Here is a 141,369-nt window from a genome sequence, read left to right as displayed (position 1 = left end):
ACAAGGTTTATAAAATGTAAAGTGATTAAAAAAGAGATTTGTCCTTAAAGTGATGCTGCTGTCATCACTGTAAAAGGGATCTCTTGAGGAAAGATCAAATAAAATTCTTGTTATATAAATTTCTTTAGTAAAACAATAAAATAATACATTTTTAAGGCATTTGATAATAAAATATGCGAGTATATTTGCCTATATTACAGTTATATGTTAAATATATTCAAACACCTTTTTTTTATTTTTTTAAGATTCTGATTTCTTATTTTATTAAAAGATTTTTGTAAGATATTTTTTTTAAGATTCTGCAAGAAGGAGCATTGAGTCTTTTTCTTAATTTGCATTCACAGCCAGTTTTTAACAGTTAAAAAGCAGCTAAAAATAAAAGCAGAACTGATGATTTTACAGAAATTGCTGTAATAACCACAGATGTTTGTATTTTAGTTACTGTCGGAACTATGTTCGCTATTTTGATAATTAAACATAAGTGAACTTGTTTTTTTTTTAGACTGTAAGATGTACATTGGAAGAGACTCATTTGATGAGTCCTGACCCAATTAAACTGGATTTCACTGAAGAACAAACTGTGGAGATTTACAGCGCATGCCAACAAAACAGCTCAGATGGGCTTAAATGCCTCTGCCACCAAAGGTTTATACGGCATCCGTTGTATAAATGATGATTGTTTAATGGAGTTTTGAATGGATTACTCTAATACATCGCTTGATATGTAATATATCATGAATGATCGGTTCATATTGTTTATGCTTCCTGCAGGACGAACATCTCTATGCATGCATTACAGCACACAGAGAGATTTGAAAATGAAACATACTCTGTAATCTGTGGCAATCATAGCGTTACAGTTGTTTGGTTGCCGCAAAGTAAGTAAAACGTAAAATGGAGGAAATATATTTATATAGCGATACTATGCTTAGGTTGCTACATTTACTTGAAGATATATCTTTGTTGGCTCTGTAGGAAGGCCATCGGTTCCCGTGCTCAAAGCTATCGCAAGTGAAAGGTATACAAATGTAGCTCAATTAGTGTGTACTTCTGAGGGGAACCCAAAGCCAGTCATCATGTGGTATGGTAACAGGTAATATGACATTATGGCCTGCTACCACTCTAGATACTGCTTCTGAAGAGCTTCTTATTGGGATCATTTATTAGATAAAATACTACTTTAACTGCACGTCTGTGATTCAATTGATTGTTTTCCTTTTAGTAAAAATCCAGAGGAGGGCAAGAAAAATGTACGGTATAAGACAGAGAGCATTATGAAGAGTGACAGTGATCATCATCAAAGTCTAAATGTCGTGTGCTGTGCCAGTAATTCAGTGGGAAGGGAATGTACTCAGCTTCATCATTTCGGTACGTAACGTATTGACATGATTTTTAATACACCGGTACACCGCCGTTCCAGTGTTTGGGGTCCGTACAGTTTTCGGATGTGTTTGAAAGTTTCTTATGCTCGCCACAGCTGCATTTATTTGATCAAAAATGAAATTTTCAGCTGTGATTACTGTCGTTCTAAATTGCTAATTTGAATTAAATTCAACTTTGAATTTTGGTGAGATTTCCATGGAAAAATTTGTATTGCGGGGGCTAAATATCATGTCATTTGGGTAGCTTCAAGCCACAGACATGAAAAACAACCTGCGACAAAAGTGTTAAAGTAGCCCAGTTCTGCAGCAAAACCTGATAAAAAAAGCTGATAAAAACCCAAATACTCGCTGTGCACTAAAATCCTTATATATAACATTATGTCATTATACAGTATATATTTTATACATGTTATACATCAACAAATGACTTCTACTTTAAACCCAGAAACGTCAGATACTAAGTATTAAGATATAACATTATAATATCTGGCACAGTGTTAAGAAGTTTAGCAAGTTACTAGGAAAAAGTTCAGCACTGTTTGACATTATTTAGATGTTATAGGATGTGGTTTTAGTTTAGCATGAAAACCTTCTGTGTATTGTATTGGTCGTCGTTTAGATCTCGAGAGGAAAGGGGACGGGCAAAAGGCTCAGACGATTTTCCTAAAATCTGGTCAGTCTCTGCTACTGCGATGCACCATACAGTCTAGGGATGCTCCAGAACTGAGCTGGCACTTCAATAACAAAGCAGTAAGACATGGATGATAACCAGAAAGAAATATCACATCAATGTTGCACCGCTCTGACCATTTGCAAATCTTTTTCCTGCTCTTAATTCAGATCAAGGGAATCCCATCAATATATTTTAGACACTGGACAGAATACTTATTTATCGAATCCGTGAACGTGACACATAGTGGGGAGTATATCTGCGTATCTAAAAACAACCAAACTAGGAACACCTATGTCAGGGTCCTTGGTGAGTAAAACTATTGCCCTTTGTATTAAAATGAATTTCTTTTAAAAATATATATTTTAATAGATTAGCGGATTAAGTGCAGCTTCTAAAGTTCCCGAGTTCTGATGTGTACAGCCTCAAAACTGAGATAACCGTTTATTATGCAAATGCTATTTTTTTTCCTCTGTGATTCTTCCTTGACAGATAATTACAAAATTGACATATTCCAGTTGAATGAGAACAACAGCATAGCAGCACAAGATAAGGCAGGCTTCTGCTTCCAGGCTCTGGTATTCTCCTACCCAAAAGCCCAGTGTCACTGGATTACACCAAATCAAACCAAAATACAGTGCAGAGAGACTCATTACCATAATTTTAATAGGTATTTACCTTACACAGTTCATTTCAGTTCCAATGATAGAGTGTGTTGTTGTGTTTGCTTATTTAGCAAATTTTCTCATTAGTACATTTAGGCTGTGTAACCCTGAACCGGGCCAATATCAGATTAAACTAAAGAATCAGCACTATAGTGTCATAAGGAGTATGTCTCTCTGCATTTCAGGTGAGTGGTCATAAACATTTGACTGAAAATGAAATTTTAAACGTGAAATAAGGTTATTTGCGATGCATTTTGCAGAAAATCCCCAAATTACAATAACATTACACAATGATTCAAACGTCGTCTCTTGTGACACTGAAAGCTCGCTACCCTTTAATGTATCCTGGAACATCTGTCCATCGCATAACAAGTAAGAAGAAGCGATAAACGTTAAACATGAATCGTATGTTTGCTTTTTGATCATTTATTAAACCATTTATCTGTATATTTTTGCAGTTGTCATAAAAGAGACTGGAAAGAGACACCTGTTGCCCAGCTCAGGATCATGGATTCAGATCAGTTCTGTCAGAAGAAAATTTACTTCGCCAGACCCAGATTGAACAGCGAGGACTATTCTATCAAATGCTGCATCTCTAATAAAGCAGGGAATGATTGTAGTGACCCATTACAACCTCAAACAAGTAAGTATAAACCCTAAATTGAACACCGCGCTCAGCAGAGAGTTAACCTATACATAGTCTAACATAATCTTACCTTAGTTCTAATAAGAATTCGAAGGGTTGGGTTTCAGTAGGTTTTTACAAAAATGTTTATTCGTGAAGGACTCATTAAATTGATTGGAAGTGACAGTAAAGTATTTTACGTTGTTACAAAAGATTTCCATCTTAAATAAAATTATTTTTGAACTTTCTATCCATCAGACAATCCTGAAAAAAAAGGCAACTGAAAAATATTTGATACCTGTTTTCGTTTTCTTTTTCATTGACAATTATAAGCAATAACTGAAAACCGAAACAATGATGCTGAAAATTATAGTAAACTACAGTTTCAAATATTTGAAAATAAAACACTTTTTAATTTGTAATAAAATATTACATTTCATGTTTTTTTGAGAAAATAAATGCTGCCTTGGAATCTTAGCAGCTCCAAACATTTGAACTGCAGTATGTGAACTATGCACTATATATTTACATATTTCTATATGTAAATATGTGGGAAATATTTGTGCGCCACACAGAGAAGAAAATAATTAAATATAGCATGTTCCAAAAAGCCCCTGTCCTTATTCATAGCATTTTTGCAGCTTTGAAAAGGTTTTATTGGGCACTTTTATTTTTCAGGGATTGAAATGTACAAAAACACATTTACATTTGTTCTTTCTGATATGATTTAATTATCACAAATTTTCTGCCAGTGTTAGTTCAGTAATCAACGCTAATTTTCATTCCAAATATATGTTTAACGCTGTTTTTTAACCTGCTTTTTTCCCAGCTTTCCCCAGCATTGATTACGTGATTTGTATCCTGGTTTTTGTTATTCTCCTCATGATCATCTTTGCCTTAATCATCTTCATCAGAGTTAAGGTAAACCTATTAATAACAAACAAACACCTAGATTCGTGGATCTTACCTCTTGAAATACATGTTCTCACGTCTGTATTACAGAAGCCTGGGTACCAGTGTCAGATCCAGATGATTCAGATGACCGGACCCAACGACAATGACTACATATATATTGATTTCAGGGAGTTTAAATACGACGTGAAATGGGAATTTCCACGAGAAAATCTTGAGCTCGGTAAAGATCACCAGAAACTTTATTTAGACGTGCTATATATAACTTATTAGGTGTTGCAAATTTGTTTTATGGGCTTTCCAAAGGAAATGAGTTGGGATCTGGAGCTTTTGGGATGGTTGTCCAGGCTACAGCATATGGGATCAGCAAACCAGGAGTGTCCATTCAGGTAGCGGTAAAAATGTTAAAGGGTAAGTTATGATGTAATGAAGCTAAATAAATCAATTGCATGCATGGCTGGCATATTATGGTAAAGTGTGCTTTGTGTTGTTCATTTATGGATTAAACAGACAAGCACCAGGCAGTGGAAAAGGAAGCTCTGATGTCTGAATTGAAAATGCTGACTCATATTGGACACCATGAAAACATTGTCAACTTGCTCGGTGCTTGTACAGGCACAGGTATGATTTGGAGAAGTTGTGGGTTTCTGAATTATATAATCTACTGGAGAAACCTATAGCGCAGCATATAGTGCAAACTTGAATCTGAGGCACAATATTTGAACATTTGTTGTTGACCTAATAGATTTAATGAGAGGAACAACTACAATCCCAAGACGCATTACGAATGAAAAACAATAGCGAAATATAAAACCTTTCATTTTAATTTGTTGATTATATTTATAGAAACAATACATGAAAATATTACAGCATCATGGGTAATGTAGTTTTTCACCAAAAAAAAGGCACAGTTAAATTTGATTATTTTAAAAATAAGTGTGAAAAATGTGAACAGATAGCTTGAACAAAATACTCGACTCTGCAATCCCAGAGCTGTCTTTTAAGATATTTAATTTGCCCGTTAAAATAATGAATGAATAGGGTTTTGTAATTGTGGGACCTGCTTGATAATGATGGATTGGTTGTATGTTTGAGCATCAAATAAGCAGGATTATATACAATCAGCAAGTCCTAGCTTTGTTTGTTTGAAATCCACAGGTCCTATTTACCTGATATTCCAGTACTGCTGTAACGGAGACCTCTTGAACTATCTGAAGAGCAACAGGGAAAGTTTTCACAAATATCTGACGGACGCTTTCAACAGGGACAGGTTCAGGGGCCTCTACCACAACTTCCAGCAGAAGAGAAACTCCAGGTTTGCATAAATGTCCACCAGGCAGTGAATTACAGCAATGGCCTTTTTGGCCAAGTGCGGAAGAGAGAAAAATGAATATATTGTGCTAAGGGGAACCACAAATATAAAAGTGTACATAAATGACTAAACTGTCGTACAGTTACTGTAAATGACTGTATGCATCTCTCTTCTTGTTGCACCTTCACAGCGAGTATATCGAGCCTGACAACAACCAGTACGTGCACATGACTCCCTCCACCAAAGGTCAAGAGAGCGAGTTCCTCCTCCATCCCAGCATCAGCTCAGTGTCTACTATTGAGGGTACGTGATAAATTAACTTTACATTTTTTCTATTTCTATTTTGAATATTCATATTTATTTGATACCACATATTTTGAATTCAGAGTAAGCAAACATGTGAATGTACATATGCTCATTAAATAATTATTTATGTTAATTTCATAAAGAAATGCTTGAATGCGAAGACAAACGTCAAGAAGAGGAACTTCAGAGTCTCACCTATGATGAACTTCTGAGTTTCTCTTTTCAAGTTGCAAAGGGCATGGAGTTCCTGTCGTCTAAAAATGTGATCTTAACTTTCTTATAATGTCACTTCTTCTTCCTTTCATTTAACCGACAGTTTTATTAACTTATTTTTACACCTTTTTTCTAATGCTATCTCTGAATACCAAATGAGCATGTTACAACAGCTGCAGTACATTGCACTTGTAGGCATGTTTTAATTATTTGAGTGCTTTATTTCTTGATTTGTTTTCTCATATTGCCATATAGTCATTGTAAAAAAAAGGCTTTAGTGAATCATTTTCTGTCTGCAGTGTATCCACAGGGACTTGGCAGCCAGAAATGTTTTGGTGACACATGGCAGACAGGTGAAGATCGGTGACTTCGGCCTCGCAAGAGACATTGAACACGATACCAACTACGTTGTGAGAGGAAATGTAGGTATTGTGTCTGCATATGATAGTCTTGATGTGACTGGTCTTTATTTAACTGACTTTTAATTTTCCACGTGATATTTTTGCAGGTACGTTTGCCCGTGAAGTGGATGGCTCCTGAGAGTATTTTCAAAGGGGTTTACACAATGCAGAGTGACGTCTGGGCCTATGGCATTCTGCTATGGGAAATCTTTTCTTTAGGTGTTTCTCTCTCTCTCTCTCTCTCTCTGCTGTGTACAGCTTTTAGCTTTTATTGAGCCAAGGATATTCCTATAAATGATCTCTGATTAAACATATGAACATATTTCGTACTCACTACTAGGGGTCACCCCATATCCAGGCATTTCTGTGAATGACACATTCTACAGGATGATTGAAAGTGGATATCACATGGAGCAACCATATTATGCTGAAGAATCTGTGTAAGTGCCACTATTTTATAAATGTGTGTATATATATATATATATATATATATATATATATATATATATATATATATATATATATATATATATATATATATATATATATATATATATATGTGTGTGTGTGTGTGTGTGTGTGTGTGTGTGTGTGTGTGTGTGTGTGTGAAATACAGAAGAATGATATTTAAAACGTGTTTGTGTTCATTTAGTTACAAGGTAATGTGTCGCTGCTGGATGCTCGATCCGGTCAACCGGCCTTGTTTCTCCAAGCTTGTAGCTTTCATGGAAAAAGAGCTGGCTGATTTGGAAGAAAGGGTGACTTTTGTGTGAAAATGTTTTTTAAAAAATTTAGTCTAAATTGTCGGTGGATGCAAACTCACTGTGATATGTGGTTCCAGCTCTATTATAATATTGGAGGATACTGTCACAATGACATAACATACCAGAATGCTCCAGTGACCCCTGATGCTACACTGATGGAGAAAAAAACGGATGTTTGCCAGCCTGACACTGAAGTTCAGATGAAAGAAAAGCTGTGGACATTAATGGATCAGTAAGAGCAGAACATCTTATCTGAACGGGAGTTAAAGCCTTGCATTAGGAAAACATAATGCATAACTTGTGCTTTCATATTGGCCACTTACACAACGCATTTTTAATTTCTAAGAGAAAATGTTGAAGAAATTGGAAGGAATGTTTTCATGAGCATATTGTACCACCAATAATGTGTTTCATGATTTTTGATGAAGGGTTTTTAACTTTTTTTTTTTTATTTTGTCCATGAGTGTTTACACTGTAATTAATAACATACAGCATTAAGAAGAAAGATTCTTTAGGAACTTAGGAACTAAAGAACAAACTTATATATATATTGTACCTTACCACTGTAACTGATGAATAACCTGCTTCTGTACTCCATAATGAAGGCTTACAAGAGATGCTGTGGTGGAGAAGTACAAAAGTTTTAGTTTTTGCTGCATTTTGCGGATAAATTGCTCTATTTTTTTATAACAAAATAACTTTATATTAATTTTTCAGTATATTTATTCACTTATCTTAATCATTATTCTTGAAGTATTATTTAACATGCAATAAGAAGAGTCTACGGTGAGTTAGTTATGCTTATTCTTAACAAAACATTACTTTGCGCTTTTGTGCAGATTTCCTATAAACAACATAACCCACTTTAAAGTGAGTCTTGTTTAACAGTTTTACATTAAACACCCTTACTGTTGAGGTTAAGCATCCCTAACTTTTTAAGTCCACTGAGACGGTAAGCAAGTGGGCATAAAAACTAAAAATGTTAAATGTTAAAAAAAAACTGTACAATGCTTATAAAAACATCGAAATAAACCTATATTTGTATGCAGGGTTTAAAATGCAATGCAAAAGCATATAAAACACAGTAAAAATTGTGCATTTTTGTGTTGTGTCTCATGGCTTTGTATAAGTTAAGGTTTTTTATTGAAGGTGTTTATATCACAGAGCTACAGAGGGTGGCGCCACGGTGCATGAACTAGTGACAGCATTTTAGATGACAGGAGAACAGAACATGAGACCAGGAAAACACTCCTAAACGCTGCTGTACAACCCTTTTTAACTGTTATCAGACCTTTTATAACATGGCATCAATATTTGTATTGTCACGACATAGCGCACATATTTACAGAACATTAATTTTCAAAGCGAAATCTAAACCCAGCTAATCTACTGCAACTGTAAAATATTAACCGAACCATTAAATGCACAACAAATAATAGGAACAATAACTACTGTTTAGCCTTTAATCCTTATTTAATGTTTGTGTTTCATCTATATTTAAGTTGTTTTATTTGTGTTTGTGTGGTATGTGAAGCGGTTTTATTGTATTTCTCTGATCAGTCACATTTCGATCAGGTGATTTTTGCTGTTACACAAAACATGAACAGAGATACCAAGAAAACCATGCATTTCCAAGAAAACCAGGATCGTTGCATTTGATTAATACCAGAAAACATTGGTGTATATTTTGTATGTTACATTTAGACTATAATCCCAATAGTCGTGGCATTAGGCCCATGCTAGCAGACTCTGATGTTTAAATGGGAACAGTTTTACAGTAGTTGCCCCAACGGACGTTAACCTCGTCCAGTATTGGCTTTTGCCATTTCTCTTCAGTTTGCAGAGGACACGCGCCGGGGCCATGGACATGCACGTTGTAAATGCTCTAACATACGAGGATTTTGTGAACCTATTCGGTAATGTGGTTGAAAAATGTCCCCTCATTTCGGCTGCGCTATGGTCGCACCGGCCATTCAGAGATCTAGCGGACATCGAGGCTCGCATAACGGCGTTCATTCAGAGTCTGCCAGACTCAGGTGATTCCTTCCGCTTTGTCTTATTCACAGGTGTTTCCTAATGTTTCAGTCAGACACAATAATTTATTTACTGGGTTCAGGGAAAGAGGGCATTTTGCGGTGTCACCCTGACTTGGCGGGCCGGGACCTCCAGAGAGGGACGCTAACGCGCGAGTCTCAGGAAGAGCAGAGTCGAGCCGGCATGACCACGCTGGACTCCGCAGAGCTCCTGCACATGCACCGTCTAAACTCGGTGTACAAGGAGCGCTTTGGCTTCCCTTTTGTCATCTGTGCCCGTCTCAGCGACAAAGCCGATGTTGTGCGCCAGCTCTCTGAACGCTTGAAGAACGACCATGCTGCGGAACTAGAGCGCGCGATCGAAGAGGTTAAAAAATTTGTAGCCTTAGACTACGCAACATTGTCATATCTGAGACTCAAACCAAATTGTAACAAGTTACCGTTACATAAATGTGTACTATAATATATATATATATATATATATATATATATATATATATATATATATATATATATATATGCGCCTATATGCCTAATTGATCCATATGAAGTAACAAATATTTGTTCTAAAAACTGTAACGTTCTATTTTAACGTTCGTTTTGTAAACGTAGCTAATGTGAACATTTTGGAACGTTCTCTGAACCTCTGAACTGTAACCGAGTAGACCTAACATACAACTAAAACGTTTCAGAAGAGCGTTCCACGAATGATGTAATATTTTGTGCTAACGTTTTGAGGACGTGAGCCTCTTCAAGACCGGATAACTTTGAATTACTATACTTTCTATTAACGTTACAGGCAGAATATATGTGTACATCTTCCAATAAATTATTGCATTTCAAATTATGCTTTTGTGTCGCGTCGTTTAATAAACTTCGGGTTATGAAAGCTGTGTCGTGAAAAAAAAAAAGTTTTACTTTTTTGCACTGAATTAAAACAAATGACATGACCCCACACTGCACACACGCTTTTAATTCGTTCAGCTGTAGCTATATAAATAGTATGTTATGTTGTTGAAAGAAATTCATGATAAGAGATAGTCGCTTGCATTTGACTTTTCGTTGTCTATCTATAAATACGAAAAATGCAATTATAATAGTGTCCAACAATGCCTTGCTGATGAAGATTTGTTGACGTCGTGGATTTCTATTACGCAAGAACACGTACTCCAGGGAGCTTCGCCTCTCACGCAATGAGAGCGCCCCCTACTGTCAATCTTTCAGGGGCCTGTACAGATATACAGGTTTTGACTAGCTCTTGTCATTGTCGCCGGCACGCTTGTACTTCCGCTCGTCGATGGCAGGCTGACAGGTCGTGCCGTTGACGCGTGTCTCTGTCGGTCAGTGTTTGTTTGAGGACTTTTGTGGGACTGGAGGTAGGTGAGAGTGCAGGGGCGAGGGGGGTCCCGTTCCCGGAGCGACGCACGACTCCTCCTTCAGGTCTCCGGACGTGATGGAGGAATCCTGTTCGGGATCCACTCCTCTGGCTCTCCTCTTGTCCTCCTCCTTTTTCCACTTCATGCGACGGTTCTGGAACCAGATCTTGATGTGTCTCTCGGTGAGGCTGAGGGTGAGCGCGAGCTCCACGCGGCGCGGGCGCGAGATGTATTTGTTGAAGAGGAACTCTTTCTCGAGCTCGAGCAGCTGCGCTCGGGTGTACGCCGTCCGCGTGCGCTTGTTCTCCTCCGCCTCCACCATGTAAGGGCCTGAAACAGAATAACAGGAGGGACATTTCAGTAAGGTCGTGTTTTCGACACAGACACACCATTTATCTGAACGTTTCATCGGGGCGTTGTATAAAATAAATCTTACGGGCGTTAACTCAAAGGTCAAAACCTTCCAAATGAATTCAGTAGCCTATAATTCGCGTAAAAATGAGGACTACCTTAAACCAGATATAATAATAATATGCATTTTTGATGTTTCAGGCTGAAAGTAATATGCATTTAACTCGAGTTGTGCTTTTATTTCAACAGGCCACGTTTGCTATAGGCCTATTAGATTCAGTGACAAAGAAAATTGCGTAGCCTATATACGCATGACCTCGAAAAGTCGTGTTACAGACTATTTTTCCATTAATATGATTCAATCAGTCCGCATCTGGTGAAATTTGACGTGCATCCACCGCTAGAGATTTTATTCTGCGTCTGATGGTTTTTCAAGAATTGTTCGCTTTTGAATAAAAAAATCAAAAAGGTTTCTAATTGGGGAACTCATCTTTTCAAAAAATCACCTCTTCAAAGTAAAAGAAACAAATTAATTTTCACTGTAATGTTGTTGCATAAAAATGATGCCTCGCAATGGTCAAGTAATATTTACCTTCATCAGGTGATTCATTTAATCCCAATATAATTATATAAATAATATTTATTAATTACAGCTATATGACAAATTCTACGAACGCTAGATATTATATAGGGAATTATTTCTATAATGCTACGTTCTTAGCTTTGATTATACGATTTTTATATAGGCTACTATTATAAAATTTACAGTCGTAACATTTTTACAGTAAATTTTAACATTGTTCTCGAAATTGTAAATATTTAGAATACAAATCAGGCAATTTAAAGCCATCCAATGTGCAGTTAAGAATTTCTAGACTATTAGACAAAAGTAAAAAGACAACAAACTTTTTTAGGCTACTTTCTTATTGTTTTCTTTACGTGCAATTTTAAAAGGAGGAATAAAATAAACACACACACACACACACACACACACACACAAAAATAATAATCTGCATGTGATCTAAACTGAGTGACCACTCAGGAAAAATGGGACGTGTACATAAGCCTACCGATTACGACAGTAACACTTTTTAGGAGCGAGTTTCAGCATTAAAATGTGAAAACTTATGATAACCCAGCCCGCTGTCAGAACCCTGGTCCCGTTGATATAACCACGGGCTCGTTTGGAATCAACGAAAATAAAGGTTTTTGTTGTTTTACTAAATTGGGTAATTAGAAATGCAATTACCTAGCCTAGTTTTAAATGGATATTCTGTAACACGGTGAAGCACTTTGGAGATGACTGACTTTAGGGCCCGCTTTCATTTTTGTCAAAAGTGAATCGGTGAACCTAAAGACGAATCGCCGAAGTACGTTACCTGTCCACTGTCCTTTCCAGGCGTGCGTGTGAGATTTGGTTGACTTCATCCACGGGAAGGGCAGATGGTACCTGCTCCGATCCCCGCACAGGTCAAGAGAGTCTCCGTAGCCGCCGAGCGTCTGTAGAGATGTCTGCGGAGTCTGGGGAAGGTGAAGGTGAGCCCCCGCCAGATCATCCCGGGTCGACATGTTATAAGAAGTAATGTCGGTGAGATTTGGCTGGTCCTGGCCGCCCAAGGACGGCGCGGCGTAGACGGACTGAGCCTGTCTGCTCATGTACAGACACGGCGGAGGGTTTTGGCTGTAGTCTTCGTTGGGGTGTCTCTGGAAGGCGCAGGAGTCCTTGTACAGGTGGTTAGGAGGGTAATAGTGCTCTTCCCGATTCATGATTGCCACAGACCGGGGAGACCGTGCCGTACACTAGCACCTGAGCCAGCGCCCTGCCCCTGATCAGGACCTCTGCTCTACCTGCAGTCTGAGCGTCTGGCGCCGATCGAGGGCCTCATAGGTGTGCCACCGCGACCATGTGACCCTGCTGCACCACTGGTTTCACTGTTTACACAAAGCTGTCAACTGGCTGCAGATTCTGTACGTGTTTCCTTTCGACTGCCCCGCGGTTTGACAATAATTGAACAGAACTGACCATGCTCAAATCAATGCCCTTGGCAAACACTTTCTGTTTGCCCGAGACTATATGTGCTACACCTGCAGTTGTTAGATCGTACTGCGAAGACAGGTGTATGTGAGAATCAGTATCTCTGCAGAAAATGCAGCCGCTGTTTAATTAACAGCAAAAATTGTTAATATGACATTCAAATCAACTTTTAAAAGGGACATAATCGATGATCAGTTATCAAAGGCAAAGCAATCCAGACCAACTTGAGCTTTAATCGTCTTTGAGCAAATTTTGACAGTACAGTACGTCGTCCGTGGAAACGTGCTACAGCGCAAAATGTAATTTAGCTTTCACCCAGCCTACGCGTTTAGATCAAATTCAGCCTACCTATTACATTTTTTTTTCTCGTAAAAAGAGCGCACGGGCTTCTAAACGAACACATTAAGAGGCTCCATTAAGTCCTTGTTACGTAAAAACTATGGACACCGGCGACAAGGGCAAGCATTACGCACACCTCTCAACGCGTCTGTCTTTTGCTTTAACCAAGCTTACCTGCCATTAAGCACACCCGTCCACGGTTCATTTAACTAAAGTCCTCGTGGATAAATAAAAACGAGCTGTTCGGTGTAAACGAATTAACATGGAGAGTGAAACACAACTCAATTAGTTCGAAATGTGTGCGCAACGTGAGCGCAGCCGCCGGTCAGATGTTCGGAGAGGTCAAAACAAGGGAGGGACGTGCAGCAAAGGTGATTTTCAATTAGGGGAATTTCCTAAGTCTCGTACGTTGAAGCAACAACAACAAAAAAAAAACATTACAGTAATAACAATAATGTATAGAGCTATATATAGAATTTAAAAAGACCGAAATCAAATTTGCCAATATTTTTCCGGTTTTGGAGTTCTTATTTAACTTAACACGTTCGTAAAAAGTGTTGGAATTTGACATTTTATTCTTTAACCAATTCTTTTTCCAGAACTCAGCATCGTTTCGATTCGTTTGCGTGTATGCAAGAATAAATGGACAGCGTAAATAAAGAGCCCAGACGATTGACCCTTAAATCGTTTTTCTTTACTATAAGCTTGCCTTTGTCAAGACTTCAAAAAGTGACGAGTACACGCGTGACGTTACGTATTGATATGCAAAAATGGACCTTGGAGTGTATATGATACGCATGTTTTTGGCAGTTTTCGCGTGCACGTGCCGTGCATCTACCTCACAATCCTAATCCTGTCCGTCGCGTAGCATATAAACCCAAAGTGCATTTTTGCGTATCAATACCAGGGGTATTGATTTTCATTAGACGTGCTGTTTATACGCACGTTCGTGAGATCGGGTAGGAATATACGATACGGCGCCGTGTTTGCACGGACCTCTTCAAATGACAATAATGGCACTTTCTCTCCTATCTTAATGGGGCTCTCATGCGCCGTCATAAAGTTCGGGCGAATCCATTCCTCGCAAATCAAGCCTCGTAACGACGCTTAATGGTGTTTATATATGAGCTCGTTTGAAAAGGGAAGGAAACCGTTATCCGCGACTATTTTCACAATGTTGAAAGAGTACAAAAGGTTTTATGAAGCGTGAGTGAGACGGCGCTGTTTGGAATCATATCCGTGGAAGGTTATGAGAGGGATAATGGCGTAAAGTGATATGTAATGTAGTTTTGCCATGCCAAAGAGGAAATACACAACTTAAGGCACTGGTACATAAAATCGGCTAGCAATTAAAATGCGTTTTGAGACTTCAGATAAAACGCAATAAACCAGTTAGGAGACACGCAAAAGCGTTCTGAAACCACTTGTATGTTTGAGTAGGAGTAATGCGTAGCTATAAACGTCCAAGTGCGACTCGATAATGGGAGTCCAGATAAATCATAATGGTACAATTGCGTTATGTAAAGCGACACGTAATCAGACGTTGATAAACCCAGCGGCCCGCACACGAGACGCTTCGTCTATAAAACTGAAAGGAAATGCACTTTTGGCCATCCGTGTAAATACTGCAGCTTTTGATTGATCTAATATAAGTGAATTTTTATTTAAAATGAAATATTACGCGGTGAGGTGCGAGCAACCACGTGGAAACCGAGCCTTTACTTTTCAAATTAATAATAATCCGCGGCAGAGAATGAATGGCGATAATATAGGCTTGCTTAGTGGCGACAGTAAAGCTTGGGCAAACATGTCTGACCGCAAAGGAATGATAATGGCGTTTAAAATGAAGTTTAAGTCGCCCATTGAGGAAAATCTCACCGCGCACTGAACGAATGAACGACAGAAACGTCGCAGGCAAGCATGCGCGTTTATTGCACACGCGTTCATTTCTAAACATTTTTTAAACAAAACATCAAGAAAATCTACATTTTTGCTAATGCATTCTGGAGTAATTACAACTGCAGCTACGAAAATCATGTTTATTGCTGGTTTTATTGCTGGTCAGTTTTAATTTGCAGAAAGGATAAACACATCTACTGTTTGTACACACACACAAATTATGTTTATAAAATAAATAAATAAATCTATATATATTATATATATATATATATATATATATATATATATATATATATATATATAAATATATACACAATGACCTACTAAGCTCTGAAAACCACCCTTAGAAGTCAAAAATGATATTCACAGCCTCTCTCAATACAATATTTAAAATCCGTCTTTTAGTTCTTTTAAATACAATTTTAATATTATTGTTCAGCAACTTAATGGAAATATTGCATTGATAGGACATGTAGAGAGCAAACAAAGATGCTATAAAGAGAGCGTTACGTCATTTCCCCCCTTTGTCAGTGTATTTTTTGACATCTGGGGAACTGTCCCGCACTGGTGAACGAGATCGAGTCCTTTTTGACTTCCGGGAGAGGTGAGGGGAGTGTCTTCTTCGGGATGGTGAATGATTGTGTGAGGAAGAGCGGCGTTTGGAAGCGTGTGAATGAGAATCGGAGTGGTGTCTTCTGTGCGAATAGTCTTTTTTGTGATTGCACTTTTCACAGTCCGTGTTGCGATGTTTTTCACAAGCTCTTTTGTACCTATGTTCATCTCTATCCCTCTCCGAAGCGCGCTGATGCGCAGGCTGACCCCTCACAGCAGAGGTCCGAAGAGTGTTCAAAAGAAAGCGCTTGTTTGTGCTTCCAAGTGGACATTTCATCCTAGAAAACAGCAATTCAAAGAGCTTTTAGATGCAAGGTATGTAAGGGAATTTCCAAAATAATGTAATTATAAGATATTAGGCCAATGCACGACAAATGCAATGTTCTGCACCTTTTAAACATGATTATATACACTTACCATCCAGTAGCACCCATCGTCTCAGCACGGACTTTTGCTCTGCTGGTTTCTTTAAGGAGCTCCTCCACTGCTTTCCTGATGGAGGAAAGAATATTTACATGAGTGAGAGAAACGGGTAAATGTACTACTGTTACATACCGGACAGAAGCAATTGCTGTTTTATTTTCATTCCAGACTGCAGGGACAGTGTTCAGTATTTCTGTAACGTTAAACTTTTGCAACAGAACGGGTAATGCCACAAAACACATGGTTGATTTTTATATAAATAAATAATTCCTTCCTTGTAAGATATCAGAGATGATTGTTACATGTAGTATGATAGCTGACCACATATTAACTATACATCTTCACTGACCGTTGAACAGTTGCACTCAGCCGGGTCACACATTTCACATAACATCACAAACTAGCCCACTAAAACGGTTGTAAACAAAAACAATAACAAAAACAAAAAGTATCATAAGTAATGTCATACCTCTCTAGTTCAGTTTCATCCATGATTTATTTAAACGTAAACGCATTCAGTGTTAAATTTTAATTCGTTTCAGCTCCGTTTGCTAACTGATGTTATTTACAATACTTGAGGACCCAAATAAGGACCCCGTTTGACTAGTCCTTGATAATAGTCCTAATCTAAATAACAGATGTAAAATATATCCCACTTCGGCTGCGGAAATAAACTTGACAGTAAAATTCCCAGTAAAGTTTTTGTATATATAATTAAGAACTACAACGTCTAAAATACATACACAGTCTATGCTATGTTCCACGGTCGCATTTCAATCAGGCACCTTATGGGTCACACTTGATATTCGATTGACAGCCTGAGTGCCCGCCTCCATGCTGAGAGAAGTTCCTCGAATCGGTTCTTTTGAACAGTTCGTCTGAATGAAGCGGTTCATGAATGAGTCGGTGGTTCTTTACGTCATTACATGGTCCCTTTGCGTAGTACATGCTCTAAAACGTTCACGTGGATGCTCTAAAAAGCTATTTATTATTTCAATTTATCTTAAGATTTAATAAATAAGGTCTTTATTTTAATATCACACGTCCTTGTTCAATTTGTTTTAGCCACTACATCCAGAAAATCCACTAATTGTATCATAAGTATAATTTGGATAACAATAGCAACAATGAAATACATTAATTTATTATATTCTTGATTTCAAATTAATTAATTATGTTTGAAATTAAACCAACTTTCCTTTTGCTTTACATTTACATTTTGTTGATAAATCATACATTCAAGTCATGCATATATTTCCAGAACATTTGTAATTTGTAAACATATTTGTAAAATTTTTGCTATTCTTTATCATTCAAATCCTTAGTTACATTAAATCATTTTGCAGATGTCTTATCAAAAGTATCTTACAAATAAGGCTAACAGAAGCAATCAAACCAATAAAAGTGCAACAATACGTAGCCTACTCTAAGTGCTGTGACCCCTGCTATGTCCAGCTTAATCTTATACATAGTTTATTTATATTCAAGGTGTATTATTTTAATTAACAAAAAGAACTTAAACAAAAATAATAAACACTAGAGAGCTAGTGTTAAGTTATTTCATTATATACTACTTAATTAAAATAAGTTGTATACATTTATATTCATATTCTATCGTTCATATTAATTTTATACATTATAAATAGCTCACTCCAAAGGCATTTATCATCGTCTGGGCATTTTTGAAAGAGACGGATCTCGGTTCAACGAGTCGGCCAGTTTTTGACTCGAGAGCCTCTGCGCCGATTCAGTCCAATACATGCACTAATTGTTTAGACAAGTCAGCTGAACCGGTTTGAACGATTCGTTCAAAAGAGTCGACTCAAAAGAGCCATTCGTTCACGAATCGGACATCGCTACAAGACAGATACGGGGGTGTTTTGACGTGCGGATGCGGCTCGGGCAAGCTGCGGTGGATGTGATAGAGCTCCACGATTCTCCCCTCTCGGGGCCAGAGTTCACATCCGAAGGGAACGCGAATAGGTAATGTTATTCAAATACTCATATTATCACCCGCTGATCCTTTATTACCACACGCATTTTGTTAGATGTCATTGTCGCCTATTGTACGGGCGATAGCACAGACAGAGAGAGAGAGAGAGAGAGAGAGAGAGACAGCAAACGAAAAATATTACAGCGAGCCGCTCTTTACCAATAATAATGAGATATCGATATATGCATGTGTCATAGATCCGGATTGAATACGCCTTATTAACGAGACAATTCATGCAGGTGGCATCCACAGACATTTTAATTCAACAGAGAAAGCGCCCTCTCTCCATTAATTTATTTTTGTTGCCTACCTGTTTGTGAATGTGCAACCTTCCTGTAAAATAAGGTCAATGTATTGATTTGGAAAGAGCAATGCAAGATGGGTGTCAAAAATGGTGGTTTGTGAATAGATGTGGACTGCAGAATGGAAACATGTCATTGCTCCTGAAAGCCGTTTGCTCAATAAATAAAGTCTTTAGAGATCACCCTACATGGAGCATGTCGGACACTGCTCGCTTCCTCCGTAGACGTTTAAGGGACAGCCATTCATTGTTGTTTTGTTATGTCAGCTCAGCTGAACAAACATTTAATTCTTCGTCCGCCAGGCAGCCAGATAAGCGCGAATGTGCCATTTTGCAAGTGAGAACACAGACAACTGTGACAAGCAGCTAAAGATACGAGGATACAACAAGTGAGTGGCCTTGAACAGCCCTTGCGGTCAATATCTAAACACTCCCTTGTGATTAAAAGTCATCAGAGGATCCAGCATAGAATAGAAATACTAATGGCAGCTGCCCAAAGGCCATTAGGCATCCCAGCCTTATGTAATGAAGTCCCACATCATGCTATCAAGGGATGAGGTTTAAGCGCGAGCTTCTTCATTTAGACCCGACCGTTCACATTAAGACATTTACAGTGCGCCGGGACAAGGGTGCATGGCTATGTGTGTCTGATGAGACGTTGACAGGGCTTTGTAGTGAGAACAGAGAAGCCTTGTGTCCTCATGTTTTATTCATGTCCAGCTGCGAGATAAAAACAGAGGCAGGTAGTCACAGAGATGCCATCGACAGACCAAGCGCGGGGCTGCTCACGGATGCACAGCTGTCAGACACCGCGAATACAGGCAAAGGCTGTAGTTATCGTCGGGCCAATAGAATGCCCCCTGCTGTTCGGTGGCCTCAAAAAGCCAATTATTTGAAGCCTAGTTAAGGGGTTTTCAATAATTTAGACGCTACGGCCCCCAAGTTTGATCATCCTCGTACGAGGGAATATTCTCAAGGCCCAGTTTAAAAATGCATATGGACAATATGTAGTTTCCGTTACATACAATCAGGTTAAATGGCATGTGATCAGTGAGGGATATACTTAGTCTTCACAATGGCACACACACTATACGATCATAACTTATGACTTTCCATTTCCGCCTGAACGCTCTGTACTTCTGTCCCTCACAGCCTCATTTTCATTTATGTCAAGAATTAAATATAGTGCTACCCCGACTAAGGTCTATTACATATTAGTAATGTACTGTTAAATATATTGTTTATTTATTTTTATCATATTATGTTTACTTATTTTCTCTATAGACGTTTTAGACCCCTGGTGTAGCTCACAGACAGATGAAAATTCTGTCATATTTACTGACCCTCATGTTTTTACACTCCTTTACGACTATTTCTTTCAGTTATCGCGGATGTCAACGTTTTCTGTGAAAAAATGGCTAGCAAACAGCTGTATGATGTGAAATACAGCACACAGATGACTTTTATGTTCCCTTTATAGTGCTTTTTGGAGGCCCAGTCATTCACCCTAATAATTCAGAAAAAAAAATACTATCAGAAATGTAAAAAATGCTCTTTCACTAAAGCAAGAAAGGTTTGAGCTCGCATAATGGTGAGCAAATAGAATGTCAGCCGTTCTTTTAAATCTGCATTGTATCAAAATTAGAAACAGGGCCTTCAGAGGAATGCTTTTAATTATAATCTAGAAGGTTTTGATTAATATTTGTATTTAATGATTCGGGTGAGTTTGCAATTTAAATCTCATACGGTGTCTATTTTTGTGCTCCTCTCTTGCCCCCCATTCTCACTTTCACATCAAAAACCTCTTGACTCTGCGCTCCCTGCCTCAATCCATGATAATTCTCCCTCTGCGGGATTGAAAGATTGCTCCAGGCGAGAGAGCAAGAGATTACACAGTGAGATTAATGTGCAGGAGTAAACCCACACTGCTCGGCAACATAATCTCATCCTCACAACACATGGCACACACACAAACACGTTCTCTCATTCAGAACAGTTACCTCACTTCTCCTCCTTCAGGGTGATGTCACACCGTCTACCAGGGGGTGGCCGTCCCCTGCCGGAGTCGCGCAGCCTCTGACGCCCATGGGGCGGACGCCCCCGTTAACCGAGCCGCTGAGTGCGTTTGTGTAGCCGAAGCCGAGCACAATGGGCAGTCTGGGAGAGGGAGTGGACCCGGGCATGGTGAGCGAAGCTCTTCTGGAGGCCCTCTGCTCTGAATGCGGACAGATTCACCGCTCCTGGGAGAACCACCTTTATAACTATCGCCTGGAAGTGGATGATGATTTGGTGTGCCACATCTGCCTTCAGCCGTTGGTTCAGCCCCTGGATACACCATGTGGCCACACCTTCTGTGCCCGCTGCCTGCGCAGCTTTCTGCAGGAACGGGACTTTTGCCCGCTGGACCGTGCGCATCTGCAGCTCCAGGTCTGCCGGCGCTCCAGCATTCTGGTGCACAAGCTGCTGGATAAATTGTCGGTCACCTGTCCGCTGACGCCTTCTTGTTCACTCAGCATGCCTCGCTGCGACCTGGAGGCACATCTCAAACACAGGTAAAACTCTCATGAATATTTACACTATTTAATATCAAACGCAGTATCTGTTGAAATAGTCATATTATGGTCGTGTGCAGTGAAAATGGTTTCTACTCTGAAGTAGAAAAACTGGAATACTGTTTTCTAAATGTACTTAAAGAGATAGTTCACCCAAAAATGAAAATTATGTTATTAATTACTCGCCCTCGTGTTGTTCCGAACTTGTAAGAACTTGTTCATCTTTGGAACACAAAGTAAGACATTTTGTATGAAATCCGAAAGCTTTCTGTCCCTGCATAGACAGCAAGGGAACGTTCAATTTCTAAGTTCCCTTGCTACGTTCAATTTCCCAAAAGGTAGTAAGGACATTGTTAAAATATTCTATGTGACATTATTGGTTCAACTTTTTTTTTTTTTTTTTTAAGCTATGTGTATATACATGTTTTTTTGTAATCAAATATTTATTAAAAGAAAACAATCGAAGGGAAATATGTATATACACAAATATCAAATCAATATTCACACTATACATGAATACAAAATAAATAAGTAAATAAAAGAAAAAAAAGAGGCGTACCCACATGCATACCCATAGGGGCATTACTCATGTTCAGGAACTCCAATTAAACCAAATTAGAATACAGGTAAAGATAAGAGATCTTCTCACCAAACCTGCTACTTGTATATTTTTTGTGTGCAAAGAAAACAAAAATAATGACTTTATTCAACAGTTCTTTTCTTCTGTCCGCTGCCATTCATGATGCCAACGAATGTGCATTCCTCTGCTTGTAAACAAGGCGCAGCGCACGCGTGTTTCATCAGCAGCATCACACGCTTGCATCATACTCTTGTGAACGGCTGCTATTTATAGATATAGATTTAAAACAATATATTTCATATATCTCTTATATCTGGAAAGAAATATATATATATATATTTATGTACTGTAATTTACTTTTCTATAAAAGCATACCAAATTTGGAAACGTGCATAACAATGGTTACATATATAACACAAAACTATGGACTGTAAAAATCTTGTTGCCTTTGCAGCCAGTAAAAGTAATCTAGTTGACTTATTTAAAAAAAAAACAACATAATTTGTTTCTTGACAGGAAAAGTGTTCTTCAGAAGCGCTCATTTTACCAGCCTGCAAACACAAATTTGTTTTCAGGCAGACCGATGAAGTCAGAGTGAGGATTATTTTGACACCTTTTTAAAAAACATCATTAAAATAAATAATATATAATATTTATAATACAGTGCACTCCACTCCTCCAATGTTGCAAACCTGCAGTTTTCAAGTTAGTGTTCTTTTAATTCAGCCGAAAGATCACAATACGATCTATCATTCTTCTAACGGTCACATGACTTCACGTGATGCAAATTAGCAGGTCAAGAAGTTTACCAAACCTGAACTTGTAGTGCAGTGAACGTCCAGTGAGCTTGTGTTTACAGTCTCCCGCATTTGCGTGCCTATGAATGCCCCTTAAGACCTCAATTATTAGTAGCAGACAGTACTACCAGAAAGTGTTACATAGTAAGTGTTTTTTTAGGTTCTTAATTGGAATGTACTGTTCATTTATCAGAATATTACCTAAACTCCTAATAAACCTCATCATCATGCACAATACAACGGTTTAACTTTAGCATTACCACATGTCTGAGGGGATTTTTAGTCAGAACAGGCAGAAGGAACAAGTATCATACTCTGGTATCTGTTAGAGTAAGACAATAAAGCTTAGCAAAGGCTCCAGTGACTTTAGGAGTCACTTTCTTGTGAGTGGAGCCTGCTGGGCTTGATCTGACTTCCCATCTGGGGATTATTTGCCCCTTTGTCATGTGATGGGAGATTAGTCGGTCCTGTGTAATGCACTGGACAGCAGCAGTTTCATATTCTCTTCAGCCATGCTGGGAAACTTCAACTCTAGAAACCTTTTCAACCACTTCTTCTGTGAGACTGCCAAGGGCAACCCAGAGCTATGGTGAGTTAGAAAGGTCCGTATGGTATTTAGTACTAAGAGATAATAGAGAGTGGTTACAAATGTTAAGAGTAGTTCTGGTGCACAAGATAGGATTGCCTTTAGAACAGCTAAAGGTCTTGGCCTACTGAGAGTTTGGCGTAGTGTCTAAAGCCAAATGTGAGTTTAATAGTTCAAAGCTGAGTTAGCGCACAAATCAAAGGACAAATTAGCTAAAGTCTTAACTGTTTTTGTAAAAACAAGTTTGAAAAATAAAAGTTGTTAAAGTTCTGTCATCATCTCAAATCCCTAATTTACTCTTATTTGCAACAATGTTTTATTTACATCTTAACTGAAGAAGACCCAAGGAGATTAACCTTAACAAGGCGCTAACACCTTCCTAAGAGAAGGCAGAGTTACTGCCGGAATTAGCTGTCTTCTCTTAGCTGTGTTGACAATCCCATGCTTTCTTGTTATACTATGAGACCTCAGCGTGTAATGCTATCCTACAGGTCTTTGTCCCCACTGATGCGTAGAGTAATTAATTAGCGCTGTTAATTATATGACAGTCACGCTAGAAATGCTAAAATCCTCCAAGCTCAAAGGCAAAGAAAGATCCCATCGATTCGCTGGACCAATGTTGTTATTGTTAACTAAAACTAAAATAATTAAAAAAATTTGATTTTGGTAATTGAAATAAAATAAAATAAAATAAAAAACAAACCAAACTAATGAAAATGGCAAAAAAGTGACTAAATTAAAAATGATTAAAAACAAAATTGCAATTATTAATTGCATATAATCACATCAAAAATAAACATATGTGTGTGTACTATGTACATTTATTATGTATACATAAATACAAGCGTACATAAATACACATGTAAAAAAGGCTATGTTTATATATATATATATATATATATATATATATATATATATATATAATAATTTATATATAATAGTATATAAATATTACTAAAAATAACGCTGCGGTAGACTGGGTTTGGGAATACAATATCAGCACCTTCCTGGAATAACATCTGCCCTGAGGATGTAGCACAAGGTTTCTCATGAAATTTGTTTCCTTTTTCATGCCTTTGTTCTCAATTTCATGTCAAATGGGCCTCTGTGTATTTAGCCTCCAAAATATTTCTGTTAATGTGTTTGTATGTGTGTGGGTCTAGGTGTCCTGGAACACAGAGTCAGCGAACAAAGCTGGAGCGGACACGGATGGAGGGAAGTGAGGACAGGGTCACAGCGACCAACCCTCCCAGATCCCCTCAGACCGAGATGAAGGAGAGTACGCCATCACCACCTGCTGGATCCACCGCATGCAACAATGCTCCTACATGGACAGAGGAGCCTGGCGTAGACAACCCTGCCTTTGAGGAAAGCACTGAAGAAGACAGTGAGTACCTTAGTGAGTACCAGACATGTACACTATCGGGTGGGTTTAGTTTTGGATTTGGTGTAAGGCATATTTCCAACATAATAAAGCATTAACTTTTAGCAACAGCTCAAAGATATTTCAATTCTGAATCGCTGCAATACATACCTATATCAATAATTGTAATAAAAGTGTGCCTGTCACTCAGTAAACGTTTCTCTTTGAAACTGCAGCGAATCGTTCAGTAAGGCACGTAAAAACAGTGTTGCACAAAAATGCACAGAGGTACATATTTTTATGGGACCAAGTCGAGTATTCTTGATTTGGTTCTGCTGCATTAGATGATACACTGCGCTATGTGTTGCTAGTATGAGAAAAAGTTTCAAATGTATATTTGTTAGGGTTGTCTGTCTAACAGTGCTCATCAATGTCAAAATGTTTCAGCTGGCCAATCAAATCATCCATCCATCCACCAGCTCAGTTTTAAGGGTCAAAGAGTGTAAGACGTAGAAGCTCAATATTTAACATTTGACATCTCTTTGATAATAGAAATGTTACACCGAAAAAGTAATAATCGCTTAAGTAATGTATTAATTTTTAGATTTTAATATTTTTGCCAAATTTAGTTATTTTTTAACTGAAAAGCTTAATTTGGTATCGAGTATGATTAAAAACCAAAAACATTAAAGCCATTTTTGAGATACAGTTAAAATTGTGTACATATATAAAAAATATGAATTTATATGCCCCACAATTTTAGTTTTTTTGGATCCTCCAATGTCTGGACCATAACTATATATTTCATTATATAAAACCCCCCTATATTAACAACATAAACAAAAAATACATAACATACACAAATATTATGCGAAATAGTCGCATAATAATTTCATTCAGTTTTCATCAATACATTTTTATAGTTTATTCCGTTAGAGATCTGATTAGCACATGTTGCTAAGCTAACATAATACTCTGTGGTGACTTACATGTTTTATGGAGCGAAATGTATATTTCCGGCTGTGTTTTTGCCCCTCATAGGTGTCCATGGTTTAGAGTGCGCTCCTCCTCGTGTAAAGCGTCCTCTCAGCAACCCGTGCATTCATCTTCTCCGCACCGGCAGTTCTGCCTCTTCAGGATGGGACTTTGTTGAAACTCTGCCTCTTTCTGCTGAAGAAGGTATGATTATTTCACACAGCCCTAGACTAAACCTTGTTTCTTAAAGAAATAGTTCACCCAAAAATTAAAATAGTCATAACTCACTCGCTTTCTCATGCCTGACTAAAAGCGTTTCTTTATTACGTTAAAAACACAAAAAAGATATTTTGAAGAGCCAACAGTCTTTCCCATTTCCCCATTGACTTCCATAGTATTTGTTTCCCTACAACAAATAACGTTTGCATGAACTATCCCTTAAAACACCTTTGATATCTTTGTTTGGGTTCCATACGTCTTGTTCTTCAGGTTGCGTGAAGCTTCCATCTTTACCTGAGGGAGAAATCACTACTATCGAGGTTCATCGTGCAAACCCCTACACAGAGCTGGGCATAAGCATTGTGGGTGGAAACGAGACGCCCCTGATAAACGTGGTAATACAGGAGGTGTACCGGGACGGTGTTATAGCTCGAGATGGACGGCTGCTGGCCGGAGACCAAATACTTCAGGTATTGTCGTTGTTCCAAAATAACCGTTTGATTCAAAAAGTGCTATTTGCAGATCAGCTCTGATACTTTAATCAATCTCTGAAGATCTCTAATGAATAGTGGCTGCAGAATCGCTATCAGCGTTAATAGATGCAGGACAGCATTCTTCAAACTGACATTCACCAAAACCTGCTTCATCCTTTTGACCCAGAAATACATCTTAAGCTTCGTGCATTGACTGAAAAGGAAAGTCTTTCTTTTTTATGATATAATTGTTTCAGTTTGAGATATAATTTGTGAAGAATTTGATATTAGACAATTAGGAGATTTTTCAAACATTTTGTTGTCGTTTTTATAGACTTTATAGAGGCATTCAACTGATTAAGTGATGATACTAAATGCATTGATAATGTTATATGTATGTGTATCCCTTTAAACTAACTTAATAAAAAGATATGTTCTCATGATTTCTTATTTTAAATTTTTTATTATACATATTAGTGCTGTCAAATGATTAATAGCCATTAATCACATCACATAACACGTGTACTTTTTGTATATTAGTTATATAAAAATACACACACATGCATGTGTATATTTAAAAAAAAATTATGTTAATATATTGAATATTGATTTTATATATATATATATATATATATATATATATATATATATATTTACATGTGAATATTTCTAAACGTATATTAACAAATTAAGTTCTGTTTTATCAAAAATGTAAAAAACAAGAAAAAAATCTCTTCGACACCAACAGCTACCGACACAAAAGCTTGGTCTGTATGTCAAACATATTCCGTTTTCCTCTACATTTCCCATTGCAGGTGAACAACGTAGACATCAGTAACGTGCCCCATAACTTTGCCCGCTCTACCCTGGCCCGTCCTTGCACCACCCTGCAGCTGACGGTTCTGAGAGAGCGCCGCTGCTCTGCCAGGCCACCTGCAGCGACTGCTTCACCCAAGGGCAGCCCTGCCAGCATACGCATCACCCTGCACAAGCGCGAGTCATCCGAGCAGCTGGGGATCAAGCTGGTGCGGCGTACAGATGAAGCGGGTGTGTTTATCTTGGACTTGCTGGAGGGAGGGTTAGCCGCTAAAGACGGACGACTTTGCAGCAACGACAGAGTGCTGGCCGTCAACGAGCATGACCTGAGACACGGCACGCCTGAGCAGGCAGCTCAGATTATACAGGTAGAGAGAAAGCATGTGTGGGGCATTTCAGGTTAAGATAAGGACACTAGTAGACCTTTGCCAACTGATAAATGGCTAAAAGATAGATAGACATCTATACTGTTTTCTACATGAATAAAAAATCTAATAATACTAAAAACTAAAAGTGAATTTAAGCACCCCAGAATTATATCTTAAAGGGTGAAATCTGGATATTTATTCTGAGATTTGATAAAGCTTACATTTCACAGTGTTTCAATTCAATTCAATTATCAGTGTTGTTAAACATTAACTTTAAGTAAGCAATAGATGACAGCAAAGGTAATTGAATTACCTTTATTTCATTTAAGTCTTATTTTAATATTAACTTAATGTAATTAATTTATAATATTTTCAATTATAATTTAATTTTGTGAGTGTAGTAATTTAGTTATTTTCTCGTCATTTAAAACAACAATTACTTTAAGCTGTATTTTATTTTATTTTCAATTTTAGTATTTTTGTTTACTTTAAAAAAAACAAAAAAAATTTTTTATTTAGCTGCCATGCAACATTTCTCATTTCAACTTAGGTTTTTGGTAAGTATGTTCTTGTAATTTTTATATTTTATTTCAGCATGTTGTTAACCATAACAGCAACACATGACGGCAAAAGTCATTAATTATCTTTGTTATTATATTTTAGTAGTATCTAAATATCTGGTAACACTTTACAATACAGTGTCGTTTGTTAACATTAGTTAATGTATTATCTAACATGAACAAACAATGAACAATACATTCATAACACTATTTTTTGATTTTTGTTAATGTTAGTTAATGAAATACAATCATTCATTGTTAGTTCATGTTAGCTCACAGTGCATTCACTAATATTAACATCACAACTTTGTACTAAAATGAACTGAAAATGAACTTTGCTAAAATGAACATTAACTAAGATTAATAAATGCTGTAGAATTATTGTTTATTCTTAGTTTGTGTTTCCCAATGTTGTTAACTAATGAACCGTATAGTAAAGTGTTACCAATTATCTTTACTTTCATTAGCATTTATGTACAGCAATATAATTTATTAATATTTTGAATTAACTTAATTTTTATATTCTCAACTTCACTGTAAATTTAGTTCTATTGTCATTTTAATTAGTTGTTGTTTTTATATTTATATACAAATTATTTTATTTTATTTTAGTTGTATTCATTTTAGTTTTACATTTCTAATTTTCAGTTATGTTTTTATAAGTTTAGGTTTTAGTTCTTATTTTAGCTTCATTTAAATTAACACATGGTCAGCACATGTTTTAGATAATTAGGTAAAGCCATACGAACAAGTCTAATATAGGCCACTAATCAATATAATTACCAATCCATTCTGTATTCTTAAATATTGAATGAAAACAATCCATGGACTTACACTGAAAGAGGGCCATGTCTAGAGCCCGGAAACCTGTGAGTAACATCCTAGCAACCACATAGTTCCTCCTGACAACCATCACACTGCGGTGGTGACCGCTCACATTTTCTTCAAGAAAATAAACATCTTCTTTCCTCGAATAAATATTCTCATAATAATAGCGCTATTGTCATCTTTGCAAATCTCAGTGCCTTTTTGGGACATTAGGACACCCTCTCTGCTGCCTCGCTCAGAGGGTAATGTGATTGATAGTATCTTTATGTCTACGTGAGCTGCTTTCTCCCATCTGGCTGCCCCGATCACACAGAGAAAGGGCAGCTAAAGCATTATTAAGAATAGCACTGGCAGGACTTTGTCAGATATAAAGCCACCTCGGCACTCAATATAAGAGTATTAGGTATTTATACGGACCGCCTACTGTCGTCTTCTAGGCTAGTGGAGAAAGAGTCAATCTGCTGATTAGCCGGTCCAGCAAGCAGACTATGGCCGTTCACATAGGCTCCACCTTGACCAGGGATGTTTGGAGCCATGAACACATTCCGCCTCTTCCCTGCACTGCGACCCCAAGCCCCGTCCCAAGTCTGCACCTTGCCAGGTCTTCCACCCAGAGAGTGAGTACAAACGACTGCGGCCAAGAGCGAGAGCAAGTCTGTGTGTGTGTTGCAGAATCTATTTTAGCATCGTGGAGACGTAATTAGGGAGCCCTATTTCCGAAGCATCTGGGTAGCTTCCAGTTTTTCCATGAGTTCAGACCACAACCTTAATTACTCCTTGTTGAATCTATTATGAGATCAATTACGAAGTTGGAGTGGAGCTGCTCCCTTTGGGAAGATGAACAGCACTCAACTGAGAGCCGATCAGAGTGTCAATTTAGAAATGGGCTTCCCTTTTTCCTTCTCCGCATTTGAGACAAATTTAGATTTGATGCTATAATGCTTGTGTTTTGTAGGATCTCTCCCAGTGTGTGACCTGTAAGGAGAAACACATCACTGTGAAGAAGGAACCGCATGAGTCTCTGGGTATGACTGTGGCAGGGGGACGGGGCAGCAAGAGCGGAGAGCTGCCGATCTTCGTCACGAGCGTCCAGCCCCACGGCTGCCTGTCACGTGATGGACGAATCAAACGTGGTAGGTTACATAAACCCTTTTTTTTTCTTAAATTAGTATCTAAATAATCTTGACCCAAGCATGGACCAAACAGGACTTCATACATACTGTGGCGAATAACATGATTTGTGTTATTCTGAGGAAAAACAATGATTGTTTTTGTTAGCATTTCATCTCTAAATAATGATCTATGTGTTTGATTCACTAAAATGAACTGACTCAGACTACATTGGTTGCGCTGTATGCTGGCATTTCTAAATCACACAAAATGTCAGGGATTCCGCTTTTGCTTTCTACAGTCGCCATTCATTGTTTGCATTTTGTATTTAAGCCTTGCACGGGTCTGTTTTCTTAATCCCACTCCCAATTTCTGCCCATTACCTGCTCCCACAAACACTCTAATATCGAATATATATACTTTTGCCACAAAACTGGGCTGATTTCAAACTGTTGAGTCTGCATCGTTTTTTTCCTGTGGGCTGAAGATTTGAAATATTGTATAAATTACATTCAATTGAAATGCTGGTATCGAAACATTTTGCTTTCTACCTATGATAAACCTGTGGTAGATGTTAAGTTTTGTGAAGGACGGTCACTTGTAGGAAGCCTTTTAGCTGTTGAATACCTTTTGAGTTTTCATATGGAATATGGAAATTGGTCTTCTTATGGGGGTACTTTAACCTGCCTCAAAAACAACCCCCAACCCCATCTACATCCTGCCACCACTGTTCTCTTTTTTGAAAACTAAAATATGGTCACACTCAACTGCTAACTGACTCCAATTATTTTAGAATTATTCATCAGGAATCAGACTACACTGGTTGTGCTGTATGTGTCTGATTCACTAAAATAAATTGACTCATTCATTTAGGAATCAGACTAAAGTGAATACACAGTATGTGTTTGCTGTACTATATAGAACCAACTTATCAGGATCTGAATACACTGGTTTTGCTTAATTTACGAAATAGAAATGACTCATTATTTGGAAAAAACAGACTACACTGGTTGTGCAGCATTGTGCTTGATTTACTGAAAAGGACCGGTAATTAGAGTTATTAATTTGAAAATCAGACTACACTGATTGTGTTTAAATCACAAAGAAGGACAGAGTCATTTCATTGTACTGCATGTGTTTCATACACTAAAACAAAAAAAACTCTTCATTTCAGAAATCATACTAAACTGGTTGTGCAGCATGTGCTTGGTTTTGCTATAAAGAGCCGAGTAATTAAGAACAGTCATTCATTAGGGAATCAGACTACACTGATTGTGCTGCGTGTGTCTGATTCACACATATACGCAAAACTCATGAGGTTGTTTTTGAGGTTTTTGTTGTCTCTGATGATAAAGTGCACTGAAGCGAAACCTGTCTCTGTGGGGCTTCAGCCGTGTTTCAGTCCTCTCTGTGTGGCTGTTAGGAGTGTCTCTAAGTGTCTTTGTTGTCTCTCAATGCTCAGGGGATGTACTGCTGAGTATTAATGGTCAAGATTTGACCTATCTGAGCCACAGCGAGGCAGTGGGCACTCTGAAGTCCAGCGCCGCGTCCTCCTCTGTCCAGCTGAGGGCACTAGAGGTGAACACAGTTGAAGAACCGGGCCCGGACGAAGAACTTCTCCCTCCGCACGAAAACGACTATGACGCAAGCTGGTCGCCTTCATGGGTCATGTGGCTTGGACTTCCCAGGTAAGAGCGCAGTCAATCAGATTTTGTAGAACTTCACTTGGGGAGATCTTTGATGAATGAAACAAGCTGCTCTATTAAAGTGGATGTACTTTTGGAGGAGTCCAAATGGCTCTCTTTGAACTCCACTGGGAGGCTTAAAATAGCATTCTCACCTTGCTGAGCACTGATCCAAATAACCCTAAAATAGTCAAAGCAATCTGGCCAAGACTATCATCATGCCAGGTTCACCTACTTTTTTTTCCTCGTCCAAATCTGGGTGGAAACGGCTTTGAAGGTAGAGAATGCAGCTATTTTGATGACTTGGAAAATATCTGTAGTGTTGATGTGTTTTGGATCAGCAGCTTTATGCAGTGCTAACCCACGAGGGGATTATGGCTGTGTCGTGATGTAAACATCAACAGCTGCAGATTATCAGATGAAGCATGCATGTGGAGATAACTTGCTCCTAGCCCATTTCAGCCCAGTCTCAGGTCGTTCAGTCCAGTCTCACTCCCTCCTTTTTTTACTCTGCCCTCCCTTCTGTCCTTCATCATCTGTCCCCTTTGCTTTGGCACCCTTCTGTTTCCTTCTCACTTCCTGTCATTGTGCCAAATCCTCCATTTCTATATATCTCCTACCAACATGCATTTGCTTTTCTGTGTTTCTCTTTTTTTGCGCTCATGATTTCTTTGGTCCCCTAGTTTCTAAGCAATCCAAAATAACATGTTTGATTTCTGCGTAATAAAAAAAGAAAGGAAAAAGGAAAAAAGATATTTGCTGTTTATTTCACTTGTTTTTCCACATCATCTCTCTGGTTCTCTGTCACAGCTACCTGCATAGCAGTCATGAGATTGTCCTGCGCAGAAGTCACCCTGGCAGCTGGGGCTTCAGCATTGTTGGAGGTTATGAGGAGAACCACAGCAACCAGGCGTTCTTTATCAAGACTATCGTCCTTGGAACACCCGCTTACTACGATGGCCGTTTAAAGTGAGCAAGCACAACAAAACAAACAATAAACAATGACCTAATGCTTCACGGCTAGATGATACAGCACTTTCAGCATTACCTTAATTAAAATGTTAAAAAACAAGCTTACATCTCTGGCCATCAGTGTTGCATAAAATATATATTTTTTCCTATATACTAAAAAAAACAATACTATTTTTTCTACGTTTTATTACAAGTATTTAAATAATAGGTTTATTAATTAAATATATGATTAATAAATTAATATAATTTCTTGTATCATATTATTCTTAAAATATTTATAACAACATATGTACTTTTTATTAATAAATTACTATTTATTACAAATTAACTTTATGAAGTGGAAATTTCCTATATGCCTATTTTTTATATTTACAATATAATATTTATGAATAATTCCTTTAATTGTGAACAACTTATCAATGCAGATAATTTAATCAAAGTGTAAATTTGAATTTCTGGCTTCTCCAGTCAGTCCGGTTAGTCCCTCACCCCTTTATTACAATCAACTGCAACCTTGGAGCCTGCCCTCCATCCAATCAACCACCATTTGGTAACAAGAAACAAGTCTCTGTCCCCCAGTTTCACAGACAAAGCTAGTCCCAGACTAATATGCATGTTCGAGCTGTCTCAACTAAAAATATCTTGCTCCGACATATCTTAAAATATGTAAGTGACATAGTTCTGTGTCAGCATGCAACCTGTAATGTTTTTTCCTAAGGCATTTTTAAGGCAAGTTTTAACCCTCATTACGATCTGAAAAGCCCATCGATGTTAAAATTTAAGTCTCACAGACACATGAATGACACTCGTGGTGTTCAGTAACCAACCAATTCAGTGAGCTGGTGAGTCACTTAACAGCTAGCTCAGAGTAAATGTAACCGATTGATGAAAAACCGTTCTGACCGAATTCACTGAAACGGTGCTTCTTTAGCACTGCATTCACACGATCACACGGTTTCATTTCCCGTTCAGGTGCGGTGACATGATAGTGGCTGTGAACAGTCTGTCCACGGCTGGCATGAGTCATTCTGCCCTGGTGCCAATGCTGAAGGAGCAGCGGAGCAGGGTAGCTCTCACCGTCGTGTCCTGGCCAGGAAGCCTGATCTAACTCCGCCAGGACGCCATGCCTCACCTCAGACAGTGCTCATATCTGTGTGTTCTAATGGTCCTATGTGTTCTACTCTCTGCCACGGAGGCACCATAAGGTCAAAGCCAGAGTCTCGGAAAAATCGAATGCTTTTACTTGATGCTGAATAAACCAGGCCTTAGAAAACCTGCCACGCCCATGAGGCCACCCCCCTCTGGAGAGCAGCCTTAAGGTCTCCCCTCACCATGCCGATCAGCAGTCCACTCTACCGGAGGTTTTATATACATGTTATCTCTAAATGTGATCTACGTTTGTGAATGTTTGTGTAAAAGAGAGACCGAACAAAAGTGTATGCGTGCAAGTATGAATGTATGAATGTGCACAGCTGTTTAATAAATCTTTCCCAGTGAGGATACAAGAGTTAAGCCTCAGTTGATGTGTAAAAATGATTTCTAAATCCACTTATAATCAGATTTGATCCAGTCTTTTTGCTACAATAATCTTGGAGAGGTCTAATGTTCGTAAGTTGCAAGCTCTCTAGAGATAAAAAAACACGGGATAAATATTTACCATCCTAAAATGCTTTTAAAAAAATCTTTGAAAACATTAGCAGCAATATCTCACGGAGGATTTTAGCATTTGCTGCCGTCTTTGGGCAAAAGTTCAAGGTTTGGCTGGTTAAGCATGTCCCCATTTGCTCACGCTGGTAAATGCCATTGCTACACCATCTGGCAGGGGGAAGAAGAGAGATGAAAAAAAACAAAACTTTAAAATCTTTATGAAACAGCATTTAATTTGTTTCGAAAGGCTGTATCATTTTAGTATTTCTCAAGAGAGCTTAAAAGCATGAAATCAAGCGCCGCAAAGATGCATTTGAGTTTGTTTTAGCACTTCCTCTTACATTATACTGAAACCAGTGGATTTTTTTTGTCAAATGCCTAAAATAAGGTCTGTGGTTCACACAAGCGTATGATAATTCACATTTTACTGTAGAGCAAGAAAATTTTTTTAAAGCTTTTGCTCGTCTTAAATACACAGAAAGGCTAATCACAACAGACTATTGAGTAGTAAAGTTTTTCCCTGCTGTGCAAAATGTCCCTAACATTCAGCATCATGAGCAAATGCCTTTTCATTGTCAGAAAACAGCCAAACTCACTAGTCCACGTTCATAGGCCTTTTGTCATTTATAACGTACACACTTGCAGTAAGCCACTCAGTCAGGGAACTACTTTTGTAACTGAAGACTAAGCAGTTCTGACAACTGCCTTTGTCAAAGTTCAGGTGTTGACTAGAAGTATGCACTCTGCGTGAAACTAAAGAGGACAGAGTTAACCAACAAGCATTTCCTTTCCACCATCATGAACTTTATTCACCACAAAACAAGAGTTGCAGAAGTGACCGTTTATTTAGTAAAGTGATCTAAACTGAAAACGTTGGGTCAATAAACTGAACAAAACTTGGAAACTATGGGGGGAAAAAAAAAAAAGTGTCAAGGCAATGGCTTCTTTGATGTGGTCTTAGTCAAGGACACGTTTTGCAGACGCTGAGATAGTTTAGCAGCATCTGACAACTTTGTTTTGGATGGAGTCTTCTTGCGCTTCTTGACTTTTGGCTTCTGTAAGAGATGATTTAGTTGAGCATCTCCAAAACATTACGTACTGAAACGCACACTGAGCGCAAGTTTACCTCCAATTTTGTCTTCTGAGGGTTATGGACCACAAAGTGCCTTTTCAGACTTTCCTGCAAGAAAATAACTCAACTTATCTTTTTGTTTTATATTACATTACATTCTGCGTGTGCATGCCCAATAAGTTAGAACGCTGACCTCCATAGCAAAGGCTTTACCACAGCCTGCAAAAGGGCAGGTGAAGTCATGCTTCCCTTCATGGAAGACCAGAATGTGGTTCTGGAGGTTGAAGTTTGTGGTGTAGCTCTTCTCACAGCCTTCACGAATGCATTTAAATATGCGCCGCTCCCCAGAGTGAACATATTGTTTGTGCTTCTGCAAAAACCAGGCGTTGTGGAACGTCTTCTTGCATTGATCACATGGCAGGGTTACTGGCAACAAAATGTGACCAAGCATGGGAACATCGTTCAAGTGAACCAATTCAAAATGAATTATCAAAGGGATTGAGAACATACCTCTGTGCGCGGTCTTTCTGTGCTTCTGATAATCTGACCAACTTTTTCCTTTGAAGGTACAGTACTCCTTGTCACATGGATAACCTAAAAAATTAGAAGGAAGGTTATGCATTTATTATTATTATTTTATTTTATAAAAAGTTAGGTTTTTGCCTTGTGTACACATTACCTTCATGCATCTTCCCATGCCGGTTTAGGGCTTTAGGGGAAGCAAATTTGCCATCGCACCCCTCAAAGTCACATCTGTCAGAAATTAAGTAACCAGTTAGAACACACACACACACACAAAAAACCCACACAACCCCAAAACTAATTTTAAAGTAACACTTACACAAAAGGACACTCATTTGTGTGCTCACAGATGTGAATTTTCAGTTGCTTTTTCTTACGGAACTCCTTTCCACAGCCTTGATGGTTGCACTACAAAAAAACAAACACAAAACATTGTCAAGACATTTAAACAAATAAATGAATAACAAAACCACAATTATTCAAGTGACTCACCGCAAAACAGCTCTCTTTTTGGTGGTGAACATGAGCAACATGATTCTTCAAGCTGCCAGGCGTGGAAAACGCATCTGAACACCCGCTGACTGAGCACCTTTACCGATTTGAACCAGTCGAGGAGCAGAAATGTGCACAAAAGCGGAATAAGGATAACGTCTGACTACTTAGCGAACTGCTCAACTAGACCTTTTTAGGCATCAGAAAAACAACAATAACCACCTGTCAGAGCAGCTTGCTAGCTCTGCAAGGAGGGAGCGTTTTACATTAGTCGGTGAATCGGTTGCGTAAACGATTCAATGACGAAGATTCAGATGAATCTTTTTAAATGAACAGGTACAAGCGTCACTACGAACATTTTATAAACCCCATACAAAACACTTGCAAAAAGCAGAATAAAGTAGCAAATAGACTATAGACGAATCAGTGGAAACAACCGAGTCATCTGCAAGTTGAAGTAAACAAATAATCCGTGCGGACTCACAGGTAGGGTTTCTCCCCGCTGTGACTCAGTTGATGTCGGGTGAGCTGACAACGGGTGCAAAAGCTCTTCTCGCAGTCTCCACAAGCAAAGGGCTTCTGGTGAATTATTCAGAGAGGCGCTTAGCGCTAATATGAACATTGGCAAAGTATCTAAAACGCAGAGAAGACTCCGGTTATCGATTGCAGTCACTCACCAGTCCCGTGTGTCTGCAGTAATGCGCTTCCAGCTTCCACAGCTTTGAAAACGTCGCTTTACAGTCAGCGAAAGAACAAATTAAATGTTTATTCGGATGTTTAAGTCTTTCACCCATGCTAGCCTATTATTAACCGCTACTATCAGATAGTGGCAGATCGGTGTTCGGCCCACAACACCGGGATTTGATTGAGCTTCGTTTTATTGTGAATGGAACATACCAACTGAGTACAATGAGCGTCGTAGCGACAAAAAACTACCAGGTGCTCTATCACCCTGCATGTTCTTTTATTCTGCATTAGCATTATTAATAATAAAAGATACACTACGAATCACTAAATGCCTTTGACTCACTAAATTGCAGTGTCGCGCTCTCACAAGTTGGCATGGCTTGTTCCTGATTTGAATAGGGCTGCCTGTGCGCGTCACAGACACGTGACGTCGTGTCAGGCCCTCAATTCATGTTTTTGTTATTGCTGTCATTAAAAACTGTAATCAGTCTGTAAAATCTGTTTGAGGTGAAATAAACAAGAATAAATTAAGATATTGGAGTAAAATATTGGAGCGCATACATCAAAAATAAATACATAAATACAAATATCTAATATGGCCTAATTACCTGTTTTTATTGTTGGTATTGCTTCCTTTTTTACTTTTAGATATGGTTTGATATACGTGTTTCGTTTTTGCAAATTTCCTATATGTATTGGATATGGATATATAGCCAATTGATATGTGTGAATTTGTCTGAATATATTTCTCCTATTTCCATCTAGTTATTTTTACTAAATGAACCAGCATCACTGTTTATTTTCCATGGTGATTCACACCTGGTGTAACACCTGATAAACGCTTACACTAACTGCTCACCTTCACAGGCTTGTGATCGGGACTGAAGGTCTTTGGAATTGTCTGACAGAGATTTATGTGGATATTAAACCGTCAAGTGGCTCCATTGAAGTCTGTGTATGAATATGTCTGTCTAGGGTGTTTAAAAGACTGCCTGGCTCCATCCATCACACACACACGTGGAAATTACTGCCCTAATTGTGGTTTATCAGCCTCCAAGAACAGCTCACTGATATGTATGATTTACTACAGTCAAGATTGCTCCTATGTGTCCCAAGGTGATCGTGTTTTACATCAAAACATACTGCAACCTATTTCTCATTTCCTGCTATCCTGAGGCAAAGGGGGTATTGTTTTTCTCTTCCAGCTTGGAATTATCTGATCCAGAACTTTCATGTAGTAATTATTCACAGGGACCGCACCTTTAAATTATTCAAGGATGAACAACCGTAAACGGCCAAAATCTAAACAGCCCACAGTCAACGGCTTAGAAATTCAAGTGGGAAATCAAAAGTCATCCGGACACTATCAAAGTTTCCATCTGACATCAAGTTCAGGGGAGATTCCTGCCACACAAACACCGCCGTGCATCTTCCTTCACATCATCCGGTCTCGCAATCCTTCTGTGTTTGGGACTGATCAATAAAGCCGCCTCAATATCTCACTGGCCATGATCTGTCCTGATAAGCCAGCGAACAAAACGGCAAACACCAGCTCACAGCCAAAACGGTGTGTTGATGGTGATTAGAGAGTCATGCCTTCGGTCCCCCGTTTGAGCCATGTCTTGCTGATTTCACAACCTTATGGGGATTTGAAAAAGAGTTAGAGACTGTGGCGGGTGAAGACAACACGATGTCTGGTTGTACTATCTCCATATGTCGTGTTTGCTTGTCTCCCTGGCTGAGAAAGAAAAGTTAATGTGTAACATGGGCAGTCGATATGGCTGCCGCGCTGCTTGATGGTCTAAATCTCTGAGTGTCAAACAGGTATGATTAAGGACCTCAGGACTTGCCTCTGCCCACTCCGCTCCATCCCTTTTCCTCTTTACCTCTCCTCTGTTTGCTTTGTTTAATTCAATCTGTGAGTCAGAGCTTTGCAACAATGTTGCGGAAGATACTTTGAAAATGCAGCTTGCGAAGCTTTGCTAGCAGTTATAAAAAGTAGACAAGTACATTGAAGGTATATATATATATATAAAATGATAAATTCTATAATTTATAGTTTGATTGGAGCAGCATTTTCTGGTACAAAAACAAAGAGAAAACAAATAATGAATAAACAGTATGAAACTATAAACAACACAACACCATCATTTACAAATTATTTTTTATACTAGACTCGGATCGATGAATCACTGTTTATTTATATGATCTATCTGAACCAACCTGCACTAAAGAGAACTGAACTCTTCCTCAGCGTATTTGAGATTGAGGACCATTCAAAAGAACCAGTTCAATCAGACTTTTCAACATTACATATGAGAGGGAGGACCGTTCAAAAAAAAAAAGGGTGGATGAGAATGAATCTGACTATATCCAAAAATACAAATGAAAGACAGAAACGTTCATAAAAACCATTTCAAAAACACAAATCAGGCCTTTCTAAATATGTGACAGGCAGGAATGTATATGATGAAACCATTTAGTACATATGATGATACTGATGTTGCAGAACCGATTAAATGATTAATAAGAACAAATCAGACTTCATACATAGCATAAAAATCCCCCTTTGGTGGATCTAGACAGCTGGAGCTGGGGAAGGTGGAGGGCACTGCAACTGTTACAGCAAGCACTATCTGAGCAGGTTGAGCAGCAATCTGATTGGCTGCTGATGTGAAAGGAAACCAATAAGCTGTGCCAAGTTAATAATTGTGTCATTATACCATATTGATTTACAACCTAGCGATCTACTCAATCCGGAGTTACATTACAGATTCTTTAGATTTAACTAAAAGATTGTGGTAATGTCCTGTCTTTGATATCTTGTATATTATTCTGTCAGATACTGTAAATGTTACAGTAGCGTTTTCCAATTAATTAATGGGATATAAATGAACCCCTCACCACAGAGCCCTTAAAATTAAACACAATAACAAGCTAGGTTTGATGTAAAGTTCCCGTCTTAGTGGCGTTAATTCATTACTAATGAAAATTCTTCAACCATTCTCACACTTTCGACATCTTTGTAGTGATCAATACCAGGGCAGCATGTCACTCGTTGATTGATGCTATTGATTATGACCTCTGCGAGCCCTCATCACCTTCATCCCAATCCTTACAAATATCTAACGGCGGCACGATAGCAGAGGGAACAGGGCCAGCGGATAGGCACGGCACACAATGAGGTTATCTAGTCATCCTCACACATTCTCACAGTCATACTATGACCTCTCAGCGTGCCATCCTAATACTGTGGCTAATTCCCAGACCCGTGTGTCCTCCGAGAACAGAATGAACAGATCATGCCTAAAAAGGAATAAGGTCAGATTCTTCCCCATACAGCTAAATCTAAATCAAGCTCTTCAAACTACATAACGCAGAAGCGCTGCGCACATATCGCCAAACGAAAACGCAGTGAAGGACACGAATGTGAGAACATCGTGGAATTGAGGCTGCTTCTCATACGCACCCACACATCTGCTGCGTATCTCAGGAACTGACCCTAATTGAAGCAAATATTGGGTGAAGTACTGAGGTGGGATGAGATAACATTTGTCAGATACGCAGTCAGGCATTCAAGTCTGATTACACAGCACAAGTCAAGACACACACCAAATCACACAAAAAACATCAGGCACACAAAGGGCCCAGAAAATACAAGTGTACATACTCCACAAAGCACACACGTATCGGCAAATAAAAGTATTTATGAGCTTTTTTTATTATTCGGTAATAATTTCACCAATCACTTCATAAAAAGTGAACATTACATTGATTTATAGCTTAATGTTTTCATATTAGTCAACCCGTTTTTTAGATTGTAATTTTTAAATAAAACTGCCCTTCATATGCTTTATTAAATCCAGTTTAATTCTTTCATTCTGGAGAGCTGATTTCAAACATTTCGCAAATTAGAAAACGAATGAGATGTTAAATTTATTTGAGCCCAGCATTATTACGGAGGCCTAGTATTTCTCATTTTTAACGCGATTTTCTTTTTCAGAAGATGCAGCGCTTTCTTTTGGGTAACGTTTGGTCACTTCGTTGTAATGTCACTGTAAACAATGAACATTTGTCATAACGTATAATTCATAGGTATACTTCCATAATCGTTATGTTTTCTTCAGCAAAATATATTCAGTGACTGATTTTTTTCTGAAATGTTCACTTTCGCAAACAGTAGGGTAACACAAAATCCCATATTGATGTCTGATCACTTTGATGCCAAACTCATTCATTTTTAATATACTGTCATGATCTTTGCTATAATGGTAACAACACAATCACTCGAGTCTAATAGATGTTAGATAAAAATATATTCAGTAGCGTGTTTTAGCACTTTAACTTAGTATTTTCCTTTTAACGGAAATAGGATTATTCTGTCAAGGTAGCGGCTAATGCTGCCTTCTAGTGACGGCTCAGGTTAACTACCATACAATTAAGCACTACAATCTGTATCTTATGCGATCTGGTAATGAAAATATTCTCGAGTTGCTTCATAACTTTTTATATTCTGCTGGTTTGCAAGTATTAAATCTTTTAAATAGATATTTTAATCCAACGGTGTTTAGTTGAATTCCATTTTAATGAGACTTTCTCTTCCTTTTTATAACTGCACCTACAGGTAAAAGCAGCTGTTGACCTGTGAACATCAACCTCTGAGGCTGGATATGAAAAGAAAAGAAAAGAACAAAACCGTCCTATGATCTGGATATGAAGATCAGACTGTTTTACTACATTAAGCAATTAATTTCACTTTACCATTATAAAGCAATTATAAAGAGTTATTTTACAAATATTTTCATTGCAGCCACAAATTTTTTCCTGTACCTATACTATGCTGTATGAAACCACCCCGAATAAAGCCAGTTCAACTAAATTGTCACTCGACAGTACAAAACCTTGGCAAAGATCATATTTTGCTTAAAATCAAGATGAATTGGAAAGCTTATTGCTACCCATAGCAAAGTAAAAAAGCCTTTACATTGGAATATACTTAAAACATTAGGAGCTGCATTTTTAAACAAATCTTGAGAGAGACAGGTCAGAATGTCTTAAAGCTGGGTTAAAAATGTGCCATCAAATATTCAACAGTGCTATAAAAACTTGACCAACACATTCTCTACTGAGCTGTGAGCTGAAAATTAAACCACGAAAAACATATGCACGTACAGTTCTAGAATAATTTGTCACAAATGGACTAAAGTAACAGAATTATGTATTGACATCTTGAGTAACGTCTCTGTCGATTTACATCAGCACTCAAAACACAGCTCATATATAAATCACAATATATGCATACTTGAATAACTGTCAAAAGAAAGAGTTCCAAACTTAATATATGGTACAAAGATCTTTATTTTGGTCAGCAGATTTATGCCATGAACTCGTAGGGGATTGGCTCCAGGAGCTGAGGCACGTTGTTCTTGGTGCTGACAAAGTGTGCTGCCCGTGGAGCAGCAGGCTGAAAATGAGAGGAGACATTAACACCGCAAAAAAAAAAAAAGAAAGAACATCTGCCAGATCAGTTACAAAAAGGTGTTATTTTAACCAAATCACACAAATTAAATAGCCTGTTTTAATGCTTCGAATAACATTTTGGCATATCTACAATGGAACACATGCCTGTCAACATGTACAATAAATACATTTAACATCAAGACAGTAACCAATAGAGACTGAACAATCCCATACCTGGCGTTTCAGCTCGACCCAGGTACCCTTCTGCTTGGCCTCCAATTTCTGCTTCTCGTTCTCCTGAACACGCTTCAGGAAGCTGTCTCTGCTCTTTGAGTGCTTAACGTGCTCGATACGCACATTAATTCTCTTAGCCAGGATCTTGCCCCTGAAAAGTAAAACAATTTGTCACTTTAAATGACTGAAGCATTGTACATTTACAAGATTTATCCATGAGTGGCATGTTTCCATATCGACAATCCGGAAAAGGCATTAAGGTTCCTGTCCGGGGTGTATAAGGATGACTGCTCTCGCCCACATTAATGACCACTTAGGACACTGGACGGTCCTTGTGGCAAAGTGAATTTGGGGCATTATACATTAAAACCCTTCAGCTATACTGATAAAGGTACGTCTCAAAAAACGAATGATTAAAACAATGCATCAAAAGCTTACATATTAATTCAGAGCTGTACTTGTTTGGTGTAACTTAATATCCAGCTATCACTAGTTAGTCCAACTTGCATGATGTAATTTTAGCCTTAATTTTTATCAAAGTATAGATAAATGTTTAGCGCTGTACTTACTTGACTTGCTTGTTGACAATGATGCCTACAGCGTGCTGCGTAACATTATAAATGCGTCCAGTTTTGCCATGGTAGCATTTATGAGGCATGCCCTTCTGAATGGTTCCTGTGCCCTGGGGGAAAAAAAACAAACAAAAAAAAAACTTAAATTACTCTTCACCAAAAAAAGTATACTGTAGCAAATCTTTCATTTAATAAATCGTACCTTGATGTCTACAATATCACCCTTCTTGTAGATGCGCATGTAGGTGGACAGAGGGATTGGGCCTGTTATGAAATTAAAAGCAGTGTCAGATCTAAAGGTTACTACAACAAACGTTTAAAGCACAAAATAAACACTGATGTTAATCAACTCACCATGCTTGCGGAAGGGCCTGGCAAACATATACCTGGTCCCCCTCCTCTTGCCTCTGGTGTTTGTCATGATGCCTGATTACTGGGTGCAAAAGACAAAATAAAATTAAGAAAAAAAAAAAGCACTTAATCTTAAGCACTTAATTTAACGATTTGATTACCAGCCAGGCTATATTAAATACTATACTTAGCTTAGAGGCTTCAGTCTTTACTCACCGTATAATTAAACAAAATAAGAACATGCAAAATGCACACCGCTTATATAGATGCAACAACGCAATTTCAACGAACAACATAATAGATACATGACAAAAACATTTTTTGACAAAACATCACTTAATGGCTAAGAAATACACTTGACACACTGAATAAGGGAACGAACAAGGTGACATCCTGTAACTGTGGGAACTATTTCTTTGCTTATAATTAATCGTACGAAAACAGAAAGACATCGGTAATATTTGCACACGTCTTTATTTTTATAATCATGCCTCTCGCATAGCCTGTACACACACGGCCCACATGGAACGGCCACGCTCCAGCTTGACGCTGCATTTTACTCTTTACGGCATTCAGCAACGCTCATGCGGGCTTAATTTCGATGTCATGCCAGGTAATATAAATTTTGGGCGCTTTGTGTAGCACTTCTGCTCAACAAGAGCTATGTAATTAACGATTTAATCCATAAAGTCTGGAGCACATCTTACCCCCGGTTGCTCGCAAGATGGCGGGTACGGCGGAAAGAGAATGAAGGGGTCCTGCGGCGCTTCCTTCAAAGCACGAATAGGAGGACTACTTATTTGCCTGAGTAAAAGTGTTAGAGCTGTTGCTTCCATGGGCAGTGATGTCATTGTCTTACAAAACCTGTGAACTTTAGTTTTATTTTATATATATACATATATACACACACACACACACACACACACACACACACACACACACACACACACACACACACATTTATTTATTAGTCGTTTAAACAAATCTAAAATAGCATTGCATACAACGTTAAATAAGAAGCATAACCTTTAACCTTGATTCCAATTTATTAAATTTAGATTTTTATCAACCTTTATTAGATGTATACATATTTTTATATCGTCATGTATATCATATTTATTTCGAAATATTAAATGTATAAAATGAAATAGTTTTGCTATAAATTAACATTATAATAGTCAACAAGCTCTTTAAATTACTGTTAAATGCTTTTTTAAAAAGAACAAAGTTATTAGTTTTTTAATTATAAAGTCTAAAAAATAATATGAATCCTCACATAAATAAACATTTTTTGAACATCACACCACCAGTCCACAACTCTCTTAAGTGTCGAATTTCATTAGAAAAAGCTTGAAGTGAAAGTGTTTCACGAAAACACTTAATTGTTATTTTTTTACCAATTAAAAAGTTATTACATAAAAAGTATTCCTGCATGCCCTCTGCTGAACCGAATATGCTTTCAAATTAAACAAGTTTACTAAGCACCGCAGAACAAGAACAGCCCCAATGTTTAACGGTGTCTTCTTTATATATATATATATATATATATATATATATATATATATATATATATATATATATATATATATATATATATATATATTTGCACGATTCATTTTAATTTTATGCAAATTACGTATATGTTTACTCATTGTGTTGTTTTGTTATGTCACTTTTCCCTTGTGGGTGCACTAACACCTTGGCTGTGTTAAAACGGCTGTCGGTGAGCGCTAGGACCCCGCGGATCTCGCTCTGGCAGGGACGCAGTCTGTCCTCACTGGGACTCCTCTTCGCCTCCGCGCGGTGATTGGGTGGAAGATGGCGCTGGGCGAATGGAAATCCTAATGACAGTTTCCAAATTTGCCTCTTTTTGTACCATGGTGAGTAAATATTTCTTCAATCGCGGATAATTGGACGTCGGTACTCGCGTGGTATCGTAAAGGGTCGCGTACTGCGTTAGTTCAGTCAATCGGACTCCTTGGGTTGCCAGTTTTCCTCTTGCTGCAGTTGCGAGCTGTCTTTATCCGTCTGTGTGCTTGCTATGAATTTTGCTCTGGGCCTAAATAATTACTGTAATTTGGTGGATATACGACACGGCCGTATTGTCGTCATAACCCTGACTTGGGCTTTTTTAAATTCGCCCGACCTTATAGGATTTGCTGAAGGCAGCAAAGCAGAGATCTGCTAACTGCTGAGCTGAAGTGTCATTCAGCTCGGGTTATGATCGCGAGATGTGGTTAATAAGCGCGAGACAGCGACATCTAAATAATCTCCGATTGTTTTGTTTTTTTACGTGTAATAAACGAGCGCAAGCTTTTAGACAAGCGTTGTGTTAGGTATGGCAAACGTGAGCGTCATGCTGATGTAAAATGCGTTCAGTGTACCTGTGCTTCAGTGCTAAGCTGTTGCCAGTGCGGTCACATCGTGATTTCACGGTCCCATCCCCTCTCTGCATCTCCGTAGCCAACGTGTTTCTCCACACATCGTCTGCTTTATTAGCAGTTTGATCGTTAATGGCGTTTCTCCGTTGCGTTTGGCGTTTTTTAAACGCGAAAGGCACGGCAGTGAAATGCTAATAGGTGCTAATGTAGTTTCACCTCATCAAATATGCTGTATGTTTCACAGGGTTGTTTTTAGGTTCACGTTTACGTGTGTTTTGCTTTTTATAAACGCTAATTTTCAAACAGTGGGTCAGAGATTGTTGTAATCTTATTAAATGCGCCTCGGATGTGTATCAGACGTCTCTACCGTTTAAGTTAATTAGGTTAGCCGTCAGAGTCGTAAGTTACATCAGTTATTGTTCATACTGCAAAACCACAACTGATAAAAATGGTCTTCTTCTGAAGAATTACTTATCGTCTTATTTATTGAAAATATTTATTGGTAGCTAATACCAACTTAAAATAATTTTACCTTAGATTTACCATAATGATTTGTCTGTAGCTGTAAATGCCTGAACAGCTGTTCACCTGTTCTGTTGCAGGGCGCCAATGCCTCCGCTTTGGAGAAAGAGATCGGCTCGGAGCAGTTCCCTGTCAACGAACATTACTTCGGATTGGTCAACGTAAGCGAAGACATTCCCTGTTGTCTCATATTGTCTCCTCCAACCGTATTGTTATCCTCTGGATTCACTGCGTCTGTTTCGTTCCACAGTTTGGAAACACCTGCTACTGTAACTCTGTGCTCCAGGCACTGTACTTCTGTCGGCCGTTCCGGGAGAAGATCCTCGCGTACAGGAGCCAGCCGCGACGCAAGGAGAACCTGCTAACCTGCCTGGCCGACCTGTTCCACAGTATAGCCAACCAGAAGAGGAAAGTTGGCGTGATACCCCCGAAGAAGTTCATTACGAGACTACGGAAAGAGAATGGTAAGGGACACGAGCAGGAAGCGATTGCATTCAAATTCAATTTAATTCTCAGTTCCACTGTGGATTTAGGTGCTAGTTCTAGGTCTGAAGAGTTGCAAGTAGTTGTTCTTACAGTGCAACAATTAAAATTTTTTTATTGTTGCACTGGTACAACATCTGCATCACATTTACTAAATCCATATACTTTATGCATAGTATCTAACAAAAATAATTAAATAATTAGCTTGAAGCAAAGCATCAATGACGTTAGCCACAAATTAATTAACTACAGGTTTCTTCATTTACAAAACTCCTGAAACTAACTACTTCTAAACATTATATTAATTATAGTTGAAGTTAATGTTAATTTCAGCATTTACTAATGTTAATAAAAATATTTGTGGAAAGGACTTGAGCTAAGTTGTTTTTATATAATAATGTTAACAAAGACTAATACATACAAATGTATTAATGCATAAACGTTTGTGAATTTTAACCAATAAAATAACCAGATACAGCTTTTGATTAAAATAACGTCTTAGTAAATGTTGAAATGAACATGAACATGAACTGAAATTAATAAATACTTTAAAAGTATGTTTTTCATTGTCAGTACATGATAAAAATGCAAGCTTTCTGTAAAGTGTGACTACAAAAACCTAGTCTTTTTCAAATGCAGCACTCTAATTAAAAACATCATCGCCAAAGCATCTACTACTTAGACACATTCAGCATTCATGTAACTCATCTAACTATAAACCTAAATGAAGCAAGTAAATTAGAAATGCTTTTATAGGCCAGAAAAACTTCTTGTAGAATTCTTGTGATAACTTGTGATCCTTTTCCCCTGTCCTCCCACAGAGCTGTTTGATAACTACATGCAACAAGATGCACATGAGTTCCTCAACTACCTGCTGAACACTATAGCAGATCTGCTACAAGAAGAGCGCAAGCAAGACAAGCAGAATGGCAAATTGGCCAATGGCACACTCGATTCCCAGAACAATAACAGCACCCCACCCTCCTCCACCTGGGTTCATGAGATCTTCCAGGGCACGTTGACCAATGAGACGCGATGCCTCACTTGCGAGACGGTAATAGCGCCTCACGTAAACCCTTTAGTCCAATAAGACGTATCCAGATAGTTCTGCCAACTGTGATTGGCTGTGCTTTTATCTGAGGTGTGTTTTTGGACTTTGTTCTCTCACAGATAAGCAGTAAAGATGAGGATTTCTTGGATTTGTCAGTGGACGTGGAGCAGAACACTTCAATCACACACTGTCTCAGGTCTGAAAGCACGCTCACACTTAAACCCAGCTCAAAATGAATATCTGTCCGTTTTAATAAACTATTGTTTCCCTTACTGGCCCCTTCTAGAGGTTTCAGTAATACAGAGACCTTGTGCAGTGAGTATAAATATTACTGTGAGGAATGCAGAAGTAAACAAGAGGCACACAAACGGTGAGAGTTCTTTTCTGCCAGCTGCTTCCTGCATGTCTGAATGTATATTTACTGCATATACTTGATTTATCAATGTGTTTAACTCCAGAATGCGGGTTAAGAAACTTCCCATGATCCTCGCCTTGCACTTGAAGAGATTTAAATACATGGAGCAGCTGCAGCGCTACACTAAGCTAAGCTACCGTGTGGTCTTCCCTCTGGAGCTCCGCCTCTTTAACACCTCTGGCGATGCCACCAATCCCGAAAGGCTTTATGACCTTGTCGCTGTGGTGGTGCATTGTGGCAGGTGAGTTGATGCAAGCTTTAATGGAATCCAGGAAGCCAGAATGGACTTTCAAGTTTTTATAAATGTGATTTCACAATGCTTGCTTGTGTGAAAAGAATCTCTCCATGCAAGCCTTTTGAAATCTGTCCTTACGAAAAAATGGAGAACTGTACTGATTTGCGCGGGTGTGTGTGTGTGTGTGTTTTTATAGCGGTCCAAACCGAGGACACTACATTGCAATTGTAAAGAGTCATGACTTCTGGCTACTATTTGATGACGACATTGTAGAGGTAAGCTGCCATCAGTCATATATTAGCATTAGTTATGTATATTATATGTGTGTGTTTTTGTATATTGTAACACAACCTTTATTTTTTTAAATGCTGTTCATTTCCAAAATAAATAATTTGGGTAATACTTTACAATAAGGTTTGATTTGTTGCAATGTATTAACTAACATGAACAAACAATGAAGACAACATTTGTTAGTGTTATGAAAAATACAGTTGTTCATTGTTTGCTCATGTTAGTTCACAGTGCATTAACTAATGTTAATCAGCATGTGTGATTTTTATTAATGCAATAGCAAATGTTGAAATTAACATTAAATGAATGCTGTAGAAGTATTGTCAATTTTTATTTCATGTTAAGTAATGTTGTTCACTAATGAACCGCATTAGAAAGTGTTACCATTAATTGCAAGATTTCGCATTCGTTTTTTTAATTGAATAAATAAAATCTTGAGCAGAAGAGACGGTCTTGTAAAACATTAAAAATCTCTCTCTCTCTCTAATATATTAATTAGACATGCTTTGATTAATTCGGAGCTAAGCATAACTCGTAAAAAATATTCACTTTATAAGAGTGCAATTTTTAGCAAATAAATTTTTTAATAATTTCTTTTTGTAAGTAAATCAAATCGGATAGTGTTTTTAGCATTTTATAATGAACTTAAGAACTTTTTCCCTGTAGAAAATTGATGCCCAGGCGATTGAAGAGTTCTACGGATTAACCTCGGAAATTTCCAAGAACTCTGAGTCCGGGTACATCCTGTTTTACCAGTCCAGAGACTGAGAGAGGCCAGAGCGGCGTCCCCGTACGGACACCTGAGCAGCAGGCGTGCCTGTGCGCTGAACCCTGCTGCATCCCACCTGCGCAGGTTCTTACTGCAGCGGCGCCTCACACACACCCCACCCCACCCGTCCAAGCCCACCCTCGCCGGTCTCCACGCAGCAGTAACGTCGGACGTGATGCAGTCGCAAGGCCTTCTGAACGTTGTTTGTCAGTTGTATTTACATTGTGGGAGCGTTTCATCACTCGTGTTCAGTCCTTTACCGTGGAGAGAATGTGTTTAATGTAACAGACTGTATGATACGACCGGGATTTGCATTCGACTTTCATGCTGCGACTTTTTGATTCCTGTGGCTGTGAGGAGGCTGAAGACTTGTGCATGGGGAAAGCGGGTGTGTTTATTATAATGGAGGGGAGGGTCTAAAACGCTCCGGGTGCGGGGCATTGCGGGTTATGTATTTCTACCTTGTACAGAGTGATATTTGTATAAATATTATGAGAATTATAATAATATTACTGATATAGCCAAAAAAGAGGATAGAACCAGAAAAGATGTATAACACTATGGTGCACTTTTGATACAGTTTTGTAGATGTTGGAAGGTTAATGTGAGGGTTTGCTTGAGACGGCCTGTTGTGAAATTATCATTTTCTGTTTTAAAGAAAAAGAAATAAAAGTGTATACACCAAGATAGGATGTATGCATGCAAGCATGTAAATACCAGCTATTACCAGCCTACTGCGATTTGATTGGACGCGTTTTTCATGCAACCAGTCTTTTTTTGTTTAGTTTTTTTTGTGCTGATGACTCATTCTTGGTCACTGTGGCCCCTCAGTGGCCGGTCAAGATTACTGCAAGATAGAGATTTGCATAGCATTATTCCTTTTTCACCGATTGCTTTTTCTCTCACTCCAGCTTTAAAGGTTCCGTGTTGTTTTGCAACGACTTTTCTAGCCAATTATTGCGTAAAATGAGGTTGGATCCCTTTAAAAATATGCGTGAAAGGTTACATGTATTCATTAGAGCTTAAATGCCAATTTCTAATCTGTCATCTGAGAGCCATATCGAGCCTAGTTTCAGACTGGAAAGGATTTTATCAGGCGTCATCACTGACTACGCAGTTTAGTCTGTGAGGAGGTGTGAGTCTGTCTGAGTTAGAGGCATGGGGATGAAGGCTGCGCGGGGTTAGAGGATGGAGGAGAGAGGGAAGATAGTGGGGGAAGTGGGTGACACAGATGAGCGTGCTGTTAATAGCACGCGCCGAGAATAGCTCTCACAGGGGAGCAACACAATGTGCATCTTTCCAGAAAGATGCAGTCTGAATGTCAGATGCTAGATAAATGGGTCTCTTCCTACACAGACGTGTTGCAATACCTTCTGGGTCATGTGAAATGGGTGCTTTTTCTGTTTTTGAAAAGGTGGTTTATAAAGCGAATTAAGAGTTTAAATGTTCTATTAGACAAAAAAGTTATTTTGATGTTAATATTTTACATTTTACTAAGTGAAGCTAAATTGAAACCTTGGCATACATGTTTTGGCATGTTTTAGTGCTTTCAAAACAGTAAACAGGTGTGCAGTTAATTTAGCCATTATCAGCTTTATTAATTAATAAACCAGGTTTATTAAGGTTTATAATGATTAATATTAATTAGTTATTTACAAAATTATGGTAACAGTCGAAGTTTCAAAATCACTTTACTACTTTAAAAAAAAGTGATTTTGAATTTGTTTTTTAAAATAATATAGTTTAAGTAAAATGTGTGTGTGTATTGAGTTTTTTTTATTCATTTTATATTTTTTTAAATTATTTTTAAACATGCTCTTTTTAAAGTTAGCCAAAGCAACCCAAATGCACATAAAACAGAGTTATCTGATTTTCATATATATGTGTGCGTGTGTGTGTGTGGAAAGCATTATTTTAATAATTGGGACACATAAATAAATTATATATATATATATATATATATATATATATATATATATATATATATATATATATATATATATATATATTTAAATATTTATATAAAATATAGCCCTGTAAAAAAAAAAGCAAAATGTAGTTATACTATTATTCTTAATGTTTTTTATGATTATTATTTTATTTAGTTGTTGGAATAAAAGCATGTAGTTCCACTGACTTAAGTATAAATAAACACATAAATGCATAAATTTCCAAATGAATGTAGAAATACATTAATAAATAAATGATAACATAAATGCTGAAATACATAAATGAATAAATAAATGATAAAATAAATGTAGAAATAAACGCAGATATGTATAAATTAATGAATAAATTATTTTTATTTTTGCCGTTTTAAATTGTACTATTTTTTTTTACCATTTGTGTTACAATACATTTTTGTACATGTATTATGCATTTCTAAATTTATTCAAGCATTTATTTCTGTGTCCGTATGTAAATAAGGTAGGCGGTCCTAGCTTCTCACTACAGGATTGGTCAATTAGGCAAAGTCGGAACAACGAGCAATTGGCCTAGTTAGCCTGCTAACTTTACAAACTGCGGTCAAGGCAGACTTGTCTTGAAAATACACGAGCCGTTTCGAGTTTAGTTTAGACTCGCGTCCGTGCTAACGCTGTCCTCAAAATGGAACCGGAAATATGAATAGCAACGTGATGGGAAGCTTATATATATATATATATATATATATATATATATATATATATATATATATATATATATATATATATATACTACTATTATGACAATATTTCTATGTATTTTTTTATCTTCAATCATTATGTCAGCATGGCCGAATCACAGCGAGTGATTCATTTCTTTATTTGTTCACGCATTTGTGAATTTATTTCTGCCTTTATGTATTTATTTATACTTGAGTCATTTTTTGTCACCCGTAGACTGTAACCGTCGTTGTGGCGTAAGCAGATCGTACGAAAACGTTACGAAGGAGAACTTACGAATTCAAATAAAATAGTAACTAAACGATTGCGTTGCGGCCTCCGGTGTCGAGGGGAAGGAAAAGGCGATAACGAATTTAGAAAAAAAAATTATAATTTTTTTTATAATTAAAAAATACGTTGCTGTATTTTTTGTTCACTAAAATGCCCGTTACAACGAGCAGCTTTCCGTGCAGCGGATAAATAGGTGACGGGACCTCTTCTGATCTGAAGGAAAGCTCACCCCTCCCCGCGCCTCGCACAGCCGCAGTCGGTGGCGATGCTCGAGCAGACGGCGAAGAGCCGCTACCGCTGCTGGCTGTGACGACCCTCCGATCCGGCTTCACGGCACCAGACTCCCGCATCCGTCCGCGCGGCGCCGCACCTGCGACAGCGCTGCCGTTCAATACCATGGCGAGGCGAGGAGGACGCGAAAACATCTAAACGGGCGCCTCTCCTCCAAAAGACAAGGTAGGGAAGCCTCCAGATGGGGAGTGAGTGGGGGACCGGGTCTATTTGAAATCGGTCTGCTTTGCATTTTGCAATACATAGCTGATTTTTACAGCGCGTGAGCTTCAGCATTATTATAAGCTAAAAGGACCGAGAGCTTGTATCCAGCTGCTTGAGGAGAAGATGCGCTTTAAGAGTGCATATCTAATAGATGAAAGGATGCTGATGCAGGGGCGCTTTTATAAGCACAGGAACCCGCCTTTATTTAATATCAGCACTCACCAGGGCCCTCCCTTCCTTTATGATTCTCCACCATTGTACTGTCGGCTATGATTCAAAATTATCTCAATAATAGCAGGTCCCTATATCCACTAAATATAAGTAAAGGTGTCTTTAATTGATCTTAATTTGATTCTTTGTTCTGCACAAAAGAACAATGTTAGTTTTAGGAGATGAGGAATGCAGAACAAGTGATAATTATTAAGGGCTAATTTTCTACTCATTTCTTTTACAATGGATGGTCTGATTTTTTTTTTTTTTTTTTTTTGTATGTTTAATTAACGTTGCATGCACTGTAAAAATGTTAAACTTTTTTAAATTATTGATTAACCCCATTGGTTATCGTAATATTTATGGCATGCAGTAAAATATTATATTTATAGATACAATTTTTTTGCAGTAAAACACTTTTTGTTTCTATTTTTGTTTTTAAAAATAATTGTATATAATATATAAAAATAGCATATTTAAAAAAATAAAAATAGTTGTAATTCACAGGAACAGAGGCGGCCCCTGAATTAACTGCACAAACCTGACCTGTTTATTTTTGTTATCAGTTATGTAGCCTACAGAATTGTTTTATGTTGAAATTATGTGTAAATATACTATCATTTATGTAAATAGTCACCAAAATGCCATTCCATAATGCTATCATGTTTTTTTTTTAAATTTACATTAAAATTCTTGCAACGCCAGTTATTCGTTTTATAAATGTAACATTTAAAAGGATAGCCCACCCCAAAAAAATTCAAACAAAGGCATTAGTATTTTTTGACTCTTTCTTTCTTTGACTCTTTCTTTTTTTTTTTTGCTTACCAACATTCTTCCAAATTTCTTCTTTTGTTTTCTACAGAAGTTAGTCAGTCATTCAGGTTTGGAATAACAAACAGTTGTTTTTTTATGGGGACTCTCCATAGTATTTTCTATGGTCCTACACAAAATCTCTCACAGGAAACTTTGCGTGTTTTGGGATTTTCAAAAGTATCATAAATCACCTTTCACATTGTAATACCTATGTCACATCCATGTCGCTGAACAAATCTGTGTCCTCATAAACCACATAAACATACACACATGCACAAAATATATAGTTTTATATATATATATATATATATATATATATATATATATATATATATATATATATATATATATATATAATTGCTTTTGTTAGGGGAACAAAAGTAGTGGATTATTTTGTTTTCATTTCCTTTACACCATCTACACACCTCATTATGCTTTTCTGTGTGTGCCATTTCAGACGGGAGGCAGAATGAGTGAAGAGGTGCCAGTTTCTCCCAGCTGGCTAGCTCAAGAACCCACCTGGGGCAGCAGCGGCGCAGGGAGCATAGAAAACATCACCGTCGGAACCTACCCACCCGCGGTTGTCTTGCCAGCGCGGCCGCCCGCTGAGCTATTGGTGAACCCGTGGGACATCGTGCTGTGTTCATCCGGCACCCTCATAGCCTGCGAGAATGCCCTGGTGGTTTTGGTCATCTGGCAGAACCCGGCACTGCGCGCCCCGATGTTTTTGCTGATTGGCAGCCTAGCTCTAGCCGACTTATTGGCAGGTCTAGGGTTAGTCCTGCACTTCACCTTCGCTTACCTGCTCAGATCTGACTCGGCGCAGCTGCTGACCGTAGGTCTGGTGGTGGCGTCCTTCTCGGCGTCCGTTTTTAGCCTGCTAGCTATCACCATCGACCGCTACCTGTCGCTATACTACGCCCTCACCTACAACTCGGAGCGAACAGCAGCGTTCACATACACCATGCTGGTGCTTCTATGGGGAGTTTCGTTGTGTTTGGGTTTGCTGCCGGTTACCGGCGTGAACTGCTTGGGCCAGGAGGCGAACTGCAGCGTGGTTTGGCCCCTAACAAAAAACAACGTAGCCGTTCTGTCCGTCTCCTTTCTTCTACTGTTCGGCCTCATGCTTCAGCTCTACGTGCAGATTTGTAAAATCGTCATGCGACATGCGCACCAAATCGCCCTACAACATCACTTTTTAGCAGCGAGTCCTCACTACGTCACGACGCGGAAAGGCGTATCCACCCTGGCGATCATTTTGGGCACATTTGCAGCTTGCTGGATGCCGTTTACAGTTTACTCGCTCATAGCCGATTATACCTACCCACCCCTTTACACGTATGCCACCCTGGTTCCCGCCACCTACAACTCCGTGATCAACCCTGTGATTTACGCCTTCCGCAATCAAGAGATCCAGAAAGCGTTGTGGCTGGTGTGCTGCGGATGCATCCCTGCCAGCGTGGCCCACCGGGCACGGACCCCCAGCGACGTCTGATGTGCCTCGGGAATTACACAGGCCGGAGATTCTCCCGATCCATGGGACAAGAAGGGGCGTGCGCGTCACCCGTTTATGTCTTCCCCTAATTGTTATGTGACAACCACTGCCACACAATCTTTGCCTGATCCCAGTCCGACCAGCTGCCACACCCTTTCCAAGAAAAAAAAAGGGGGCTGAAACGGATGCTGTGTGGCAGGCAGCTGTAAATATCTTGTATATATGCCTTTGCATTTTTGTGCTAGTTTTGGCTTGGCCACAGCGACAGCCCCCCTGTTGCACGGGCTGTGAGGGAGGAGGAGGATGAGGGGCAGCACGAGGCAGTCCTCTTGACTGGATCCTGAAGCTCATTCATCTCGTCCTGCTGTTGCTGCATTCAAGAACGTGCGCTGAACGTTAAGTAACCGCGGTGTGCTAAAAATAGACTAGGCGCTCGGTGATCCGCGCCTTGCGTCCTCCGAAGATACCGACCTGGAGAACGCGCGTGCGAGCGAGAGAGAGAGAGAGAGAGAGAGAGGCAGGCGCGCGCTCTCTCTTCTGTTTGATTTAAATCTCAACCCAAGCGTGGCCGAATGTAAAATGTCCTCCAAAGCAGAAAACCACGAAGAGCTAACTACAATCTCAGAACGAGAACCACTCTAAATAACCGAACCCATCGATGCCTTTATTTTGGTTTAGAACGCAAGTCAAACCATGTCTGCATTCTCTTCCATAAACGCGGGATGAAAGTGTATGTATGTTCATTTAAACAGCCCCATGTGAATAGAGGCTCACTTCAAAGAACTGTTGAGTACAAAACGTGCATTAAGTGGCTGAGAATGAGAGGTTTGTTTATATGCAGCGACATCGAGGATGGAACCGAATGTATTTTCTATTGATTTGCTTTTAATTTGCATTGTCATTGTCGCTCTGAATAGAGTGCTGCTCCGTTTATTATGTTCAACTGATAATTACCACTGGATATGGCATAGCTGTCACAATGGTAGTTCGTACCATTTTGCTTGAAATTGAAATGTATTGCATTTGCAAAGAATGATGATTTGGGCATGATATTTAGATATATTAATCAGAGGTATTTTGCTCGAAACAATGAGTGAAGCTTTTCATCCCAAAATCAAAAGAAAAAATGAATTTCACTTTGACATTATTTTAAATAATCACAATACGATTCAATGATTTATATAACCCCGAGTAAAAAACAAAACAATACAATAAATGGGACAGATATATAAATATATATTTTAAGAATTATATGTTATATAATGCATATATAATCAGATTAGATAATTGGTTATATAACCGTGTAATTATATAATATCATTTTTCTTATAATTAATAGATATGCTTTACTGAATTTATGCAAAGTACATTTTTTCTTCTGATATTAGGGTGGAATATGACCTGGACAAGATTTCATGGGATTCACCCTTGATAAATGATATTCTAAAATGACGAAACTGTTGCAAGATGTGCCAGCCAAGCTTCACTTCAACTCTCAGATGAGCCTTCCGTAGATTTAACCTGATTGTTAGTAAACTGGTGAGTCTCTTCTAATGGTCCACCCGACACAATTATAATGAGGAGAACAGCTGGCCTCTCAGACCTGGCAAATGTCAGATGAGGGAGAGTGTTATTATGAAATCTATCTTTTCGTACTTTCATCACAACTGAGGCTGGAGTCATGCTACTATTATGAGAAGTTCACCCCTGAAGCTTTTTACCTTACGCCCTCCAAATGCCAACCAGCCACTATCCATTTCAGTGCTGTGGCAGAATCCATCAGCGAGCAATAACTACGGACCAAGCGATTCATCAAATTATAGCAATACTCTGGCAGCAATAACAGCCGTGCCCAAGCAAAACCAACACCTCAGCTAGCCGAAAAAAAACGCATCCATGAAAAACCCACCACAAAAATACCCAGTGGATTCCAAGAACGACTGACAACTGTACTTATTTCAACATCATCCAAATGATATTAGTGAATTTGGGATTAGAAAAAAAAACAGAAACTGGACAGATGTCCCAATCCCTGTAAACATGTCCATAATCTCACAGCCTCGTGTTCTGTCGTCCAGAAAGTGACTGTGCCCTGCCTGTGGTCATTTACGATATCTAACTTTGAATGAAATCTCTCTGTACACTCAATTTGACCTACTCTGCCGTATGCATTTGCTTTTGTGAACTTTAGAGATGTTTATAATGTGTGAGGAACGTGATGTGTAAGGCGTGACTGTCGGTGCATGGCCACGTGTGTGCGTGTACGTGTGAACGCATGCATATATGTTCGTCTCTCCAGGGACAATGATGTAGTTGGGGGTAATAATGTATATTCCCCATAGACCTGCATGGGCTAGAGTGGCTACCAGTCTTCCCATTGCACCCTCTTTACATCGTGCCTGCGGGTCGGACACACCCTCGTGACCTTTTTTGCCTGAGTGACCTCTATACAATTCCATTGAAACAGCACATGAGCGGTAGGGAGCAGGTTCGTGAGTTTTAATAGGGCTTAGCATGGAGGCGATGATTGGTCTGTTGGGGGCCTCGTCTGATCTTTGAGGAATAACTTATTTTGCTATATTCATCGAAAGTCTCTATTTTTCCCCCTCAGTCTGGATTCTTTGGAATTCCTGAGATTTTATTTTGTATTCTGATGCGCTGTACGGTCTCTTTCTGAATGTATCGACAAAGACATTCTTATCGTTACTATGGCCGATCGTCTTGATCCTGTAAATAAGGCATGCGACTTTAAGGGGGCATGATGGCAACTCTCACCTGATGTCATAGAGCGATGTGGTGATGACGTATTTTTGTTAGCATCTTGTTAGCAAGTTAGCATCATCCTGGTTTCCACTGACAAATACCAATAGGATTTTTCCAGTTTCCATTTTTCCAGAAAATAAGCTCTGTGACCCACAAAAAAAAAAAATCATAATCATCACAATGAACTTCACAAATGAATTTAGGCGTAAATACGAACATAATCAGGTTAGCCAGTTCATATTTTTTTGGTTCCCAGAACATTCTGGTAACGTACGTTTCTGGTTCCCATAACAGATGTTGAGGTGTTTTTTGTTGGTTATAGCCAGGAAAGGTTTCTTCATATAAACGTTACATAAAATGTTTCCTTTAGATAAAGAGAACTTTCCCAGAAAATAACTAAAAGGGAAACATATGGAAATATTAGAGGAAATGTTCTGTGTTTGATGGATAGGCTCTTTGATAAATTTAACACGGAAAACAGGGCTGTGAGTGATAGACATACAGTCTTTACAATGGCACGCACTAGACCACCTATTTTTCACAGCTCACAATGTCTAAAGCTGTTTTATCCACTTAAAGTTTTTTTTTTTTTTTTCCAGAAAGATTTCATCAGCTGAACAGTCAGTATGTTGACAAGAGTGCAATCCACTGAGTGCCCTACTTTAGCCCCTCACAGCCTTGTTTTCATTTCTGTCAGAATATTAAATATTGGGATACCCTGACTAGAGACTAGACTTGAATAGTTTGTAAGAGTGATTTTAACCCGTTTTAGACTAAAAGCAAACTACGAATAGACGACTTTACCTGTTTAGCGTGAGGTCTTTAAAGCAACTGTATGTAGCTTTGAGTATTTTTTGCGACTTTGGAGCCCCCTACAGTTAAGTGAGTGTAATTCACTGTCGTAAATATATCACTCCTGTGGTAAAACCAGTAGCTGTCGCTCTTTTCGCGGAATTTCACACTTGCTCGTCTAGAACAGATGTTTGGCTTTTTACAACGATACTAAAACTGACTTTTCAAAGTCAAAAACAACAACAAATATACATACAGTTTCTTTAATGTACGCTGAAATTCCCGTTTCGCTAGGCTACTTGCTAACAGCTGGATTTTTTCAAGATGAAGTAAAAGAATTTAAACACCACAAAGTGTTATATTGATGTATTTTATTTTGTAGAATAAAACAAACATGAAAATATGTTGAGCTTGTGTTAACCCCTGACCTTATTTCAGGCATTTACCCAAAAATCACTGAAAAAATCACTGAACTAAAAATGTTATTTCCGGTGAAGGCCTACAAAAATACGTCATTCTGCAATGCTCTATTCTGAAACAGTTAACCTTGAGCCACATTCCAATGTCTCCTATTGCCTGGGCATGCTTGTCTACAGCTGATTGAGAGGGTTAATGCTTGATGCACAGCCGTTTGGTCAGAAATGACCAAGGGATTATTGCTGTGGCTTTTGAGGGTTAGGCCTCTGCCTAAAACATCATATCTCCTTCTGTTTTTGAAAAGAGCTTTGTAAAATGATGTTATCATGCTTTGTGCCTGGTCTCTGATGGATTTTCCACATGCAGATGGACGTTTGCCGATTGAATCTTTGATTTAAATAGTCTTGTATCCAACTGTAGATGATTGTGCTCTGTAATCCAATGTAAGAGCTTGAAAATGTCAAACTGAAGGGTGAAAAAGCACTCGGATGGGAGTCTGCCTCCGATTCTGGTTTATTTGAGGAGTAGAAAAGAAAATCATATCTGGATTGATGTCTTGTGAGGAAACTTTACACATTAACACTAAAATTCAGGCTTGTTCTGTACTTTATTTAGTATCTAGAATCGAAATCTTGAACAATCCGAGGGGCAGTCGGGTGCATCGGTTTCAGCATCTTGTGTACACGTATGCGTAGTTTTAACTGTGAAATGCACTTTATTTTTTTGATGAGAAAAGGCACAACAAATTACTTATCTGCAAAACAATATTCTAAGAATTATAATCAACATGCACTAATTAACATTGTAAGACATTGTGTTAACGTGTTGTATATTTTTCCAAGGTGTTGGTTGTATACTTTTATTGCTTCGGTTAGTTTAATGAACTGAGAGATCTTGTTAATTTTGTATTAAAAAGAATGTGCTGTGCATTAAAAATATCCTCGCCTGGGTTTATTCACACTCGCACATCAATTGGCCGACTGCCTCAAATCCACTGTTGCCATGGCGATTCCCAGTCTCAGCTGTACTGTTTCCATAGAGACACGAGTCTCGGAATCAAAACTGTCCTGATTCCATGACGAAGACACTCGGAGAACGGTTTAATGTAATTCGTCTGATTTTTATTGTCGCAACTGACGCACGCAGAAACCAGACACATTTCTGGTTGTTTAATTAAATTCCTCCAATCAGTTCACACAAATATATTTACTGACCGCAGTGTTTCTCAACATACATAGAAACTTTCATGCAGAAACTTCTGACCTCAACATGCTTATTTACCTGTAGTTCGAGTTGCTATTCACTACATACAGTATGTCCATATCATTTATTAACAAGTGTTGCATTAAAAAGCATTAGAAAAAAAAAATTGAAAAAGCTTCATACGTGGTAGTTCAGGGAAAAGACTGACTATTTTAGTACTTCATAATACAGATGGCCTATTGTGCCTTTATTACAATGCATACAGTACAAGATCATTGTGTGTATGGTAAATGCGATGTTAACGTTCACAGGTGAATTAGAGAGTAAGTATGAGTTCTGTGCATTAGTATTGTTTTAGTCAGACCAGTCATTGTCCTCAAGCTCAGATTCATCTTCAGAGTCACTGTATTCCACAGCGATACGGCGAGACAAGATAGTCGCGACGTCATTGCCCACCGGCTCGCGTTTCGCCTGCTGTTCCTGCTGCTCTTGAACTTTTTTCAGCTGGATGCCTGCAGTACAAACAAATATAAACACATTTATCAACTCATTCATTTTCAATGAAAGATAGCGGGGGTATGCGAAGCAATGCGGGCGTCTCCGGCAGTTCAACAAAGCTTATGGAAGTTTAACTTAATGCAAATGTGTGAAGTCAGTGGAGCTCACGTGATCCATCTCCTGTGAGATACTGTAGTTGTGTAGGAGATGTTACAGGGACTGATTTAACTGTTCTATATGATTTATTTCTGCCCACATGCTGGGATATAATTAGAAAAGGATGCGTTTTAAATTTGATTCATGCATCTTTTTTCACGATATGATGCATTGTGCAATGCAACAATTTATAGAAAACATTTTAAAATTATTCAAAAGTTCAGGGTCAGTTTCATTTTTAAAAGAAATTCTTTTAGCAAGGAAGCATTTAACTGACTTGAAGTAAAAGAATAGTAAAGACATTAATAATGTCACAAAATATTACTATTTTAAATAAATTATAATAATAATTGAATAATTTCTACAAATCAAACAAATTCCAAAAAATGTATCACAATTTCTATAAAAAGCAAAAAAAAATGCAAAAAACTTTTCAACATTGATAATAAGAAATGTTTCTTGAACACCAGCATATTTTAATGATTTGTGAAGAATTGAGACACTAAACTATTTTAAATAATAAGAATATTATTTCACAATTTTACTATTTTTACTGTATTTTTGATTAATTGCGATTAATCGCATCCAAAATAAATGTTTGTGTTTACATAATGTATGTGTGTACCATATACATTTATATCTAAATAAACATGTATATACGAAGAGTTTATTTGAAAATGAACATAACCACATTAACGTACCCATTCTTATAGCTGCGAGCAGGTCACTGCGAGCATCATTTGTGGGTTGGACCTCATTAGGCACAGAGGGCCGTTTGGGAGTGATGGATTGGGCTGCACTGGGGGGAGGGGGTGGGGCTACTGGTGGAGGAGGGGCAGCCATTGGTCCAGAGGTAGGTGGAACGGATGGGGCATAGCCAGCTACTGCTCCCATTGGTCCTAGATGGCCTGGAGGCGGGATCGGTCCCATGGGTGGCATAGCAAAAGCAGTTTGTGCTGACGGAATAACAGCTGGTGGTGGAGGCGGTGGCCCAGAATTCATGTAATCAACACTGTCAAGAGAAGAAGTAAATTAAATCATGCTTTGCATGTCATTCAACATAAATTGATGCTATATAAATTCAAATGTAAAAGGTAAATCTGCATAGTCAATTCAGGAACGCGTGTCACAAACATGTTGACCATTAGGTGGCAGAATTTGCATGTGTACAATATACAGCTGGGGTTTTCAAACTTTCTGATGCCAAGGCAGGATTATTTTACACTAGTCAAAGATTTAAAGTGGATCAAAAACTTTCATCAAATTATCCTAAAACCAAAATGCAAAATGTCTGATCCACTTCAAATGTTGACTTCTATAGTTACCTAAAATTCAAGTGAAATGATAATATAACAAAAACAAAAGCTACTCTAAATAGCCAAAAATACAATGAGTCCATCTTTAACTAAAATTCAAACGAAAAAATACATTCAAAAATATAGATAAAAACTATAATTTCCTATTTTGATCATATAATTATAGTATAAAGTGATTTCTAGAATTGTTTTAATTTTTTAGAATATTGTTTAGAAAATCAAACATTTAAATATTTACATTAAATATTATATTTAGTAAAATATTACTGAATTCAAAATAATACAGATTAATCTTGAAAAATTAAATCTAATAATTTCTGAAGTCATCAGAAATTAATATAGTATAACAGTTATATTACCAAATTTTTAAAAATAAATAAAGAATTTTGACAACCCTAAAAACATTAAAAAAAAAATTTTGCTCAATTTTTCCAAAGACCCCCTGGTATAAAAACTGATTTTCAACTGAAGTCCAATAAGTGCGACCCAACAATCATGTTTGTAAATCCCTAAACAAAACTGATAGACATTACAAAATTTGCTTGAACATGTTTATGCTCGAACACTAATATATTAATCTAAATCAAAATGACAAACCTGTAGTCGACAGGTGGGAGGGTCACAGAGCCGTTAACAGAGTTTGATGCTGGTGGAGGGGGCGGAGCCTGGTGCGGACGACCCAGGGTGCCAGAACGATAAGCCATAGGCCCTCCCCGGTAATCCTGATCCATGCTCATGTGGCTATGAGCTGACAGGGCCATACTGGGAGGAGGCCCCGAGTAAGTGTGCGCATGGCCAGCGTGATTGGCCATGGAGAGATAACCATGATCTGCATGATCTCCGTGAGACCTGCATTAATTATTTGTAAGATATAACTGAGTTATATCTTGTATTTAAGTTAAACATGTATTTAAGTGCATGTAAGCTGTGCTACCTGTGCTCTGGTGACATGGGGCCCTCCGTGGAGCCTCCTCTGTGCACAGTGTGGGAATGTCGATGGTCAGGTCTCAGTTCCTTATCGAAGGCCATCATGTTCCATTCCTGCCTGCGGTTTCTCGCTTTACGCACCTTCTTCACCTCTCTCTGCAGCGTGCCGTCCACACATCGCCTCTGCTCCTGTTGCAAAGTATTAAGTGATAGAGAGATGTTTAATTAACACAAATCACCTCAGCAATGACTATTATATACTATACATAACTAGCTGGTAGTCAGAACATAACCGTAAGTGTTAAATCGCTGGGGTATACCAAACAATGACCCTTATAACTGGTTTTGTGGTGCAGGGTCAAATTTAATATTTAAATGTACATTTTTGTGTAGTGACAAAATATATTTCACCATAAATTACCAGTAAATGTGGGTCTGATAACAGTTTTACATGTTTTAAAGTCTCTTATGCTAATCAAGGCTGCATTTTCTTAGCTTTTTCCTATTCAAATACATTTAAAAATGTCATTTATTAATGTGAAGGCAAAGCTGAATTTTCACCAGCGAGTGTGACATGATTCCACAGAAATAATTCTAATACGCTTATTTGCTGCTCAAGAAATATTTTTTATTAATATTAATGCTGTAAAACAGTTGTGCTGCTTAATGTTTTCTTTGATAAATAGAAGTTAAAAAAAACATGATTTGTTTTATATATTTTACATAATGCATTTCGTTAGCGTCTCTTTTAATAATTTAAATCCATCCTTACTAAATAAAAGTATTAATTTATTTAAAGGGGGCCATCAGAGCTCAGAGCTTATTAGCATTTAAGGAGACATGCAACAAAATGGCTCGCTGTGAACAGAGCTGTTTTTGACAGGGTAAAAAAAGGTGTGTTTTTTACACTAAAAATTTAGACATTTTAACCAAAGTATGTTATAGACGTTTCATTAAGAATCCTATCAATCTGTTGAAATCAGGTATCTAATGAAATACTGACTTTTAAACGTTAGTGTAGGTGGCTTAAAACTCAAGAGAGAGGAAAAAAAGAAAGAAAGAACGGGTGTTCAACCTTCTGTCGTCTCTTCTCTTTCCTCTTGTCTTCTGTGTCCTGTAACATCTTCTCCTTCCACAGGTCAAAGAAGTACGAGGGGTCAGTGTAGAACTTCAGCCCTTCTTTATCATCATCTCTAAAAGAGATGATTTGGAAATGATTTTGTTATTCAAAGCTACCGTAAATCAATTTTGTCAATTAATATCTCAATAAAACACAGAGTGTGGAAAATTTGGTTCCAGATGCATTTATGTAACCGTTCCTATTCAGAGAGCTGGATTGCTTTTATGGAGCTCTTCAGATGAGAAAAGGATTTTAAAAGCATCTTTATGCATCTTTTCTGACTGGCTGATTTTCCAAAAGTGCTATTAATTGGCCATTAATCATTTATGCAAAATCGCCAACAACTTTGTAAACCCCATTCAGCCGCACAGATAGAAAAAAAAGATGAGTCAGAGCGCGGCCGCTGTCTCTTGAAATATTCGCTCCACACATTCTGCATTAGATCTGTTTAAGTATTCATGAGTGGCCCATATTCTCTACCTTGAAAACTAGCACTCACATGAACTACATCTGCTAGCTTTAAGTATTCATGACTGCTCTACATTCCTACTTCAGAAGAAAATACTCCCGCACATTCATCTATGTTCAAGTAAATTGGTCAAATGTCTACACGTACTTCCAATTTCTTATTTTGGGAGATTCAATGTTTTTTTCTGACCAGTCTAATCTTTGAAGGCCCAAAATCTGACCCAAACGTGTGTACACATACCTGTAGGGTGACAGAATATTAAGAGGAGGTGGTTTATCACTCAAATTGTACATCTCCTTCACTGGGTTCGGTACGCTGTTCTTGGACACCACCTGCTGGTCCTGTATGGTAGAGCTTTTAAAAGCCTTTCTCATGTTTATGTCCTGAAGAGAGACTGAAGGAGAAAGAGAGAGATTGATTACACCTGCCCTCCAGAGTATGTAAAGTAAACTCCAGTATTGATCTTTTAATTGAAAAAAGAGATGCAAGTGCTCGCTTTAGAGAAACGTAAAAAAGATGTGGGGTATACATGAAATTTGTGCATTATTTATTTTTTGGAGGGATGCAGTGGTATTGATCTGGCTCCGGAGCTATGTAACCTCAGAGATGCGTTTCTGGGATGAACTGAGATGCCGATGGTCTCCGTGTATTGAGGTATGACCCTGAGCCCTTGTTTCCCAGAAACAGACTCACCCTCTTCAACTGTTGAGTCCAGCTGCGTGACCTTGACGGCAAGCCGGTCAATCCGATCCTGCAGAGAGTTCGCCCGCAAATAGAACATGTTTGCCTCATTGAAGAGCTCTCCGAATATGTCTTCAGCATGTTTACCTTTCAAATAAGAGGAGAATACAGTGAAGTGAGGAAAAGAGATGAAGATATAAAAGAGGGAATGCTTATTTATTAATTTTTTCCAGCTCAAATACCAAATACACAAACTTTAAACAAAATCTTTGTTAGGAGCGAAATTGTTTGTTGTGGTGAACCTGACAGCATTTGGCAGTGAAATATTTCCACACAAAATATATATATATATATATATATATATATATATATATATATATATATATATATATATATATATATATATATATATATATATATATATATATACTTAATGTTGGTAAATTTATATACATATTATTATTTAATATAAACAATTACATAAATCATTACATTATATAAATGACAAATTTAATTTTATTAGTATAAATGTATTTTCCCCATGTATAAAATCTGAGGCTTCACATACATAACATACAAAAATAATAAATAAATAATAAATAAGCTATTTTTAGATTCTGTTAGTCTGTTTGAGAAAACTTTTATGAAAAAATAAAAAAAAAATCTAATCTATTTCCTGGCAGAAAACTACCAGTATCTTTCCATTAAATTTACAGGTATTTCCATCAGCTATAAATATACCACACATTGCAATGGCAAATTTAAAATATGGGGTATTTTTTAGTGTGGTGAAAAGATGCTTAAAAAGAAAAAAAAAAACAATACGCCTGATTTTTACCACCTTAACTGGGTCTTTTAATAACTATGTGTTAAACAAAAGCACACAGGAAAATGTTTACAGGAAGGATGTGTCTGTTCCTTACAAATTCCTGGCCTATGACCCAGTGCGCACACAAATATATATACACACACACAACACATCCTGCACTTACACTCGTTTCCAGTACTACACCCACCAACACATGAAAAGCATGTTTCCAGACATGCACACGCTATTTTTGTCACACGCACACATCGTCTACAGCTCTGCCTTCGAGTCCAATGGGCTGTCATTTATATTTAATCCACACAGCTGCTACTGAAGGCCCTCTCCTTCTACAGGCATCGACTAAACACCACTAGCAGAGGCACAGTAAAGACACTTGAGGGGATTTCAGGGGTCAGCTGGGGAGTTATAGAACAGGTGGACGGAAAGCGCAACAGAGGACGGATGGATGGGCAAATCGGTAGCTGGATACACAGCGAGAGACTTTCCCATTCTAGGACATGTTTTCAAGATAATGGTCTTATGTAATGCAGACGTAGGGTCCCGGAGTCAAGAGGAATTATTATTAAGAAGATTCTCTCCAGCATCGTGAGTTGGAGATTCCACCGGACCACTACATTATAGTGCACACAGAATGGAGAAACAAACCGAATATCTAAAATGAACAAGAAATGGACATTTTAGAGTAGTGTTATGAATACAGTATAAAGGCATCAGACTTTTACATTTTCTGTAGATATTTTCTATAGATAATAAAGATATTTGTGAAATTCTAGAGCTTTCTGACCCTGCATAGACAGCAATGAAACTAAAACATTGCTTTCTATGCACGGTCCGAAATTTGAGGATTTCATAAAAAATATCTTAATTTGTGTTCTGAATAGGAATAAAGATCGAGTAATTGATGTCAGAATTTAAATTTTTTGGTAAACTATCACATTAATGCAGCTAAAAGAGCTGACCACTAAGTGATCTAGCACAATGTCCTGAAATGTTAGCTTAAAAAACAAACAAAAACTTCATAAAAAAAATGTCATAAAGACATTAAATAACATATTCATGCTTTTCTAATATATATTTACTGTAGGGCCAGTAGGATTTTTAAAAACCATTTATTTTTATTAATTTTTATTCAGCATGAATGCTAAAATTAATCAAAAGTGACAGAAAAGACTACTGAATAAGAATTTAGTAAATAATTTAAACTAGCGTTATCAAATTAACGTTTTTGATTGCATAATATATGTGTCTAGTCTGTGTATGTATACACACAGTGTAAATTTGGAAAATATTTACGTCTATTTATATTTGTATAATCTATCGAATACATATATAATACACATATCTAAAATATATACATGTATTTGTGTGTGTTTATATATACAAAAAATAAATATTAAGCAGAAAAAATGCACTGCATTTTAAACTAAACTGCATTTTAAATGATACTGAAATAGAAAAAGAAGTCATTTGAGTCGGTTCACATTGTTATTGTTATGACTGTATTTTTGATCACATAAATGCAGCCTATGAAAGAACTTCCTACATAAACTTTTTCTTACAATTCTTACAGACACCACAATACTGTATGTATTATGTCATGTTTTGACCGAACAAGCCATGCTGGAAGCCACTGTAAAAAACAGTTGCAAACTACTGCAAACAGTAAAAAATTGCCCATTCATAAACTTTATTAAAAAAAAAAAGTCACTGTAATGCACTTGTAATTGTAATTTAATTTTGAACTAGGATTAGTCCTTTCTAATGCTAATTACCCAGGTACACAAGTGTGTTAGAGAAAGAAAGTGGCTGTGTAACCTACTGAGACTGCTGAGCTGGCGTATGATGGCAGAGAGCGTGTTGTTCATCACACACTCCAGCTCGCTGCCGATGCCCTCCGGTAGCACCCCGCGGCACAGGTGCCTGGGCTCAATGTTTCTCTTCACCAGCGGCATGACTGCTGCCCCTTACACAGCCACAGCGCACTCTACCTGCCCAGAAAAAACAAACACAGCATTTAAACACACACGTGCACAGAATCCTGCTGAGGAGTGAAGGCAAGCTCCATCTATCATGTTTACTCAGTTTTTAGCTGTATTTGGATGAGGCTCATATTATATAACAGACACCCACACATCGAGAGAGAGTGAACGTTCGAATGAAACTGGGACAGTTGCAGATCAAGAAAAGGGAACTGAGTTACTCGGATTTTGGTTAACCCTCTTACACTGGTCAAAAAAAAAACCCCCACGCTGACCTCTGACTCTGAAATCACACGCCTAACGTTCAGCGCAAATGAAGCTCAATCCATTCCGGCACAAACAGAAACACGGACTGTAACTCCCTTCACAAGCAGCCTTGGATGCAGGATTACAAAGCATTAAGGAAAGAAGATACCGTCAAAGTAATCCCGTTCATCATCTGAGCTGCCCAGCTGTAGATCAAAGGACAACGAGAGATGCAAACTGATCAGTTGCTGAAGGAAACAGATGACAATCTCACTTCTAATCATTAGCCCACTGAATTGAAGGTTTGCTTGGTTTGTGTGTTGATGTGCGGCCATCAGAAAACATACAGATATTATTCCTTTCTTCTTACATTTAGTTTTTTATCAACAAAATCTATGACAAAATATTATTTTAGTTTATCATAGAGTTATATAATAATAATATATGTTATATAAATATATATATATATATAAATCAATTTGAACTTTCTATTCTATTTCTATATATATATATATAGCTTGCTACTTAATGTCTATGTGATACACAAATTAATTTTCCATGTGCAAAGTTTCTCATCCCTCCGTCACATAAGTAGCCTAACTAAGCCATGTCATCTGGTTCAACTGGACACCATGACAGAATGCTCCCATCTGTGAAAGAATAACCCCCATAGTGATTGGCCAACTGAGAGGCCATCTGCTGTGTGATTGGCTAAGGGGGGGTTGAAAGTCAAAGATTAGGGACAAGAACAAAGGGATGGTAAGACAGCATCTCAGGAGGTCATCTTATCTGCCGGTTTCCCTGCTTCCTGTTTTCCAGCTCCACACCCAGCTCTCCACTTCCTGTTCCTCTCTGTGTCACATCTCTAACTTCCTGTCGTCCCAAACAGTCAGAACAATGATGCAGTAGGGGTGTAAAACAATTTGATTTGCACACAATCACAACATTTAAATAACTACTATGTAACCGCTTATTTCCTCTCATATCCTGCTTGTACAATCTAAACATAACTATGAATGCAGCTTGTGGCTACTCCCTAAAACCAGGCTCAGATGGAATCCGCTGGCTTTTTCATGTTTTCTATAAGGATTTTGCATGGATTTCATCAAATGTGGTAAATATCGTCAAATGTAAGCTATAAGGCAGCTAAAGCATTGTTAAATTAGCCAAAACATTCAATAAAAGCACATGCAACATTACGAAAGAGAGTTACATTATATATGTGTATGTGTGTGTGTGTGTGTGTGTGTGTGTGTGTGTGTGTGTGTGTGTGTTTGTTTGTGTGTGTGTGTTAAAATGCTAAAAGGCAGATAACAGCATCATTAACTGGGCCAAAACACTTATTAAACAAACGCAGCACAGGGAATGACAGAACTCAATTAAAAATTAAAATGAGAAAATCTGAAGAATTACATAAAATGCATTTATAAAAAGGTAAACTGTGTTAAATGCTAATAAAAAGGCACTAAGAAAAGTAACAAACGTAAATGTGACGCTGAGAATTCTGCAAAATAGACTTAAATATTAAGTAAACATTAGCAGAATTACGCACTATAAACCACACATGGCCACGCGTATCTTAAAGCCAATAAATGCGTTTATAGAAAAGCCACAATTTTTAATAAATGTTCATGTACACACATAATGTGCATTTAAATTCAGAAGTTTGTGGAGCTTTATTTCACTTAGACCTGCACATAACCCACTCAGAAACCCCACCTGAACAATGATTGTTCGGCACAAGCATTAGAAGTGTAGCTCGTTGCCATTTACCATAGTAACAAGCGGCCACAAAGTCCATTGTTCTTACACACCGCCTGCCAAACCTGTTCACTTCCCATTTAAAAGTGAAAACGACAAACAAACTGCCTCCTGCAACGAGAATGTAACTTCACTGCAAACGCACCGTCAGGCCTCACGCACGCACTCAGACACTGCTGTTGTTGTAGTCTAATGAGGTACATGTCTGCGAGTGTTGTAATGTGTTCATTAAGCGCACCATCTCTCCACGGCATTGTAATTCTGCAGTGCACGGCAGTATGGACACAACCCACACTAATTACATAGTGCATTGAATTAAGACCGCGCCGGGAGGGGGCCGGGGACACAGAGCAGACAAAGAGACGGGAATGTGAGTCTGAGTGGCATGAAAAGCAGTTTGTGAGACAGTTAGATGAGAAAGTGAACAGTTTCGGGTGGGAAGAACAGAAAACGTACTGAAGCGATCCAGAAAGAAGAGTGAATGAGGGGGAAAAAGTATGAGAGAGAGAGAGGATGGGGGAGGGCGAGTGGCAGGGGACCTCAGGGAAGCCACTCTGAAAGGTTCCCGGGACAATAGTCCTCCGTTCACAGGGCAACAGAGGAGCTCTCCCATGCATGTTGTGTTCCCTCCCCAACCCGTTACCCCCACCAACCCCACCCCTCTCTCTTCTTCAAATAAAAGAAGCACTCCTGCCTCTCTCTCCTTTTCAGCGGCCCTCTTTTTCCATAAGTCTGCGCCTACTGCACAAACCGCACGCATTAACAGAACCTCAGACGGGCAAAACGCGACCTACCCTCTCCAAATCACGCCAAAGAGAGAGCGTAACCAGAAGCAGACGCTGGAATAACGCGCAAACATACAAACAATTAGTGTGCATCACAGCTGTTTACGGCCCCATCAGTGTTGCTGACAGGCTTTGAAGTCCATCAGACCCATCCCGTGACCACAGGAGGCCACATCCTGTCCAAACTAACGAGGGAGACACGCATTCACTCTCTAAACGTTGCTAGAAACGCAGAAAAGGCCGGACGGGAATGCATTAGCTATTCATAACTGAAGGAAAGCGCATCTCTGCGCGTAAGACTACATTAATATTTCAGCACGGATCACGTCACACATGAATGTCACGAGCCAGTTGCTCTGAGATTTCCGTGCGCGAGCGAGGACTCGTCTTAAAAACACCAAGTGTGTGTATTATTTGAACACTTTCGGGTTGAATTCTTTAAGTTTCAAAGGTTTGTTCATTACTAATCACTTAAAAATGTAAAGTTGCCGAATTCTGTTGCGTGTTATATTCTTTGATAACAGTTTACTGAAAGCACTTTCAGTCGTAAGCGATTATGTTGATCTGATATAGAAACTTTTTTTTCATTTATTATTCTTATATATTCTATTATAAGGCACGCAACGCACGCTTGTTATTGTGCACGGTTGCAACGTTATGGTTAATATAAAATAATAAACAACAAAAACAAAATAATAACAATTGCATCAACATAACTCGCCATTAATAATAATAATAATAAAAAGAATCAAATTAAACTCGACACCTAAGAAACCCAAACCTCGCGTTCCATTTATTATGTAAAGCACGATAAACAGTAAATTTAACAAGTGCAATGTGACAAAACAACTACATTAGCGAAAATAAGTAACTGTTTGGTGCTCACCAAAAGTGAATTTTGTTGAAAATTATATTCGCTCACATGTCCAAGCTTTCAGAGGTCCGGATTGCCATCCTGTGTCTCCATCGGTCCATCTGACCGTTCCAAACAATCCGCTTGGGGCGGGGCACATTGGGGTGTTCGCACCAATCAGCGTTTCAGAATAGGAATTTAACGCGCCGTCATTTGTCACACTCAGCCTATCAGATGAGAGGCTGAGAGTGATTGACAGAGATTTCCCGGTCATCAAACGACAGGGCGGCTGTGCGAGGGCGGGCTCTCTCTGGTGCTTTAAACACACCACATCTAAAATACTAATAATTAAGTATATAAAATATAAAACTACGGCTACTTTTAAATATAAGCAAAGATATAACTGACACTCCCTAAAAAGCGTTTTATCAAAGGTTCGGTAATTAGCAGTTTCTGTGAATAGGATATAAAACAGGGTGAGGGAGAGCAAATGGTCCACTAACCGGGGGTGGTGGGGGAAGTGTTGATTGAAAATGTTGATCGAATGTTACCAAAACTGGGACAATATGTCTGAACGTATTTTAAAACCCTGTTTCATGTGGCTTGGAACAATAAACACTACAATAAATATAAAATGTATTTAATAACTTTAAACATTGGGTTTTAAACACAGTCCAATTATGATGTCATTCAGAAGGAGTTACAAATAAATGTTACTTTTAAAATGTTAAACTGGGTAATAATATAATTACTGTAATTCAACTGAATTAAACTAAAATTGGATCTGATGGTCACGACAGGGAAAAAAATGATAATTTTAAGCGAGGTTAGTTTTACTATAACCAATCAAGAAATAAGTTAAATTTGGGAATTATAAGATTTTAAAAAAATCATTGGAACGTACAATGTGGTGATTACATTTAAAGCAGTCTGAAACATTAATTAGCTCATTTAACAGTAAGTCTTTATGTTTATGTAATCCATGATATAATAGTCCTTTTCCACAGACTTAAAAAAAAAAATCTTGCTTTCACGAAAATTCTGTTAGAGCTAATACAGCTTCAAATGCACTACAGCTGTTTGTTTTACGCCAGTGAAATAACCTCAAACTATTTCTTCATAAAATATAAAGTATAAAAACCATGCATTCAATAAACAAAGAATGCAAAAAATAAAAATAAAAGCCATAATCGGACTCCAAAAAAACAAAACGCAATTATCAGCCTGTAAATGCATACCAAAACTCGCACAGAAATAAGAGCTTTTCCATTTTTAATTTTTTTTCTTTTTTTTTTTTTTTTTTTTTTTTTAAACGCTTCCACTTTTATTGTCAGGATATTTGTTTCATGTAAAATATTTCATTACAATACAGTACAATGCATGTTCAATCTGCTGTCCACACAACGTTTGTCATGAAGTTCTAAGGCCGATCTTTCACGCATAACAGCCGGTCTGACAGCAAAATGGAAGTTGCTGACCTCTCCTAACGTAAAACCAAAACATTAAATTATTAACTACTAAAATCAAGTTTGTTGTTTCTTTTATACCGCCTTCTACCAGTATGATCCAGCAGGGGGCACTAGAGGATCTCATTATGCTTCAGTCAGCAGCTCCAGCACAGAGAATTCGGTCCCCAGCAATGGGCTAAAAGAGTGAGTGCTTCAGTATTTGTATGCATATGTATGTATATGTGTGTGTGTGTGTGTGTGTGTGTGTGTGTGTGTGTGTGTATATAAGGGCAGACGGAGAGACAGACAGACTGACATACGTCATTCTGTCTTTGCTGGCAGTCACATAGCAGCTTTAAGTCTTGGAGAGGCCAACGGATTTCAAAAGTGAGGGCAAGAAGGACCGGGGCTAAAGAGATTGGATGGTACGGTGGATCTCCACCTCACTCCAAACCAGTCTCACTACTTAGTGCAGCTGTTCAGTACCACATATTGAGAATGTTTGTTGCTTTTTTTGTGTTTTTCTTTTTCGTGAAGTATCACAGACTTGCAGCGAAGACTTGAACTATCACCAATGGAACAAATATCCGCTTTTCATCAGCTTTTTTTCATTTGTTTTCACTTAGAGTCTATTATTTATTTATTTTCTTTTTTTCTCCTTTTGTCAGCGGAGGATAATGTCAGCTGTATGATACGGTGATGTGTTGTTAGGTTACAGTTACTGTTCCTGCGGTGAAAATGCTGCACAGCAAAGCGCCCAGTGAGTGGGGCGGTTCGGCTCAGGTCCACACCCGCCTCCCTAAGTACATTCTCCCTATTGGGCACTGTGAGAGGGGGGCGTGGCCTGACTCAGTAGCGGTGGGTCTGGTGTGAGTACTGTGGAGGCTGCTGGGAGGTAGAGGAGTATCCCATGCTGCTTTGGGGCAATGATGTGCTTGGTCCTGGGTTCTGGTAGGCAGCATGTGGATTGGAGCGCTGAAACACAGAAGAACGTTGATTTAAGTTTTCTGCTCGTTTCAGAAGCAACATGTGACTACCTCTACAGAAGACAATGCATGGGGTCCGACAGACTGTTTTTTTGAGATCTTTAAGTAGCACTTTGCTGCTCATGCATGCAGCAGCAGGCACTCGAGAAAAACAAATGCATGTAAATGGAATTTTGCTGAAAGAAAGCATGGAAGACGACGACATTTTTGCGTCAAAAGGACCGAAATGAGTCGACAGTCAACTTTGAGGACCAGAGAAAATGTGAATGCAAAATGAATAAATGTAGATGTAAATGTGCTTAAATTTACTCAGTTTAAGTCATTGTGTGGCATAATTTTCATTTTATATATGTATATGCATATGTATATTTGTGTATATGTGTGAGTGTGTGCATTTGTTTGTACTTTATATAAAATTTAATTATTGCATTTTTATTGTATTTGAATAAAAGAACAGAATAAATATAGAAATCATTTGACTGCACTTGCCTACATAACACAAGCATCCATATAAGAGGTTTATGTTCACGTGTGTTACCTGGTAATCTGAGGTCATGATCAGGCCACTTGAGGTAGTAGTGGGCGGAACCACTCTCACCTTCTTCAGAGGGGGGCCTTGTGCGTGGCTGTTGTCAGGGTTACCTGTGTGCCCCGCCCCATTGGTGTGGTTGTTCCCCTGCTGCTGCTGCTGGTTTTTCTGCAGTTGTACAAAAGAAAGAAAATTGCAATTCATAAAAATAAAAATTATCGCAGTTCTAACTACATAATATGCTGACCAAATAATTTCTCAACCAATTTAAAATTAAGAAAAGCCTCTAAATCAACGAATAGGCAACTGGCGGCTTGCTGGATCAAGTTAGACTCGGAAGATCAAAATGAAAACAAGTCACCTACATATTTATAATGTTTATAATGTTAATACTATCTCCAACCAGGAGAGGTCGCTCTAGCCGCATCATATTCCTTTCGGCTCAGTAGGACGCTCTCCAATGTAAACATTCACTAACATTAGCAAATAATAAATGAAAAACTAACCAAGAAAACAGCATTTTCCTGTCAAGATGGTAAATAGATTATCTTTTTTTACCAAATCCAAGGGGATACCCATTTGTTTGGACTGTTTCAAAATCTGTATAAATCATCACACCACTGCTCAAACAACAGGGCGCTAGAGCCTCAACTTTCAAAACTCTGTGGTTTGTGCGAGTCCTTAACTCAAACTGTTTACATTTAAGGCCATGGAAACTCTTAAATGATACAAAAAGCCTATATTAGATTACATTTCTATATGGATTAATATGACGATTAAAAGCGAAACCTGATGGAAGAGAACGAATGAGCTTTTTCAATAAGCCCTTCTGCTGGTTTTGTTACTCATTTTTAAAAAAGCTACTGCGTTCTAAAAATCAAAGCGATTAAGAGACTAGATATGACTACCGAATTAAATATTAAATAATTATTGCTTAAATTAATTTAAATAAGTTAGACTAATTTTTTTTCTTAAAAATTGTTTAAAGGCTGAAATGTGAAGCTCAGATCTTATAAAAGGTATTTGTTAAATAGGTAAGTTGTTAAATTTTATGTTAAAAATCTTGCAGATACCAATATTATTGTACCATTTTGAATAAGACATTTTAGGTCCTCTTAAGTTGACCACTACTAAAAAAGGACCTCTGTACATTTGTTTGTACAGACTATGCATTTACAATGTTTACATTTGCTTGTTGGGGCAATATTTCTTTTCCTTCTGACTTGACAAAAGAAATTGCATTATTTATGCTTGAATTTTCTTCAATAAAAAGGAAACTGAGTAAGACAGTGTGAAAGGTATGAAGATGTGGATTAGTAGTCTTATATTAAATGGTCAGAAATGTATTAATACACAGAGAAATACTCAAAAGCAGAAAACACACATTTCTTACTTTATCTGCCTTGTCTTCTGGCTCCTCTTCCGTCAGGAATTCTCGTTTAGGATAAGGAATCTGGCAGCCAGCGAAGACACTAAACAAAACACAGCTTTTTAGACAACATGTTATGCAAGTATAGCTCTGCAGTTGACCTAATGTGGGGTACTTGCTGTATATGTATGTGTTTTTTTATACATGTATGCACAAAGACAGAAATCCTAATTATAATAGTTCAGCTGATTTTCGACTTAAAATCACTTACTCAGACGTGGGTAAAGGCTCCTCCAGGAAGTACGGGTCTTGCATGGCCTGCTCAGATGTGATTCGGCGGATTGGGTCCATAGTAAGCAGCTTTTGCAGCTGAGAGGGAGTTCATAAGTTAACAGCAGTATTTACGAAAACTAATATATGAGATTTGCAAATTCTATTTGCCCACTTACCAAGTGGAATGCTTTGCTGTCAGGTTTGACTTTATGTTTCTCCATATACTTTATAAGGCTGCAGTTAGTGTACCTACAGCAAGAGGGACCAATACCATCAGAACAAAAACATTATTTCAAAAGAAATGCCTTATTGGTATGATATTTTTACAGTCAAAGTTGAAAATCAAACTAACGTATTCCTCCTAAAGTCTTTCATCAACGTAGAGTGTTCCGGCATCTTCTTAATGTCCTCCCAGTCTTTATCTGAGAAGAAAATTAGATTACAAAGATTATCAGGAGGATAATTGACTAAAGCATTGTGAACTATTAACTTAAGCTGAACTGTAACTGTGAAAATAAAGATCTAAACAACAATTATTCATTTGTTATTCAATTTTATATTCAGTTTATTTTATTTTATTTAACTTAAACTTTGTGTGTGGGTGTGTGTGTTTTAGCTTTAGTCACTTAAACCTAATTTCAAAATTTTCCCCATTTAAATATTTTTTTGCTTTTTTTTTATATTTTTTCTTAAAAAAGCACATTATATACTCAAAAAATGTACACACACATATATACATATATAGTGTAAATATTTTTCTTAAATATATACAAATAATAAACATACACAATACAAAAATTTTTTTTTAGATTTTTTGTTGCGATCAATCATGCTTATGTTCATGAGTACAGTAAAAAGTAAAGATGTTTTCACTTCTACAACTCCTAACAAAAGCCTCACATTTACAAGGTTTTCACTAGCTCGTCTGGATTTAAACGTCAAGTGGAAGATGAATACCTGCAGGAAAGCCCATGACATTAAAGATCCGGTCCAGCTGATCGTGATGGTAGGGGTTACTGGTCTTTATGTCCTCCTGTCGACAGTGGAAGATAGGCTCTGAGGTCAAAAGCTCAGCAAAGATACAGCCAATCGCCCAGATATCTGTGAAGAAAAAAAAATCATTAAATCTAAAGCACACAATTTTTAAATGTGCATTTGCACACACACAAACAACAACAAAAAAAACTCACCGATGGCTTTGGTGTAATGCCTGGCTCCCAGCAGTAGCTCTGGTGCTCTGTACCAGAACGTAACAACTACAGGATCCAGATCTGCTAAAGGCTTCAGTGGTGAGTTGAAGAGCCGTGCAAAACCCATATCAGCTGCACATAAGGGACAGGATTTTAAACACTGGTATGATTGTGCATCAAAACACTCAGATGCACACATAACCACTTCAGTTTGTCACAATAGAAAGGAAACAGCTGATGTCATACCTATCTTCACACGTCCTCTTTCAGGACCTTCTCCCATTACCAATATATTGGCAGGTTTCTGTGGTGAAAGAGTCACAGTCAGAGTTGTATCACTTCCTCGCTCATTTAGTTGTGATAACTGATGTTGTAACTTCTTTGCAACTTTTTTTTGAACAGGATGCATTTAAATAAATAATTACAAACTAAATGAGGCTTGGTTCCACTTGCAATAACCTTTTCCAAGAATTTCTTTATATTTATTTAGAAGTCTTCATGCATTTTTTTGCAACAGTATTGGGTGGGTGTGTGTGTGCGTGTAATTATATATATATAAGTACTCACCACGGCTTAAAAATAAAGGCACAGAAAAAAAGATATAATTGGAATCACTTTAAGAACTATTATTCCAGCTGATGAATTATAACAAAAAATTGACAGCCAAACAGAATTTTAGAAATTTTTGAGATTTTCAAATCGAATACGTTATGTTACAGTTTAATGGGTTAATTTTATTTTTAATTTCCAAAATAATTATGTTTGACATAATTAACATAACCATTAAGGTTTTATTATGATAGACATTGATATGGTGACACATTGAGTTAAATATAAGTAATGTGTTCTTGTTTTCATAAAGAACATTAAATTAGGCTGCTATCCCTTTAAAGCCTGGATTCACTGATACATGTTCTCCCTACCGTTTGCGTTCACTCAAGAAATGGAGTCTGTTTACGTGAATGGTTGACATCATTTTGTGTAATTCTCGTGTACTCTTGAGTACTCACGCGCTTTGTGATACACGCACTCATGCTTCAGTGCCTGCGCTCAGAAACCGGACTAAATTGAGTTGCATCATCAAATTTATCCATATCCCTTCTCTTCTCTTACTTCCACAGTGAGATTTTTGAAAGTTTTATGAGACGTGCAGCAAGTGTATGTTAGCTTATGTCCTGCAGGATAGATCAATAGGCTATATAATGGAATGTAAATTACGCATCTAACCCCCGAACCACGTTCTGAATGAATCTTATCCCCCTCCCTAACATTTTCCTCGTTTTTATTAGTTGACGAAAATGTCAATAGATTTGTTATAGTTTTTGTCGTTTAAAATGAGTTTTCGTTCGTTATGCTCTCATTTTCGTCTGTGAAAAAAAAACTGTTGTTGACAAATTATGAACAAAATTAACACTGCTACTCAAAATCAAGATGATCCCAAAAAAAGAGAAACAAGTCAAATTAGATACATCTGGATAGACATTTGTCTGTTCAATATAAAACGTACTGAACCTCACCAAGTCTCTGTGCAGGACCCAGTTGGCGTGCAAATAGTGGATGCCGTCTAGGATCTGGTAAAGCAAAGACTTTACCATTCCACGCGGCAGCTGAAGAGGCTTCTTATTGGCCTTGGAGGCTCTGTGGAACTTGATGATGTGCTACAAAGAAATGTAGACCCTCAGCAAGATACGTACCAAATACAAACATTTCTCTGTGTGCATGCATGAGCGTCTGATTGTATGTTACCCAGAGGTCATGTTCAGCATAGTCAAAGAGAAGCCACACTTTGCGGTCTGCATGTGACAGGAAAACCTTCTGCAGTGAGATCACATTGGGGTGCTTCAGTTCACGCAGCAGCTGCAGGGAGCAAACAAGAGCGAGCACACACAGGCGCACATGCTGAGACAGACATCTACAGAGCACCCAGAGTACACAAAATCACTTCAGCCTGAAGAATGCTTATTGCAAAGATAGTTCGGACCAAAATAAAAAAAAAATCTGTCATTGTTTATTCACCCTTATGCTGCTCCAAAACTATGGAAGACAAAAGCAGAAAGTTTGAAAAATGTCCCGGTTGCTCTTTTCCAAGCAATTACGATAAACGGGAGACTGGAGTTTTAAAGCCTCAAAAAGCATCATAAAAGTTTTCTATAAGACTCATGCGCTATATTTAAGTCGCATCAAAACACATTTTAATTATTTACTGGAAATGTTCACCTTCACTGCACTATAAGATGAACAGTTGATCACAAATGAATGGCTGCATCCAAAATCTTTTGAATAATTACCAAGTAAAAGTATCTTTCCAATAGTATAAAGGAAGTACTACATTTGTCATGCTATTATTAACTAGGTTTACATTAGTGGTACACAGAAGGCCGATATCTTGAAAAGCAGGGTGGCCGATATTAGGCTGATATAACTTTATTAATTTTACTTAATGTTTAAGAAATTATTTGATAATGAATTAAAATATAAATGTGTAAGATAAAATAAGACAAGTATTTTTCACAGATTAAATATACAAGTAAAGGAAGAAGATCCTCTTGAGAGAAACGCGTTTAAAGCTTGATGTACTTACTGCTATCTCTCTGCAGGCGGACATAGAGATCCCTGTGCCTTCAATCTGCTTCAGAGCATAATCTTTATCATCCTTCCTGCAAATAGACATATCAGCAACCGCAATTACTCTTCAGTTCATTACAGTTCCCTAAACCTATACCTACATATCACATTAAACCCCTTATAGAGAGAAAGAATCCACCGGGAAAGGCCAAGGAGAAATGTAAGCATATCATTTTGACTCTTTTACCACCAACACACCATCAAAAACTCACAGGTCTGCTAATGCGAGGCAAGAGGGTAATGTTGAAATTAAATCCCGCAAAAAACATCAGCCTATAAAATCCCACAACGCCCTGTCCAGTTTCTGGAGAACAAATTAGCTGTAAACCGCCTCATAAACAATCAGCTTCTATGGTGAACAAAAACATCTTTAAACACTTAGGACCTTCAAGTGAGACTTTGGCCGCCAGGCAGTCTGGACTTTAATAGCCCAGCTTTGGGTCTGTCTGATGGGTCTCACTTCAGACCCAACTTACAGTAACTCATCAGCAGATCCATTCAATTGGATAGTTTGCAATTGGTGGGAAAAATATTGCTTCACCAGAACAAAACGATCAAAAATGTACACAATTACTAAAACAAGCATATTATGATAGCACTTAATACAAAAGAATTGCAAATGCACATTGGGTGGAATGCTATTTCAGCTGCCTCAATATGACCACAATTGTCCTGCAGATAGGAGAGACATTCTGTCAAACCTTCCAAGCAAAAACTGCCAATATAAATAAATTGTACAGTGGACATTTTAGGTCCTTTATTTATTCCCCCTTCTAATTTCTGATCACTAAATGCAAAACTTTTAAATCATGGTCGTTTAATTTCTGTCCAAAAGTAGGCAATACAACCTAAATTAAATGTAGTTAGTTTGAGCCATATTCACTTAGTTTTATCCTTTTAATGGTTTAGTCATAATCATAAATGTAATAATCAAAAAAGGATGTCTAATGAATTATTCATAAAACTTTAGGAATATGATTTAACAAAAACACATTCTGTGCAATGTCCTTCAAACAAACAGTGTTTAACAATGTCCTCCTATACTTTTTATAACAACTTGAATTCTTCCCGGCATTATGTACTTTTTTATTTGACTGTAATTGGGTATCTGAAAAAAAAAAAAAAAAAAAAAAAACACTACAAAGAGCAATAATTATAATTATGCAATAATTATATCACTACAAATATCTCACAAAAGTCGGTTATGAAACGTCTAGTATTTATATTCAGAATCACATCCTATATCCATTTACAGTTCCTCATAAAATACGTACACAATATGTTGACCTTCATATTTTAATGTAATATTCAACAACTGATATTTCAGCACAGATAATGTTGTTCTGTCCGAGACTAAGTAAAGATTTTTAGCAGTTTAATCATGTACTTCTCCCGTAGCATCACATTCTGTTTCCTCCTCTATTACAGATTCATTTTGCCCGTAGAAGTGCGGTATTCAATGCTGTAATTTGACATGTTTGGCTGCAATGTGGGCAGACCCGACTAATCGATAAGGAGAATCATTGGCGATTATTTTCATCATCGATAATAATCAATTTTATCGATTAGTTGTCGCAACCCTAATTTAAAAGAAAAACATTTGTCCTTCTTTGGAAAAGGAGCACTGATAAATCCTTGTGTTTTCATCCTATATTCGGAGAATGGCAAGTTACCAGAAACATTGAGAGAATCTCAACTCCCTTTTCCACCAGACAGACTTCAAACAAAACCGACTTTCTAATTCCCATTCGCATGACATATTTTACAGAATGAAAGTTATACCTGTCATAATCCTCAACATCTACTGACATAAATGGTTAGGTGAAACCAGAATTACTGATGCAACCAGTTCAACTGCAGAAGAGAGAGAAACCAGCAAAAGGAAAAAAGAAACTTAAAAAAAGGCTAAAAAGATCCTCCTCTGAACCACTATCTCAATGCAAACGTCCAGGTGTTGCCATTAAATTGAGAGACTTTACACAGGTGAGGAGTCCCACACATTTGCACAGGAACAAGGCTATAAAATATATAGAAATTAATGTAACTAGTTTAAATATGAAATTATAACGCAAGCTTCCATTTGTTAACATTAGCATGAACTGATAATCCTATAGCATTTCTTAATCTTGCTAACCATCCATGGAATCCATGGAAGTGGGCTAACATTAACAAAGTTTAATCAAGTCTGTAACAGATATATCCCTCCTTGTTATTTAATGCGTTAACAAGGGACCTTTTGAAGTGTTACCACGTTATAAACACAGAAAAATAAGTGTAAATAAAACATGAAACCATTAAATCGAATTCCCTGCCATGACAAAGGCAACACGAAAGCCTGCTATCTTGCTGCGTTATATTTACAGACACAAAATGTAAAACGAGCCTGCTTTCAGACCAGAGGTGTTGATAATACGTAACGCTGTGTGTTTTGGAGCAGCCCTTCAGTCGGCCGTTTAAAGGTGCCATCAAGAAAGTGTGTTTTTTGTTAGAGGTAAATACAGTTCACGTCACGACGAAGAAAAACAACACGTGATGTAGCAAACCTAAATCTGCATCAAATGCACCTGTGCCCGTCGAAACTGCATAAGCTCGTCAATCACAACAGCACTCGTGCCTGCTGACGTACATTCACAATCCCCTCAAAATAAGCCTCCACTGAAACGGTGAGCCGTACATATCAAACTCTCTTTGAAGACGAGAGACGTGTCTCTGTAAAACACCGGGCCGAGGGCGGATAACACACGGTCTGTTTTGGTTTCTGAGAGCAGAACGCGACGGCAGCGCAGGCCTCATATCGCTGCACAAGTCCATCCTGCAAACTCACCCATCTTTCCTCTTTGCTTTGTACACATGGCCATATGTCCCCCGTCCAACTTTACATCCCTCGTACTCAAAGAGATCCTCGACTCGTTCTCTCTCCCCGGTGAGCTTCACTTTGAAATCATAGTCCATTTTCACCGTTATTCTGGGGATCCGGGCTGTGGCTTCCCTTTAAAGCGCCGCTGGGGAGGCAACTTACTTCAAGCCCCGTTTAGACAATTAGTTGCCTTCCCTCGCGTCGCTTTTCCGCTCAACTAAAGAGTCCACATTTACCGCGACTGATTACGGGCAGCAGAGACGGCGTATGAACCCCGTGTGCTTTTGATCTGACAAAAAGTGCAGAGTGTTATTGGACTATCAGTCGCTTTCTTTGATATTTCTGTGCAACTGCGCCGCTCAGCCGGTATCTCACCCGGGAGAGTTGAGCGTCCACGTACGGTATGTCGCAAAACGTCGTGAATGCCACTACACACCACAGACGGCGAGAAATGGGCTTTGTGGCGCACCACGTGGATTTTAACTCTTTGCTAAAGGGCGCTTTAATTTTTATTTTATATATATTTTTTACGAATGCGTATTTTTTTTTTCGAAACACAAAGAGAAATGTTTTTTTACAAAATATATTTTAACAATGACTTCAGAATCGCAAACAATACAAAATAGTATAAATAAACAAAAATAATACAAAACGCTTTTTAAACTAGAAATATTATGTTTATCATTGCTTTTACATTTATACAAAATACTGCACTATTATAGTTATTACATCATGCGATGTTGTTCGGACAAATTAATAAATCCTCAACCCTTTTCATAAATGAAGCGTTTCGTTGGTCTCAATACAAAATATCAAGCATCTTCCTACTATTATTCTGACTATTTTTAACCTTTATTAAATCTCTTCACATAAAAAAGGTATAGCTTGTAAACACAAACGCGCGCACACACGTATGCATAAACACATATATAATGCTCTTAAATAACAAATACCAAAATATATAATCTAAAAGTTAATTCTAACATTATTTTTAATAATGTTTTATGTAATTACATTAAACTTAACAGCGGCTTAATCAACATATGCTTCATTTAATATTGATTGTAGTAAAATAAAATGTATTTTGCAATGTATTTTTTATCATATCATAATTCAATATAGATAATTTAAGTGTAAAGACACAAACCTAATAATGAGATAATATTGTGGATAAACGATCAATTAGCAACGCAGCATTGCAAAAAAGAAAGTAAAGAAACGTTATCAATAAGTGCATTACAGTGTTGTTACTGATGTATTACTGGGGGAACTGGTTTTGCGCACATGGTAGTCATCCGGACAGTTGTTTGTGTAGCTCCGTTGGTCCCATCTTGGCTACATTGTAATCAGAGCGGAGAGGAAAGAGAACTCGTCCATATTACAGCTGCTGTTTCAGGTATTTACATGTCTGTTACTAGTTTCGTTTCCTTATTTTGTTCCCAATCTAGACAGTGTTATTACACTTCATACTTTAAGTTACGTTCTTGTGTCAGTGACATTTTTCCCCATCTTGTCAAAATAATGATCTAAACCTTTCATTGGCCCACAGTTAGCTTGTCAGCAATCTGTCGACACCATCAAAGGTGTTGCGCATTTAAAATGACAGCTCGCTGCGCCGCATGATTTGCGTTTGCCCGGTGACAGGCGACGGTGACAGTTTAATGACAAATTTCAGTTGTGAATTTCACCATGTGTAGAGTGCTAGCCTAGGCTTTTTATTGTCTCTGGGATAGGTTGCTAGCTGACATGGAGCCCGACTTTTTCTTTGTCATGTCCCTCCTTTGGCCGATGCTGAGTGGATAGTCTGGCTGTCAGTCACGGCATCTCGGACTCTGATTGGTTGTGAGGCTGACAGCCCCAGTTTTGGTGCCTGACTTGTTCTGCGGTGCTGTCTGTGGCCTACTGTATTATTACAGAGCAGCTATACTGTCTGAAATGACTGAGGTGTTATTCATATGAATTATTTTGACGGTATTGTTAACGTCACGTGGCTCTTGGTGTGTTTTGACCTGTGTCAAAGCGGTTTTGCTTCCATATTAGGATTTACGGAGTGCCTTTCAGAGGCGTTCATTTTGTCGTGCTGTCTCCTAATGGTGGCTGTGTTTTAGACAGAAAGAAGTTTATGCTAAGACTATCCTTATGTATATCTAAGATATTTTTAGTATATCTCATTTTCAGTGATTCATATGTGGAGCTGGCTTCTATTTTAACGTAGATCATGATTTCATATTTGTAAACTAATCATTGGCAGATTTTAGAGTGATTTTTTTTTTTAAATAGCTGTCTTCATGTTTTTTTTATTGAAGATGAATAGTTGAGATGAGATATGTATATAGGGAAATTTTATGTCTTATTATGTGATTGTTATTTTTCATTAAATCACTCTTTTACTTATTCTATTTAATTATCATGCATGGAATTGTAATGACCTACATGGCATTGTATCCTTAAAAATGTATTTGCCACCACACAACAATATCAAAAGTTAAATATGATGAGCAGTTAAAATATCACACATTTGACACATTCTTTTATAAACTGAAATATTAATGATGATTAAAAATTCCAGAGAAAAGAAAAGTTACACAGAATGGAAAAGAACAGAGAGAGAGAGCTATAAAATTTGGCAGGTTATGTATCAATTGAACTATTTTATTTTTCATCTTGTAATATCTCTGAGCAGCGGTTTCTGTGGTGATGGACCCTCCCGGCGGCCGAGACGAGCGTCATCGTCAAGCGGAGCGGCTTCGGCGGGAGGAGGCATACTATCACTTCATTAATGAGCTGAGTGAGGAGGAATACAGACTAATGAGAGACAGCAATCTACTGGGAACACCTGGTGAGAGCACACTGAACTCGGCTGTATGCAAAGATGCATGTAGTTTCATTTACACAGAGAAATATGTAAAGCATTTTACGAAATGTAAGGTGTGAGGAGGAAATTTCCAAACCTAGCCTTTTACTTAAATTAACAATAGATGGTTATTAAATAGGGTGTGTCTTTGTTTGATTACAGGTGAAGTCACAGCAGAGGAGCTGAGACAGCGTCTGGATGGTGCAAAAGAACGAGTGTCATCTCAGCCACGCCCTGAAACCCGCCCACAGAGCAGTGAGGCAGAGGGCAGTAGTGGTAAGGACATGAAAGGGGTGGTTTTGAATTCAGCTATACTAATAGTTTTACTTTTAATGATCAGCTGGATTTGTATGCAATACACACCTTGCAGGCAGAGCAATTACAAAACAAGTCAGGATGCATTTTTTTTCAGCAACAGTGCAAGCATCTTGGGGTAAAGGTTGTGATGACATACAGCTTTATGCAGTCATAGTAAAACATGTATGGTCTGAGCCACAGGGGGCGTAAATGTAATGTTAAACTTTGATGTCAGTCAACATTTGTGATTCTTCTGAAGGCTAACTACCATTTTTTAAAGTGTTTTTGAAAAAAGTCAATTTAATGCATCCTTGTCAGATTAACTTATCTTGTGCAAGTAGAATCAACTGGAAGGAAAGTAAATTATTTAGTTACCCTTTTATTCATCAATATTGATAAGAAGTTGGTTATGTACAATATTGATAAATATTTCTTTCTTTACCAGGTGCAGTTGAGCCAGGGGCAGAAACATCTAATGGAGACTCCCTGTTGGAATGGCTGAACACTTTCCGGCGCACAGGAAATGCTACACGCAGCGGGCAGAGCGGAAACCAAACATGGCGTGCCGTCAGCCGCACCAACCCTAACAGCGGCGAGTTCCGCTTCAGTCTTGAGATCAACATCAACCACGAGCAACCTGAGCCTGGAGAACACAGCGACACCCCTGACCCGACTGAACTTCCAATGCCGCCGCCTCCTCCTCCTCCTCCCCCTCCCCCAGTGTCGTCTGCCTCTGCACCCACAACCCCTTTCAGCCCTTCGAGGTCTGCACCTTACTCACTTCAACACCCCACGCCATACTCTACGACCAGGCCCACCCTGGGAAGGAGGGCCGCGGTGCGCCGCACTCGCAGTAGCACAGCTCCACCCGTAACACCACCTCTGACCTCACAGGCTCCTCCCACAGCTCTTAGGAGGAACTTGCCGCCTTTGCCAAGCTCTCCACCTCCACAGGCTCCACTTGCTTTTCAGTCCCAAGAGCAGGATGCTGGTGCCGTAAGGGGTCAAATACAGGTCACAACCTCCTCGGTTAACGCTGGGGAGGGGCAGAATGGAAATGAAGGCCCAGACTGCCCCACCGCTCTGCCTCAGTCCGGCCCCCAGGTGGCGCCGGCTGCCCGCGAGCCACGAAACAGCAGGACTCGTTCACGTGGCCGTGTGCGCCGGGCAGGAGGAGCTGGTGGGGTTTTGTCTCGGTCTTCAAGACGTAGCCGCTCCCCCCTGGACAGAAACCCTGCCTCCAATGTTAGCCCCACCCATAGCAGCAGCGCTGCCCCAGTTGAGTCCACAGGAAGTACCGCAGTAGCCATGGAAATGGGCGAAGCCACTGTAGATCCAGCTGCTCCTACGGATCCTCCAGAGGCAGGTGAGGAAGAGGGGGAGACGCCTGTATCAGGTGCCGGAGGTGTGCGGCGTCACCCCACGATCATGCTGGACCTCCAGGTGCGGCGCATCAGGCCGGGCGAGAACCGGGACAGGGACAGCATTGCCAGTCGCACTCGCTCTCGTGCCCGAGCTGCTGAGAACACAGTCACCTTTGAGAGTGACAGCGGCGGATTTCGGCGAACCATCTCGCGCTCGGAGCGTGCGGGAATACGCACTTATGTCAGCACTATACGCATCCCACTGCGGCGCATTTCCGAGACGGGCCTTGGCGAGCCCAGCTCCATGGCGCTCAGATCTATCCTGCGCCAGATCATGACCGGCTTTGGTGAGCTCAGCTCCCTCATGGAAACGGAGGCAGACTCAGAGACAGCTACGCCCAGCCAGGACGCCGCTTCTGCGGGTGGAGCCCAGGCGTATCGCGTTGGTAGTGGTGAGGGGGGTGTGGTCCATGGCGGAGTGGAGACGGCACGAGACGGTTTGGTGGCGGGTGAGGAGGAAGGACAAGTGCGGGTGAGCAGGACTGGGACGGAGGGACGGCCTAGCAGCAGGGACACTAATAGCTTGGTGGAGAATGGAACGTTGCCTATCTTGAGGCTGGCGCACTTTTTCCTTCTCAACGAAGATGAAGATGAGGAGCACCCAAGGGGCCTCACCAAAGAACAGATCGACAATCTGGTAACACGCACTTACGGTCAGGTCAACCTGGAGGGCGAGCTGGGCCGCGCTTGCAGCGTCTGCATCAACGAGTACGCTCAGGGCAACAAGCTGCGCCGCTTGCCCTGTGCCCACGAGTTCCACATCCACTGCATCGACCGCTGGCTATCTGAAAACAACACCTGCCCCATCTGCAGGCAGCCTATTCTGTCCAGCCATCAGGAATGATGTCAGGCTGTAGCTATCAATCAACGGACTGAACGACTGACTTTTGTTCCACCGCCGGTGGCACCTGTACATAGTGCTTCAATGTTTTCATTCTCTGAGATCCATTGTATTCAAGCTAAAGGTAGAACCAAAAGCAGAAAAAGACTATAATGCAGAGATTTAACAAAGCTTTATTTTTTTAGACCCCTTTCATTTTCATCTCTTCCTTTTCTTCCACTCACCATTATGCTTTGCGGACATATTAACAGACGGCGTGACTAACTCAGACGGAGTTAGGAATGTTAGCTTCAGCTAAAGGTGCGGTTACGTTTAATGCTATTTTTAGAATTTTCCTAGGCAAAATTCAGTCATTTCAATGGGTATCTATGTGATCAGGAATTTTGTGTGAGGGAGAAAAAAGTTGATAAGTCATTTATCCCGTTGGTCAACAGAAAGCTTTTTGGTTTGGAAGTATCTTCTCTGTGAGCTGGGCTTTATACATCGCTACACTATTGAAAATAAACACTTTTTTTTGCCTGTGAAATTTCACTTGAAAATGCAACCGCACCTTAATTGTATCTCACTTACGAATTCTAAGTTTGGTGGCTTCAAAAAAAAAAAAAAAGATAGACCTCTTAAAACTCTTTAAGGGCGTGTAAATAAATGAATGTCTGTGTTTTCAGTTTTAACGGTAAGACATATTCTAGAAAGAACCTTACACGGGTTCAATTGCATTTTTAAAAGGAACCTTTGCTTTTAAGCGCTTGCAGAGAAATCCACCGGTTTTGAAGCTCTATGAGTCCTCCATGTAAATGCTCCTTAATGTCGGGCAGTGTTCTTTTAAATGCGTTTTCAATCAAAGCAGGTTTTTAGTGTGATTTTTATGGGGTCGTTAAGAACTGTCATGGGATATGAATGAGGCACCTGGTCTTAGATAAATTTGTCACTGAAATTCCAACTGAAAATCTGCATCTTTAAACCACGGGAAACGGTAATGAGCAACTCCACAAACACTACAAAACTCCATTTTTAAGCGTGGTCATTATTTTCCCTGTGGACTAAATTCCACTTTGAGTGTCATTACATTTCTAACGAGAACAAGCCATTTGCATTTGAACAACAGTTTTGGAGTGCCGATCAGATTATATGATATTGTATGAGCTAGTAAGTGCATGCTTGATTTGTACCTGCATATAAACCCCTGCACATAGTTCACATTGTTTTAATGAAAAGCTGAGATTGATTATCACTTGAAAGCACTTGTCAGCCGCTGCACTATAAGGCAGCACATTCAAGCCTGTCATAGGCCAGATTTCTTCCAGGGCGATGCAATGATAAAAGAAGGCAATGAAAGATATTGAATTGTGGTTAAATATTATGTTTTTCCTACTTTTACCCATCACGTTCCTATTTTTATAGTTTTTATCATCACATGCTCTTCTACCGCACATATGTCCTGCCCTGCTTACCTTCCCTCAGTATTTTAACGTACAACGGTTTCACTTATGGCCTTGTCTGAAAGCCCCATTTGCTTTAATCGACCATTTTCATGCAGTGTTGTTCCTTCCCCATGTGAGGCAGAGCATGAAGTAGGACTTCTGAATGAATGATCATGAATGTAGTGGTACCTTGCGTCTTTCCAAGGTACACTTTTCCTCAATGTACAATAAATGTCTGCTTATGTTTCAGGATCTCGATTAAAACAAAGACAGAGTCTGTTATTCGACACCTGTCCTCGATGTTATTGTTTTCTTGTATACTAAAATATCCCTTTATTTTGTTTGTACGTTGTGAGGATGTGTGTGTGTTCTGTAAGAAGTGTGAATCGTAAGTATGTGTGTGTAAATTGCTGAATGGATCAGAATGGATTCTGAGGTGTTGTGTATCTGCGAGTGGGGGATCTTTGGCCATGAAGTTTAGATATTTAATGATGAAAAATTGACATCATTGAGCTATGACTATGTATTATGTTATAATGTGATGCTAAAACAGAAGAATATGTATTCTGTTACTATGTAATAAAATAAAACACATTGATTTTTTTCTTCTCTGCTCCCTAACAATGGAATGATATATTGTTATTCCTAATGAATGAATGGGGCTTGTGTTTTGTGAAGTAAGATCTAAAAATTGTTTTTACTTTTGTTGTTTCTATTTTTATTCAGCGAGGATGCATTAAATTGACCAAAAGTGACAGTAAAGACATTTATGTTACAAAAGACTTCTATTTAAAATAAAAGCTGTTAATTTGTGTTAATCAGTGGTGGCCAAAATTATTAGAACATCATTAGAATGATATTAAGCCAGTTATTTCTATCTTGCTGTAGTAGTGCTTACATTTGCTGTAGAATTATTGTTTACATTTTAAATTCCAATTCCAAATATTGATTTTGCCATTAATTTTATAATCCAGTGAGATTTTCTTTGCACATGGGGTTTGACAACAGCCAGTGCTCCACACAGAGATCTGATCTCAACATCTTCAGTCTGTTTTTAATGACAGAAGAGAACAAACTCCATTTCAAAAATGAAGAAAAAGAACAAACTGAGGTTTACAGATTTGGGGGTAATGGCTGCTGAAAATACAGCTTTGTTGTAGCAGGGAAAAGTTGCATTTTAAGTTTTTATTAAAATAGAAATATTTTAATTGTAATTTTTTTGGCGTATTTTTTTTTAACAAATAAATGCACCATTTGTGAGCATGCTAAATTTATTTTGAACAACACAGATCCCAGACTTCTGAATGGCAGTGTATATGAACTGATCTGATTGTCGAAACTCATTTATCGATTTCATATAATAATTGCAGCTTTTTACTGTTTATATTATGGGTTAGTTTTTTTTAAACCCTGGGTTAATGAAGTTGTCGTTACAGACCTTTAGTGTTGTGATGTAACATGTCAGCATCCCCAGAATATTAAAACATTTTCTTTCAATATATAGACTGGTTAAATATTGATTAGTTCATAAGGCCACCTTTAACCCTGAATCACTGCTGTTCAAAGATACAACGTTGTTAATTATTAATCCAGGATAAAGCCTTAAATCATCCAAATACTCTAAAGCCGAATATTTATATAAATGACCATTTACGCATATTAGTAATCAAATGAGAGTGTAGAGCTCCAGAGAACACGAGGGCTGTATTGTATAGCTCAACGTGTCCATTCGGGACAGGCGGGGTCTGATGACGGAGCGCGCGCACGCGGCGGATCAGAAAGGATGGCAGGGGCGCGTTCCCGAGCCAGTGCGCGCGGCTGAGGGTGACCCATCATCAGGAGCTATGCTGCCTCCATCAAACACCGCATCCCTGCGCCTGTGGCCCGCTTTCCCCCGCTGAAGCCCGAGTATGCCATCATCCCGCTCCCGCTGCCGGAAGCTCCACACATGCGTGCAGAATGTACTTCAACAGACGCTCGAAGAAGATCCACAGCGAGGGAGGTGAGCGTGACATAATCTGCTGACATGGGCGACGCACACTGGCACTGTTTACGCATGCGGTTTCTTCGGCGCTCTGGATATTCGCATGTTCCTCTCCGTGCACACTGTTAATTGTTACACCATCGACCAACCCGACGCTAGTTGCGAATATGCGCACATTAGAAAAGCATCAGTTATCTCCACCTGTCCCGTTTGGCGAGGCTCTCTCTAGGTGACCTGTCATTTTCGCTGTGTAAACAAATAGGTTACTAGGGTGATGTTCGCTTTTTAGCTGATTGGTGGGAAATTAGAGGCAACTGTTGTTATGAGATAAACTGTGATGCGGCTACGATTAATCTTATCCAGATCTGCATAGACCTTTTTACAGAGAAACTCCCTGTTAGTGGTTATTGAGCTGATCACGTGACTGTTTAAAGCGCTCTAACTTTCTAAGCTCATAGACTTACCTGTTGAGGTCATGTGAGCCTGGTTAAAGTGTCTAGCTTTTTGCTAATTGCTTTACCTTTAAGTAAAATATAAGAACATGTCGTTTAAATTAGATGCTGTCATGTAGCAGGTACAGGCTTATTAGTTACATTTATTCAAGATTTATCTTTGCTATTTTGTAAATACCCGGAGGTTATACCCACTCCCTTTAATTAAAACATTAATAAAAAAATTATTTGATAATGTACAATATAAAATCGACCAAAAGAATAAACTAGATCAACCCAATAAAATTATTTAATCACTTTGGCTTTATATAAACTATAGATTCTTTCTTTTAAATAAAATTTCATATAATATATTGAATGAATAGAAAATAGCAGAAATTCAAGATGTCATAACATAATTATAAAAATGTTGTGTTTTTTTGTGTTACTTACAAACAAACAATACTTTAAAGGATCTTAATTATTTGTTTATATATATATATATATATATATATATATATATATATATATATATATATATATATATATATATATATATATATATATATGTGTGTGTGTGTGTTTGTGTGTGTGTGTGTGTGTGTGTACTAAAAAAGTAGTTTTCACTTTAAAAATAAAAATGGCAAGCAAATGTCACAAATAGCTGGATAGAAACTAACAAATTGAATTAACCGTGATACAAAAGAAGTAAGAATTTTATTTTGATTTGACTTTGATTTCAGCATGCAGGTCTGTTTTATACAATAAAGAATTGCTTTCCAAATCCGAATCCTTTGCAAACCAATGAAAGAAAATCTGCATCGCTGCAGTCATTTAAAGGCTCTGCTCTGAATGGAAATGAGCCATTAAGACATTAAATATTATTACAAATCCCAGTAAAAGCTTATATATCATTCCCCAGACATCTGCCTGTTGGGTTTCAAAGCACTTAATGTACCAAACAGGAGCCAAGAATACATCGCAAATGCACAGCTCTTGAGATTTGAACGCTGGTGGCAGGTTTGGGAGATTGCAGAGTGTTCTGGCAGCAGGTTTGTTCCAGCATGTGCAGGGCTTTGTGGGGTGATGACACAGAGGGTGGAGTCTTTTTGACTGACTGACACACATGCATTGTGGATAACACTGAAGGTTTGTTCGCAGCATTCGTTGGCCCTGCTCTAACCCGGCATGTTCCAGAATTAACATGCAGGGGCCATATTGCTGGTAAACGCATTTGTAATTCCGTGAAACGTGTGACTTATCAGTTCGGCTCATGTTAAGAGATGCCTGACAGATGTTTTCCTTTGCTCCCTTCCGTATGTTCCCGTACAAGAAGCAAAATTACATGCATGTCAAATCAAGCGCGTCTGTATACAGAGTGTGTTGTTGTTTTAACAGCCATTTGACCAAAGATAAGATCCTGATGTCACGTTTGGGTTACGTAATCTCAGCACCAATGATGTAATTCATTAAAGGGCCCTGTTTTTAGCAGAAGTTCAGCGTTTCTGTGCATCACTTTTAAAGGCCACATGGGGGCAGCAACTGTAAAGTCATCACTCATGGTAGGAAACTGATCTGTTTTATTGACTTCTGAAATTACAGCGTAAATAAATATGAATATATATCATATGAAACTGATAGAATGCAGATAAGACAAATATAAGAAGCTGTATATAAATTAAACAGACATAAGCATATTTTTTCTCTTGAGGATGTTTAAGGGTTCTGCCTCTATAAATGCTATGTTAAACAATGCTGCTTCTTTTAAAACGTGTCATTCATTGCTTGAAAAACAGTAATATAAAGATAAATCAACAAGACTCATTTTGACATGCCAGGGGCCTCTTTACAGTATAAAAAAGGCTTTCTATAGAGAAAAAGCTCTTTTAAATATCAACACTTGAATTAAGCACCATTTCTCATCCCTAGAAACACATATCTAAGAGTGTCTTGCTCTGTGGTCTTACTGACTTGATATCTTCTGTTGTTTTTTTCTTATGGCAACCCTTGTTGGGCTCCTCCAGAACAGTTAGTGTTGACCCCTCTTAGCCAGGACTCCCCCCTCCGGCAGGACCAGCCCATGGGCTCCAACATGTGCTCCCGCCTGACAGACAGGTTTGAGAAAAGTGAGTGCCCCCCTTGAGCGGGCCGCTGCCTCCCGCTACTGCTTGGAGCCTCACAGGTGCATGAAGTCACCCCTTCAGCCCACGCTGCATGCATAAACTAATAAATCTAATGTTCTCTGCACTCTTTCATCACATGCACACAGACATGGCATGCATTAGGGCTGGGCGGTATGATGAGATACATTATGGCGTTGATTTCAGGCGTGTATTGTTTGAGATACAGCGTTAGATTGTAAAGTGTGTGAAAGTGAAAATATATACAGTTATTGAATGCTTGAATGATTAAATGTGCACACGTTATGCCGAAATGTCCATAGGGTGGAGTAGTTTTGCAAATACAGTTTTGCTGTTTAAGTGAATGTAATACGTTGGGAGAAAATAAATAGTTCACCCTAAAATGAAAATTTGTACTTACCCTCAGGCCATTCGAGATGTAGGTGAGTTTGTTTCTTCATCAGAAACTATTGGAGAAATTTAGCATTACATCATTTGCTCATCAATGGATCCTCTGCAGTGAATGGGTGCCGTCAGAATGAGGGCCAAAACAGCTGTTTCTAATCTATCGGTTAGTGTCTAGTAAAGTGAAAACTGTGTGTTTGTATGAAACAAATCCATTAATAACACATTCTTAACTGACTATTGATATTTGTTTTCAAACTATTTTGGACTGTTTTCGTCTTTAAATGGTTCTTGCATATTTTACTCCTGATTTAGACAAGTCAACTTTTTCGCTGGCAGTGTTATTAGTTAACATTAGTTAAAAACGTAGTATAAATCATTTTTACAAACACACAGCAAGCTATGCTGTTCAGATGAAGAAACAAATTAATTTCGAGAAAAAAAGAGAAAACAACCAAATTTGACTAAATAATAAAAATAAATTAATTTTCAATCAATTTCAGTTATTTCTTACTGCATGTTAAATAAACCCACTGCACCTGAAAAGCTTATTTAATTTGTATATTTATTCTATTTTATTTATCTAGTGTTTGTAATTTGCTTATTTGTCCTCATTTTTTAATTGCAAAAATAAATCATGAATTAAAGTTTCTCATAAAGCGAAATAATTGGTCGTATCGCCCACTCCTAGCACGCATCAAGTGATGCACCAAAATGCATGCATAAGAGAAATAAGTCCTTCTGATGTGGGTGTTAGTCAGTAAGTCAGGGGTTAGTCTGTGACGCTTGCATGGCTTGTGTTTGGTTGCGGGTGGCTGACGTGCCTGGTGGTGTAAGTGAACGATCTCACCTGCGCTCTGGGATAAAACCCGGTCAGGATTAGATACAGGTGAAGTTGCAGAGCCGACAGAAAGAGGATTACCCTCCCTGGTCACTGTGCCTGTAAGAGGCTTTCATTCCTCATTCACCCTTCTCCATCGCCATAGCAGCCCAAGCTGGGAGCACACCCCCTCCTTCCCCTTTTGGGGGCCACCAGGACCTGTGGGCCACTTCGGCAACGGGAACAACATGTCACACAGAGGGTGCAGGATGTCTAGGCGGAGCTCTGTTGGTAATTGGTTTCCAAACAACTGGTGAAGCGGCCACACGTGAGCAAGTGGGAACTAGGGATGGGCGGATCAAATATTGATCCTCTGTGGTTTATTTACCAATGCTTTTATTTAATTAGCATGAAAGTTAATATGCATCAGGAAAAAAAACCTTTTAGCAGATTGTGTTGCTCATCAGTGGAATGCTGAAAATTGTTTTTTTTTTTTTTTTTTTTTTTTTAACTTTTGCTGTTTTTCTTGTTCTGTCTACTTTTCTCCCATATAAACTGATAGTATTTATTGACGTTTCATTTTGGCATTATTATTAGTAATAAGGAAAACTGACTTTTATTCTTTTATTATTTCATTTCACGCAAAAAAGGATTGTAAAAGAAATTAAGCTTTTCTAAATCGGTGTCAATGTCATCTTAAAATACCTCAAATCAGACTATGATTAATAAAATATCACTTTTTAAATAACGTATTATTAAAGATAATTAATAATCATTTTAATATTACAAAAATTATTAACATTGTTCACACAAACATTAAACAATGTAAAACCAATGACATGTTTAAAACTAATTAAAAACAGTACATTTATTAATCACTATGTCAACATGTGAACAGCTTTTTGTGAACTTTGACCTCGAAAAAACCTTTAATACTTGACTTAGAAATACTCAAAATATAAAATATGAATGCCATTTGTTAATTACAGTGTAACAAAAATAAATAAACAAAGAAAAAAAAATAAGAAAAATGTCAAAAAGTTTTCTGGCACTTATTTTAATGTGTAATTAATTTTAAAAGATAAAGAAGACAGAATTGCCATAACATTTTGATAATGACACTGGACAGAGAGAGCAATGTTTGCGATTTACTGGTAATTATGATATAGGACAACCATGACAAAGGTATGACAGAAATCACATAAACTTTATATTAATTAGGTATCAACACCAATAGGTACTGATAGCTGCATTTTAATTGAACAAATAATGGCATCACCCATCCTTAGTGGGAGATTAAGAGCCTTCTTGAGCACATAATATTTTTTGTCTTTGGCTTTTGCTGGGTTGTCTATATTAGCCTGCTCACTGTCCTCTTGAACCGCTTCCAGTGCCATTGTGTTGGGACAGCAGAAAATTCTAGACAACAGAGGAATTTGACACCCATTTGAACAGCATGACCATAGTCTGACTAATCAGAGTAGTATAATACAGACGGAGAGATGTGCCGTGATATTGCATGGAATAAGAGAGGCCCGCTGAATGAATGCATGCGGTATAAGAGAATGCAGCTGGTAAAGTGAGCACGGTTACAAAGGCGTAGGGATGAATAATGCAACCAGGGCTATTCATAATTTAAAAGCATGCTGCTTTTTAGTTTTGAAAAGCTGGCAGATGGCCAAATGACCACACTCACCCCAGACTGTGCTCTGGGTCAAGCGCAGTGATAGGTTCAGACATGTCTAATCAGAAGCACATATGTAATTGGCATGTTATTTTGTACATGCTTTTAATCATATAAGAATAAAAAGGTCTTATATTTGATTTTTTATATATGCATTATGGGTGTAAAATGGTTGGTAAAATGGTATGTACCTTCAATTTAAAGGCACAGTACAGTTTTTATATTTCAGGGAAAAACAGCTTCTTTTTTGTTTTTCATTAAACAGTGGTTTAATGAATAAATGATGGCTCTTTAAATAAACGCAATTTTTCTGAGAATAAAAAAATCTACAGTATCATATCTATAATGCAGTTAAGGGTGCCCTATCACTTGCACATTACTATAATATTAAGGTTAAAGTTAACATCATAGCCCAAACTATTAAAATCAATGGACATTTATTTTTAGGTAATCAACACTCATAAAAAAACTGCATGCGAACACAATATGCAAATATGTCAGTTGCACAAAGACACTGAATTTGGTAAATTACTGGAAATGTACCAGGATTTTTTTATTTTTTTTTGAAAGTTTCAGAAAGTTTCCAGAAATTTTCCGCCTCTTTGCAACCACTCATGTTAGCTTTTATACATAACTTTATATATTTCAATGAACAATATTTAGATTTACACAGTTAATTTATTTTTATAAAGAGGTGTACTTTATTTTAAATCATGTTTTCAACCATGTTTGAGCTGAAATGTTGTGCAATTGTTGACAGTGTTTGGGTGCGATTTATATGCCGCTCACACAAAAACAGAACAATTGGTGATTCTTTCTTGGTCTTTATCTGAGGGCAAAAGTCAGTGCAGCTCTCAACTTCCCAGTTTTATCTGCACGTATTGGGCAACTCGTGAATGGAGTTCTTGTTAATAATCTCAACCGGAGCCTGTTTGTCGTTTACGAAGGGTTTGTCATGTATCTGTCCAGTCAGCGTGCTGCACATAATTTACCACTATGCTGCTGATTTTACAGATCTGTGACGTTAATCAGGCACAAAGTATCTGTCGGTCTGGCCAAAAAGATTGAACGACCGAGGTTGGGATTGGAAGAATAAGTAGCGGAAAGAGAAAATGGAAGAGATCCTATAGAGCAGGATAAGGGATGAACGATGAAAAGTGTGTCACACGTGAGTCTTTGATTCTGAGTACTTCCCACTGAGGAACTCTCATGAACTTCTGGTTCACGCTGCTTTGTATATTTATTTAGCGAGGCAGATCTGGAAACATGACAGGTGTTTACAGCAGTGGTTCTCAGTAGGTCGCCAATGGAAAATGAAAACAATAGGATAAGCGTGCATAGTCAGGATAACAAAATGAATATGCTCATTAAAATTAGGAGTGAAATGTTTCCTATTTATGTTTTCAGTGTCACTGGCTGTATGTCAGACACATCTAAACTAAAACAAAATCTTCTTACAAGTCTGCGATTTGCTGGATCTATGCAATTAATTGTATGTATGCATCTCACCGCTTGATTTTAAGTTGTTTCATTTTCTTTAATAATCCGGGTCCTGATGCAGAACTTTTCGAGTGCTACCGTAGTTAAGTCTGAAAGTGCCCAGAGTCACCTTGAAAGATACATTAGCCGTAATTTATGACTCCATAAAAACACATTTAAGAGCCAGTGTCTTCAGCACTGAAATATATGACACCATATATAATTACAAGTTAACACAGTTCTCAGTTAGTGGCAAGTTATCAGTGGTCAGGCTGGCCTTTGACACCGAAGAGATGAGTGCTTGTTACATTTACACCCTGCTCCTCATAACTTAAGATCATGTCGTTGAACTTTTCAGTATGAAGTGTCCGAAAGCAGATAGATCTCATGGACACATAGCCCTTAGTATGATCACATCTGCAAATTTTAGCTGATTCATCTGGTTGGTGGTTTTGCAGTACTGACTAGCAGATAAAGTGTTAGATATGGTGCAAGAGACGGCATGGCTGTGTCTAGATAAAAAGTCTAGAAAAAATTTCAAGCAGATCTATCTCTCTATCTATCTATCTATCTATCTATCTATCTATCCATACTTCAAAAATGTCATGTTTAACCTAGAGTTAAAATATAAAGGATAAAAGTCATATTTTTATAGTACTGCACATCCCTATACCTTTACTATGAGTGAAACACATTTTTGTACATTTTTAGTATATTTTCGATTTTGCTTAAATAGCGTTTTCTATAATAGATCTGTGTTTATTATTTGGATGATGGCTTGTATTTTTCCCCCATCCATAACCCCCACAATATTCAGATCATTTGTAGCCCAATCCACATTTACTTACATATTTGGCTACAATGTATTAATAATAACCTACAATTACCATCTAATTGCCCAGACCACAGAAATGAAAAGTAAAAAAAAAAGCATGATAACAATACAACGTGTAGCCCAGTGCAAGTCAATAATTAATTAATCCCACAATATTCACATCAGTGGTCAACAACTTTCAGTGGCATATGACCATTACTTGTTCCTCCATTCACATTTGCCTCAACTATTTAAATCTTGCTACTGAATTGCATAGAACTGACCGTCTGACCTTCAAACACCAACTCTTTAAGAAACATACATGTGGCCTCAGGTAGAATTTCCATCGTGTAAACAAGGAGGAGCAAATGAACAGGAAGCGATTCCTTGCCGGTCGGCGAGCATGTTTAGTGCGCTTCAATCTATGATTGCGGAGACGGACATCTGTGGCCCTCCAGCAGTGCCTGCGCCTTTAAATGTAAGGCTTTTGTGTTGTCTGACTGCGGGGAACGGTGTCGTTAGACGCGGACATAGAGCGCGCGTTGTCTGAAGGGAAACCGTCTTCCGTTGCAGAGGGGTCTTATTAAAACGTCCACAGATTGCCCGAGGCGGCCCAAATGACACGGGAGAGGGTTTGGGGCTTGTCTATTAAAGAGGCTGACTGGAATGGGAGAAGTCACGCGTGTAGTCCATCTCTCCACACCCGCTTTCGATCATGCAGCAGCTGGGTAAACTCTCCTGTCACATACAGAAAGAGACGTTATTTACCGAACGTACATTATTTATTACGCGCGGAAAATAATCATTTGGAGCTCGTCTGCGCGATGCGGCAACGTTTGGGAGGGAATCGTAGTAAGCGACTGTGTCTCAAAACACCCCACGCGACGCGACGCGACAGCTACACCGGACGCATTGAAGCCATATGTCTGTTACGTCATGGCAGAACGTTGACCTCACGGACCAATCAGCTGTAAGCTCGAGACTACCCACGAATAAGTAACATTATATATATCGGTTTATTTAAATTAATTTAATTTACATTTAAATATTAAATACATTTATGCACGTTTTATTTGTGTACTATTATAACCGCATATACATATTAAAAAAGTGTTTTATATAAATTATTGTAAAATATTGCTATAGTCACCGCGGCCATTTAAACGAATTATATTTTAGTTTATAAAATCATTACAGTTCTTTCACATGTCGAAAATGAGTAGCTTTGCAGAACACAAAAACCGTCGACGCGACGCATCGGACGCTCTCGGTGTATCGATGATAAAGGTGGAGATTTCTTCTCTACGCGTCGTGACTCTCGCGACACGCACGGATGTTGGAATCAGGCGCGGCTGACGCTTAAAACGCTGTCTAGCTAGGAAGCGCGCTGTGTTTTGAGACACGGCCATTGTCTCGTTGCGTTTCGTTTCAGCGAGTCGTGAATACACAGGTGTTTCCACGGAATAAAGCAGCTTTTATAAAGATAAACAAATGCACAAGGTTTCCTACAAAGGTGTTTGCTGCGCCATTGTGCTCCCATCAGCACATTCTATACAGGGGGTCCCGTGGGCGTCGCGCGTATGCTGTATTGGTGACGGAGCTTTTGCTCGTGGATGATGAGGATGAGGATGATGAGGAGGAGGATGGGGGGATGAAAGGGACGGGGAGGGCGGTGCACCGAGGGAAACGTCATTGGCATCAGGGGCGGCTTGCATCAGCACAGTAGTAGTGTTAGTGGCCAGCGCACTGAACTGTAAACCACATTTCTATGTCTCTTCTTCCTCCTGTCTTCTTTCACGCGCACTCACGCTAGCCTCGCCTCTCTCCCATCACTCGAACGGTGCAGGACCCGCGTGCTCCGCCGCCGGCTACCGCAAGGCAGAGGATGAGATGTCCGGAACCACATCACAGGCGGACCCGATAGATGCCACAGCGAGGACCGTGCTGCTCAACCGAGCCCAGACCACCAAATTTTGTGACAACCATGTCAGGTGAGTCCATTCGGGTCTTTATTGAAAATACAGTTAGAGTGGAGTTTGACTCGTTCACGCTTGTTTTCGTCTATTCTTTGCTTGAAGTGTGAACACGATCTCATAGTTAGTAATACGATCGTGGTCTCGGTAATGTAGTTAATTTTAAAAGCGTGTTAAAAATGCAGCAAGCTTGTATCTTTGTTGCTGTGGTGTACTGTTTGGTCGCCTGAAATGAGGATGAAAAAACTCATGTTTTATTTTAAAATATATGCATATGAATAAGCGTTTAACTTGCACCTATCAGCAAGAAAACCATACTGTATTTTTTTTAATTTTATTTACATTACTGTTCAAAAGTTTGGGGTCAGTGTTTTAATGTGTTTGAAGTTTCATATGTTTGCGATGGCTGCAAATAGATAGTATGATTATAATATAATATTACAATCAGAAATAACTGTTTTGTTTTAATATTTTGAAATCTAAGATGTTCCTGGTAAAGCAGAATTTTAGCCGTCATTACTCCAGTCTTCAGTGTCACACGATCCTTCAGAAATCATTTTAATATGCTGATTATGAATTTCATATTATTATTATTATTATTACTACTATTATTATCCATGTTGAAATGATAATGCCGCTTAATGTTTTTGTTAATACCATACATTCTGTTCAGTATTCTATGATTTATAAGAAGTTAAAAAAGACAATTTAATGTATTCTTGCTGAAAAAAAAAATATTAAAAAGGTTATTGGCCCCAATTTTTTTCTTTTAGAATTTTCAGGTTTTGTGAACTTTTTTTTTTTGTCTATTTAAGTTGCTTAAAAGTTTCATCAATATTATGTTTTTATGCACACATTTGCATTTCATGAAACCGAAATAATGCACTAATAAAAATATTTTGTCTTTATTTATAACAGTTAAATCTTTATAAAATTTAAAAGAACATGTTCTCAGTAAAAAAATGCAATGGTTTTGATGGTGGCTGGAGATGCACCTTCAGTTTTCATTATTATTATTATTTATTTTATTTTTTTAAATATTATTATCAATATAATGTTATTTATTATATTACACTGCACTTTAAAAAGGGACAATTTCTCATTTATAATGTGATCAGCCAGTCACAGAGATGTGAAGGCTCTTCCCGTTTATCCTCTATTTCCTTAACTCAAATTGTTTTTGTGCTCACCTGTTTTTCTTGAATTAATTATTAAACTAAACTCATTGTATTTGATGCCTCACCAACAGCACAGCCGTTCCAGCATTTCATGATCAAGCATTAAAACAATCTTATTAACTCCCAACGCTAAGAGATTGATTGTAAAAATGCTTTAATCAAGTTAAGATTTCCCTCAGGGAATTTACATGCTAAATGTATGCTCCCATTAAGTGAAGTCCTCCATCAGAGATTTCCTGTGAGTACATCAAGGTCATGTTCCAGGCTGTGCTTGGCTAGAGTTCATCTGCAGTTCCAGAACAAAAAGTCTTTTGGTCTCCAAAGTGCCCAGGTCCTCCAAAGTGTTTTTTTTTTTTTTTTTTTTTTTTTTTTTTTTTAAAGCTTTTGACTGGCTGCTATATCAGTTTGATTCGTTTTATACGTAGTGAAGTACTGCTTGATGACAAAAAGGCACTTTTTGAAACTTTATGCAAGTTGATTGTGTTATGTATATGATCAATGGTTGTTGCAAAAGCTTAATAGATTTGGATGCCAGATCGCTTTCATATTAGCTCCACAATTTGGAAGCTCATGCAAAATCAGCCTCTCAGTACCGAAACACTCACCCACACACACTTCATCGATCCGCCAGTATATCCCAAAGATTCGATTCTGCTCTAAAAGGCTCTATTTTGGTTCCTGTAACAACATTAAGGCGGGCCTTGAAATCCGTAGCCATTTTGTCATTGGCTACTTTCGGATCAGACGGAGCTCTGACCTTTTCAGCTCATCGGCTTCTCGGCATATAATGCCTGCGTGGCTGCGGCAGTGGAAATTTTCATAACAATTGTTCAGATCACTCTCTTATTCCTCGATCTTCATGTTTTATTTACCAAGCGGTTTCTGCTTCCCATTGCATTGGCCTCCGCTGGTCAGCTGTCAGTCACAAAGTAACCAGACCAACAAATCCAGCAGCGCAATCATCCATATCAGTCTTTTAGGGTAACCCCAGGTACTACACATCATGGTGACGGCAGTGTGGGTTACTGTGTGTGTGATTGGACCGCTGAATGTTAATGAAGGGGATCGTATGAATGGTCTCAGCCACTCTTTGATGTCAACGATAGCCTGCCGTACTTCCAGGTCAGCTACCGAGCTGCTGTTTGAGGCCACAGTGTGGGTTACACAGGGTGTGTTAGGCTGTGAACTCATTGCCGATGAGCCCAAGAAGGGTGTCGTGTTTACAGAAGACTGCCCTTACATAAGTACACATGCTGTAGTATAAAAACATGCTTACACCCTTAAAAAATAAAGCTTCTTTATTAGTATATATGGGTCCATGAAGAACATTTAACATCAATAGAAGCTTTCCATTGCACAGATGACTATTTTATACTGTTTGGATTAATAAAATGTTCTTCAGTAGGGTTTCTCTGTGGAAAACCTCCCTTTGTTTTTTTTTGTTTTTTTAGATTATTAGATTTGCAGTATACAAAATGTGCCTCCAGATGCGGATATAAACACACACCCACACAAACAGATACTGACTCATGTTTAGATTTAGATGGACAAGCTTGGGAAGGAGGCAAATTCGTATTCCTAGAGGTTATTTTAGGCGCAGCTATTTTAATGACTAAAATATTTACTGCCGCAATCAGCTATTCAAGAGCTACTTAGGAGTTCGATCAATACCGATAATTGACAGACACGGTGAGAAACATCCATCCCAACCGCTCAGACACTTATTTTGGGATTGTTTATCTAAATTTAATGCAGTGGGCAGTGAAGTGTCAAGCAGGTAGATGTTGGCTTGTATCAAAACACTTACGAATGCATTTTTTTTTTTTTTTTCAGAAGCCTGAGTGGAGCTAATTCTAAATTAGTGCTATCATGGCCCTGGATGTATATATAGATGTTTAAAAATAGTTTAATGGTTTAAACACTGTTGATTTTCCTTTTTTTTTCTCCCTCTAGCACAGCTAAATATGGGATCCTTACCTTCCTGCCGCGGTTCCTGTACGAACAGATCAGGCGAGCGGCTAATGCTTTCTTTCTCTTCATCGCTCTTATGCAGGTAAGACACCTGGCACACTGTCTGAGCCGCTTCTGCTTTGTCTTGAGGACCTCTTAAGTCCAAAATATATTGGTTGTGGTGATTTCTTTTAAAGGGGATCTCCGAGGTGCTATACTGCTTATGCTGACCATGTGACTTTTCAGTTATTTGCCAACATATCCATTTTTGGAAGTGGTCCACTATTTCACTCTTATCCACTATGAGACACTATGTAATATCTGTAACTGGTGCCATGTGATCCAACCTGTTAGGCTGGTATTTCATGAAAACGAGTGAGCAAAATAAGCTAAAAGGTTTCGCAAGGCAGTACTGTATTGATATTCCTCAAATATTGTGCCTAAGCAGTTTGTTTTGAGGTGGTCATCTTCTGTGATGGATTCAGCCTTATAGTCTTATAGTATGCTTATATATTATGTATTTAATAACGTATTATTTATGATGTTTATTATTATTTATGTTTACAGGTATAGTTTATGAAAAAAAAATTTTTATTTATGTTTTTTTTTTTCATATGCTAGCAAATGTGACCCTGGACCACAAAATCAGTCATATTCAATATTTTAAAATTGAGATTTATACATCATCTGAAAGATAAATAAAAAAGGAACGAACATCTGGAATCGGAGAGGACAAAAAAAATCTAAATACTGAGAAAATTTCCTTTAAAGTTGTCCAAATGAAGTTTTAAACAATGCTTATTACTAATCTTGAAATCTAAAATTATGTTTTGATATATTTACAGTAGGAAATTTACAAAATATCTACATGAAACATGATATTTGCTTAATATCCTAATGATTTTTGGCCTAAAAGAAAAATCACGAATTTGGACCCGTACTATGTATTTTTGGTTATTGCTACAAATATACCTCAGGCATTTTTGTGGTCACTTCAGGGTCACAAATGAAGGTGACCGAAGTTTTCTTCATAAAACATGAATATATACGGTACTAGTTGTACTATTTTTATATCAAATCTTGTGAAGTCAGATTAGAATTCATTTTTTTTTTTTTCTGCCTAAACTTGTTTTAAAATAGACATAGCACTTTTCCAAAGCATGTTGTTTTATCACCAGTGTAAAGTACTTCACATTATGTTTATCTACATGCGTTTGCAAATGCAGCAAATCCCTGATGTCTCACCGACGGGTCGCTACACAACGCTGGTGCCCCTTATCTTTATTCTGACAGTGGCTGGGATCAAGGAGATCATTGAGGATTATGTGAGTATTCTGCTGAATGGAGCACTGAATCAACGTTAAACTGTCCAGACTATGTTTTGACAACACTGGATAAGTGCATTGTCTTTGAAACGCAGTTGATATTTTTCCGATGAATAATGCTGATGAGATGTCACATGTGTTCCCGCAGAAAAGACATAAAGCAGATAATACGGTGAACAAGAAAAAGACAACAGGTTAAGTATTGCTGTCATATCTGTGTAACAGGGTCAGAAATGAACTAGGGCAACCAGAAGTAACAAAAATGTCCTAAAAAATTTGAGGGCAAGATGTGCTTTTGTCTGTTATTCAAAATTTGATATATTTCAAAATACTCTATTAGGTCCTTAGATTTATTTAATTCTGTTCATCAGTTATCTGCCACAACAAATAAAATGATTATTGGCTTTTTGTAATTTGTCAGAATTTTAATATTATTGCATCCCTATGATTCCTAAGATTTTTTTTATTAGCATCCGTGATTAATCATAATTATTAAAAATATTTAACATGACGTACCGTGTTTAGATGGTTAAAAAAATTATGCCCTCATCAAGGTCTTTTTTTAGGGGCAAATATTGCCTTGTAATAAAAATGTAAATTAGTTTGTGTTGTATCTTGTGTTACATATTGTTTATTGTCATATTGATTCATATTGATATTGATGAGTTTTTCTGATAATGTTATTGTTTTGCAGTTCTGCGTAACGGAGCATGGCAAACCATCATATGGAAGCAGGTGACCTCATCTTTCTCTTTCTTTCTGCATCTTTTTTCTTACTCTGTTCCTTCGTTTCCCCTCCTTTCTGTCAATGATGCTTTCATTTCTGTCCTGTAGTTTTTATGGTAACACCTGCTCTTTCAGTTCACCTCTCACTTCCTTTTTTTTTTTACTTTCTCTTGATTTTGTACATCCTGCTGTGTGTTGCCCCTCCTTTCTTTGTTTCAAGCACTGTGGTCTCTTTCTTAATCTCATTTTCTCCCTCCTCATGCTGTTGCAATGCTGCACCTGCCCACTAGGTGGCAGTGGGAGACATAGTCAAGGTGACCAATGGGCAGCATCTTCCGGCTGACATGGTCATAGTGTCCTCCAGGTCAGCACCGCAGTGTGTTTGTGTGTGTATCCGTGGGGTTTGTCATCCTGTGTTCGTACTGTAGTGTGATTTATAGCAGTGAAAATGTAAAATACATTGTAATTTGTAAATATAAAATGCAATTATGGGAATGTGCTTTAGGAAAATATGTGCGTGTTGTTAATATTTGTGCACAACTGGTTTGTGTTCAACATCTGTTGCTGTTTTTCTCACAGTGAGCCTCAGGCCATGTGCTACACTGAAACATCCAACTTAGATGGTGAGACCAATCTAAAGATCAGACAGGTACGTATTACATATAAATCTTATTTGCATATAATGTGTTTTAAGAGTATAACATGCTTGCTGTTTGTTTCAGGGTCTCTCTCTTACAGCTAGTTTTCAGTCTCTGGAGGAACTGATGGCTTTGTCTGGTCGTCTTGAATGTGAGGGGCCAAACAGGCACTTGTATGATTTCACTGGAACACTGTGCTTAGACAACCACAAGTACGTCAACCTGCTATTAATGAGAACTTAAAATATAACTTGAACGCACACACACACACACACACACACACACACACACACACATATTACTTGCAGTCATCATGTGCTTGTATTACAGCCCAGCTCCACTTGGGCCGGACCAGGTGTTGTTACGAGGAGCCCAGCTCAGGAACACACAGTGGGTTGTGGGAATTGTAGTTTACACTGGACATGATTCAAAGCTCATGCAGGTAGGTGTGAAATGATCGATCTCATAAAAGCTGGATGTTGACCAGTGCTGTTGCAGTTAGAATATTATTTTATGTGATTATGATTATTACAAATAATTAAATATATAGAATAATACACAGCATTTAAAGGAACATTACCATGGCTACTGTATCGTATTCCCTATTATTATTATTATTATTATTATTATTATTAGTAGTAGTAGTAGTAGTAGTAGTAGTAAAAGTAGTAGTAGTATTGAAAATACCAATAATTAAAGCTAAAAAGCAATATAAAAACTAATACAAATTACCTAAACAGAAAAAAAAATCTAAAATTAAAATAACTGAAAATATAAAATTTAATAGTTGACTAAATAAGCTAATTGAAAGCGATCTAAATAAATAATGCAATAATTGATTAAAGATATTATGTATGTGGGTAAAATAAGAAACGCTTTGAAAATATCATGCAACGTTAATAATGATGCAGTGATCTGAAATTACTGAGGCTACAATTTCTAATACCTTTTATAAATGAAAACGTATTCATGTAGCCACTCTAGATGTAATTAGTAATATTCTTCTACATTACCATTCAAAGTTTTGTGATTGGTAAGATTTTGACATTTTGAAAGAAGTCTGTTATGCTGACCAAGGTTTAGCTGTGCTTTTATTTTATTTATTTATTGTTTTACTGAACCCAACTTTGAATAGTAGTGTGTGCAAATAGTTTTTGAGCATTAATTTAATGTTTCCATCCTGCAGAATTCCACTAAAGCTCCGCTGAAGCGCTCTAATGTGGAGCGTGTTACAAACATGCAGATCCTGGTTCTGTTCTGTATTCTTCTGGTCATGGCACTGGTCAGCTCCATCGGCGCAGCCATATGGAACAAACAGCACACAGATGAGGCTTGCTGGTACCTTTCCCGTGCAGGTGAAACATACAGGGATAAAAGAAATAATGAATAACTATTAAAACTGTTAAAAATAAATAAATAGCTATTTGTGGTTGTGTATCCAGGTGACATCTCTCTCAACTTCTGGTATAATCTGCTAACCTTCATCATCCTCTATAATAACCTGATTCCCATCAGCCTCCTGGTCACGCTAGAAGTGGTCAAATTCACACAGGCTCTCTTCATCAACTGGGTAAAATAAGAAAAAATAATAATCACCAACTGCCTCGGTATTAATAGTGTGTTAAAATTCGTTTTTTTTATTGTCAAAACCATGAGCACAGAACTCTGATCCTCTATGAATAAGTGCTTTGTTCTTCATGCATGTTTACAGGATGTTGAGATGTATTACTCCGAGACAGACACTCCCGCTATGGCCCGAACATCCAATCTGAATGAAGAACTCGGCCAAGTGAGGAGAAACTCCTTCAGTTAACTTTTACAGACATTTATTTACCTCAACTCCACTACATCTTCTTCACTGTCTCTTTCTTTTTCAGGTAAAATATCTATTTTCAGATAAGACCGGCACTCTCACCTGCAATGTCATGCACTTTAAGAAGTGCACGATAGCTGGAATTACATACGGGTAATAGTAGCGTTTCTCTACTTTTGTCCATCAATGCACATTATCTTTGTGCTTCGCATTGTTCTGCCTCTAATAGTGTGCATTGATCTGTTACTTTTTGTTTATATTTGTGTGAGTGGTCACTGATCTATAATGCTGTCTCCAGGCATTTCCCAGACCTGGACTGCGATCGATCCATGGAGGACTTCAGGTCAGATGCCGCTGATTCTATCTCTGTCCTGTACCCTAGCAAATATTACTCTGGTCTAAGAGGACAATGTGCTGTATTACTTTATGTTGTCCGTTACATCTCTTTTCTGTATTTTCTTTTTCTCTGCAGTCACCTTCCCTCTACAAGTCATAATTCCACTGAGTTTGATGATCCTGCTCTTATCCAGAACATTGAGAAGAATCACGTAAGAGCTGTTATTATTCTGTCATAGCTTGACTATTAAAAGAGTTTCTTGTGAATTATGGATCTTAATGGTTAAAATCTGCTCCTTTCTTTTCTCTGTAGCCTACATCTCCGCAGATTTGTGAGTTTTTGACCATGATGGCGGTTTGTCATACTGTTGTTCCTGAGAGAGAAGGAAACCAAATTATCTACCAGGCTTCTTCACCAGGTACCATAACCTTCTTGTTGGTTTCTGAATTTGCTTCCTCGGTTTAATCTGATTCAAGTTAACCAGTTATTTATCACATATAAAACACGCTGACGCAATAAGTATCACTTTTACTCTTTGTTTTACATAAGTTACATGCCATAGTGCTTCCTGTGATGCCTAGGCAGAGTATAAACCTAAAAAACATTTCACGTCTGCCAGTTCTTTTTAGCACTGTAAATGTTTTGCATTTGTGTAAAAAAAATATATAATTTTTTGATTTAAGATTTTTTTTACTTAATTTTAATGTACTAAAGAACAAAGAATGTACTAAATGCACTAATATCAATTAATGTAATATTTGATATAATTAATATTTATATTCACTTCATTTTAGACAGTAAGGATGCATTAAATTGACAAAGTATTTAATTATAAAACGTTGTAAAAATAGTTTCAAATAAATACAGTACTTTTAAACTTTATATACATCAGAGTATCCTAGAAAAAATGTATCGCAGTTTCTACAAAAAAAATATTATGCAACAATTATTATGCAACTCAATTCACTACTCATAATAGTAAGATATGTTTCTTAAGAAGCAATTCCATGTATTAAAATTAAATTCACGAAGGGTCATGTGAGACTGAAGACTTTGTCATAACAGGAATAAATTGGATTTTGAAATGTATTAACATAGAAAGCAGTTAATTTAAACTCTAATATTGTCATGACATAATAATTTTTACTGGATTTTTTTGCCTTGGGGCCTTTTAACTGTTGTTTCCATAACCTTGTGTTTTCAGATGAAGGAGCTCTGGTTAAAGGTGCCAAAAGTCTGGGCTTTGTTTTTACGGCACGAACCCCACATTCTGTCATCATAGACGCGGTTAGTATGTGTTTACTCGCCATTATAATGAATCAAAAATCTTTGTATGGTACTCTCTATGCTTAATATGTACATTCCTTGTGTTTGTTTCTCAGAGAGGAAAAGAGCAGACATACGAGCTTCTTAATGTCCTGGAATTTTCCAGGTGAGCTCGCACAACTTCACACGTGCTAAGTCACAACATCACAAAAACCCTATACGTTGTGCTTCAATGCCTGTGCCTTTTTTTGCAGCAATCGCAAACGGATGTCAGTGATTGTCAGAACACCTACGGGAAAGCTTCGACTTTATTGCAAGGGAGCGGTGCGTGTTACATAAACCACGCAATTAGTTTGGTATGGGTTTGACTGTATGGCACAAGCCATTGTATTGTAATGATGGCATGCATGTATTACAGGACAATGTGATTTTTGAGCGTCTGAATGAGGCGTCACAGTACAAGGACCTGACCGTGGTCCATTTGGAGCAGTTTGCCACAGAAGGTGAAGAGTTTCTCGATATGTCATTGCTTTGAAGTTTGACATTTTTTCTTCTCTTTGGATTAATGTTGGTTTGTGTTTGTTTGTGTCTGCAGGGCTGCGGACACTTTGTTTCGCATATGTGGATCTTGAGGAGGAGGCGTATCAGGAATGGCTGAAGGAGTACAATCGTGTCAGCACTGTGCTAAAGGACCGGGCACAGAAACTGGAGGAATGCTATGAGCTCATAGAGAAGGTATGTAATCTATGCCATGCATCTCACTATTAAATGTGTTCAAGAGCCAGTACCATTTTTATTAATTATAATATGAATTATATTAATATAAATACTTTCAAAATATGTGCTGTATGTTTTTGTTTATAAATAAGAACACGCATATTATGCAAACAAACGTTTCTTTTGGATGCAGTTTAATCTTTGCAGCTAAGATATACATACACACACACACACACACACACATATATATATGAATGGACATACTGTACTGGAAAAAAGCGTAGGTACAGAATATTCATTTATTCATTCACAAACCTATTTATAGCAACTTAGTACTTAGCAAATCTGTGTTATGTTCATTATACATGAGCAAGTATGGAGACCAGCATCTCTTGCACATGGCTGTCCTGCAAATGAAGTGCTTTGACTGGTCAACAGGTGGCACTGCAACATTACATTTTCACACTTCTGAACTCAGATTGTGCATAAGGTGGTGCTCTGTTGTTCTCTCATTAACCGCTACAAGCTATAAACCCTCTGCCTCCCCGTCAGGTCAGATTACACAGTACTGCAAAACCTCGAAACTACTGATCAGAGATCTGAGCCCCAGGACACAGACGCTGTTATATGGAGCAGTGAAAATCCAGTTTGTTGGGTTCTGTGTGTTTTCAGGGCTCTGGCCCAGATTAGTAGTCTGAGGAGGGGTTGGTATACCACAGTGAGGATAATTACCTGCACCAGTCTGCCAAGAGCCCCATAAAACCAGAGTCAACAACACTACTGTGTTACCTCTCCACATACGCAGAAATACAGCAAAAACTCCTCAAATATCCCCCCAAGTACACATACACTCACAGAGAGAGAGAGAGAGAGGAATTATTAAAAAAGAAGTGGATAAGGCATGGTGAAAGCTAGAGAGGAAGAGGTGTGAAAGATGCCAAAGTTTTAGGTTGCCTGTATTTACTGAGTTTCTGTGTGCAGCTGTATTTAGTAGTGCTTCCAGCTATGGTTTGAGGTTATCAAAACATGAATGATACTTCAGACTGTTACATTTTGGAAGAAGGGTGTGCTTTTACTTTGTCGAGAAGTCAGATTTAGAATTTTTCCCTGTTAATAATAAATTAAGTTTACAAGTCACATAGAATGGCATTAAAGGAATAGTTCACCCAAAAATTTAAATTCTGTCATCATTCACTCATCCTCAAGAAGTTCCAAATCTGTATGAATTTCTTTGCTTTGCCGAACTTCATTAGTATTTTTTTTCCCCACCATGAAAGTCAATGGTGACCCAAAACATGTGTTCGGCAAAACAAAAGAAATTCATACTGATTCAAGGGTGAGTAAATGGCAGAATTATAATTTTGGGGGGGAACTATTCCTTAAAAGAAGGGGCTCAAGACGTATCTTGAGACCAAAATATAATCAAGATATAAGGTAACATCCTAGTAAACCACACATAACACCCTACCATCATAATCCAGTTTATTTTCTTAAATTATAGAATAGGATGTAGAATTATATTTTTAAAATTATGAACAAAATTTTTATGAAGAATGATTTAAAAATTCTGTAATTTTATCAATTTTTTTAAAATGTGTACGTTACACTATAAATTAGCCATTAACATTTTATTATATAATCAATATGGTATGATATGATGTATTTCTCCAGAAATAAGATAAGATTAAACATTTCACTATATTTTTCAAAATTTGATCCAATTAATCATTTATTTTAGTTTTGCGGTGAGATTACCATTTTGATTTGTAAAGTTTACATATGTACATAAATACTTATTTAATTAATTAATTATCCTCTTTTTCTTCTCGTAGCTTCCTCTCTTTCTATTAATTAGTTTTTCATTTCTGTCACACACAGAACTTGCTGTTACTTGGTGCCACTGCTATAGAAGACCGACTACAAGCAGGAGTCCCGGAAACCATAGCAACACTCATGAGAGCCGACATCAAGATCTGGGTTCTGACCGGAGACAAGCAGGAGACCGCCATCAATATCGGTGTGTGCCATACATGGTTATATACTTATTCCACAAAGTCACGCCATTGTTTGAGTGCGTATTGGCATATTGTCAGTAGAACACCGCTTATAGTCATGCTTCTGTCTAATGTAGAAATCCATAACTGATTATAACACAGTTTTGCTGGTGCCGATGTTTGACATCAGATGATCATGGCAGCACCCAGAGTGATGTACATGGTTAATTATATTTAACATTTATTCCTGTACAGATATAGCGCATCATTAGGTGTTGAAACCTGTTGGTCTGTTTGGCTGGGTTAAGAGGGCTTTTGTGCATGTGTCAGCTGGACACGGAAACCAGATAAACCAATTAAACCAGGCAAGCAAATGGTTAAAGGGTTTCTTTTTTTTTAAACATGGATTACATAAAAACACACCTGTTTAGAAACAGGTGTGTAAAACTGGTAAATGAGCCTTTGTTTTTAATTTTAAACATTCCAAAAGCAGTCTAGCACTCAATGGGTATCTTCTGCAATTTATTAGTTATACTTTATGTAATGGTTTTTACATCAGTGTTATCAGTCAAAAGTTTGGCTTATCTAAGAATTTCTATGTTTTTTATTGGGTCAAATCTACAGTGAAACAGCAATACTGTGGAAAAAATATTAGGTTTATATTAATATCAATTACAAAAAAAGTTTATAATTTAAAATATTTAAAAACTGTTTATTTATTTATTTATTTATATGCGCCAAACAGAGATTCCCATACCGTGATGTATCGTGCCAGACCTAGTTCCTATTTGTTTTTTAATTTATCTTGAAAAGTGTGATACCTTTTTTGTTGTTGTTGTTGTTGTTTTTTCTAATTGGAGTAATAGCTGTTGAATTTCACCTTTTCTCTCAGAGGAATAAATAACATTTTAAAATTTTTATTATAACACAAAATGCTTATTTTAAATTGTACTTTTTTGCTATTGCTATTTTGAGCGTAGTTTTGATCAAATAAATGCCGCATAGGAAAGCAGTAAGCATAAAGACTTATTTCAAAAACTAAATTATTTCAAAGATAATAAATTTTTTTATTCTACAAAATGTTACAAAAATACCTATTTGTATTTAAATTTGATCAGAAATTGCAGACAGCAGCTTTAAACCAGGCTGACAAGGAAGTGTAACACAACACAATACAATATCAAACAGACACTTGATTGAAAACACACAAGTGGGCTGCTGGACTAATGAAATCGCAGAAGGACAGACAGATAGGCAGTCAGGCGGGCGCTGCAGACAGACAGCTCAAAATAAATTGGGTGAGAATGGAGATAAACCAGCAGACAGCAGACAGGCATTAGTGGGTAATGACAGATATACAAAGAGGTTAAGTTGTTGTTGGGGTGTGTATGTGTGGCTTTGTGTAACGCCTCTACTGTAACTCTCCACTGCGTCTCAGGTTACTCCTGTAAGCTGGTGTCACATGGCATGTCCCTCATCATCGTCAATGAAGATTCCCTGGATGTGAGTACATATTGTGTTTTGTGTGTGTGTGTGTGTGTGTGTGTGTGTGTGTGTGTGTGTGTGTGTTCTCAGGCTGTCTCTGGAGGACACTGGGTGTGGACAGGTGAGGGAAGTGTGTGTTATTGTTCTCGTACAGGTGAAGGTAATTAAAGTGTCTGGTGTCATCATTGAGAACATGATGAAAGCGGGATGGATCATATGAACACACAAACGAGCGGGACACACACTCATATATGTTATGACATAAAAGCAGATGGGGAAAAAAGCTGAAAAGCACACACAGGTGATTTTTCAATAAGAGGAATGCGTCATCTTTCCACTTCTAAAAGGTGAATTACAATAGCTCTCAATTTTATTGTGCCTCTTTTAATGTTTTCTTATTTTTTTAACCACTGTCTGCTCTGCCGACTTTATTTTTCTCACACTCACAAGGTTAATTACTTCCAGGTAAAGATAGTCATACTAACTAGGGAGCTCGTAAAGCCTCAGATCTCTGAGAACAGTCGGCTAGACAGAAGGGCATCACACAAATATAAGTATTCATACACACACACATATGTAGACTCAACTGAGTACTGGAAATAAATGCTCCTGGGAAACGGCAGGATTCATGACTGTTCTGCATGGGATTTTTTTTCTGACTTTTCCCTGTTTAGAACGTTGATAATGGTTTGTAAAAACAATGTTGCCAGATTTTTGGACCATTTTGTTTCCAGTTATTTTGTTTGTGAAATGAAAACAGTATGTTCAGATGAGTCAGATAGTTGCTGTTGGATAAAGAATTAAGAGGCAACACTTTATTTTAAATAGAATTATGGCTAAAGGGTATTGATACCCCTTTGGTAGCATCAAATTGCTTATATCAAACCCACAGAATAATTTTCAGATGAGAAGCAAGAGTTTGCATGAGCGCCTAATCAATTTTTGTTGTATTTAACCCTAGTAAGTTAGTTAGTTTGTTGTATTTACCCACTCATCAAAACGTTTCAGCTCAGTGAAAACAGTGTCTTACGCTCACCAATGCTGCATTTATTTGATCAAAAATACAGTAAACAAGAATTCATATTTAATATTAAATGTCATTTTATATTAAGAAAACACTGCAAAATATTATTACAATTAGAAAAATAAATACATTTAAACAAGCCATGAAATATATTATTAAAAGTAATTTTATATTAAGATAATACTGCAAAAACATTTACAATTAAAAAATTGTGGTATATATTTTAGCTATGATAAACTAACCAATCAGGATCCAGAAATGGATCTGTATTGTAAGTATAAGTTAACTATTCTTATTGTATCAATAATTACTTGGCATCTTTTTTCTTTTTCATCTTTTTTGTGTAAAAAAAAACGTTTAAAACTTCACTCCTGATTGACTCAGTCTGAAGCCTATGATCCTGTTTTTGAGGTTACAGCAGATGGCGATTAATAAATGATAGTGTTGTTTTTGTTCTGCCTCAAATGAGCCACCATTTGCAGTAATCAATATTGTGCATTTGAAAATTGTCCAACCACATTATGGGATTTACTGAATGAGCATTTAATGGCCTTTTATTTTTGTTTTATGCAGCTAGTAAAAAAAAAAGCATAGCGAAAGATTGATGTTTTGTGAGGATGGGCAGCTTTCGTCTCGGTTAAAGTCTCCAAAAGAATTCTTTCTTATCTTACCAAGCTCTTAAAATAACCCACAATACCTCAGACACTGCTGGGGTGAGCCTAATGTCACAGCTGTGTGTTTGTGTGGAAGATATGAAGTGTGTGTGTGAGACAGCTGCCGTTTTGTGTAAAGCGCAGTTGGGCCAACACATCACACTCCTTCATGTCTTCTTCCTTTCTTTCTGTCTGTCATCTTTATAATGCACAAATAAGTTAATCATTGTTGATGGTGTGATTGGTCGATTTTCTCTGTCTCCCTGTCACACAACTCCTCCTCCGTCTGTCAGCGGCTCCCAAATTTACAGGAACAGTGTGTGCATTAGAGTGTGTTGGAGCGTAAGTGTGTGTGTGGGGTGAGGAGTAACACGATCTCCTTTTGGCGCTCAAACTCGTCAAAACAAATTCTGCCAGCAAAGCCTCCTGGGTAAACATGATGGCTTTTGACTCACAGTCTGTGACAAGTTCCATCTGTCACTCCACTGTGACACACACACAAACACACACACACGCACACACGGTCCCATTCAGACAACTGGTGTCCTTGTAACACACACTGAGGCATTCTTACCCAAACATTTTCTCTGCCTCCTTCCTTTTTGTCGCACATATTGTTTCCATGGCCCACACATACTCGCTTTTACTTTCCCAGACACACACACACACAGCTGTCTGTCTGATCTTTCTGATAGGCTGCATTCCACGTTTGCTGTCACACTGTCCGTATTACATGACTTACACAAACACACTCCGCTGTAGTCGTCATTAATCATATGCACGCAGTTTGTGCTCCTCTTTTCCGTTCTCTTTGTGTAATGCAAGTACTATTCACAGAACTAAGATCAGCACATGCGCAGGACGACTGACATGTGATCGAAATCTCTGTCACGCACACTATTTGGGGGCCAGGTATTGCACAGGTATCCACATGTTTGTTTGTTTTATAAGTATGGGGCTGTTTCTGGCATTTAAAAGGGCTGTTCATACTAAAATTCTTTTAGTCCTTAAATTCTCTTAGTACTTTCTCAAAGGTTGTCGTAGTATTATACTTGTATGGGGTTATTTTGTCAGTGAAATGCAAAAGGAGATTTGATTCCTATACTATAACAGTTCATAGTGACTTATAAAACACTGGTCAGTATCATAAATTTGGTTGATATGAATTGTGATCTGTATTTCAAGTCAAAAACCTTGTGATGGGATTTTTAGTCTGTTTATGCTGCATATTTCTATAAACTTTTATGGCAGTCGTGGAACTTTTAGGTGGTCTGTTCTTTTAAACTTCATGAAATATGATGTATAGGTATAGATTATAAACATTAAAATGTTTATCTCTTATGCTGATCAGAGCTCTATTTATTAATGTTTTATGGAAACGATATATATATATAATTTTTAAAATATAATTTATATACAAAACTTTTTTTTTTTTTAACTTAAGATATGACCCTTTCTGTTTGTGTGTTTATGAAGAGAGAGAGTTTATGAACTGACTTGCTGCTACACTGCCATTGAACAGATAAGGTGACCTGTCATGTCACAGCAGTTGGCCTTAATGTCTCACTCACTCACTTGTATGTGTGTGTGTGTGTGTGTGTTTTCTATGAATGGAGAATGCGATCTGTGATATGTAACACCAAAGGGGCCTTTCTCTCTATTCTAAATATAAATGTGATAAGATCCCTTTCGCAGGAACCTGAGAACACAACAAAGCTGCAATGTGTGTGTGAGTGTGTGTGTGCGCGCTTGTACAGTAGTGTTTTCTATAAATGTGTGTTTGTGAGAACATGAACTCTATTCAGTTCCCAGCACAAAGACGTACAGAAAATAACATTTAACTTGGATCATGAAACGCATTCACTTCTGATATCTTTCAGGGAATGACATAGAAAAATGTACAGCACATCCCAAATAGAGGAAGTCTGGAGTCTAAATGAGTCCTTAATGGGTAAAACACTAGTTTTCTCTAGAGTGCCTCATCAGGATTTCCAAGCAAGAGGTCTGAGTAGACATTACAGAGAGTAGACATTAACAATGAAACATGGGGGAGTCGTCTGTGCATCACCAACAGCTGGCTAATAGTCTCAGTCAAGTCATCCTATCCTGTCAATCAAATATTTCTTTAAAACCCATCATCATCCTGAGTATATCTCAAATCAAGTTTTATCAGTTAAACCACTGAGAGTGTTTGTTTGTTTCATACATTTATTTATTTAGAACTAATACACTAGATATTTTAAGTAAAGGTTTAATCTTTTGTTAAATTTAATAAATAACAATTAGGTTAATTTGTTTATTACAGAAAATGTTTACGTGGTTGATACATTTAAAATGATATATTGATCAAATTAATTTGTATACAAATTTGTTCAGTTATTTATCTAATATTTGTATTTTAGCAGATGCTTTTATCCAAAGTGACTTACAGTTGAAGACAATGGGAAGCAATCAAGAGTAAAACGATACAAAAACGATACAAGTGCTATAACAAATCACGGTTAACTTAACATAGTACATGTAACAAGGTATTTTTAAGTTTTTTATATATATATATACATTTTTTGTAGAAAACATTTTATGTTATTGTAAGTTTTCCTAGTATTTTCTAATTCTATTAATGAATTTGTTTTCTTTTGCGTTTCTTAAGTAATTGCATGGTTATAGTCAGTAAAACTGTATGCCTTGAGTAATGCAGGATGAATTCAGTGTGGTGTTTGTCCGGGGATTAAGATTTTGTGACTGTTAGCGGTTCCCATGGACACGGGGCTGGCAGCCGTAATGGCGAGAGGTTTGACTGGCACGTTCTTCCGGCTTATTATCACCTCTGTGTTGGAGTATTACGATGTTTACTGCAACGCGATGCTAATTGCTCACACGCACACAAACCCACGCATCCACTCATACGCAAACATTTCGAGGTCATTAATGTGGCCGTTTAATTGTTAAATAAATAATATATGCAAACAGTCCTGTCGTTCCCAGATAAAGATTTATAACCTCGCACCCTGGAGAGAGTCACATTGACATATCCTGTCTGAAGTTCAGGAGTTAATACTAAATCGAACCAGCCGTGAGTGTCTAATGGAGAGAGAGCGGAAAAGAGAGGGCTGTCTTTAATAATAAACTGGGAAATTTAGTTGGTAATGAATTACCAGTAGCAGTTTTCTTAGGCCACTGTTTATTCACGTAGACACACACACACAAATGCTTTGACTTTCAGCACTCCCTTGATCCATAATCAGTCTTAATTCTTCCATTACTTTTCTGTTTTTCTTTCCCTCATGTTTTCCCGGGAAAGGTGAAAGCAAACAGGAATTCCTGAATGAAAAGATAAACACACACACACACACACACATGAACAGGGTTGAGCTGAGGAGAGGAGATGAGCTCTAGTTACTCAGGAATCTTGATGGCTGATCTCAGTTCCGCTATAAACCGTTTTCCAAAACCCCACTCTCCCGCCTACATAGGCAGCTACCTTCTGAGGGAACATCCAGTAGTGTATTTTTTCAATAGAGTCGGATATTAGCACGTTCCTAAGCTAACAATTCAGTACAGGCGGATAATATTATTCAGTGTTGAAAGAAAAGTGCATATACTTTTAAAAGGAGCACTTGTTTAATAATGTACTTAGTTTACTTTAAAAGAATATACTTTATTTGGTCTCCACTGACTTCCATAGTGTTTTTTCCCCCATACAAGTACTTAAGGTCAGTAACTAAAGGTGAACTATCCTTTAAAAAAAAAAAAAAAAAAACAATCCTTGAAACACACTACAAGTTCACATTTGGTCCAACTGAGCACCATTTTCAAGGACAGCACAGTGAATGTGTGAAAAAGCCCTAAAATACTACTTGTAGAGGCAGCTCACTGAGTTTTGGAACACATCGATAGTTTTAGAAACATATTGATTAAAGTCGGCAGTATGGAGTGAATTCATCCTCTGTGCTACAGAAAGGCTGCTGTAGTGCTGACAGAGACTTCAACAGCTGCAGTCATGTGTGTTTGTGTGTGTGTGTGTGTGTGGCCGCCAGCGCCGTGCCTTGTTGCGTGCTGCGTCGTCCACATGGTTCTCGTTACATATTGAAGGATGTTTGTTTTCTCTATTAGTGACTCTGTCCCATTATCAAGATCTCAATCAGAAACCGCCTGCAACCACAACTCAATAAACACGCACGCACATATTTCACCTTCTCTTTTTATCTCTCCGTGTCTTTCTCGTCTCATATGTGCATTCAGGCACACACACACATTTGACTGCTTATCTTAATGTGGACATACAAAATGCTACCATGTAGTTTTTGACAAAAAAATCCTCCCTTTCTCCTTACTTCATCATATTTCTTCTTCCCATATAAAGTTCTTGTTGGCCAACAGTTCATGCTTTCGAGTCCTTTAAGGGTTTAGACTGTCTCGGGTGACAGGATGATGTGTAACAGGTGTGTGTGTGTGTGTGTGTGTGTGTGTGTGTGAGAGAGATTGCGGCGCTAACAGCCCCAATGACACCACTTAAAACATCCCCTTCAACTTCCTTTGGCATTACGCTCTTGCTGTGATATGTGTGTGTGATCCATGTGTGTGCGTGAGAAGTGTGTGAAATGTACTGTTAGGGAAATAAATGTGTGCTGGCATGCTTCTCAGGAAAGGATTGAAGCGGTTTTATATAGCAATGGACATAGTATTGAAATGAAACCGTAATACTGACATATATGGATGTGTTGTTATATGTGTATTTATGGGGTTTTAGCGTGCATGGCCATCATTTTTTTTCTCTTTCTTGCGCCCCCAGGCAACCAGGGCCACACTAACAGCTCATTGCTCCTCGCTGGGTGACAGTCTGAGGAAGGAGAATGAGTTAGCTCTCATCATAGACGGACAGACGCTCAAATACGCCCTCTCTTTCGAAGTGCGTCAGGCCTTCCTCGATCTCGCTCTGTCCTGCAAGGCCGTCATCTGCTGCAGGTGCTGTATAAAGGTCGAAACATGCATAAACATCCTCAAATACAATAATAGGAGAGTGAGCCTAATATTGTCTTGACTATCAACAAAGACATCTGGTCAGTAACTCTGACCATTGTCGATACACGATACTATCGTCTATCAGCACAACCCTAGTGTGTGTAAACCCTACCTTTTATTTCTCAAAATGAGAGACTTTGATTTGCTTGGATGTGCGTGTGTGCGTTCTTATGAAAGGTTGTGTCTTGCCCTGGGTGACTAAATAACTGGTGAAAATAAGCACTTGGCTCCCAGAACAGAGAGGCTGTGCAGAGGTAATGTAATATACTGAGCTCTGTGCAAATGTCAAACTAATGACTCACTTACTGTCATTATACACTCACACACACTCTCACACACAGGTAGACAATGCAGTCATTCACATCACATTGTTGAATACTGTAAATGTTCATCTAAACATAATCTGAATATAAATAAGCGTGCTGCAAGTTTCAGACAGTTCTGATTCGATAATAAAGTGTGTTTCCATCTGTGAGAGGGAGTAATTGACTTGCTGTTGCATGAAGCCTATATCCGGACTGTGGTCTCTAAGGCCCTACAAACCGACTGAACCAACCCTTCCAGTACCCCCCCACACCATCCCGAACCGCACAAATCCACAGACAACCAGCAGAGAGGAGCATAAATGTGTGTGTGTGTGTGTGTGTGTGCCCTCCATGCATGGTTTCCTGAGTTCACACTCTGTTTGTTTAAAGAGCTGCTTTAACCTTCTTATTTTCTGCTCAATTCCACCATGAAGAACATTAGCCAGGCTTTCATCTGCCTACTGCCTCAGATCTCCCCTCCGGCTCGCTGTGATTTTGTGAGGTATAGAGTTATTGTGGAAAAAGGGTGGAATCGATCAACAAAATGACAAGGGAAAGTGCTTTGGGGAGGATTTGTCTTTTCAATTTTCGATTTTTATGAGTATACCATGCCAACGCTATTAGGGTGATCATACGTCTCTACTAGCTCGCGCTTTTCTGGCCAATTTTTAGAAACTTTGTATTTGCAGCTCTTCTAATGTTGCAGTCTACTTTTGGTTAAGTATTTATGCTGTAGCATTTCTCATTTGTTGGGTAACAGCTGCTAAATGAATTAATGTTAATGTATGTCAGTGATCTTGGAAATCACATCCAACACCTACCAAAGGGAGATTATTTTGTGCTTCTCTCTTTTTCCGAAGTTTCGTGATTAGATGTCTTCTGGGCGTGCTGTATTGATACAATGATCTTTTTATACTTTTTATACTTATACTCTAATTATATACAATTGTTTTAAAGGTATGTGACAGTAGGAGTAGTTAACCTAAAATGTGAATTCTGCCATCAGTTAACCTGGTTTTTGTTCAGTATATATATTTTTAATATTCTCATTTGTTAACCGATTGATCCAAATCCATGCAATCAAAATTAGATTAAAAAATGTGAAAAGATATTTTAGTCCATATGAAACAAGAAGTTTAATCCAAGTCTTCCGAAGAAGAGACTTTTTAATTTAATTTAAGCTTAAATTCACTTATAAACCTTGATTAACACACAAACTTGATCACAAGAGAACACTCCTCACTGGCTCTTATGCATCAAGCACAATGCGATTCAGACAGAATGCATTATAAGTATTTGAAATTTTTCTAATCAAGCACTCTATAGAGTACCCATCATGTTTTTTCTGCCAGTAGAATCACTTTATGATCTAAAGGTTTCATGCCACCAAACCTTGTTCATTTCACACCTCTTGTTGCTGACTGATGATGTTGGCACATTAATGAACAAATTCAGACAAATTCAAGGCATATTTGAGTTCCCAAGATGCAACTTCTGCCTTGTTTTTCTTTCAGGGTGTCTCCTCTGCAGAAGTCGGAGATTGTGGATATGGTGAAGAAGCACGTGAAGGCCATCACTCTGGCTATCGGAGACGGAGCCAACGATGTGGGGATGATACAGACGGCACATGTAGGAGTGGGCATCAGCGGGAACGAGGGCATGCAAGCCACCAACTCATCTGACTACTCTATAGCCCAGGTCTGACACAAACACACTCATGTAATTCATTATTCTGTGGCTCGGTCACGCACACACATCTCATCTTTAAAAACATAATTACACTACCACAACACAAAACACACAGCAGTCTTCTGCCCACAGCGCTGTTGTATCCGGGGTACTGCTCCTGCAGTAATGGTTCACATGTGTTCCTGCGGGCAAACTAATTCTCTCTCAACCGCTCTCTCTTTAGTTCTCATACCTGGAGAAGCTGTTATTGGTTCACGGGGCTTGGAGTTACAACCGGGTCACCAAATGTATCCTGTACTGCTTCTACAAGAATGTGGTTCTGTACATCATAGAGGTGTGTACATTAATAGCAATCAAGTGTGTGTGTGTGTGTGTGTGAGACTTTTAAACGGATAGATCACTTAAATATGACAATTCTGTCATAGTCTGTCTTATTGTTCCCAACCTGCATGCTTTTGTTTCTTCTTTAAAGCACAAAAAGAAATATCAGACAGAACATTTCCTTCTTTGTTTGAATAACAGAGCAAACTGTGTGCCAAGTCTGATATTAATGATTCAGAAATCCCCTGGTATGTGTTTTGTTGTGAGTGCTGGTAGAAATATTTTCAGAAAATAGACATTTCTCACACAAAGCTATAAAGGGATTTATATAAAATGTAATTGAAGTAAATTATTAAATGTATTTTACCGAAATTTATTTTCAGAAATGTATTTTAGAAAAATAAACTGTTTATACATTTTTATACATGTATTATATTTTTAAACAGTAAGATTTTTTATGTTTTCCTCTGCTTTAGGATTTTTTTAGGAAATTTTGCTTTCATCATAAGAATACATTACATTTTGAATATATATTTTCAAATAGAAAGCTGTTATTTTAAGTAGTAAAAATATTTATTTTGTTGTATTTTTAAACAGAATGTTATTATATAGAATACAATGCTATAATAGCAAGATTGGAATACAATGTTTGGAATATCAAGAGGGCAAGTGTATTGTTCATTTATTTTTGGACAGACTTTTTCTTTAAACAACATAGTTCTGATTTTGGAATGTGTTGTACTTACAGATCACTTTTTAAAGAGAGTCATCAAAATTAACCCTCATCCACTCACACACAGACAAACACACACACATGCTCAAATTGTTTTTTTTCTCCCCTTTTGCTTGCCTTTTTTCACACAGACACCCTTGCGTACATTAAGTAGACTGCTTGCAGCTGTTTATGGAAGTGTTTGACAGTGATAAATGAGATGCCCCCTCTAGTCTCTGCTTTCCATCTCACACACACACACACACTCTCTCACAGGCACAGACAAAGCCGCTGACCCCTATCTATAGTGCCTGGGTCCTTCCAGTTCAAAACTGCATACCAGATACACACTGTCATTCGAGAGCTGTGTGTGTGTGTGTGTGTGTGTGTGTGTGTGTGTGTGTGTGTGTGTGTGTGTGTGTGTGTGTGTGCGCGCCCTAGGTAGAGTGTGAGCTTTACTGACAGGGTCACCGTTCTGTCCGCTGGAGCATTTGTCAGCTGTGCCACCCCTTAAAATGGCAGCAGGTGCAGAAACATGCCCCCCTCATTCGCCCGAGGACTCTGTGTGTGTGTGTGTGTGTGTGTGTGTGTGTGTGTGTGTGTGTGTGTGTGTGTGTGTGTGTGTGAAGACTTGGTTAAAGGTTAAATGTTTAAATGTCTCTATATTTGTGGAATGCGATTGTCCATGCACATCTGTCCGTGTTTGGGGGAGAGGGGCATTTTGGGGGTCTTACAGGGGATTAGCTTCCAGCAAAGAAGAGCTTTAAAGGTCGAAGTTCACAGACTGTCTTTGTCTTCATAGCGGAGACAATGTGGGGGATGGACAGCAAGTGTACATGCGTATGAGCGTGCGTGTGTGTGTGCGCGCTTGTGTGTGTGTGTGTGTAGGCTTTTGTTTATATGAATTGACCTCTGCCTTGAGTTTGATGTTGTCCAAAAGTATTTTGCTCGGGGGTTTCCATGTTACTGATCTTTTTTGTGCCCTCTCTTAGTAGAATTGTTTATCTTCACTTCTGTATTTTAACACACTTCTATGTCTTTTTCTCTCAGCTTTGGTTTGCGTTTGTAAATGGTTTCTCTGGACAGATCCTGTTTGAGCGTTGGTGCATTGGCCTATACAATGTGGTATGTGTGTGTCTGGCTCTCTCTTTATAGTTTTTAACATTTTATGGCAAACACTCCTGACAAGATTTTGTGGCATCAAATGTATCATTTACAGAAAAGACTATGCCAGAAAACATTGTGGCAAATTTTGTAAAAAGTCTCCACAAAGTCTCTTTTGCTCAGCAGGGCTTCATTTACTTGATTATAAATACAGTAATATTGTAAAATATCATTACAGTTGTGACTGTGACTCTGTTTAATTGTATTTTAAATTAGATTCAAATATGAATATTTTATTCTATTTATTTCCTATGATGCAAAGCTGAATCTTAAGCATCATTACACAGTCTTCAGTGTCACGTGATCCTTCATAAATCTTTCTGATTTGCTGCTCAAGAATTTATAAGATGCCTAATTTTTTTGCAAAGGATTCTTACATAGAATATAAATAAAAAGTAAAATATGAATACAAATTTTAAAAAGCATGTATTTAAAATAGAGATCTTTTATATGTCTTTATAAACATTTTCTCTCACTTTTGATCATTTTAATGTGTCCTTGCTGAGTAAAAGTATATGTATATATATGTAGTGTATATATATATATATATATATATATATATATATATATATATATATATATATATATATGTATATGTATATCTATGTATGTATGTATGTCATAGTTAGCTTAGCAACACGTCTGTTCCCGTCAGAATGTTTTAAATGAAGTTTATTTTTGGTTGTGCTTTGGTTAAATCCATACCATGTAATATACTGCAACACTTGGATGTTCATCTGTTTTTCAGATCTTTACTGCTCTTCCTCCATTCACACTGGGCATATTTGACCGGCCGTGCAGTCAACAGAACATGCTACGCTTCCCTCAGCTGTACCGCATCACACAGAACGCAGAAGGGTTTAACACTAAGGTACCAAGATTTCAGTAGCCAATACAAATGCGCCATTTCAATTACAAATTACTCATACCGACAGCAAATACCTTGAGACTCATTAATCTGTCTGCAGTGAGTGTAAGACTGTTATTATGATCATCATCCTGAGTTATAATTGATTATCCCAGTCTGATGTGGTTAACAACATCAGTGTATTGTTTGACTAGGGACTTCACCACAGATAAACAGGAGTGCAAGAAACAGCATTGCAGTGCTTCCACCCAGATAATAATGAGATTCATAAGCTGAAATAAGACCGTCATTCATTTATAGCCGAGGATCAGTGTTTGTGTGTGTGTGTGTTTGGGGTGATCTGGGGGACATTGCACTGGCTGTGCAATTGCAGAGAAACTGTTTGTGTGGGCTGTGTGTGTATCTTGGCATTAGTTTGTCTTGACTGACTCTCTCCCCTTCTCCCGTTCCTGCTTTCTGTCCCTCCCTTCCTCTCTCTTTCATTGCCTCTTTCTCTTTTTCCAGGTCTTTTGGGGTCACTGTATAAATGCTCTCATTCACTCCATTATTCTCTTCTGGTTTCCACTCAAAGTTCTGGAGCACGGTAACTATTGCAAGCATTCACACACACACACACACACACACACACACACACACACATGTAGACCACTCCAACTCAAGTGTGCAAACCGTTAAGTGTCTTTCATCGCACGTTTTGTTTCTTCAGACACTCCCTTTGACAACGGCAACAGTGTGGACTACCTGTTTGTAGGGAACATCGTCTACACGGTGAGTTGTCAGCAGTGGCATTTACTGCACCGTAGCTCCCTGCCAGTGAGAGGTCACACATCATTTCCTTGCTAGTGCTGTTATTCCGTTCGTCGGCCGCCAGTGTTTACACTGTAAACTTGTTAATGTCTCTTTACGCTGGCTATTCTTGAAAAAAGTTCTTGCGAAATAATCCCACAACTCAGAGCAGAAACGACAGGAACTCTGAGGAAACTGATGAGAACCGACAAGACCGCTCACCGCTGGCATTTGTGGGCAGTTTACGACTAAAATTATGCATTTCAGGTCTACCGTTCTAACAGTCGTTTAACTTATTTATTGCTTTAAATGATTGGAATGGTTCATTTAGATTTTTTTTTGGCCTATAGTTTTTGTGGTCCTAACTATATTTTAAAAAAATGCATTACATTATTGTAACTTATTTAATTTTTTTATTTTTTTATCTATTATAATTTAGGGATACCCTTGGGATATATTGGTAGAAATATTCTGGTAAAACAAAATGTATTATTTATATATATATATATATATATATATATATATATATATATATATATATATATATATATATATATATATATATATATATATATATATATTTTTGAAATCTTAGAGGTTTGGCTGACAAAAAAAAAGTGTCTGATCTAAATGATTAATCAGCCTGAAGGAAGCCCTGTATGGTGGGCCTGGTTTATAAAATAAGACCTCACACCAGTCACACAGATTTTTTTTATGGGTTGTTCACATAGGCCATGTTCTTGTGGTTAAAATCTGGATGGAGGGCAATAGAATTGAACAGTACACTGGGTTTTGAGACACATTTTTGAAACCCTGCCTTAAAAGCACAGTTCTTATTGCACAAAAGCCTTTAAAAATTTCACAAAATGCAAAGCAACTGCCAAAGATATCTGTCTGCATATGTACATAAACCAGCATTTTAAAAATAACTTTTTACAGCACAAAAATCTCATAATCCAAGTCCAAAAATTGGCTTAAGTTCGACGGTTTTGTTACAGAACCTATGTTTTAGAGACACAGCTGTGCAATAAATGCAGATTTTGATAGAGAAGGTTTAATGTGCTAAAAACCTCTCAGAGAAGTTGTATGATCTTTTCATCAGTTTCAGTGAAATGCATTGTTAAAAAAAGAAAAAGAAATTCATAAAATAAAACAGCAATTGGTTAAAAAGTGTAGTAAGACCAGTTGACCAGTCTGACCCATCCCAATTAACAAAAAAACTGTGTTTGCTTTAATTACATGAATCACATTCAGAATTGAGTCAGATTTGTTTGGGCAAATAATTCATTACACAGATCCTGTCTTTGAGTGTTTAGTCTTTTAAATAAATCAATTCATCAAAGAGCTGGCTCAAAAAAGTTTTTTCATGACAATGTTGATTGGGCTTCACGTTTGATTTGCAGCCTGCAAAGAAAATGCTGACGTGTCTCATTGTTTCACAGTATTTTTTCCCATTCACATTCAGTACAGACAACAGGCCCCAAAAACATATTTCATGCCACTTTTCGGCATCTAAATCCCTACAATTCCCTCCCCACTAGTCAATCAGTAAACTGTATTTCGCTTATAGCTCCGTGTTGTGCTCTTGGCTGTCCATTATAAAAATGAGGCCGTATGTATGTGTGCAACCCAGACTATTAAATACAGTACGTTGGGGTTTTTGGAGGCGATACTAGACTCTAGCCATTAAAACAGTAATGAATGAGTCCCATGGGGAGTGAAGTCTTTGTGTGCTGGTATTTCTTTTCTGTTCCTTGCAGGCTTGTGTGTGTGTGTGTGTGTGTGTGTGTGTGTGTGTGTGTGTGTGATTACTTTAAGGGCTAAATGTGTAATTGTGTTTTAAAGCAGTGTGTGTCGCTAGAGGCAATAGTAAGTCGATGCCTGTGTGAAAGCCCTCATCTGTTTTTTTGTGTTGAAGCTGTACAGAACGTTTTACCAGGATGATGAGTGCATATCATTACTGTTATTTATGACTTTTTCTCTCTCTCTCTCCGTCTCTCTTCCTGGTGCAGTATGTAGTGGTAACTGTATGTCTGAAAGCCGGTATGGAGACCACAGCATGGACAAGGGTACGTCAGTCCCCATCCTCCTACACAAACACACACACATACACATACACACACTCCTCACCGCCTGTTATCTGGTAAAAAGGATGCCACTGATGTTATAGAATTGTAAAAGCAAAACTTAAATGACTTAAATTATTACAAAAATGTATATTAAAATTAGTTATTTTAAAATTTAAATTATTATAAAAGTTAGTTAATGCTAAAAAAGAGGAAAAATATCTGAATATCTTGTTTTCCTTAAACCATACTTAATTTTAATATATTTTTTAGAAAACATATTCAGTATTTTTTACATATTTGTACTGTGAAAAAGGGACAAAACTACTAAGAAAATAATTTTTGCAGTCAGTGGTAGTGCTGTCTAATATTGCATATTACAAAGCATTTGTTATGTCTGAAATAAAAGACTGCAAATATTTAGTAATTTTGTTACTAAAAGTGTTTACTTAAATGAAGTATGTTTACGCTTAAAATAAAAGAAATAAGAATGAAGTCACTTAATTTTATATAATTGTTTTTTGAGTAACTGTGTAAGAAAACGTTTTGCAATGTATCAAAGCAGCATTTGATGCATTAAATTTATTCCAAAGCATTTTTTTAATCCCAATTAAAAGGAGATCCCCACTATACAACACTTCACACTTGACATTATGCGTCTTATTCTATAGGAAGGTCATATATATTCTGGGAAGTGCTTTAGATAGATGGGGAGCATGCTGCTATGTCAGGACATTTCTGTGTCCCGCTGCGGTGTGTGTTGAGGAGACGTCGACACTCCTCGTCCGTTCAGCTGTCCTCACACCAGATCTTGTGATGAAGTAGAGCAGCCTTGGAATTCACATGGTTTCCATTACAGTTGAAGAAGTCTATATTCAGTGTGAAACTGACCATGACCTGTTTTCTCTTGTTCTAGTTTTCTCATCTGGCTGTATGGGGCAGCATGGTGCTCTGGATGTTGTTTTTTGCCGTCTATTCTGCAATCTGGCCAACCATTCCTATAGCACCGGATATGTTGGGCCAGGTGAGTGCAAATACACACACACACACACACACACCTGCTCATGTTTGTGCTTTTACACTCACCTCCTGTACCTGACTGCAGCCCGGCGCCTGAATGACTTGCTTTCTGGGTGTTCTGTGTCAGATTTATGGCCCACCATCCCATTTTGCAGTCTCCCTGCACCTGCCACACAGTCACCCGAGCCCCAGGCTTTTACGGCCTACCCTGGAAGTGTTGACTCAAGCGGGTGGGCTGGTTTGTGCATCACTACAGACATCTGTGTGTGTTTTTGAATGAGAAATACTACAGAAACGGTTTTTGCCCTGTCCCCACAGTGACTCCGTAACCTACCAAGTCGCCTCGCTCTCTGTTGCTTACATAGGTAGTAACTGAAATGGAACATGCTAAGTATTATAGGCCTCTAGCAATTTACAGTGTTTCAAATGTTTTACAAATAACCCCCTCCCCTAATGTAAATTGAATGGGACATTTGACTCGACTGATAGAGATTAGAGATTGGTTCTAGCATGTTACTACACTAACAAAAAATGAATGAATCTATCAATGTATCCTAAGGTTTGACAGAACAATGTACAAAAAAAAAAACTAACATGGAAGATAAACCTCTCTCTCATTACTACATATTTGTAACCATTCACCAATTTCTCCTCTTAAACCCTAAAAATGTGTGTATATATATATATATATATATATATATATATATATATATATATATATATATATATATATATATATATATTTTTTAACATTATATACATTATAAAAAAATAATTATATTGAATAAATTAAATTATGAATATCAGTAATATATTATTAAGAATGTTCATGCATTATATATTAATAATTAGTTTTTATAAACTTGTATATTGTGACATTTTACTGTTATTTCTATGAAAAATGTTTTCCCTTGTTTTGTCCAATATCTTGGATATTTTGCCAAGTGATATCTCAGTTCTTTCAGGGATTGTAATGCATACGTCTCAGGAGGCAGCATAATTGAAAGTGTGCCTACGGTGCCCCAAAATGCTACACAGGGGGGCGACTCACTGGAGTTTTGAACAAAGCTAGTGTGTGCGTGCTGTGGGAGTGTGGAGTGGTCGGGGGTGGGATAGAGCTCTCTGAAGCCCTCCGGCCCATTAATTCGATTTGTGTCAGAAATCAGGAATGTGCTCAAGTATCACCACAGCTGCTTAAAAAGAGAGAGAGAGAGAGAGAGAGAGAGAGAGAGAGATGGGACATCCCTCACTCTTTACCCTGCAGCGTTGGCTGTCCAGCCGTTCATTTTTTAATCTCTCCATCTCTCCATGCAGGCCAAGCTAGGAGCACACACTGCATGTTTTTCCAGAGCTGTATATCAGTGTGTGTATTTTTGTGTGTCTGCTCGTCTGAGAATTCGGGAGGGTTGGTCTGGGGGTGTATGTGCAGCTGTTGCGAGGGGACGCCGTCTAATGGTTTTCGGAGTCTAGAAGATTCCGGCAGGGATATCAGCTGTGGAGGATCTTTAAAAGTGTGATCACTTGATTGCACACCTTGAAGCTTTCTTCAGTCTGTCTTTTAACATTAAAAGTCACTTCAGAAAAATCTGTTCCTAAATCAGATTCATTTGTAGTAATAAAGTGGAACAAATGTAATGCTCTCATCTAAAATATATTGAAATATGGATAGATTAATATATCTATCTATTGCTATAAACCAGCTGACCTAGGCTGGTTTTAGGATGATAATCTAAACCGAAATCTTTTGTATCAATGTATAAAATGAATAAAAGTTGAATAAATTAATAAGTTTACATTTCTTTAAAAAGAAGAGAAATTTACTGACCCCAGACATTTGAACAAACGTGAATATTGTTATTGAAAGATTTCAGTTTTAAATTAATGCTTTTTTTCGTTAAAGAATCCTGAAAAAAGTATCACAGATTCCCAATAAAAATTTAAAGAGCACAACAGTTTCCAGCACAGATAATAAATCAGCATATTAGAATAATTTCTGAAGGATCACATGACACAGAAGACTGTAGTAAGTAATTCAGTTTTGACGTAGGAATAAACTCCCTTGTTATAAATATACATATAATATAAAATCTTCTGTGTATATAATGTTGAAATGTTACACAGGTTAGAAAAATGAGTTGGAGTTGTATTATTATATATAGTTTTCTTTCAAAAGTGACTCATTAGGGTGGAAAAAGATGCTTCAAATTGGGCCATTAAGCAGAGACGGGGAGGAAGGACTAGCGCAAACAGTAGACGATAGAGTTAGGTAAACAGGGTAATTGAACTCTCCCACAGGTCAAAGGTGACCCAGTCAGTCAACAACCGTTGCAAGGAGAGAGAAATCCAGCATTGATTGGGAGTTGCGTTGTTTGCAGAGCATTGATTTCAAATTGATGATCTGTTTATCTTTGTTTCAGGCTGGTAGGGTGATGCAGTGCTGGAGCTTCTGGCTGGGCCTGATACTGGTGCCAACAGCATGTTTACTCAAAGATGTGGTGTGGAATGCGTGAGTAATGTACCACACATATACATATCACTGTATGCATGGGAAAATACAGTGTGATTTGGCAATATATGTTACTCGCATAAACTCGCATATACACATATGTGTATGTCTGCATGCAGAGGACGGCGCACAGTGAGGAAGACTCTGCTGGAGGAGGTGCAGGAGCTGGAGGCTCGGGCTGTGGACCCTGGGGCGGCCGTCCTCAGAGATGCCAGCGGCCGCAGGTATGTTCCTGAGTATGCCTTGATGTAAACCAGCATATCCATCAACTCCCTTGTAATATCTCGTGTTGAATTACAAATTTAGATTCAGGCAAATGCATAATTGCTTTTTGTTGTGTTATTCTTAACAATTAAAGCTCAATAAAATGTATTGACAGTTAGTTACATTTTTACTTTCACTTCTACTTTTACATTTAGATATAATTTAATTGAATTAATTTACTAATACATTTTAATACACAAATACATTTATTTAATTATTAATATAAGCTTAGCAATGTTGAAAATACCCACTTTTTTATTTCCATTTTATTTGCTCGTTGCAAAAGGAAGCTCACTAGGTTTTGGAGAGGACTGATTGTGTTTATGATTTGTTTATGTCTTTTGTCTTTGCATATTGTTTGTGAATTAGTTTGTGGATGCGTGTTTGTGAAAGACACTTTGTTTGTGTTCGCTGTGATGCTCTAACCCCTGCCTGAACACCCACAGACCCAATGCTGAAGATTCATAGACTCATACAGTCAAAGGCAGGCATGTGCAGGTAGAACCAGCTGCCCGAGTCTCTCTATAGGATGTGCAGTGACCTGTTTCCTCCTTCCCTTAACCTCCCTTTCATCACCATCATCATAATCATCTCACGACTTCCCTTTCACTTTTCTCTTTCACATTCTGCAATATCAGGCGGCCATGAGCTGGACAGGTTTGCCTAGCTATAAGCACTGGGTGTGTGTAGCTTCCTTAAGATCGTAGCTCTGTGCATGTGTTTGTTTTCAAACTGTGTGTTTGTGGTTTTGAGGCTGACTGCGTGGAGCGATCGCATGGATTTAACAGTTTATCCCAGAGATATTACTCTACATATTGCATTTGGTGTGCAGCCCTATATGAGACAGGAACTTGGCAGACAGACGTGTAGTCTCATGCAGTTTTTTTGTAATACCTTGGAGTGTTTCGTGGTCTTTAGGCCATTAATTTATGGCCAGGGAGTTGACAGAATGGACTTCTAATCAGAGGGATGTTGGCCGTAAGCCCTGTTTGCGTTTACCCTCTCATTCCCCCAGAGCAGAACACTTAACCTCATTTGTTTCAGTAAATATCCAGCTGTAAAAAACATAATGGTTGTAAGTCATCCTGAACGAGTGTAGAAATCCGCTGAATGATTAAACGTCAGCTTGAATTCGACATCACTGGATGGAGGCTGACGCAATTGAAGAGCGTATCTTAGGCGTTTACATTTAAAACTCTATTTACTAAGACCCCAACTAGCCCTGCCGGACAAAAGCGAAGTATTTTCCGAAGCGTAAGCCAAGCCTGGACTCCTACGTGAGGGACAGTTGGAGGAAAATAAGTTATTGAAAATTTGATTAATCAAAACAACTGTCTGATATCCCAAGGATTGTCCACGTTCCAGAGAAACGACAGAGGAAGAAAGAGCTCCGGTTACCAGCGAGCCTATGCGTCATTCCATCCTTTTATTTCTTTATTTATCCATTCATCATCCCCGTCTTTCAACCGATCATCTGTTTTGCAGACATAGTTTTCGTTGGCCCATGTTCTGCCATATCTCATATACTGTTGCCGAATTTTTTTACAACGCAGCCAAATGAATGCCACGTCCTTCCCAACGATAACAGTGCAAACAGTCCCCTCCGTAGCACAATATGAGTTCGAGCTGTAACCTTGAGAAGTTTGGCCTTCCTCCATAACAACTGGTTTTCGGATCACTCTTTCTTTTATGGATGAGGGGAAAGATCGCTTTCATCTGATTTACAGGGAAACATCGTAGACTGATTGTTCTACATGGAACGTGTTTATCAAAGACGGGGTCGGGCTCCTTTGATTTCTCATCATTTCAAAACTGGCCGTAAAATAGCATCGGATCCGGTTTCCAGAATTGAAATTTCGCCGTTTCATTCAGCGACCAGAGACTTCTTTATTGGCTGCATTAATTTTAGAATAAAGAGCTGTTGAATACTTCTCATATTGATCGGTTTTGTTTGAAAGCTTGAGGATTTAGTGCTGTGGAAATATTCGAGGAGATGTTTTTGGACTGCAGGCCTAAGTTTAATGTTGTTTAGGAGTGCTTTGGGAAGCCGTTTCTAAGAATTGTCCGAGTATGTGAGCATAAATATGCGTTCTGCTCGAGTGAACCTCATTAAGAGTATCTGACATTCGCCAGGACAGCCAAGCGGCAGAGTAGAGGACTGTGTGTTATAGAAATGCATGTGATTTTGACCTCTAGCTGTCATGTGTGTAGAACATCAGCCAGTAATTGTTCTGTGATTGGTGGCTTAACCCGTCTGTCTCTGTCTGTCCAGTCTGAACGAGCGTGCCCATCTGCTGACACGAGTCTTTAGGAAAACGCCTTCTAGCGTGGGACGCTCAAACTCTGTGCAGCAGACCGTGTCACGTAAGTGCATGTTCCACACCCATTTTTACCCTTCACACCCACTGAGATCTGCAGAACCTGTACAACTGTAACTAATTATTATCAGTATTATATTATTAGTAATCTGCCTGTTGTCAGAGCTTTGAAAAATGAAAATAAAATATTAAATTAATCTGTCACTTTGAATAATCAGATAAATAAAGGTTTATATACAGAAAGGTTAATTTTCTGTATTTTATTAAGGGGAAAACAGTTTTCATGTAATCCATTTTTGAAGTTTACGGTTGGTTAAAAAAAAAAAACCTTTTTTTTTCTTCTCGCCAATATTGCATTTATATTTGATCACAAATACTGTAAAAACAGGAATATTGTCATATATTAGTACATATTTAAATAACGTCTTAATATAATTTTAAATATAGTTCAGTCTTGAAATTTAATTTTCAGATTTAATTTATTTGCCTTTGTCATCATAATACAAAGTATTCAGTGTCACATCATCCTTCAGAAGTCATTCTAATATACTGATATGATGCTCAATATGCAATTTCTTTTATTATTATTGTTGAAAACAGTTATGCTGCTTAATATTTTTGTGGAAACAATGACACATTTTTTGCTGAAAAAAAAGAAAAAAAAAACATGAACATTTCGGCCCTTAAGCCTTTTTAAATGCATTTTTAAGACCCACTGCCACCCTAATATGAAGAATAACATTTTTGGGGGGAAAATAATTGTGGTATATCGACAGTACAGCTGGACAGTTTGTGCTTTAATTACGACGCACACAAATATCCCCATAATACAGGCAATTTTTTTTCTCTCTCTTCCAACAGATGGATATGCGTTCTCGCAGGAGGAGCATGGCGTGGTGTCGCAGTCCCAGGTTGTTCGCTCCTACGACACCACCCGTCAGCGGCCCAGTCTGTAGCTGTAGCCATGGCGACAGCTGGTAGAGACTTTAACGACACACCTGTGCTGGGTGATCCTGCTGTGGCCTTTAAGCTGAACTAAACTGAACTGGGCACAGCTAGCGCAACACCCGGCCGAGCTACATAACACACCGCCTCCCGACCAGGGAGTGGATTTACAGGAAACGGAGGGTTGGGGGTGGGCGGGCATATTCTCACATGGAAACAGACAGCCGAAATGCACTACACACGAACGGACAGGAGAAAGGAGCCAGGTAGCATTCAGAAGAGGATGCCAAAAGAGACAATGGTATCACTATCACGAGTCACAAGACTGCTTCATTTGGTTCGACATGGTGCGGGTGCGTGTTTGCATCTGCGCTTTCGTGTATGTGAGCGTATATATTGAGAAGGATGTGCATATGTGCTCTTATCCGTTGTGTGTGTGACGGTTGTGGGGCGGCTGTTGCGCTACTCTGTGTGTCTGCATGTGCGTGTGTTTTTGTTGAGTCCTAGCGTTTGCGTCTCCAGAGATGGGAGTTTGGCGTATCCGTCCTCACCACGGCGAAGCAGGAGGGGAGGCCACTCTAAACAAACACAAAACAGCCACCCACATGCATACACTCTTTTTGGAGGAATGCCCATTGCTGACCTGAGATGGGGGAGGTGTGGCTTACAGATGCCGCAGACACACGCATGCACCCACACGCATGCACCGTTCCCATCCAGCGAGGCTGCCAAAACACACAGCGATTCCTCTGAGGCGGAACCCCCACCCTGCCGCATGGAGCTTCCCAGCTTACCACACACACACAAATACACCTTCTCTCGCTCTCTGTCTCACCTAATCTTCTACTTAATGGCGGCCTCTGTATCTTAGAGCTCATGTTCTCTCCGTCTGCTCTCTGTCTTTGATTCTCTCTCTTTTTCCAGATCGGTAATCTCCATGTCTCCTTGTTCTCTTGGTCTAGTTATCCTTTCATTCCCTCTCTGTTCCAGTCGGTGGCTGCTGTGGATCACAGCTGTAGCTTTTGCTTTTGTCCGCTTTTACTCGACCTGTCGGGTTTCTGGACTGTTTTGTCAAATAAACTGGACTTGTGACTCTGTGTCATTCTCTTTTTAAGCCTAGATTTTGTCCTGTTATTGTTGGCCTTTAAATATGAGTCATTTCAGATCCAAAATATTATTGTTCAGTTTTAAGTTTCGCACTCAAGTCGCTCCAAACTTTCTTCTGTGGAACCAAATAAAAATATGGTAAGGCTGTTTGCAGGATTTTAAAATCAAATGTAAGACACTTAAAAAACCTACACAAGTAACATTAATACCACATGAGCAGGGATGGGCAATGGTAACATATTAAATCTCTAAATGAATGTAAAGAACATGATTTATATGTTGAGATACAGGTTTTCACAGAGATAAAAAATACATTTTAGCTATTTTTATGAAAATAGGTGAGTCAAAAGTATATATTAACAAGAATAATTATCAATTACATTAATATACAGTAACATGAATATATCTAAGTGTCTTTAAAATATGGGTAGATTTTGCACATTAGTCTGAACAAAAACAGCAGAAAATCAAATTCTTCCTCCAGAGTTTAGCCTGAGTCTCCTTCCATTTCTAACAACTGTTGATAATGGTTGAGATCACAATAGGGTTGTAATATTATCTCAATTGTGAGTAGGATGCGTTTCATGCAAGATTTTGTTACTGGACAACCTTGGAATAAATTAGTGGTGAGGAGACTTCCTGGAAAAACAAGATTGTTAAAAGGTATGCTGTTAATTCACTGCTAACTCAGGAGGAGGTTTCGACACTGCAAGGTCATTGGAAGATTTTGACCTATTTAAAAGAACGATTTAATATTTAAAAACGTCTCACACTTCAGAGATTGGCAGCTGCAGTTCACTGAGTCTTGTTGACCCAACTCTCACTCGCGAATTCGAAACTGGTTTGTGAATCTTTTGATTTTGACCAGTTGAAAAGAACCGGTTCAAATGAGTCAATTGTTCGTGATATAGAGATCGCATGGAGATTCTCCTGGCTTGAGTTTAACTAATTGATTCAAATTCAGTTATAGGTAAATTATGTAAAAATGTTATTCATTCTATTATGTTTTAACTCCGTACATTCGTCATGTTTTTAGGGATTACCAAACTTGTGTGAAAACAGGCTCAGCAAGAGAAATCGTTGTAAAATTACTGAGCTAAAAGATGAGCTTAGCGTGATTTGGCCAACTTACATGCCGTCTTTATTAAAATGAAAGCCAACATTCATTAGAAGGCTTATAACTGGAGTCTGATTTGTGCTTTTTTCCTGCCGGGTTTGTTTGAAGTGCACTACAGAGCTGAGTCAGAGTTACAGGTTAGGAAATGAGCTGAGGTGGAGTGTTATTTTAAGATTAAAAACAGGAAAGAAAAGAGAGTACTGACACATTTACAGAATATGTAGATATTACCTTATTTAAACCCCGAATCATTCAATTTGCCACAGAACACATAAGTGCTTTGAAAACAGAAACTCTAGGTATGTGAAGGATGAGCCAAGCAGATGTGTTGTTAATTAACTATGGATGCGTCAAATGGATATTTATAATACATTTTTTAAATAATAATCCCATAAGAGTTATTGTAAGTGTTAATGTAACTGTAAGGGTGTGTGTGACCCTGTAAACCCCATCAGTCCCATGATCCCTCACTGCTAAGAAGTCCACACCCACGTCTCTGAATATGAGCCAGCTCTGTCCAGCTCCACTGCCTCCAATATGGGGAATCCATTCCTGTTCCACCTCAGCAGGAACCACATGGATCCGTTTCAACTCTGTCCAATGACTCCCCAAACGTTAGTCTGACCCTAAAGTTTCCATATATACATGCCAAGAACACAGGCAGACCTAACTAACTTCAATTATTGTGGGTTTTGTTTGTATATTACAGTTGCAGCAATTGTCTGGGTGGAAAGTGTGACTAGTTATGTGTGCAGTTAAGTGTGTTTAAAGGCTCTTGTTTAAAGAGTTTTTATACTGGCAAGTTGAAGCATTAAAAAAACTATTTGTGTAACTTTCGGGTAATATTTATATAGATTTAAATCCTTTCTCATATGTGCAAAACAAATATTATTAACTACACACAACTGTCATTTGGTTATATATTACTTGCAGATTTTTTTAGTGGATGTGTATGTCACATACATATTGCCAAAAGTATTGGCTCACCAATCCAAATAATCAGAATCAGGTGTTCCAATCACTTCCATGGCCACAGGTGTATAAAATCGAGCACCTGGGCATGCAGACTGGTTTTTGTTTTTGTTTTTTTATTTACAAACATTTGTGAAAGAATGGGTCGATCTCAGGAGCTCAGTGAATAGGATGCCACCTGTGCAACAAATCCAGTAGTGATATTTTCCACAGTCAGCTGTCAGCTGTATTATAAGAACGTTGAAGCATTTGGAACGACAGCAACTCAGCTACAAAGTGGTAGGCCACGTAAACTGATGGAGCAGGGTCAACGGATGCTAAAGCGAATAGTGCAAAGAGGTCGCCAACTTTCTGCAGAGTCAATCGCTGCAGACCTCCAAACTTCATGTGAAAGAGATTAGCTCAAGAACAGTGCGCTGAGAGCTTCATGGAATGGGTTTCCATGGTTGAGCAGCTGCATCCAAGCCATACATCACCAAGTGCAATGCAAAGCGTCGGATGCAGTGGTGTAAAGCACGCCCGCCACCAGACTCTAGAGCAGTGGAGACACGTTCTCTGGAGTGATGAATCACGCTTCTCCATCTGTCAATCTGATGGGCGAGTCTAGGTTTGGCGGTTGCCGGGAGAATGGTACTTGTCTGACTGCATTGTGCCAAGTGTAAAGTTTGGTGGGAATTATGGTGTGGTTAAAGTGAAAGGAACTCTGAATGCTTTAGCATACCAAGACATGTTGGACAATTCCTTGATCCCAACTTTGTGGGAACAGACTGGAGCTGGCCCCTTCCTCTTCCAACATGACCGTGCACCAGTGCACAAAGCAAGGTCCATAAAGACAT

General features: G+C 38.1%; 13 protein-coding genes across 25 annotated transcripts in view; 7 read left to right on the top strand and 6 right to left on the bottom strand.

The window, feature by feature from the left end:
* The window catches only part of flt3 (fms related receptor tyrosine kinase 3), a 9,015-nt gene extending 669 nt beyond the window's left edge, over positions 1–8,346 (top strand). The window contains exons 3-24 of the mRNA XM_043226856.1: positions 503–645; positions 772–878; positions 976–1,093; positions 1,223–1,368; positions 2,002–2,132; positions 2,223–2,361; positions 2,545–2,722; positions 2,805–2,902; positions 2,978–3,089; positions 3,176–3,360; positions 4,172–4,263; positions 4,345–4,477; positions 4,561–4,665; positions 4,765–4,875; positions 5,413–5,569; positions 5,757–5,869; positions 6,016–6,134; positions 6,385–6,507; positions 6,594–6,705; positions 6,827–6,926; positions 7,139–7,244; positions 7,328–8,346. Of these exons, the coding sequence (XP_043082791.1) occupies positions 503–645; positions 772–878; positions 976–1,093; positions 1,223–1,368; positions 2,002–2,132; positions 2,223–2,361; positions 2,545–2,722; positions 2,805–2,902; positions 2,978–3,089; positions 3,176–3,360; positions 4,172–4,263; positions 4,345–4,477; positions 4,561–4,665; positions 4,765–4,875; positions 5,413–5,569; positions 5,757–5,869; positions 6,016–6,134; positions 6,385–6,507; positions 6,594–6,705; positions 6,827–6,926; positions 7,139–7,244; positions 7,328–7,486 (2,787 nt within the window). The 3' untranslated portion in view covers positions 7,487–8,346. The remainder of the gene's footprint in view (positions 1–502; positions 646–771; positions 879–975; positions 1,094–1,222; positions 1,369–2,001; positions 2,133–2,222; positions 2,362–2,544; positions 2,723–2,804; positions 2,903–2,977; positions 3,090–3,175; positions 3,361–4,171; positions 4,264–4,344; positions 4,478–4,560; positions 4,666–4,764; positions 4,876–5,412; positions 5,570–5,756; positions 5,870–6,015; positions 6,135–6,384; positions 6,508–6,593; positions 6,706–6,826; positions 6,927–7,138; positions 7,245–7,327) is intronic.
* Positions 8,347–8,765: 419 nt separating this feature from the next.
* Positions 8,766–10,130, top strand: urad (ureidoimidazoline (2-oxo-4-hydroxy-4-carboxy-5-) decarboxylase). Its single transcript, XM_043226858.1, is given in 3 exon segments — positions 8,766–9,286; positions 9,367–9,657; positions 9,660–10,130. Coding segments are annotated over 3 exon segments (522 nt in total). The 5' UTR covers positions 8,766–9,111; the 3' UTR covers positions 9,716–10,130.
* A 111-nt stretch (positions 10,131–10,241) lies between these two features.
* Positions 10,242–13,621, bottom strand: pdx1 (pancreatic and duodenal homeobox 1). The gene is made up of 2 exons (XM_043226857.1): positions 12,390–13,621; positions 10,242–10,989 (listed from the first exon to the last, which is right to left on the bottom strand). The coding sequence occupies exons 1-2, from the start codon at positions 12,775–12,777 to the stop codon at positions 10,625–10,627; spliced, it is 753 nt and encodes a 250-aa protein (XP_043082792.1). The 5' UTR covers positions 12,778–13,621; the 3' UTR covers positions 10,242–10,624.
* Positions 13,622–15,417: 1,796 nt separating this feature from the next.
* si:ch211-140b10.6 (protein POLR1D-like) lies at positions 15,418–16,931 on the bottom strand. Its single transcript, XM_043225812.1, has 3 exons — positions 16,788–16,931; positions 16,313–16,387; positions 15,418–16,173 (listed from the first exon to the last, which is right to left on the bottom strand). The coding sequence occupies exons 1-3, from the start codon at positions 16,808–16,810 to the stop codon at positions 15,795–15,797; spliced, it is 477 nt and encodes a 158-aa protein (XP_043081747.1). The 5' UTR covers positions 16,811–16,931; the 3' UTR covers positions 15,418–15,794.
* Positions 16,932–18,170: 1,239 nt separating this feature from the next.
* lnx2a (ligand of numb-protein X 2a) lies at positions 18,171–34,003 on the top strand. 2 transcript variants are annotated; one of them, XM_043225658.1, is made up of 11 exons: positions 18,171–18,301; positions 20,632–21,164; positions 24,291–24,514; positions 25,532–25,669; positions 25,955–26,154; positions 26,973–27,341; positions 29,167–29,346; positions 29,685–29,862; positions 31,302–31,527; positions 32,335–32,493; positions 33,469–34,003. In XM_043225658.1, the coding sequence occupies exons 2-11, from the start codon at positions 20,761–20,763 to the stop codon at positions 33,602–33,604; spliced, it is 2,214 nt and encodes a 737-aa protein (XP_043081593.1). In that variant the 5' UTR covers positions 18,171–18,301; positions 20,632–20,760; the 3' UTR covers positions 33,605–34,003. The 2 variants fall into 2 exon arrangements, with proteins under 2 accessions (XP_043081593.1, XP_043081592.1); XM_043225657.1 differs by having other exon boundaries at positions 24,291–24,526.
* A 966-nt stretch (positions 34,004–34,969) lies between these two features.
* On the bottom strand, positions 34,970–37,098 carry gtf3ab (general transcription factor IIIA, b). The gene is made up of 9 exons (XM_043225852.1): positions 36,907–37,098; positions 36,714–36,808; positions 36,230–36,326; positions 36,057–36,145; positions 35,895–35,968; positions 35,726–35,809; positions 35,409–35,641; positions 35,270–35,323; positions 34,970–35,198 (listed from the first exon to the last, which is right to left on the bottom strand). Exons 1-9 carry the CDS (start codon positions 37,021–37,023, stop codon positions 35,073–35,075), a joined length of 969 nt encoding a protein of 322 aa, XP_043081787.1. The 5' UTR covers positions 37,024–37,098; the 3' UTR covers positions 34,970–35,072.
* Positions 37,099–42,256: 5,158 nt separating this feature from the next.
* rpl21 (ribosomal protein L21) lies at positions 42,257–44,359 on the bottom strand. Its single transcript, XM_043225662.1, has 6 exons — positions 44,241–44,359; positions 43,537–43,615; positions 43,385–43,446; positions 43,180–43,292; positions 42,611–42,761; positions 42,257–42,380 (listed from the first exon to the last, which is right to left on the bottom strand). Exons 2-6 carry the CDS (start codon positions 43,601–43,603, stop codon positions 42,291–42,293), a joined length of 483 nt encoding a protein of 160 aa, XP_043081597.1. The 5' UTR covers positions 43,604–43,615; positions 44,241–44,359; the 3' UTR covers positions 42,257–42,290.
* An 899-nt stretch (positions 44,360–45,258) lies between these two features.
* On the top strand, positions 45,259–50,403 carry usp12a (ubiquitin specific peptidase 12a). The gene is made up of 9 exons (XM_043227142.1): positions 45,259–45,413; positions 46,517–46,597; positions 46,687–46,900; positions 47,741–47,973; positions 48,090–48,166; positions 48,257–48,340; positions 48,429–48,626; positions 48,817–48,895; positions 49,578–50,403. The coding sequence occupies exons 1-9, from the start codon at positions 45,366–45,368 to the stop codon at positions 49,677–49,679; spliced, it is 1,116 nt and encodes a 371-aa protein (XP_043083077.1). The 5' UTR covers positions 45,259–45,365; the 3' UTR covers positions 49,680–50,403.
* Positions 50,404–52,871: 2,468 nt separating this feature from the next.
* On the top strand, positions 52,872–60,534 carry gpr12 (G protein-coupled receptor 12). Its single transcript, XM_043226845.1, has 2 exons — positions 52,872–53,069; positions 54,589–60,534. The coding sequence occupies exon 2, from the start codon at positions 54,601–54,603 to the stop codon at positions 55,624–55,626; it is 1,026 nt and encodes a 341-aa protein (XP_043082780.1). The 5' UTR covers positions 52,872–53,069; positions 54,589–54,600; the 3' UTR covers positions 55,627–60,534.
* A 163-nt stretch (positions 60,535–60,697) lies between these two features.
* On the bottom strand, positions 60,698–72,594 carry wasf3b (WASP family member 3b). 3 transcript variants are annotated; one of them, XM_043226843.1, is made up of 9 exons: positions 72,455–72,594; positions 68,617–68,781; positions 65,981–66,115; positions 65,528–65,681; positions 64,774–64,891; positions 63,706–63,887; positions 63,369–63,620; positions 62,157–62,467; positions 60,698–61,313 (listed from the first exon to the last, which is right to left on the bottom strand). In XM_043226843.1, exons 2-9 carry the CDS (start codon positions 68,747–68,749, stop codon positions 61,156–61,158), a joined length of 1,443 nt encoding a protein of 480 aa, XP_043082778.1. In that variant the 5' UTR covers positions 68,750–68,781; positions 72,455–72,594; the 3' UTR covers positions 60,698–61,155. The 3 variants fall into 3 exon arrangements, with proteins under 3 accessions (XP_043082778.1, XP_043082777.1, XP_043082779.1); XM_043226842.1 differs by having other exon boundaries at positions 68,617–68,785; positions 72,455–72,583; XM_043226844.1 differs by having other exon boundaries at positions 68,617–68,785; positions 72,491–72,553.
* A 1,094-nt stretch (positions 72,595–73,688) lies between these two features.
* On the bottom strand, positions 73,689–84,129 carry cdk8 (cyclin-dependent kinase 8). 2 transcript variants are annotated; one of them, XM_043227123.1, is made up of 13 exons: positions 83,666–84,129; positions 80,798–80,873; positions 79,963–80,073; positions 79,734–79,874; positions 78,463–78,520; positions 78,217–78,348; positions 77,984–78,127; positions 77,379–77,448; positions 77,203–77,275; positions 77,025–77,122; positions 76,769–76,856; positions 75,394–75,552; positions 73,689–74,844 (listed from the first exon to the last, which is right to left on the bottom strand). In XM_043227123.1, the coding sequence occupies exons 1-13, from the start codon at positions 83,791–83,793 to the stop codon at positions 74,719–74,721; spliced, it is 1,404 nt and encodes a 467-aa protein (XP_043083058.1). In that variant the 5' UTR covers positions 83,794–84,129; the 3' UTR covers positions 73,689–74,718. The 2 variants fall into 2 exon arrangements, with proteins under 2 accessions (XP_043083058.1, XP_043083059.1); XM_043227124.1 differs by having other exon boundaries at positions 73,691–74,844; positions 76,778–76,856; positions 83,666–84,128.
* Positions 84,130–84,975: 846 nt separating this feature from the next.
* rnf6 (ring finger protein (C3H2C3 type) 6) lies at positions 84,976–91,156 on the top strand. The gene is made up of 4 exons (XM_043225844.1): positions 84,976–85,094; positions 86,382–86,537; positions 86,715–86,828; positions 87,295–91,156. Exons 1-4 carry the CDS (start codon positions 84,983–84,985, stop codon positions 89,115–89,117), a joined length of 2,205 nt encoding a protein of 734 aa, XP_043081779.1. The 5' UTR covers positions 84,976–84,982; the 3' UTR covers positions 89,118–91,156.
* Positions 91,157–92,291: 1,135 nt separating this feature from the next.
* Positions 92,292–138,434, top strand: atp8a2 (ATPase phospholipid transporting 8A2). Of its 9 annotated transcripts, none has more exons than XM_043225835.1 (38): positions 92,292–92,537; positions 94,975–95,076; positions 102,119–102,263; positions 105,377–105,476; positions 106,600–106,698; positions 106,847–106,892; positions 107,393–107,433; positions 107,715–107,788; positions 108,004–108,073; positions 108,147–108,274; positions 108,393–108,504; positions 109,249–109,417; positions 109,505–109,632; positions 109,774–109,851; positions 109,940–110,028; positions 110,174–110,218; positions 110,348–110,423; positions 110,525–110,630; positions 111,417–111,499; positions 111,595–111,644; positions 111,733–111,802; positions 111,897–111,981; positions 112,074–112,213; positions 114,074–114,212; positions 115,628–115,692; positions 122,144–122,316; positions 124,193–124,376; positions 124,591–124,701; positions 126,451–126,525; positions 127,313–127,435; positions 127,937–128,015; positions 128,139–128,200; positions 130,231–130,287; positions 131,201–131,308; positions 133,722–133,810; positions 133,930–134,034; positions 136,347–136,438; positions 137,254–138,434. In XM_043225835.1, exons 1-38 carry the CDS (start codon positions 92,495–92,497, stop codon positions 137,346–137,348), a joined length of 3,636 nt encoding a protein of 1,211 aa, XP_043081770.1. In that variant the 5' UTR covers positions 92,292–92,494; the 3' UTR covers positions 137,349–138,434. The 9 variants fall into 9 exon arrangements, with proteins under 9 accessions (XP_043081770.1, XP_043081769.1, XP_043081771.1 ...); XM_043225834.1 differs by having other exon boundaries at positions 102,086–102,263; XM_043225836.1 differs by lacking the exon at positions 94,975–95,076 and having other exon boundaries at positions 92,293–92,537; positions 102,086–102,263.
* The last annotated feature ends 2,935 nt before the right edge of the window (positions 138,435–141,369 follow it).

Source organism: Puntigrus tetrazona, chromosome 24 (assembly GCF_018831695.1).
Source record: "Puntigrus tetrazona isolate hp1 chromosome 24, ASM1883169v1, whole genome shotgun sequence".
Classification (NCBI taxonomy): Eukaryota; Metazoa; Chordata; class Actinopteri; order Cypriniformes; family Cyprinidae; genus Puntigrus; species Puntigrus tetrazona.
Note: the sequence above shows the minus strand (reverse complement) of the source record. Positions and strands in the feature narration are given on the sequence as shown.

What these genes read in the sequence shown, in the direction of transcription:
- pdx1 (XM_043226857.1), bottom strand. Translation starts at nt 12,777, where the DNA reads ATGAATCGGGAAGAGCACTATTACCCTCCTAACCACCTGTACAAGGAC. An exon ending in CTGGAAAGGACAGTGGACAG is followed by an intron (nt 10,990 to 12,389) that starts GTAACGTACTTC and finishes ATTCTGTTTCAG; the next exon opens with GCCCTTACATGGTGGAGGCG.
- si:ch211-140b10.6 (XM_043225812.1), bottom strand. Translation starts at nt 16,810, where the DNA reads ATGGATGAAACTGAACTAGAGAG. An exon ending in GATGAAACTGAACTAGAGAG is followed by an intron (nt 16,388 to 16,787) that starts GTATGACATTAC and finishes TTCCTCCATCAG; the next exon opens with GAAAGCAGTGGAGGAGCTCC. An exon ending in ACGATGGGTGCTACTGGATG is followed by an intron (nt 16,174 to 16,312) that starts GTAAGTGTATAT and finishes GCTGTTTTCTAG; the next exon opens with GATGAAATGTCCACTTGGAA.
- lnx2a (XM_043225657.1), top strand. Translation starts at nt 20,761, where the DNA reads ATGGGCAGTCTGGGAGAGGGAGTGGACCCGGGCATGGTGAGCGAAGCT. An exon ending in AGAAGACAGTGAGTACCTTA is followed by an intron (nt 24,527 to 25,531) that starts GTGAGTACCAGA and finishes TGCCCCTCATAG; the next exon opens with GTGTCCATGGTTTAGAGTGC. An exon ending in ATGTGGCTTGGACTTCCCAG is followed by an intron (nt 31,528 to 32,334) that starts GTAAGAGCGCAG and finishes TCTCTGTCACAG; the next exon opens with CTACCTGCATAGCAGTCATG.
- gtf3ab (XM_043225852.1), bottom strand. Translation starts at nt 37,023, where the DNA reads ATGGGTGAAAGACTTAAACATCCGAATAAACATTTAATTTGTTCTTTC. An exon ending in GTAAAGCCTTTGCTATGGAG is followed by an intron (nt 35,324 to 35,408) that starts GTCAGCGTTCTA and finishes ATTTTCTTGCAG; the next exon opens with GAAAGTCTGAAAAGGCACTT. An exon ending in CTCAGAAGACAAAATTGGAG is followed by an intron (nt 35,199 to 35,269) that starts GTAAACTTGCGC and finishes CATCTCTTACAG; the next exon opens with AAGCCAAAAGTCAAGAAGCG.
- rpl21 (XM_043225662.1), bottom strand. Translation starts at nt 43,603, where the DNA reads ATGACAAACACCAGAGGCAAGAGGAGGGGGACCAGGTATATGTTTGCC. An exon ending in GTGATATTGTAGACATCAAG is followed by an intron (nt 43,293 to 43,384) that starts GTACGATTTATT and finishes TTTTTCCCCCAG; the next exon opens with GGCACAGGAACCATTCAGAA. An exon ending in ATTGTCAACAAGCAAGTCAA is followed by an intron (nt 42,762 to 43,179) that starts GTAAGTACAGCG and finishes TTTACTTTTCAG; the next exon opens with GGGCAAGATCCTGGCTAAGA.
- usp12a (XM_043227142.1), top strand. Translation starts at nt 45,366, where the DNA reads ATGGAAATCCTAATGACAGTTTCCAAATTTGCCTCTTTTTGTACCATG. An exon ending in ATTACTTCGGATTGGTCAAC is followed by an intron (nt 46,598 to 46,686) that starts GTAAGCGAAGAC and finishes TTCGTTCCACAG; the next exon opens with TTTGGAAACACCTGCTACTG. An exon ending in GAGACTACGGAAAGAGAATG is followed by an intron (nt 46,901 to 47,740) that starts GTAAGGGACACG and finishes GTCCTCCCACAG; the next exon opens with AGCTGTTTGATAACTACATG.
- gpr12 (XM_043226845.1), top strand. Translation starts at nt 54,601, where the DNA reads ATGAGTGAAGAGGTGCCAGTTTCTCCCAGCTGGCTAGCTCAAGAACCC.
- wasf3b (XM_043226843.1), bottom strand. Translation starts at nt 68,749, where the DNA reads ATGCCGCTGGTGAAGAGAAACATTGAGCCCAGGCACCTGTGCCGCGGG. An exon ending in ACGCCAGCTCAGCAGTCTCA is followed by an intron (nt 66,116 to 68,616) that starts GTAGGTTACACA and finishes CTTATTTGAAAG; the next exon opens with GTAAACATGCTGAAGACATA. An exon ending in CCCATGTCACCAGAGCACAG is followed by an intron (nt 63,621 to 63,705) that starts GTAGCACAGCTT and finishes TAATTAATGCAG; the next exon opens with GTCTCACGGAGATCATGCAG.
- cdk8 (XM_043227123.1), bottom strand. Translation starts at nt 83,793, where the DNA reads ATGGACTATGATTTCAAAGTGAAGCTCACCGGGGAGAGAGAACGAGTC. An exon ending in CCGCCTGCAGAGAGATAGCA is followed by an intron (nt 80,074 to 80,797) that starts GTAAGTACATCA and finishes TGCTCCCTGCAG; the next exon opens with CTGCTGCGTGAACTGAAGCA. An exon ending in GGGTCCTGCACAGAGACTTG is followed by an intron (nt 78,521 to 79,733) that starts GTGAGGTTCAGT and finishes CTTTCACCACAG; the next exon opens with AAACCTGCCAATATATTGGT.
- rnf6 (XM_043225844.1), top strand. Translation starts at nt 84,983, where the DNA reads ATGGTAGTCATCCGGACAGTTGTTTGTGTAGCTCCGTTGGTCCCATCT. An exon ending in TATTACAGCTGCTGTTTCAG is followed by an intron (nt 85,095 to 86,381) that starts GTATTTACATGT and finishes ATCTCTGAGCAG; the next exon opens with CGGTTTCTGTGGTGATGGAC. An exon ending in CAATCTACTGGGAACACCTG is followed by an intron (nt 86,538 to 86,714) that starts GTGAGAGCACAC and finishes GTTTGATTACAG; the next exon opens with GTGAAGTCACAGCAGAGGAG.
- atp8a2 (XM_043225834.1), top strand. Translation starts at nt 92,495, where the DNA reads ATGTACTTCAACAGACGCTCGAAGAAGATCCACAGCGAGGGAG. An exon ending in AAACCATCATATGGAAGCAG is followed by an intron (nt 107,434 to 107,714) that starts GTGACCTCATCT and finishes CCTGCCCACTAG; the next exon opens with GTGGCAGTGGGAGACATAGT. An exon ending in TGTGCAGCAGACCGTGTCAC is followed by an intron (nt 136,439 to 137,253) that starts GTAAGTGCATGT and finishes CTCTTCCAACAG; the next exon opens with ATGGATATGCGTTCTCGCAG.